Here is a 144,179-nt window from a genome sequence, read left to right as displayed (position 1 = left end):
AGGACTCATTTGGTCTTGTAGTATCGAGCTAACCGGTGAATACGGCTCTCAATCAGAATCAGATGGAATTTAGCATCTTTATCCTTTCTGTTCCTCTCAAGATGCTTCCGAAGAGCAACAGCTTTCTTAATTAAATGATAGAGATCCTCAGGGAGATCAGGAGCAAGTCCTTTGGACTTAAGAATTCTCAAGATTTTGTTGCCTGTCACAAAACGTACTTGTGCAACACCATGAGAGTCTCTCAGGATCACACAGATCTGTGAGGGAGTCAGGCCCTTCTTGGCCATTTTGTAGATCTGCTCCTTCACGTCGTCAGAAGTGAGCTTCAGCCAGGTGGGGACACTGCGGCGGTAGGTCAGAGCCGACTGGGACAGGCCCTTCCCGGGAGCGTGCATGCGACCCATGATGCTGGCGGTGTGGCAGCAAAAGGCGACAGTTAATTCAATAAACATCTTTTACTTAGGATCTGTATGACAGTCATTGTGAAGACTGAATGCTGTAGTGGACACAAATCCCTTAACACAGTAAGGCTTGGCAGAGAGTAGGTAACTAGTTATTAGAAATTATTAGAACCCATTTCATGTCAGAAACCTGTCTCAAGTTGGATCACCAGAGAGCTATAAACCTCAACTCTTTTTTTTTACTCCATACAAAAATGTATTCATGTCAAACTTACATCATTTAAAATGAGTTAGAGGTTAAAATTAAAAAAAATAAAATAAAATGAGTTAGAGGTAAGAAGCTACTATTTGGAAAAATATTCCTGTATCTTTTAAAAACTCCTACTTAAGGCACCACTCAATATATATTGTCTACTGGCCTTCAAAAATGTGTTATGAATAATGATCTTCATAACTTCTTGGAGGATAAGCCAAAGTTTTCCTCATACAGGTATGCTTGCTTTTATTACATGAGAGTCATAACTAATTTGGATTTCCTCTTTTGCCTTGACCCCAGGGTAGCTCAGACTCAAGTTTATGTACATATACAGTAGCTGTTTTCAACCTAAATAGTTTTTAACTTTATTTCTCTATCTCTCCTTATTCAGTACTTGTCCTTTTAACCTCTAAAATCACTGAGGATGGTGATTGCAGCCATAAAATTAAAAGACACTTGCTCCTTGGAAGGAAATCTCTGACAAACCCAGACAGTATATTAAAAAGCAGAGACATTACTTTGCCGACAAAGGTCTGTATAGTCAAAGCTATGATTTTTTCCAGTAATCACATACAGATGTAAGAGTTGGACAGTAAAGAAGGCTGAGCACTGAAGAATTGATGCCTTCAAACTGTAGTGCTGGATAAGACTCTTGAGAATCCCCTGGACTGCAAGGAGATCAAACCAATCAATCTTAAAGGAACTCAACCCTGAATATTCATTGGAAGGACTGATGATGAAGCTGAAGTTCCAATACTTTGGCTACCTGATGCGAAGAGCCAACTCATTAGGAAAGACCCCGATGCTGGGAAAGATCAAAGGCAAAAGGAGAAAGGGACGACAGATGATGAGATGGTTGGATGGTATCACTGCGGGGAGCGAGCTCCGCCTCTGGCAAAGGTCATGAGGAAGGAGGCTTGGCATACGCAAAGGCGGGATCAAGCCTCAGGAGTCTCCCTGGAAATTCTCGAGCAATCTCCCCCCAAAACCAGAGTCTGCCTACTTTCTGCTTTGTGCTTTCACCTACACCTCTGACTTTACGGGGGGCTGTCCCCCACTACCTCTCTGAAAAAAGTTAGCTTACAGCTCCATAATTCCTGGGTGTGACAGTGTTTAACCTACAAACTCCTTTGGAAATCCTCTAGCCTGCCTGAATAGGTTTTTCCGGCCTCATGTGATTGTTCAGAGCCTCCCAACTGTGAGAGGCAGGAGATGTTCTAAACTGTCTAAACACAGATTCTTTTGAGTAGTTAAAAGATTGATTAGAAATTGTATTGGTGAAGGGATTTTCACTTATTGGGCCAATGTTTGCTGCTAAGTTTCCATATCCCTTACCTGCTGTGACCCTGGCAGTGTATTGATTAATATAATTGGTGTAAGTAGTAGCTTTAATGTTTGTAACCTGGGACCCTTGAGTTAATTCTTTTTCTTGTTATAGCCCACCACACCTTTGCGCTGTAGGAATGCAACTTTATCTAATGCTTTTGGAGGGTGGCTCCTGACCAATCACCTTAAGAGAAAAATAAGTTTTCTGAAGAAAAGGTCTTAAAATGTTAACAGGCCTCCGGGCCAGAAGATGATGCAAATCACCTAAGCTTTTGCATATGATAAGTTTGCAGGAAGAAAGCCTGGTTTGCTGCAAGACTCTACCCCTTCCCCCATTATCCTCTATGCATAACTTAAGGTATAAAAACTACTTTGAAAAATAAAGTGCGGGCCTTGTTCACCGAAACTTGGTCTCACCATGTCGTTCTTTCTCTTACCTTCTGGCTGAATTATTCAGCCTCTTTTCTCCACTGAATTTCTTCACTGAGCTATCCTCATTCTATTACTCTTTATATCCTTAATTAACGTTTAATTAAGCAGTTGTTTCCTGATCCTCGCCGACGCCGTCCCTGCTTCGAATACCCTGGATCAGCCGGGGCTGGTCCCCGGCAGTATCACCAACTCAATGGTCATGAATTTGAGTGGACTCCAGAAGATAGTAAAGGACAGGGAAGCCTGGTGTGCTGCAGTTCATGGGGTCACAAAGAGTTGGACCTGACTTAGCGGCTGAACAATAACAGCCTCTTAACCTAATTATAAAATGAAAGAAACTAGACAGGCATTTCCAAGGACATAATATAAAATGCAGACCAAGCCTAAGGCACATAAAGTGCAAATGGCCTAAAAGTTTATAAGAAGGGTTAAGAAATACAAAACACCCATTTGGTGGAATATTATGCAGCCATTAATAGTGATGTGGACCAGTTGTGTTCAAACTGTGGTCCTGGGACCCAAAGCATCACCACCACCTGGGAACCTGTTAGAAAGGTAAATTCTCAGGGCTCACCCCCAGTACTCTGGGAATGGAGCCCAGAAATGTCCATTTTGGGGCTTCCCTGGTGGCTCAGACAGTAAATAATCTGCGTGCAATGAGGGAGACCCAGGTTTGATCCCTAGGTCAGGAAGATCCTCTGGAGAAGAGCATGGCTACCTACTGCAGTATTCTTGCAAGGAGAAGCCTGGTAGGCTACGAGTCCATGGGGCCACAAAGAGTTGGACACAAGTGAACACCAACACTTTCTTTCTTTCTAATGTACATTTTAGTAAGCCCTGCAGGTGATTCTGGAAGTTTGAGAACCAATACTGAAGAAGAATCAGAATAATGAGTTAACTGACGTGAAGGATTCAGAATTACATATTCAGCATAATCATAGATATATAAAAAATGTGGACAGGAAAGATTGGAAAGAAGAACATTAAAATATGTGCAGGGGTACTTCTGAACAGTGCAGAACATTTAAAAATATCCCTAAATGAGTATATTCTTTCACAATCGTAACCTTCTTGTCTGGAAAGCCATAGATGGAGATGGATGCGTGGATGATTGACAGAGAGCCGGCAGACAGGCAGAAGCTGGAGCGGGTGGCTGTGCTGGGCAGGCTGTCCAGCAAAGGGTGCTTTCTGCAGGTGCTGGATCAGTCATGAGGTCACACGGGGGCCACCTACCTTGGGCACAGGATGGCCATGCACATGAGTGGAGGTCACACACTGGCACACGGCACTTATGCAACACTGCTGAGGCGCTGTGCCTCATGGAGGAGGGTGCAGATGTGGGGCAGTTGCTCGTGGTCCTTGTAGCAGATGGCTCCGGAGGTGCCCAGCACTGTGTCCAGTTCCTGCTGCACCCTCTCTGCCGGCAGCTCCGCGTGGGTCCCAGGACGGTGCTGCAGCCCAGCCTCCCCACCGTCCTGGTCTGCACCCAGAGATCACCATGGAGACTCAGGGCACCCAGAGATCACCATGGAGACTCAGGGCACCCAGAGATCACCATGGAGACTCAGGGCTCCTAGGTCGCCCCACCTCACTCAGCCACCCTTGGTCCCAACAGTGACAGGCTCTCTCTAAGGCGGAGCTCGTGAACAAGATTTTGCAGGGTTTGCTTCTCCAGGGGTTCTGGAGGGAAGGAGAAGGATCCATATGTGAATACCCACTGTGTACCAGGTTTTCTATATACAAGGAGTCCTATGGAGTAGGAACGGTTTTCTCCATTTTACAGACAGGAAAACTGAGGCTGCGACCAGACAGGTATTCTGCTGAAGGTCACAAGACTGGTGGAACCAGGATGTGAACTTAGATCGTGGTTAGTCGGTCCCTGAGAGAACTCTAGCCACATTTTCTTTGTGATCTTGAGTACAGGGCCTGGCACTTAGAGGTACTGAATCAGTACTGAATGAGTGAAATAATACCACCTCATCTCACACTGGTTCTAAGTGGTTGAATTACTTACCCAGGATCACTCACTAAGTAGCCAGGAATAGAAGTCCCCTCCCTGCCCCCTCTCCCCCTTCTAATTCAAAGTCATGAACACTTCCCACACCACAGGGGTCAGAGCAGGGGCCCCCTTCCCAGGGCTATAGACCAAAGCCAGTGATGGGGGCCAGTGCCTTCAGCCCAGAGGCCCACAGCCCAGGGGCAGTCAGCAGGGTGTACCCACTGGCCCCCTTGACCTGGATGGCTCCATATTGGATCATGTAGATGAGCACCCAGTACAGAGTGGTGCCCGTGGTGTCAGTGCCTCCCAGAAACAGGCCGACCACCACCTGGATCAGGTTCTCTTCATTGAATGTGGAGACAGGGTCGTCCGTGGCCTAGTGGGTAGGCGGTGGAGAGGGCAGCTCCAGGTCTGAAGCTCTCCTTTAACAGAGCCCTGGGGTCTCCCTGAGTGAGGCCTGGCCAGTCCCTAGACTTGTGACCAGAATTCTCTGGGTAGAGGGAACTGCCCCAGGGGTGCTGGCTCTGACATCAGCTAGGTCCCCTGCTTCCCACCCTACCCATGTCTGCAGGAGCCAGCACTGGCCTGGGAGAAGAAGGGAGGAAAAACCCAAATGGCGGCTGCTTTGGTGAGCTCTGAAAGATTTGAGGCCAGGGTGAGGACCTGAGGCCATGGCTTTGAAATGAGATGCAGCTGGGAAGACTGCCCCTCTGCACCTCCCTCCAACCCCATCCCTCCCCCTGCTCCGGCCCTCCCTGCCACCTCCAGCCCTCTGCAGCCCTCTCAGGCCCACCTTGATGATCTGGGCCAGGTAGCAGCTGATGAAGTCCTTGGGGGCTTCAGATGTCCTGAGTTTGTGCCTCATGATCTCCCGGTGGATATAGCCCCGCACAGCCTTCTGGTACCTAAACATCTCCCGGTAGGGGCCAGGCAGGCAGCGGAAGGCCCAGGGGAACAGGTCGTTTAGCTGTGGGGTAAGAGGCCTCCCCAGGGGCTGCTCAGGTGCTGGCACTGAGTCAGGGGAACTGAGAACGTTGTTGGGGATGCTGAAGGGGGCTGAGACCTCTGATGTGGGCATCCCAGAAGGAACCCAGAAACAGGCCCTGTGGCCCTCCCCCTGCCTAACTGACACTCACCTGGCTATGCCCTGGCTGAGGCCCCTGCCTGCATCAGACCCGCAGCTGTCCAATGACCCGCACACCTGCCTCCTTGACAAAGGCCAGGCCAAAGTTGGTGGCTTAAATCAGTTCCTGGAAGAAGGGATCCTCCGAGAGGAAGTGGCGGCCGAACACGAGAGCCCCAGTGACTCTGGCCGTGGATCTGACAATGGGTGCCTGAGGGTCAAAGGGTCCACCTGAGAGCAGAGGGGCAGGGCTCAGAGTGAGGAGGCAGAGAGCACTGCGCCGAGCGCTCCTCCAGGCTGTATATGGCTGCTCATCGCATCATTCATTCATTCTCAATCCTCGGTTGTTCCCTCAGCAAATGATTACTGAGCACCATCTATGGGCCAGGCTTCGTGATACAGGTGCTGGGTTTGCAAGGAGAGGTATTGGAGACACACACCACTTTAAACACACTAGAATGTGGGGCAGGTGTGTCCCAGCTGGGAGCAAAGGATGCAAGGATCTGGGATTCGGGGAGGGCTGCTTAGCAGGTGATGTCAGCCAGGTCTGAGAGGAGCTGGGGTTTCTCACAGGGAGGGAAGGGGTGTAGATTAGGATATTCTAGAGGAGGAAGAGCATGTGCAAAGGGTCTGTGGTGTAAAAGGCCCGAGATGTTGGGGGAGGACATTTCCCCATCTGTAGAGAAGGGCTTCAGGCTTCCCCAAGGACTGGACATTATGGGCCTGTGTCCACCTACCTGCCCACACTATAGAAATTCCTGATTTACTGATGTAGCGTAAGTCCCCTCCTGGACCTGCAAAGGGTCCACTCCTCTACACTTGCACACGCACACACACACACAGTTCAGCCTCCCTGCAGGAGTGTGCTGCGTGCTGCAGGGATTGGGGGGCTGTCCAGGCCGCTCCTCACCCTGTTCCCAGTGGAAGGCCTCGACCAGCCCTGCTGCCTCTTCCTGCAGCCTCAGCTCCAGCGCCAGTGGGCCTCAGCCCAGCCCCTGCAGCGCGGCCAGGCAGAAGCGTCTCTACTGCCGCCGCGTGCGCCCACTGCTGCAGATGACCCCTGGGTCAGGGGTGCGGCACGTCCAGCAGTCCCTCCCAGCCTCCCTGGCCAAAGCTGCCTGGCTCGCACCCAGGTGGGGAGGGCAGACCCCTGGCGGCCTTCCCAGTCAGCTCTGGGATGGTGCTCTGGCTGGCCAGCCGGCCAGTGAGGGGTATCTGCGGCTCGTGGGATCTGTGAGCCTGGTGCAGTCCAGGCTCAGCTGTGCCCTCCTCCCAGGCTGCCAACCTGATTTTTCCTTTAAGAGTCCCCACAGGAACTGGAGGAGGAGATAAAGAAAGGAAGGGAGGACAGGGCCTGGAGGGGAGAGCAGGGGGCGGAGAGCATTTGCTGAGCCAGGTGCTGTACTGGGCACCTTTGGGTGTGTGGCTCACTTAACCTCCCCCCTGCCCTGTCCCTGGGAGGCGAGAGCAGTCAGTCTCCCCATCTAACAGATGGGTACACTGAGGGACAGGGAGTGAGTGCCTCGTCTAGAGTGGAGCTGAAACGACCCAGGTCTTTTTAACCCCCTGAACTGGTTCCTCCCCATGCCACCCCCGCCCCTCGCACAGGGTTATCTGAGGAGACCTGAGTCCTCCCAGCAGGTTCCTCCATGTCAACAATTCTGGGTCACCCCACTGGACCCCTGTGTGCAGTCACCACCCAGCCACCCCGTCCCCAGCAGGAAGGGCAGCCTTGCCTCTTTCTCCAGCTAGGTCCTGGAAGAGTGGGGTGAGGGGCCAGCCTGAGAGCTGCTCTGAGTGGGAGACCAGGGCTTCCTTCCGCCTGGAAGCTGCACAGCACCACCACCGGCGTGGGGCCAACCCACACTGTGAACACGTGGCCATGAGTCTGGGCCAGCTGCGGAGAGACAGGGTCTCAGGTTGCAGAGACAGCTCAGCTGACCCCATTCTCTGCACCTTCCTTTTGGCATGAATCCCCTCCTTCTCACACCCAGTACTCACCTTCTCAGAGCACTCACCACCCATTCATCAGATAAGCCAAACCCCGGGTTCCCACAGCGGGGGTGCCAGCGGGGGTCACATCACAGGCTCCCTGTGGGCTTAGCATAGTCAGGGCCCAGCACTTACACACGTGGTGTCTGATCGTTGAACCTCAACAACCCTGGGAGTTGGGTATGTTCCACCCATTTTACAGATGATATTAAATTATCACTATACTTTCTCCAGAGCTTAGTGTCCGGTGTGGCCTTTACACAGATTACTTTAGCTTTAGCGCACCATCAGTGTATATATGAGGCACGTATTTTATGACAATGGAGGCCAGGGAATTCCCTGGTGGTCCTGTGGTTAGGATTCCATGCTCTCACTGCTGGGGGCCAGATTCAATTCCTGGTGGGGGAATGAAGATCCCACAAGCTGCTCAGCACAGCCAATAAAACAAGAAGAAGAGGAAGAAGAAAGAGAAGAAAATGGAGGCCAATAAAGAAAGTGAAAGACCAGAACCTCACACCCAGGACCCATGACTCTCAGTGCAGTGCTTTTCGGGGAGCCTGGGAATCATGGTTATCGCATATCTTCAACCAGAATTTTTAAGAATACTTAGTTGTCATCGATGAGAGTTGAGCCTTGTCATGCAGAAGGGAATTGTCTCCAGCCCTCCAGCTCTCATGGGAAGTATGGACTGATGCTGAAGGTGAAGCTCCAATACTTTGGCCACCTGATGCGAAGAACTGACTCATTGGAAAAGACCCTGATGCTGGGAAAGATTGAAGGCCGGAGGAGAAAGGGATGACAGAGGATGAGATGGTTGGATGGCATCACTGACTCAATGGGCATGAGTTTGAGTAGGCTCCAGGAGTTGGTGATGGACAGGGAAGCCTGGCATGCTGTAGTTCATGGAGTCGCAAAGAATCGGACACGACTGAGCGACTGAACTGAACTGAACTGAACTCCAGTTCTCAGTAACAAATCAGTTTTGGCCTGGATTTCAAACCCCTCTCCTTGCAACAGAAGCCCTTCTACTGGTGGGATCCACCCAACCCAGAAAGGGCCTTACTGCCACAGCATTACTTGAGTATACCCTTGGGGGTCCCAATCTCCCCAATTCCCAACCCAAGTGGCTTTTCAGAAAATGGCTTCCAGCCACAAACAGTACTGCCTTGGAGCAGAGTCTGGTGAAAGAGTGTTCTCCATCTCGTTACATTGGCAGTGGAGCTCTGCCTCAGGATCCTCTTGGCTGAGCTCTGGGCAAAGTCCTTACACTCTGTTTGCAGTCCCCCAACAGCCCTGCACTGGATAGATGAGGAAACCAAGGCTCGAGGCCATAACGTCGGTGAACGGCAGGAGCAGGATCCACCCTGATGTGTGTCTGAGCCCAGTTCCTTACTTCTAGTGCCAGGCTTTCTTCCTGCAAACTTATCATATGCAAAAGTTTAGGTGATTTGCATCATCTTCTGGCCAAGAGGCCTGTTAACATTTTAAGAAACTTATTTTTCTCTAAAGGTGATTATTCTAAAGTCAGGCGCCACCCTCCAAAAGCATTAGATAAAGTTGCATTCCTATAGGGCAAAGTTGTGGTAGGCTATAACAAGAAAAAGAATTAACTCAAGGGTCCACGGTTACAAATATTAAAGCTACTACTTCCACCAATTATATTAATCAATACACTGCCAGGGTCACAGCAGGTAAGGGATATGGAGACTTAGCAGCAAACATTGGCCCAACAAGTGAAAAACCCTTCACCAATACAATTTCTAATCAATCTTTTAACTCCTCAAAAGAATCTGTATTTAGACAGTTTAGAACATCTCATGCCTCTCACAGTTGGGAGGCTCTGAGCAATCACATGTGGCCGGAAAAACCTATTCAGGCAGGCTAGAGGACTTCCAAAGGAGTTTGTAGGTTGAAACACTATCACACCCAGGAACTTTATTAACTGGAGCTGTAAGTTAACTGTTTTTTCAGAGAGAGGTAGTGGGGGACAGCCCCCCTGTAAAGTCAGAGGTGTAGGCGAGAGCACAAAGCAGAAAGTAGGCAGACTCTGGTTTTGGGGGTAGATGCTCGAGAATTTCCAGGGGTACTCCTGAGGCTCGATCCCACCTTTGCATATGCCGAGCCTCCTTCCTCATGACCTTTGCCATGGGCGGAGTTCCTCATGCTGGATCCCAGCAGTGATAGAATTCCAGTTGAGCTATTCCAGATCCTGAAAGATGATGCTATGAAAGTGCTGCACTCAATATGCAATATGCCGGGAGATGGCTCCCGGCACCTGGGCTGAGGGGGAGAGTCCGTGTGCCCACCCCTCCGGAGGGCCTCCAACTCAGGACAGATTCCCTACCTGGAGCAGCGTTGCCGGGTGCAGCTGAAAGCTTAGTTGCCACGGGTTTCCAAGGATGGGGAAGGGGAAGGGATCAGGAGGAAGGTGGTTCCTTTCCCAGTAGATGATGCTGAATTTCAGGAGCAGGAAAGAGGCGGCCAGTAAACCCAGCCAAATGAGCAGGGGGCACATGTCGGGCCTGCACCTCCCTCCCCTTGGCCTCCAGCCCTGGCTGCAGTGCGCCCCAGCCGTTTCTTTAGTCCTCCCTGGCCACCCTCCTCTCTCCACTGCCTGACCTCTGCTTTTATGCCAGCACTCTCAGGCAGTGTCATGCAGGGAGGCAACCCCAGGAGTCTTCTCATAATGGAATGAATCCATTTGGTCACACCAGTCACACACAGCCTGCTACTCAGCAGGGCCACAGGGCTCTGGCCTGCAACAGGTTGGGACACCTTCACTCCCAGAGCAGCCTCACCCCTGGCCCGTGAAGCTCAGCCCCTCTCAGTTGACTGCCCAGGTCAATCCAAGGAAGACGGGGCAGTCACTGGCTGCGGCATGGTCTCCCTGCAGGAGATGCTCTTCCGGCTCAGCACGACGCCAACTGGGCTTGACTGTCTTGCTCCCCTCTGCCCAGGTGCTAAGCAGCCTCTCTGGAGGCCCCACCAACCTCCCAATCCCAGCCCCATCCTCTAGCCAGTTGGGACTCTTTACCTGCCCAGGGGTGACCACGTTTGTCACTTGTTGCGTTCTGTAACCTCTGCTTTTATCTCAGTTATCCTGGAGTCAGATGGTGAAGTCTAAATCCTAGTCCTCCCCTCACTGGCTGGGGACCTTGGGCAAGTTTTCAGCCTCCCCTGCCTTGGTTTTCTCATTTGTACGATGGAGATGTTAATTTTAGGCACGGCCTCAGAGAATTGTTGTGCCAGGTGTGGAAGGAAATAAATGGTATGCTCGAGTAAACTGAGGATAGTTTAATGAAGAGATGATGCAGGGAGCTTAAATCAGGTGCTCTGTGAACCTAGAGGGGTGCGATGGGGTGGGAGGTGGGAAGGAGGTTCAAGATGGAGGGAACATATATATACCTATGGCTGACTCATGCTGATGTATGGCAGAAACCTGCACAATATTATAAAGCAATTATCCTCCAGTTACAAATAAACAAAAGTTAAAAAAAAGATTTACAATGGTGTGTGGGCAGGGGTTAGGGGAATCACAAGGCAGAGTGCAGTGCTCAGGGCAGCCACGTGGGGGAGTCCTGTCCACTAGAGAGGAGATGCCTTGATTAATGGATGCAGACTTTGAGTTCAGGAAGATGGAAAAGTTCTGGAGATGGATGGGGGAGATGGCTGCACAGCAGTGTGAATGTACTTAACGCCACTGAACTGTACACTTCAAAGTGATTTAAATTGTAAGCTTTATGTTGTGTACATCTTACCCCAATTTTTAAAAAAAAAGTCAAGGGACGGAGATGTGAGCAGATCCTGGAGCCCATCATTTGGTGGAGACCCCCCAGCAACTCTTGGTGGGTCACTGACCAGAGCTCTGGCCTTCAGTAGTGGGATGTAGCTGTTTATGGCAACCCTGCAGGAAATAAATACCCCATCCTCACTCTGCTCCACCCTCTGATGTCTCTAAATAATGTGCCTCCCAGTCTCCCATTGGTCAAATCCAATTAAAAACTGTAGAGCGAGAAACCCGGTAGCAAACGTAAAGTTGTGCTGCTGCTTTGGAAACAATCTAGTCCCAGATGGTTCATCACAGCTGTGTGATCCAGCAATTCCACTCTCTAGGCATACACCCAAAAGAAATGAAAACATGTGTTCACACCAAGATGTGTACACAAGTGCTCATGGCAGCATCATTTGTAACGGCCCAAAATGATGAATGGTCCTCAGACCTCACTCTGCATGTGGAAACTCTTCACTCCCTCCGTCCCCACAGTCAGTGCTTCTTCATCTCTTATGCCTTCATTCACACAGTTCTCTCTGCCTGGAGGCCCTTCCCACATGTCTCCTCCTCTGGAAGTTTCATCTGTCTTCAAGGACTATCTCATCTGGATAGAATGACAAGGATGCTCCCCCCACAGGACTGTTAGGAGGATGAGCTGAGACAATGCGAGATAAAAGTGCTTGTGAATAACGTACATGCCAGTACAAATATTGTCACTGCTGCAGTTTCCACAAAACTACCGCCTTCTGCTTTTCATACATTGCCTTCCCCTCTCCAACATGTCATATTCCTTCTTTCTCAAATTATTGCTTAAGAGATTAAGTGTTAGTGTGAAGTCGCTCAGGTGTGTCCGACTCTTTGCCACCCCATAGATGATAGCCAACCAGGCTCTGGGTCCATGGAATTTTCCAGGCGAGAATACTGGAGTGGGCTGCCATTTCCTTCTCCAGGGGATCTTCCCAACCCAGGAATCGAACCCAAGTCTCCTGCATTGCAGACAGACGCTTTACCGTCTAAGCTACTAGGGAAGCTTAAGAGATTACACTTCTCTAAATGCCTCTCGAGCCAACCTCCCTAGTCTCTATCCACTCGCTCCAGACACCCAACCATCACCCACGATGGTCTTCATCTTGCTCTGGCTTGACTCCTTGGCTCTGCTAACTAAGTGTGCATCCACTCCAGTTTTTCTACAATATGACATGTTCCTAAGGGCAGATGCCTTATCTCCCCCTCTTTGGGTTTCTCCAACAGTGTCACCCGATTGCTCAGAGTCCCGAGTTGCCATTAGGTGATGTGGACTCACTAACAGAAGGACTGGTAGCCCCCGAGGCCAGTCCCAGGGCACTTAACATTCCTGTGTGTGAGCAACCAGTGTCCCCTGCATGAGTGCTCCTCCATGGTGGTCCTTCCTCACATCTAGACTTCAGCTTCATTCCCTTCTCTCCCTACTGCAATTGGGGGGGAGGGCTTGCAGTACCTCACATGTAACCTGGTACACCCTTCTGAGTGAATTCAGGTGGTTTTGGCGGTTTGGGTATGTGAGGATGGTGTTCTGGGGGTGGCTGGGGTGGGTGGTGCTGGCGGTCATGAGGGTTTTAATAGAGGCTTTTGCACAGATGCAGGGAGTTGGTCAGTGGCTGTGGTGGTGGCTCTGGTTTTGGAGATGGTGGTAGGATAGAAAGATGGGTCTGTCATCTGCCTTGTGACCCACTGACCACATTCCAGTCAGGTCCAGATATATTCTGGGTGTCTTGGCTAGGAATGTTTCTCAGAGCCTCCTCGACATCAGATATATCCTTTGAAGCCTTTTATTCAACAGACAGGCAACCTCCCCCTGATGGGAGATTGCCTGATCAACATTCCTAAGTGTGTTGAACTTTGACAAACTCCCCTCCCTCCCCAACTAACCCCCTGGCTCCGGAGGGGGGATGTGGCTCCTGGAAGAGACACACCCAGCACAAGGGCCCAGGCTGCTGTCAGATTCTAGGCATGGAGGGCCCAGGGCACCAACCTGTTCCTCAGTGCTCAGCCAGGCCCTCAGTGTTGGGTTGTGGGGTGTGGGCTCCCCAGTAAGATGGAGGAAGGAGGTCCACATGGTTCTCACTTAGAAGGAAGTTTCCACGCAGAGTGTCTGATCCTTGGTAAACCACCCTCAAGTTGTACCTTCCCAGCTGGCCTCCATATGATCCCAGTCACCATCGCCACCCGGGCTATCAGGCTCCCTGTTTCCTTGAATCAAGATTGCTGGGAGAAATATCAATCACCTCAGATATGCAGATGACACCACCCTTATGGCAGAAAGTGAAGAGGAACTCAAAAGCCTCTTGATGAAAGTGAAAGAGGAGAGTGAAAAAGTTGGCTTAAAGCTCAACATTCAGAAAACGAAGATCATGGCATCCGGTCCCATCACTTCATGGGAAATAGATGGGGAAACAGTGGAAACAGTGTCAGACTTTATTTTTTGGGGCTCCAAAATCACTGCAGATGGTGACTGCAGCCATGAAATTAAAAGATGCTTACTCCTTGGAAGGAAAGTTATGACCAACCTAGATAGCATATTCAAAAGCAGAGACATTACTTTGCCAACAAAGGTTCGTCTAGTCAAGGCTATGGTTTTTCCTGTGGTCATGTATGGATGTGAGAGTTGGACTGTGAAGAAGGCTGAGCACCGAAGAATTGATGATTTTGAACTGTGGTGTTGGAGAAGACTCTTGAGAGTCCCTTGGACTGCGAGGAGATCCAACCAGCCCATTCTGAAGGAGATCAGCCCTGGGATTTCTTTGGAAGGACTGATGCTAAAGCTGAAACTCCAGCATTTTGGCCACCTCATGGGAAGAGTTGACTCATTGGAAAAGACTGATGCTGGGAGGGATTGGGGGCAGGAGGAGAAGGGGACGACAGAGGATGAGATGGTTGGATGGCATCACTGACTCGATGGACATGAGTCTGAGTGAACTCTGGGAGTTGGTGATGGACAGGGAGGCCTGGCGTGCTGCGATTCATGGGGTTGCAAAGAGTCAGACACGACTGAGCGACTGAAATGAACTGAACTGAACTGAACTGAGGCCAAGAGTGGACAAAACTCAGACTCCTGCCTCTTGTTCCTCTAGGAACAACTCAAATCAGCTAAAGATGTCTTAGCTAAGCACCTTCCCTGTGTGAGGTGTTTGCACATCGAATCCCTAAACCAATTCTTTCTACAGTACTGTGGAGGATGTTCCACTAAGCAGTTATGGTACAGAATCCCCAGAGAAAGAAAATCAAGCATGGCTTTCTTGACACAGAGAAGCCAGTTTTGGCCTAAGCCATCTTATAGTCTAAGCCTGGCCACAACACTGGCCCTTGAACAGGTTTCAGTAATTAATGATCTACAAGGAACAAAAGAATACAGAAACAAACAAGTGTTATCAGGTGAGAGAAGAACAAATGGCAGTGGTAGTATAAGGGTTGTAAGGATTCCCAGCTCTGGGTCTCTGTTTTGATGGTAAACACCAGCCTCAGGGGCTCAACCACCAGATCAATGGAAGCCTGAGGGACCATGCTGTTGCCCTTTTCTGACCCTCGTGACTTTAGTCAACTGAAGCTTGGACTCTGAGGACCACCCAAGCCCCTTCATGAATCTGCATGTATCCTTAGCTTAAATTTCCCCAGTTTTGCTCTTGAGGAGATACTGCTTTGGGAAAGATCCCACAGTGTTCTCCTTACTTCTGCAGTTAATACCTCCTTCTCCTCTCCTGCTCTTTGGCTTGGGTTGTATCTTTTGGCTCTACAGCCACGACAAGGCAAACCCAAGTTGGGCTAACGTTCACTGCTTCTGCTTCACGGATGAAGAAAGAAAGGATGAACCGATTTGCTCAAGAAAGTGGTAGGTAGGGCTACGCCCAGGTTTCTGTCTCCAAGTTCAGTTTTCTTTTTCCACAGCTGTCTCCTATCTGGGAGGATGCCAACACACTCAAAATGAAGTTTATTAAAGGCCAGGAGGAAAACAGAAGTGAGAAGAGAGCCAGTCACACTTCCAGAGGTCCTGATGCAGTTGTAGAGGCCTCCCTCACAGGACCAGGCTGGCCCAGGCCTGCCGCTGCACCCAGAAACCCTTTCTTCGGAACTAAGATGCCCTTTCCACTCACTCTTCCTTTCTCTGCGTTCCCCCATCCAGGGGACTGCCTTCCAAGGCTTTTGAAGAAACAGTGGATAAGGACTACATATCACAGCCTCAGCTAAGGGGCCTGTGCCCCAGGCAGGAGCTATTTCCCCAAACAGACTGTTCCCTGCAATGTGACAGATGTCAGATAAAAGACTGCTTTCATCTCGAGATCCGCCCAAACCCGGGCCTAACCTGCACTCAGGGCCTGGAGGGTGTTCCCCTCCACACACACACTCACAGGCACCAGCAAGTTCTGGGCTATCTGTAGCCCCAGCCCCACCTCTCCCTCTACTCTAGAAGGGAGGAGACAAAAATAAGGAGGAACAGAGACCACTGGATATAAAAGAACTGGGAAGAGGTGAGGGAGGAGAGGTCCCTAAGTTTATCTCTGTATACAGGAACAAAGAGAGGGATTGTGCTTCTTATATTTGTTTTGAATTTGCACACTGCACCTAGTGCCTACTGAAAGTGAGTGGGAACAAATGCAGTGGGCTCTGGGAAGTTAAGGGAGGTCCCCAAAGAACTGGAGCTATTTCTAGGAAAGGTTGGGAGACCCCTGGATCCCTAACTAAAGGAGGGTCAGACTCAGAGACCAGACCCAGGCAACCTGGGCAAAGGCCAGCCTTCAGGGACATGCCCTGCTTTGCATGTTATAATAATAATAATTGTGTCTCTTTCATTCTCCAAAGGATCCCTGTTTGACCACTCCCAAGAACAGCCTCCAGCCTCAACTCTGAAAGTCTCCAGGCTTTGCAAGTGGGGAAATGATGACATGACATCTCACTGCAATGAAGTCTCGGCCTTGGGAATACTATTGAGTGTTCCAGTTCCCACAGGGAGTTGCTTTCTTTCAACCTCAATTTGAAGAGGATGAGTGAAACTGCAAAAGACACTCCCATGCCACTGTTTGCCCAGGTGTAGGATCCCAGGGCTCAGGAGGAGGCTTGGTGTTTGAAGAGCATGGCAAAGGGCAGTCAATGCCCTCCCCACAGGAAAGCACATGGGCACACCCACATCCAGTACCCTCTGCCTCCACGGAGCTCCAGGGGCAGGTGAATTATTCACAAACTGAACCAATGTCTTTATTATACTCAGCCTATTCCTTCCATGCATACAAGATTTAGGAAAGCTTTTTATTAAAAACACCAAATGTATTTTAAACGGTCAAATAGAAAGATCCAAAATCTTATGAAGGACACTGGAAATGAACTGGGACAGACGTCCTGACAGCACCTGAGCTTCCTGTCGGCTGGAATGAGTGGAGACACACTGTGCTCCAGAAACTCCATCGAGAAGCCAAGAGTTTTCCCAACAGCAGATTCTGAAAAGGGTTTCCTGAGTCTGCTACCTAGTAGACAACGTTGTCAACAGAGATTTTCTGGAAGATGAGCAGCTTTCCACATGGGCCCAACTCTGACGGTGACTCCAGTACTGACCAAGGACAAAGTATTGAAAGCAGAGAGAGGTGGTCTCTCTGTGGATACAAGGTGGCTCACCTCAGGCAGCGTGATTTATGGGGAAAACCTGGCCATACCTAGGAATGGGTGGTATCACTTATCTCAGTGTTGTTTTGCTTATCTACCTATGAATGCCAGTGGTTGTATCACATGGTGTGTGGCCAGGTCGGAGTGCCTATAGTCCTGATCAACTGCTGAGCTCCCAAAGGAAATAGGCACCAAGGCTCCTCTAGGCAAGTAAAGAATCCACCTGCCAATGCAGGAGACACAGGAGATGTGGGTTTAATCCCTGGGTAGGAAAGATCTCTTGGAGAAGGAAATGGCAACACATTCCGGTATTCTTACCTGGAGAATGCCATGGACAGAGGAGCCTGGCGGGCTACAGTCCATGGGGTTACAAAGAGTCGGACACAACTGAAGCGACTGAGCACAACACAGCTCTAGGGAAAACCCTTCTATTGATTGCTTCAAGATTTTGGCCTCTGTGAGGCAGCTTGGTGGGCTAGTCTGGACAGTTTGGGGCAGGGAACTCCTGTGGCTGGTCTCAGGGGGTACCCAGAGGCCTTTTTGGAGTGGCCCTGGGCTCACATCCTTGTATTAGACCTTTAGATCTTTCCACACTCAAGGTGAGAAGGCATGACCTCACGGTAAAGAACACTGCTGACAGGAGGAAAGGGTGTCTGTAGAGCCCAGGGCAGAGCTGGTCCAGGCACCTCCCGGGTGATGAAAGATGCTGGCTGTTCTCCGGTGCCGGCTGTTGTCCAGTGCTGGCTGCCTAGAGCAAGAGCAGAGGATCACAGAGGAGGGAAGGAGGGGAAAAGAGAGACAGAGAGACATTGTTTCTTCTTTTTCAAAGCTACCTGTGTCTGTTTTTGATCTCCAGCACTCAACAGATTTCCCAGCCCTTAATGAATGCTCCATAAATAGTTTAGGGCCAGGTGGGGGTGGGAGGTTGAGGGGTGGGGGGTGGGGGTGGGTGGGAAGAATCCGGTAGAAGCTAGAGTTCAGGTATTGGGAAGCTGGGAGGGAAGAGCAGCTTGGTCAGTAACATGGGAATGAGAAGTGTGGGCTTGCCATCCTTGAGGGCTTGGAGGGAAGATCTCTCACAGGCCCCTGGGAAAGGGACACGTTTTCTGCCATCAGTGGTTAGACTAGCCCCCAGGACCGCAGCTTACTAGATTCTTTGTCAAGGACACAGAGGAAGCTCAGGTGCTTTCAGGACATCCGTCCCAGGTCAGAACAGTGTCCCTCAGTCTCTAGAATCAACTGTTCTGGGCAAGGTGAGTGTTTCTGCCCCAACAACCGAGTGCCCACAGCGCCTCCCTGGCTGGCACTGGGGCGGTCCCAGGTGGGAGATGGGGCTTCTCTTTAGGAAGGGGGCTGTGGGAGACCAGTTCCCAGCACTGACAGTTCTCACTTGGCAGCAGCTGGCTTCATCTTCCTATGCTGAGTCCACCTGAGAGGGGTGGGTGGGAGTTGGCCTGGGCTCAGGTGGGAGACAGGAGCAGGAGCGGGAGAAGCTCCCAGGGAAAGAGGTGACTGCCTGCCTACAGAAACACTTCATCTCCCTCGTGGGAGCTAGGAGGAGGGATGCAGCTCTGGAGCTATGCTTCAAGCTATGCTTACCAGGAGGACCCAGGGTTTTCAGGGCATATTTGATCAACAGTAACCAGAATTGGAAGGACTTCCTTGGTGGTCCAATGGTTAGGACTCTGCGCTTCCACTGCAGGGGGCAAGGGTTCTATCCCTGTTCAAGGAACTAAGATTCTGTGTCCTGGGTGGCTGTGACCAAAAAAAAAAAAAAGAATTGTAGCTGGAAGGAATCTTAGATACCATATGGTCCAGCACATGCATTTATTTATGAAGCAAGAGGACTACCTGTAGTTGGAATCAAACCATCTGGGTTTGAATTCTGTGTAATTTACCACATGCTGCATGTGTGACCTGAGAGAACTTAATCTCCATGGACCTGTTTCCTCATCAGCAAAATGTGTTTAATGACACCTACGCAGTATAATTGGAGAAGGAAATGGCAACCCACTCCAGTAATCTTGCCTGGGAAATTCCATGGACAGAGGAGCCTGGTGGGCTACAGTCCACGGAGTCTGAAGAGTCAGACACGACTTAGCAACTAAACTACCACCACTACCACCCAGTATAATAACTGAGAAAATTAAATAAGGTCATATTGCTGGTACCTCTGCAGTGCTTGGCACACTGGTGCTCAGATAATTGAGTTCTCTCGCTCCCAGTCGAAGGTGAAAACATTGATAGGTTATAAAGACCATTATGTTTAAAACCTTAATTAAAATATAATAAATCAATACCTATTATGAAATAGAGGATTTTATGAGACAAGTAGTTTGTTTTATACCTTGAAACGGGTTTTGCCAGGTCATGAATTCCCTGCAGCCAAGGTGGCTAGGTGTTTGCCAAAGCTGCTTTGTCCTCAAAGCAGTTTCGCCTCCTCGGCACACAGCTAGACACTGCATGGCCTCTCTTGAAGCTAGGTGCAGCTACAGAAGTTGAGTTCTAACCACTGGAATTTGAGTGGAAGCAATACATACCATCCTTAGGCAGGGCCCACAAAAACTTCCTGTTCAACATTCCATGCTCTTTCCTCCCTGGTTTACTAGCCTTACACACAGGAGCTGACTGAGGACTTTGAGGCCTAGAGGTCGGCAGAATGACTGGAGGGAGGAAGCCCGGGTTCAGAGTGAGTACAGGAGCAGGACTCTCACTCTGCACCTCCAGCACAACACTGCTCTGTGACAGGCGTGGGGTCATGGTGATAAGCTGCTCAAAGCTTGGCCGGTTAGAGCAGTTAGCATGCTCTATCTGTTGGAATTCAGGGAATTATGAGCTAGGAGAGCACAAAGTGGTGATGTGAAAATTGCCTTTAAAAGGCACAGTTTCTAAGGCACTAGCCTAATGCATTCCCCTTTTGCCTGGCAAAGAAATAAAGCCACTCTTTTCTTCTCCATTAAAAAAAAATCAATTTAAAGACAACATATGGAAAAATGAAAACAGAAACAACCTAAATGTCCAGCAAAATTGGATTGTTCCTATGAACAGCGCACCAAAGCCATCTTCTCAGTAAGACTGGCCAGCTTCTCTAAAATTTACCCTCTGGTGCCCTTCCCTGTTTTATTCTTTTTCCTCCTTATCATTATCTAATATTCCACATATCTTACTGATTACCAGTTCTCCCAATAAGATGTAAACTCCATGAAGGCAAGGACGTTTTCTGTTTTACTCACTACTGTATTATCACTTCTTAGAACAGTGCCTGCCTTATACTATATGCTCAATAAATATTTTTTGAATGAAACAAATAAATGAACCTCTGTAAGAAAATGCTATGAAACTATTAAAATTATGTTTCTGAAGAATATTTGACATGAGAAAATATTCACAATATATTAGTTGAGATCATAAAACTGTGTATGTAAGTTATCCTAATTTTGTGTTTAACGAGTTCTATCTTAAATGAATAATGCTGTTATGTGTTTAGAAAAAAGACCTGGAAAAATACAGATCTAATTGTTAATAGTGGTTGCCTTCTTTGTAGGATGTGATTAAGATGCATTTCCACTGTCTATATTTTTTATGTTTAAGTGCTTTCTTAGTTTCTAACAAAAACGCATCCATAATATTTTTGATAATTTTTTTAAAAAGAAAAAAAATACGTGTTTAGAAAAAGCTATAGAGAATACAAGGTAACACTGGCTATTTTGGGTTGATGGATGCTTCAGTAGTGTTGTAAAACTACCCAAAAATGTAATGGTTTAAAAAAAGTCAATTTTGCTGAGGAATTTGGGCACAGTTCAGTGGGGTAGCTCGTCTCTAATCCACGAGGCATCAGCTGGGATGGGGGCTGGAGGTTTTACTCCCTAAATGGCCTCTTTACACACAAGCTGGATGCCTCAAGTACTCCCTGGCCTCACTCTATCTCCACACGCTCCCTCATCCTCCAGGAACCCTCCATGTGCTCTGTAAATCTCACAAAATGCTGGTCTCCGAATAGCTGCAACTCCTGACACAGCGGCTGGCTTCCAAGAGGCAGGAAGTGTGAGCCTCTAGGCTACAAAGGGGCTCTGTGCAGAACTAGCAGAGAACCACCACATTCTGTGGGTTACAGTCATCACAGAGCCCACACTCAAGGGGGTGGAGAAACAGACCCCATCTCTTCATGGGACAGTGGCAAGGTCACAGTGCAGGAGAGCCCGTGAGATGGGAGACACTGCTACGGCCATGGCTGTAAAACACACTGCCATGGCAGGGTTCAGGCAATTTTGGGTTTCTTCACTGCATCTGTCTGCATTCTTCCAAATTTTGTGCAAGAAGCATGCATTACTTTTATAATCAGAAAAAAGAAAGCTCTTTAGAAAATATGGCACATGATCAGCAGGCAACCATCAGTGCAAGATCAGTTTTCAGTACTGAGCCTTTCTGTGACACAGCCCCCCCTCCCCCACTCCCCCACCACCCCATGGCTCATTTTCTTTCAGTCTGGGCCCTATTTCTAGGTGATCAATCAGGAAAGGGGCAGGAGAGGAGTGGTCACATCAGTGAGCCACACCTCAAACGCTGGGCATTCTGACTTTCTGGAACTCCCCGTTGTTAGGGAATGTTTAACAGGAGGATTCCTATGTGCTGTTTCTCATAAATCCTCTGTTCCTTGTCAGTTTCTGTTGTCAGAAACTAGTGGAGCGGCAAGCGGCTCCCAGGACTGAGGTCATAGGATGAGACGGGCTTGAATCTACTTCAGTAAACACTCTCCTTAGGACAAAACTGCTTAGTCTCCATCCTCTTTCTTGAGACATGGATTATCTCCTGACCTTGTGACCATTATTAATCCCTTGTTCCCTTGGTAATGGTTGCTGTACATTTGGTTTTCTGATCTTTATCATTGTCGAAAGAAATTTCTTATACAACAGCCTATATATACTCACAGAAAGATCATTAAAGCACCTTTGCTCCATCAGACGGAGAAGGCAATGGCACCCCACTCCAGTACTCTAGCCTGGAGAATCCCATGAATGGAGGAGCCTGGTAGGCTGCAGTCCATGGGGTCGCTGAGGGTCGGACATGTCTGAGCGACTTCCCTTTCACTTTTCACTTTCCTGCATTGGAGAAGGAAATGGCAACCCACTCCAGTGTTCTTGCCTGGAGAATCCCAGGGACGGGGAAGCCTGGTGGGCTCCTGTCTATGGGGTCGCACAGAGTCGGACACGACTGAAGTGACTTAGCAGCAGCAGCTCCATCAGAGCTTGGGTCCCCGTGTCTTTCTCTCTCACTCTCTCTCTCTCCTTCCCTCCAGCTCTCTCTTTCACTTTCTTATCATCCACTACGGACCACCAGGTTCCGGTCCATTAAAGGACCCCAACACCCTGTCATTCTATATAGGCCTCTTTCCCTCAATGCCACTTCTTTGCCTTTGAAGAAATCAAATTCTTTTTTTGCCATGACCATAAAGAAAGTCTGTAACACTGATTTCTATTAACAAATATTCATTGAGGCACCATTCAAGAGTCGGCTAAGTAGTGTGATACTTATTAAGCACCTTCTGTATGTAAAACATAATACTTAAGCCAGGAATTAAAAGGTATACAAAATGTACCTTATAATTAAGGGTATATTTAATAAGATTATTTACTGCCTTCAAATTTATATTCATGGGATGAAATATAAGGAAATAACCAGCCATAATATACAAAGCAAAAGTAAATAAACCTTAAAATAGATTTGTGAGCAAAGTGTAGGAACCAAGAGGAACTTGGTTTTAAGAGAAAGGCTTTGTGCAAGGAATAGTATTTGAACTGAATTTAAGATTCCTCTGTTCATGGAATTCTCCAGGCAAGAATACTGGAGTGGGTAGATTCCCTTCTCTAGTAGATGTTCCTGACTCACGGATGGAGCCCTGGTAGCCTGCATTGCAGGCAGATTCTTTATCATCTGAGCCACCAGAGAAGCCTAAGAAGGAAAACATGGATTTGTTTGACAAGAGAAGATCAAGGGATTCCAGGTTGAGAAAATAGTAAAGATTTAAAGTAAAGTGAAGTGAAGTGAAGTTGCTCAGTCGTGTCCGACTCTTTGCAGCCCCATGGACTGTAGCCTACCAGGCTCTTCTGTCCATGGGATTTTCCAGGCAATAGTACTGGAGTGAATTGCCATTTCCTTCTCCAGGGGATCTTCCTAACCCAGTGATCAGACCCAGGTCTCCCACATTGTAGACAGATGCTTTACCGTCTGAGCCACCAGGGAAGTCCCAGTAAAGATTTAGAGGTGTAAAAATATTGACTTGGGCTTCCCTGATGCTCAGAATCCACCTTCAAATGCAGGAGACATGGGTTAGATCCCTGATCCCAGAAGATCCCCCATGCCTTGAAGCAATTAAGCCCGTGAACCACGACTATTTTTTTTTTTTTTTTGGCCACAACTACTGAGCCTGCGCTGTTGAACTCAGGCGCCGCCCCCACGTTCGGAAACTACGGAAGCTTGTGTGCCTAGAGTTGGTGCTCCAAAATAAGAGAAACCGCCTCAGCGAGAAGCCTGTGCACTGCAACCAGAGTAGCCCTCAATCGCTGCAACTGGAGAAAAGCCTTCACAGCAATGAAGACCCAACACAGCCAAAAATAAATAAAATTTAAAAATAAAATATTGGCTTATTTTTAGGAATACTGAGTAGAAAAGGAGGGTTGGAGCCAGATAATGAACACCCTGACTGCCAAACTCAGAAATATAGGCCACCTACAGGTAATTGTCTCCTGAAGACTTTTGGAAGGTAAAATATTTGGTCAACTTGCGTTTGGGTTTGTATTTTGGAAGTGGTATATACAATGATTTGGAGAGGACAACTGCGGCAGGGAGACTAGCAATAAGGCTGTAACTACAAAATTAAAAAAGGGAGGGGAGTCCAAATTATGGCAAAAGGAGAGAAGGGGGTGGTGATGGTGACGCATAGGACCTGAAGTGACTAAGTTTATTGGGAAGCGGCAGGAGAACTGATATAACTAAAGCCTTTTCAGGCTTCTAGCCTGAAAGATTTAAGGAAGTCAGAGGAGCCACTAATTAAGACAAGGAACACTGATTTTCAACAGGCTGTTTGAGGGGCTTGGTGCTCAGTGGAGGCGCTCAGCAGGCAGCAGAGACTGGTCCGAAAGACAGGCCAAGCCCATAGTTGAAGGTCTGTCACTGTGCTGCTGGGAGTGAAAGAATCCAGGCAAGAAGAACAAAGGGCAGAAGGCAGGGCAATGCCTCCTCCTAAAGGGACAAAGCAGGTTACAGAGGTGGGAGGAGACCCAAGATAGAATAGAACTGAAGGAGGGGAAGTCAGTGTTACATGCAGCAGCGAGCTTTGCTAGGATGACCATGCAGGGCTCCTTCTGCCACCCTTGTTACCCTTCTTAGACGGCACTTCCAGTGCATCCAGAAAAGTGGTTGCTTACCTTGGTGCCATCCAAGAGAACTTCCCACAACACCGAGAACATTCTATTGAATATGTTTGTGTAGCCACAGGCTGCAGGTGGTGACAAAGCACTTGAAATGTGACAACTGAGGAACATTTTTAATTTAAGAGCTGAGCCCCTTAATTTTTATGACACTGGTTTATAAAAAGGGGTGGGTTTAAGATACGGTTTCTGATAACTCAGCAGTTCAGTCGCTCAGTCATGCCTGACTCTTTGCAACATGGACTTCATGATTTCATGGAGGATGTCTCTGTGGTGTGGACACAAGCACAGAAATAGCTAAAGAATGTGGTATGCTTGCAAAACATTTTTCAATGGTTTTCTCCTGTAAGATAAGATAGACATTATGCTCCCAATTTTTCTGAGGAAGAAGCTGAGATTCAGGCAGGAAAAGCGGCAGGTCCAAGTTCCTATGGTCATCCACGGGAGGTGATGGATGGTCCTCCCAGTGCCTACGGCCAGGTTATTCCTGTCACGCCAGATGAGAGTAAGTCAGCAGACAAGAGCGATGGGAAAAGGACACACAGGTGACTTAGATGGAGCCAGTTGGACGGATGGAGACCCCAGTGATGCCCACAGAGTGGCTGTAAAGAGCCTGAAAGACCCAAATTGAATACAGATGAAGGAATTCATCTGTTTGAAACAGGGCAGCTGTGTGAAATTAGACTGAAAAGGTGAGCATGTGATTAACATCAATGACAGATTGAGTCAGAGTACAAGTCAGGATGAATCAGGAAAATCCTGCAGGTAGTTAAGATATTTGGGAGGTTCTTCCAATGTAATCCCAGCTTGAGGAGCTGAGGAGCTGAGGACCTGGGTTAGGGGCTGTTCAGTTCAGTTGCTCAATTGTGTCCGACTCTTTGTGACCCCATGGACTGCAGCACACCAGGCTTCCCTGTCCATCATCACCAACTCCCAGAGCTTGCTCAAACTCGTGTCCATCAAGTCAGTGATACCATCCAAATATCTCATCCTCTGTCATCCCCTTCTCCTCCTGCCTTTAATCTTTCCCAGCATCAGGGTCTTTTCCAATGAGTCAGTTCTTCACATCAGGTGGCCAATACAAAGTATTGGAGCTTCAGTTTCAGCATCAGTCCTTCCAATGAATATTCAGGACTGATTTCCTTTAGGACTGACTGGTTTGATCTCTGCAGTCCAAAGGACTCTCTCAAGAGTCTTCTCCAACACCACAGTTCAAAAGCCTCAATTCTTCAATGCTCAGCTTTCTTGTGGTCTCTTAACATCCATACATGACTACTGGAAAAACTATAGCTTTGATAAGATGGACCTTTGTTGGCAAAGTAATGTCTCTGCTTTTTAATATGCTGTCTAGGTTGGTTATAGATTTTCTTCTAAGGAGCAAGCGTCTTTTAATTTCACGGCTGCAGTCACCATCTGCAGTGATTTTGTAGCCCAAGAAAATAAAATCTGTCATTGTTTCCATCATTTCCCCATCTATTTGCCATGAAGTGATGGGACCGGATGCCGTGATCTTCATTTTTTTAATGTTGAGTTTTAACATTAAAACTTTTTTTAATGTTAAAAAAACATTAAAAAATGTTTTTTACTCTCCAGCTTTTTCACTCTCCTCTTTCACTTTTTTAAAATTAAATTGTTTATTCTTCTGCAAGGCTGTTGCTTCACTGTATAAAAATAGCACCAGCAAACACAGTGTATTGCAAAATTAAGATAGTAATATTCTTCACTGGACACTATACAACTAACAAACTTTTCTCCACTGGCAGTTATTTCTAGTGGAAAGATAATTTTGACCCAAATCCAAGGATAGCTGTAAGCAAGTTACAAGTCATATAAGGTTTAAGATAACCATGTTTTCCTTGAATTACATAATTTTTGTAATTAGTTTTACCAGAGATAATTTCAGGAATTCTGAATATTATAACTGGAGCCTAGCCTAAAAATCACAGGACGCTGTGGAAAAAGATACAGTGTTTATCTGAAGTCATTAGAAAGTTAAGGGGTATTTTCTTCAGGAAACATTGTTACAAGTAGTTTCTTTTGCTAAAAGTTGCTTTCTAAATATCTATCCACCACTAATTTAAGACAACTATGCTAGATTAAGTTGTTTCAAAGTAGTTTATTTAGAGGTTCCAGTTTCACTCCTCAATAGATTTTATGTATTTCTCATATGCTTCTTCACTCATTAGTTCATCTAGTTCTGAAGGGTTACTGAATGTCATCTTGATCAGCCAAGCATCTTCCTAACAAGACTTGTTGACAAGTCCTGGATTTTCTGCTAGAGCTTTATTAATTTCAGTTACTTCTCCTGATAGAGGAGAACAGAGTTCACTAGCAGCTTTCACACTTTCCAAAGCACCAAACTCCTCTTGTTTGTTCAACTTTGTCCCAACTTCAGGCAGACTACAGTAAACAACATCTCCCAAAGCTTCCTGTGCAAAATTGCTGATTCCCACTGTTCCGACACCATTTTCTGTTGTTACCCATTCGTGTTTTTCTGTGAATTTCCGCACCGACAGCAGAGCAGGGCCGGTGCGCAGCTTCCGGATGGCACCCGCTCGCAGTCCCCAGGGCCGCAGCGAGCAGGGCGGGCTAGGTGCCGAGATGGCGCGCAGGCTGCCGACCGCGGCCCGCATGCTCCACACCGCGGGCAGCGCCATGTTCGCACGGGTGCCTCCTCTTTCACTTTCAAGAGGCTCTTTAATTCCTCTTCGCTTTTTGCCGTAAGAGGTGGTGTTACCTGCATATCTGAGGTTATTGATGACTCAGCAGAACTGATACCAAATAGTTTAAAAGCTTTCTGCATACAATATGACATATTGAGAAATGTTAGAATGAGTACCCTTTTGAATGGGCACTTAATTCTCAATAAATTAATCTGAATGAATTGGCTGAAAGAGCAATTACATTATTTGGATTGCTGAGAACCCTCAACAAACTGTTCATTTAAAATATTTCTCCAGTGGAGGAGGAAATGGCAACCCACTCCAGTATTCTTGCCTGGAGAATCCCATGGACAGGGGAGCCTGGCAGGCTACAGTCCATGGGGTCTCAAAGAGCTGGACATGACTTAGCAACTACACAGATACAGAAAACAAACTAATAGTTATCAAAGGAGAGACAGAATTGTGATGGGACAAATTATGTGTATGGGATTAAGAAATTAAAAACTATTTATAAAACAGCAACAAATTTATATTGTATCAGATAAAGAATTATAGCCATCATTGTATAATAACATTTGGTAGAGTATAATCTGTAAAATACTGAATCACTGTGCTGTACACCTGAAACTAGTATAATATTGTAAATCTACTGCAATTAAAAATAAAAAAAGGTGAATTTTCAAAAAAAAAAATATTTCTCCACAACCACCGATCTCACTACACCCTTCCCACTTCCGACTCTTATTAGCAGCACAGGAGCTTGATTTGGTGACCATGCCCAGGACACAGGCTGCAGGGACTTCGGCCCACTGTAGTGATTCAAGGCAAGGTGTACTCCACATCCCCTGCAACCAACCAGCTCCACTACTGGTCCCTCCCCTCTGTCCATTATCTGCTAGATATTCAGATCCAAGGTTCCAGGACTCCAAAGCCACTCAAAGACCGCTTATTCCCCTCCCAGAGAATTATTTTCCACACCAAGAGTTTTAGAAAATCCAAAATAATTTTATTCACTTTTTCAGATTTTTGCTTCCACAAGGTGTTCAGCAAACATGCTAAGGCGACAGAATGTCTAGTTGGTCACGACATGCAGTGCTGACCATTCAACGGATGACAGCAGTGACCACGCCCACCTGAGCTACTGGCCCCACGGCACAATCGGGGTTGGCAGGAACACACCGAACCACACGGCAATCAGCAACCTGAGGTAGGTCTCTTTACAGTACAAAAACTTCTACACCAGTGTGAGACACTGATTAGCAAGAGCTGCTTAAAGTCGCGGACTTTGGAGAGAGGAAGAGACTCTGCGGCAACCGCAGGAAGAAAGGAAAACAGACCCACAAAATCCTGAACCCTGTCACTGAACTGTGGGGGTGTGAGGCCAGGCAAATGAAGAAGGACCATCGGGCCAAGCGGCAGTGGGCTCCAGGGCTCAGAACAGACGGTTTCAAGGTGCCAGAGAGCTCTGTGCGTTGGCCAGCATTGGGAACCTGAGGCAGTGGGACACTCGGAGCAGACTCAATGCTTGCTGAGAAGCAACAGCAGAACAGAGGAAGGCAGGAGGATGCTCCCCCTTGGCCGAGGAAGGGTCTGTGACTCTCGGTCCCGGTGGAGGGGGAGGAGAGGGGTCTGGGACTCTGACCCACTGCTCTCCCGACAGAAGCGGTGAAGTGACAAGAGGACAGAAAGCAGGAGCCCTGAGAATTCACGGTGCTCTTCGCGGCCTCCGTGGGCCCCGCTCTGCCCCACCCCGGCGTGGCTGCTGGGAGGCAGCAGGGGGCCACTGGAGAGCCGGCTACTGCTACACTCCTTCCTTCGGACACCCAGAAATCCCGGCACCGTGAAACAGCCAGCTGGGGAAAAACGCACGCTACCCTTCCTATAGTCTAATAGCAAAACCAGACCTCTAGTGCAGCAGACTGTACAAAAATGATAGAAAGGAATCTGCACTGTTCTTAGCACAGTGCTTATTTTAATATAAAATAAACAGCTTACATTTTCACTGGAAATATAGGCTATGTACAGAATTATATATAGATATAGCTACACGTATAAAGCTTCATTATAGGCCTCTGATACATATATAATAACGGTTCCCTGAACCTTTTAGAGTGCAATTAAGAACAAAAACTAAATTTTGTTTACATGAATATGGAATAAATACAATAATCAAAATAGGACTCTCCCTAAAAGTGAAACACACAAGCCAATCCTGAACTGCTGTGCGAAAGATAAAATCGGGAAAGGCAAGGTTTCGGCAGGAGGACGCAGTGAGGGGCCCGCCCCAGGCAGGGAATGGCAATGCTCCAAAGAAAAGAGATGTGGACGGCACTGGGGGAGTTAGCCCTTGACGGCGATCTTGTTCTCTGCAGCAGCAAACATGGCATAGAACCGGGAGCTGTCGTTGGAAAGAAGGACCGATGGGGTGTCGAACTCCACCACCTGTAGAGGAAGGAGACAGCATCGGACGGTGACTCGGAGACACTCGGGGTGTCCTACAGGATCCACAGCTCAGGAAGGGGGGCAAAGCCCCAAACCCCCGAGGATGGAATCAAGGTGGCAGTTCAGCTAGCTCTGCCATGCCCACCTGGGTTCTCTCTCTCTTTTTTTTTTTTAAACTAACCAGAGTTTAGTTAAGAGAAAATTTAGAGACACCTCCAGAGTCCCTTCACATTAAGTCTCAATTCTCTCAGCCCTGTGTAAGAAGGAATCAATCAAAAGGTCCTATATGCTGCAGAGGGAAGAAACTGGAGCTCAAGTCAAAGGCATACCAAGTAAATGGCATCTTATTGTGTAAGCTGATCCAAACCTATGGATGGAAAAGAGGCTTAGTTGGCAGAAAAACAAAAGGGAAGTGAGTATAAGGGATCAACTCAGTCAATTATCCATTCCCATGAGGGGCTACTAGGCAGTCACCGGAAATCACACTCCAGTAGAAAACAGAACAGTGTGCTGGCAGAACCTGCCTCCCAGACAGAGGCCACATACTCACTCCCCCAGCCTCCCTTGCTGCAGGGCAAAGGTGTGTGACACGACTCTGGCCAAGGACAGAGAACAGGACATCTCCTGGGATGCTCTTAGGAAAGGCTATCCTGTCCAACAGAGACAGGCACAAGGACAAAGTGTCTTCCTGGGGCTGGCTATGTGATGGTAGGCGGTTGGGTGCCAGAGCAGACACCCTGTACAGTAAGGGGGGAGGCAGACACTGGCTCTCTTATGGGATAGGCAGGGTATAAGCAGGTCCACATGGGAGAGTGAGCACAGGAAAGGGCATTTTAGGTAGATGGAACTGTATGAGTAGACAGAGAGGTGGAAATGCTTAGGGGATCCAAGATGGTTTATAGCCAACAGCACTGAAAGGAAATAGCAGGAAATGAAAAAGCCTGGGGGCCAGTATGTGGGAAAGCTGGGAACAGCAAGAAGTTTGGCACCACTACATGACTGCAAAAAGCAGACGTGTGGTGGCTGGTCTCAACAGCTTTGGAAAACCCCTGTGAGTGAACTACAAAGTACACATGCTCTCTGACCTAAGTCAAAGTGTTACTGTTCACAAGCAACAAAAGAACGGGTAGTAAAGCATAATGAGAACCCAACAGGCATGCTCCAGACTCAATCTCTTGATTGGGAGGGCTGCATCCCATGCAAAAGGAACCAGGCTGGAGTCACTATGGCTGCTTATCTGAGTGCTATGAGGGCCATCAGCCTAATCCTGCCAGGGGCCAGTTCTCCTCCCAGACAAGGCCACGTGCCAAACCAAGGTCCCTTGGGGGCTCAGTACCTGCCCCTGGGCCAGCACCATAATCCTATCAGAGCCTAGGACTGTGTGTAGGCGATGGGCAATCGTCAGCATGGTGCAGTCAGCGAATGCTTCTCGGATGGTCTCTTGGATCAGTAAGTCTGTCTCGGTGTCCATGGCAGCTGTGGCTTCATCTAGAATCAGAATCTGCCGGGGAAGAGAGGAGAAAGAGGGATCCAACCAATTCCTTAAGCATTCTAGTTAATCTAGGTTTCACCAAAATGTGTTTTAAGATTTGAATTTTATATCATATATTGTTTTTTTCTAAATAGGTACACACAAATTTAAAATACTGTTTTGTTTAGAAATGACATAACTTCAAATTCATATGTTTGCCTTGATTTCCACAAATACATGAAATACTGATCTAACAAACCACTCGCCTCACTTGCTCTGTGACTCTGAACAGTGACTTTTTTGGACTTCCCTTTTCCAGTTTTAACATGACGGGACTGGACTGTATTTGATGATCTGGACATGTCTTACAGTTTTAAAATCTTTTAAGTCTATGGCTTCCAATACTACAACTACTCAGAAGATAGAAACAAGTTGCCCTTGGAAACTGAAGGCTCGAGGCCGTCAAAAATAAAAACAAAAAAGCAAACAAAATATCCATATACCCAAATTGTGTCAAGGTTAAACATCTCTGGGTATTCTGTTAAAAAAAATGCCACTGAGTGACGTTCCTGGTGGCTCAGTTGTAAAGAATCCACCTGCCAACACAGGAAACATGGGCTCAATCCCTGGTCCAGGAAGACGCCACACAGCAACTAAGCTCAAGTGCCACAACTCCTGAGCCTGTGCCCTAGTGCCCAGGAGCTGCAATTACTGAAGCCTGTGGGCCCTGGAGTCCAAGCTCAACAGGGTTGTTGTTCAATCGCTCAGTCGTGTCCTTCTCTCTCCAACTCCATGGACTGTAGCACGCCAGGCTTCCCTGTCCTTCACCATCTCCTGCAGCTTGCTCAAACCCATGTCCATTGAGTCGGTGATGCCATCCAACCACCTCATCCTCTGTTGTCCCCTTCTCCTCCTGCCTTCAATCTTTCCCAGCATCAGGATCTTTTCCAATGAGTCAGTTCTTCACATCAGGTGGTCAAAGTATTAGAGCTTCAGCTTCAGCATCAGTCCTTCCAATGAATATTCAGGACTGATCTCCTTTAGGATGGACTGGCTGGATCTCCTCGCAGTCCAAGGGACTCTCAAGAGTCTTCTCCAACACGAAAGTTCAAAAGCATCAATTCTTCGGCACTCAGCCTTCTTTATGGTCCAACTGTCACACCCATACATGACTACTGGAAAAACTATGGCTTTGAATAGACAGACCTTTGTCGACAAAGTATTGTCTCGGCTTTTTAATATGCTGTCTAGGTTGATCATAGCTTTTCTTCCAAGGAGCAAACATCTTTTAATTTCATGGCTACAGTCACCACCTGCAGTGATTTTGGAGCCCAAGAAAATAAAGTCTGTCACTGTTTCCATTGTTTCCCCATCTATTTGCCATGAAGTGATGGGGCCAGATGCCATCATCTTAGTTCTTTGACTGTTGAGTTTTAAGCCAGCGCACTGAGAAGCCCACACCCAAGCCGAGCAACAAAGATTCAGTGCAACCAAAAAAAAAAAAAAGTGCCCCTGGGCTCGGAGCCAAGAATGCCTTTGGACCTCATGCCACAGGCAATGGCTATTCTTCCATCTTCCTGTGCTTCTGCTGACGCCCTCCTCTGCCACCCACCAGACCACCTTACCTTACAGTGACGGAGTAAGGCTCTAGCTATGCACAAGAGCTGCCGTTCCCCCACTGAGAAGTTATCCCCATTCTCCATCACTTCAGATTCAAGTTTCAGAGGTAGCTGAGCAATCTAGGGAGAAATAGAGATTAGAAGGGTTAAAAAAAAAACACCTAAATTTTGAAAGAAAGAAAATAAAGCTAAATTTTGTCAAAAACCCAGGGGCAAAAATAAATTATTCTTAAACAGATGAAAGAATTATTAGCCAAGAATCTGGCTCACCTAGAAAGAACATACAGGTGTGATAATCACGTAGCAGGACCACATTTTCTAGGCCATTCCATATTTCAACTAAACTATCTATTAGTCTCATGTCATCAAAATGTCCCAGAAATTCCAATATATTTTATGTTCTGAAATCCTATCATTTTGGGTCCTGAAAATATGGTGATGCAATGAGAGATGGGGTAAACAAAACTACTCTCTTTCTGAAGGCCAAAGCTGTAGACCCATGGCTGTCAAACTTTTCTTCCTATAAATTATAGAACCTGTTCTTCAAATGAAATTGTTTGAAGAAGCCCAATAGAAAGGTCATGAAGGCAGAGCTGCTCTAGTTGAATTTGGGCAGGAGATCCTGGGCTAGTGTGCAGGAGCACAAGAGACCCCACTCCAGGCCAGGGGTAATCTTAGTTCGTGGCCCTTGGAGGGTGCCTGCTAAGTTACTCTGAGAGGTTCATATGCACATTGGGTGCTTTTTGTGGACTCAAGAAGTGATAAATCTTTTGCACATATATACATGCTTCAAAAGGATGTTGTACTGTTATGATTAATAAAATAGAACTTGATTTAAAAGCATACTGAACGCTGAGTGGTTGTCATTAATATCTTCTCAATGAATGGATGGTACAATAAAAAGGGAAATATGACTATGGGAGGGAATAAGAGAGGGGAGGTGAGGATAAGGAAATACTGACTTTTATACCCATTGTGAAATGCCTGGGAAGCCTTGCTCTGAAGTGCTCCTCCACAGACATCCTGGAGGTGGCGGGAAAGGCCGGGCTGGACAGAGGCAGCCAGAGCTGGCTGGGGAATGACCATGGCATCACCGAGTTTCCACCCCTGAAGTTCTAGCAAAGTTCTCCCTCAGTTCTTAACTTACACATTCCTTCATGTGTGTCCTTTCTAGGGCATCCCAGATCTGGTCTTCAGTGTACTGGTTGAAGGGATCCAAATTTGATCTAATGAGAAACATAATAGGAATTTCTCAGGGATCCAACACATAAGCAACCACCCCGCACACGATGACTGTGGTAAAGGTTTAAACAACGGGCTCTGACCCCGACAGCCACAGGTGGAGGCCGAGACGGGAGTGCTGCTGCCTGCCTGTCACAGGAATGAGCCTCCCTTTCTTCTTTACAAAACTGTATTATTTTTATTATGTAAATGATACAAGTTAGTTATAGAAAAATTAGGAAATATAGACATAAAAAGTCAAAAAAACCCATATATATATATATACATATATATAGGATCTTAGCATGTGGGATCTTAGTCCCCCAATCAGGGATCAAACCCATGTCCTCTGCACTGAAAGTGCAGAGTATTAACCACTGGACCACCAGAGAACTCCCTAAAACCAGTATGTTTAATCACTTATCAGACCCTTTGAAACAAACACTGTTAGCATTTTGACATATATCTTTCTAGATTGCTTCCTATGCATATGCATACTAAAATACATCTCTTATATGTATAAACTCAGAGAAACTCCCTCTCTCTTCTTGCTACACCAGAGTGAGAGCTCTGTCACTGGGCAGGGGTCTCAACAGCTAGCTGACCAGAAAAGGAGCCGATCCTGCAGGAGAGGGAGGGACAAAGCTGAGCAGAAAGGGGCTCAAGAGGAAGGATTTCACTAGCACCAAAAATCAGTTTGGGAACTGTTCTTGCTTACTGGACATTAAGATTGCCACCAAAACAACAGGACTAGAGAGCTCTTAAAGTGTTAAAGACAGGAGAAGAAGCTCTTGGTCGTGGAGGATGAGGTGAAAAGGTGGTGATGAAACAGATACTGGGTGGAAGGTGGGCTGTAGAATTAATTTTGGATGCCTTGTCTAGATCTAAACATCACATTTGTGGGTCTAGTAATCTTAAAGATATTAAGTATAATTTGCTTTGCTCATAAATTACACTTGAGGTGTGGGAAATAGAACAACCTTTGGGAGAACTCTATCTCTGATCCATACTTGTCTCCATGTCTAGGGTGACTAATCTCGGGCAGGCAAACACAAGCAGGTTATTACTTAAGAATTCTACCCTAGAGGAGAGTGCAGGTTGGCACATGACATCTCTGGACTCCTGGGAGACTCACTAAACAGTCCCACTTTCTTGTGTCCCTTCACACATGCGCTTCCTACCACTTAGAACACGAGATCACTCCCCACCTTTTGACATGAGAGGCACTGGTAAAAAGCAAGAGCTCTGGAGCCAGACTGCTTGATTCCTTCACAGCTTCTATCAATGACAACTGTGTGATCCTGGCCAAGTTAGCTTAACTTCTCTACACCTCAGTTCCCTTACGTGTAAGACAGGGATAAAAGAGCAGCTCTTTGGACTTCCCTGGTGGTGCAGTGGATAATAATCTGTCTGCCAATACAAGGGACATGGGTTTGATCCCTGGTCTGGGAAGATTCCACAGGCCTCAGAGCAACTAAGCCTGTATGCTACAATCACCAAGTCCAAGTGCTGCAACTACTGTAACCTGAGCACTGACAGCCTGTGCTCTGCAACAAGAGAAGCCACCGCAGTGAGAAGCCTGCACACCGAAACCAAGATCAGCCCCCCTTCCTGCAACTAGAGAAAGCCCATGTGCAGCAACGAAGCCCTAGTGCAACCAAAAAATAAAAGAGCACCTCCTCAAAAGGCAGCTGTGGGAACCACAATTCACATATGTAAAGCACTTACAGGAGCGCCTGCTGCAGGCTTGGCAGTGTGTATGTGAGAGCTGCTATTGCTGCATCATTATTACATTGTTCCTGTTCCTTGGCTATGCTTCCTTCTCATCCTTCAGCTCTCAACTTAGCTGGTGTCTTCTGGCCCTTCAGGCCTGGACTGGGGGTATCCCCTGCTCACCCTTATGATGGCACTCGTCACTGTTTCATTTGTCTCTCTCCTCCATTGCATTAGAATCCCTGTCTGGATCTTATTCACTGTTGTAGCCCGGGTATACTGTCTAATATTTTTTGTAAGAGTAAGAGCCAACTGGGCTTGATCCCTACTCTGCCTCTTACCATCTGCATGACCTTGGACAAGTCACTCCTCAGTCTCCTCACCTATAAAATGGGGAGACAATGATGTGACACGCCCTGGTAGGTTGCTGTGAATATTAGAGATGTGTAGATACAGCACCTGGAACATGGTAGACATTTGATAGCTGGTGGCTGTTAAATTGACCGGGGATGTGGTCACTTTAAATGCCTGGTTACACTGTTTGGTGGTTTTGACTCTTATATTCAGCACATTTTCCAAGTGGACACAATAATCCCATGATCCTGAATACCAGGATCCTACCCATGGAAAGTCTAGATGGGGAAGGCTGATCTCTGCAGGCATGTCATCCAGGAAGAGCCCTCTCAGTTAAAGAAGGTGGTTCGATTTGTTGATAACCTAAAACTGAAATGGCAGACCACAGGCTAAATCAAAGGAGAATCTCGCCCGTTTCTAATCAAAAAGACAAAACTGAAAGACGTGGAAAGCACCTGATCATCCCTGTCCCTCTAACACTCTGGAGTCTGTCTGCACATGCATCAGGGTTGATGAAATCTATGTCCATGGCTCTCCTCTCCAGCCACCTTTTTAGGGGAACTTTGTACTGATATACCACAGATCAGGGACAGACTCAAACACGTGTTCTCCATCCCAAGTCTCGGGGGATAAAAGGTTAATCATTTTCCCCTGATTCAAAACTGACTGGTGGGAATTCCCATGGGGCAAGATTAGCAAGACAATCCTCTGAGAGACATTTATCCAGATAGCAAGGCAAGTTTTTATAATAAAATATTCTCTCTCCTATTTGTGTGGTCTAATATGGACTTCCTCATACTTTTATAGCAGAATTCTTGACCTGGGGGTCATAATAGGGTTTTTAGTTTTGAACCAAAATGCTCAGAGCTCTTTTTTAAAACAAGAGACTTCCCTGGTGGTCCAGTGGTTAAGATTTCGCCTTCTAATGCACAGTGCATGGATCCCGCATGCCTCACAGCCAAAAAAACAAAACATAAAACAGAAGCAATATGGTAACAAATTCAAGAAAGCCTTAAAAAAAAAGTTCCAGGACTTTTGTGGTGGTCCAGAATTCCTCATCATCCTAGAAGAAGGGGTACCTACTCCCATGGGAAATCATGACTGGCTTTAAACAGGGGTTATGTTTAAAGCACCTGAGCAAAAACTATGCTTTGCCTGGTCTCACCCTGCACTGCGTTCTCTATACAGACACCCCACAGGACTGCATGCTGAAGAGCGGCCTCTGCCATTACAGAGAATCAACTCTTCCTCAGGCAATAGGATCTGTGGTTTAGCACCCGGCTGCTCTGATCTGGCTCCTGGTCTGACTGTAGTTCCCATTTAGAGCCAGCAGAACCTCTTCTTGAGTTAGAATCTACCTGTTAGCCAGTTCTGCTAGGTCAATTCCTATTGTGTCTCCATGTATCCAGGTCTAGCCTGACAGCCTGCTCAGGCTCCTAAGGCTTGGGGCCCCACCTTAGTCTGGTTCTATCTCCAAGCTCCAAGCCCCCTGGAACACTGCCCAGTCTCTACTACTGTGATCTGTTTGCCTGTAGAAAATTTGTATTTACCTAAGGCTGGAATTCCCAGCACCAATAACTTGATAAACTGCTACCTATGGTTTGATACCTCACTTTTTGAATTTCCGGCTTAGCCTGTCACCTACTGCTCAAATCTTCCCTTTCTCTATGTCTTCCTGGAAGGACTGCATAATTTTAGGCTTTAGATTTGACCACTTGTTCAGATTCTTCCCAATTCTGCTGAGTCGAGTCCTTTCCACAGAGTTAAGATCTCACTCCAGTACTCTTGCCTGGAAAATCCCGTGGACGGAGAAGCCTGGTGGGCTGAAGTCCATGGGGTCACTGGGAGTCGGACACGACTGAGCGACTTCACTTTCACTTTTCACTTTCATGCATTAGAGAAAGAAATGGCAACCCACTCCAGTGTTCTTGCCTGGAGTATCCCAGGGGGAGCCTGGTGGGCTGCCGTCTATGGGGTTGCACAGAGTCGGACACGACTGAAGCGACTTAGCAGCAGCAAGACCTCAATAAATATATGTTCAAGATTGAAGGGTCCATAATACTGGTTTTCAGGAAAGGAATGTGCAGATAATTTCTCTAGAGTTAGTCTAGGAAGTATTCTCTTTCTCTTTTGGCTGTGAGGCTTGTGGGATTTTAGTTTCCCAACCAGGGATCAAACTGGGGCCCTTGGCTATGAGAGTGAGGAGTCCTAACCACAGGACTGCCAGGGAAGTCCCAAGGAAATGTTAACACTGTACATTGATGCCTAGCATCATGGGTTGAAGAGTATCCCCCCAAAAGATATGCTGAAATTTAATCCTCGGTACCTAAGAATGTGACTTTATCTGGAAATAAATCAGTGTAGATAGTATTAGGTGAGATGAGGTCAGCCTGGAGTAGTAAAGTAGGGTAGACTCTCAATCTAGGACTGGTGTCCTTAGAAGAGAGAGGGCCACATAAAGACAGAGACAGGGAGAGAACCCATGTGACAACGGAGGCAGAGACTAGAATGATGAATCTACAAGCCAAGCACACCAGAGACTGTTGGCAAACCACTAAAATGTAGTGGAGGCAGGGAAGGACCCTACAGGCTTCAGAGTATGGCCCTGCTGACACTTGATGTCATCCTTCTAGCCTCCAGAACTGTGAGAGAGTCAAGCTCTGTGGTTTTAAACTACCCAGTTTGTGGTACACTGTTGCAGCATCTCTAGCACATAAACACATCCAGTAAATTCATCAGATACGTCTACTAGACAAGCAGGAAGCACACCAGAGTGCGGACCCTGCTCACTGAGCAGCTGCCCCATCAGACTCGGCAGACATGTGGATGGGCTTGACCTTCAACCTCGCCCAGGACCATCACACCAGCTGAAGGAGCCCCCAAGACTAAGCCATGGGTTCCGGATATATAGGGAATATTTATGTACACCAGCAGGTGGTATTGTTTAGTCTGTCAGTCATGTCTGACTCTTGGCCACCCCATGGAATGTGGCCCTCCAGGCTCCTCTGTCCATGGCATTCTCCAGGTAAGAATACTGGAATGGGTTGCCATTTCCTTCTCCAGGGGATCTTTCCTACCCAGGGACTGAACGTTTGTCTCCTGCATTGCAGGCGGATTCTTTATTGCTTGAGCCATTGGGGAAACCCCAGCAGGTGGTTACACATTAAGGCAGACCAGACTGATCTCAACAAGGAACTCAATCAAGAATGAGAAAAACAAAAACACATCCTCATTACAGTGGCCAGATGGTCCTGGTCTGACCCACAAAAATGAAAGCAAGCAAAGTTATGTATCCACTGCATCAAGTACTCATCTGGGTGGATGGACAGAAAGAAAATCTGAGAATGAAGGTTATTTTTAACAGTCAGAAGTCCTGGAGTCCTATGTTGCCCAAAGTGTATTTTCCTCTTTGGTTTTTATGTTTTATTTTTAGCAATATTCTAAGCTCACCTATTAACAACTACCGAATAAGGTCAAGAGTATCTCCTGAGGGGAATGAGGATACAGCAATCCCTTCCAGGCACACAGAAGACTCCACGCTGAACTACACTGTCCTCTGTCCATGTGGGCACCTCCCTGCAGCCTTGGGATTTCAGGGTAAGAGACTACAGGACCCTCAGACCTTCTGACAGGAAGCTAAAGGAAAGTTCAAAATAGTCATTCAGAAATATGGACTGATTTTGGCTTTTAGTTAGAGCATATGAAAAAGACTAAAGAGCAGAGTTTGTGTGACAATTTTTCTCAAGAAAAGGGACAGAGACCTACTGCAAATCTGAAAGCAGATAATGAAATTTTAAAGATATTGGAAAAAGAAAGGTAACTAACGGTCAAGACGCCTGAGGAAGCAGGCCCAACCTTGGTGCTTGGACAGACAGGGTTACCTCTCAAGGTTATGACTGAGGAGGGTGTGGTAGGAACTTCAGGAGACAACACAGCAAGTATGGTGAGGAAGAACCCAGGCTCTGAGCCAAATAGCCCAGATTGAAATTCTTATCTTTGGGCAAGTTATTTAACCACTTTGGGCTTTAGCTTTTTCACCTATAAATAGGCATAATAATAGTACCTACCCTCACCAAATTCTGAGTACTTTAATTTTGATAAATTAATACAATTTAAATGCTTAGGACAGTAGGCCACGTAAATCCTCAATGAGCTTAGCTAATACTATTGTCGTTGTTGTTCTTTAGAGTAGCAGTGTTTGGTACAGTGTGACTTTTTTTTTTTTTGGCCATGCCACAGCTTGCAGAATCTCAGTTCCCCAACCAGGGACTGAACCTGGGCCCCAGGAGTGAAAGCCTAGAATCCTAACCACTAGGCCAAAAGACAACTCCCCAGAATGACCTTTTCCTTTTTTTAAGGACAATTTTAAAAGACCAGTTTCAGGTTCACAGCAAAATTAAGACGAAGATACAGAGATTTCACACATACTCCCAGCCAGAAAGACTTCAACAAAACTTAGATAACATCTAGTGTTCTTCATAGTTATCCTAGATTTACCATTACTTGCTGGCGTTGAGACTAGAAGCTTTTGGGGATTCCTTGATTCCACAGAGACTCAGATGTCAAAAAAAGTAAAAGGGGGCCCCTTAAACAACAGAATAATGCAAAGACAAATGAAAAACCTTGAGATTCTAAGAACTGCTTCAAATTTGGAGCAACTTCCATTTCTTCTAGAGCACTAAGTGCTTCTGCCTGAAGGTGTTTTGGCCCAGAATGAATCAAAGCAGAGGTGGATCAGTTGTGGGCTCAGGTGCCTTTGTTGTGATTTTGAGTTGAGAGCTTGAGATATTCCTCAAAAGTGGAAAAAAATAAAATAAAATGGGCAAGTAGAAAAGGAGAGAAAGCATCTGAACAGGAAGACGTGAGAACACTGCTTCCTGATAATGGATGGACGCTAGGTAGAGATGCTCCTGGTGATGAGATGCGCTCATCCCCGGTGAGGAGACTGAGATGCAGAGACACACCAGAGTGACAGCTGAGGACAACTAGTCCCTCTAAGGGGCAGATTAACCACCAGCCAAGCCAGACTGCAGACAGTCCACAAGGATGGAAAGCGAGAGTGGAGGCAAAGAGATGGGCTTCCTGAGACCAGGAAGCATAGGTCCTCTGGGAAAAGAAAAGTATTGCCAGGACTATGAAAGAGGGAAGGTCAGCCAAAGTGTTTAGGTCTGGATGAAAACGGACCACTCTTCATGGAGATAATCAGAGCAAATGGCAGAGGAAAGTACTGGCTGGCCTCAGACACACAGGAGCCCTATAGCTCAAACCCAGACAGCTGGATGAGGCAGGCCTGGATGAGCTATTGGAATGGATTGGATTAGGACAAGCTATTTGAATGGGCTAATCCAGGGAGGGGTGTGCCCCTAAACGATCTGGTCTATGATTTATCTATATTGGCATCACTGACTCAATGGACGTGGGTCTGAGTGAACTCTGGGAGTTGGTGATGGACAGGGAGGCCTGGTGTGCTGCGATTCATGGGGTCGCAAAGAGTCGGACATGACTGAGCGACTGAAGTGAACTGAACTGATACGTAGAACAATTCAGACATTTTTATCTTTCGAGAGTCTGAGTTTTGTTTGTTCGATTTTGGTTTTACCTTGAATTCCCTTCTGATACACTTTAATGGCAAGTTGGAATCTCCAGGAGATGTACCCACCCCCAATGCTGGTTAATGGCGGTGGAGACACAGTTCCAAAATTTGGAGTCTCTAGGGGGTAGTTGAGGGAGCAGATGATCTAGCCTGCCCTTGCCTTGGGAAACTCATTACAGGTCTTCTAATTTTCTAAGAACAGCAAAAGAATACCAAACGCTGGATATTCTTTGGGATCTATGAGAAACTTGAGAGGATAAAGGAAAGGTAGATGGTCTGGGATTGAATTTGTTCTCAGTGACAGTCCTAAACAGTCAAAATTTCAGTGAGCAGAAAGTGAAACTTATATGATTTCCTAGGTTTGCACAGCTGACTGACTAAACAGTGCTCCAAGCTCAATGACTAAAAACGCGGGCAGCAGCACACCAGCCACTGAGCCTGTCCATCAGGTGGCAACACGTCTCTGGAGCTGATAACAAATGGCCCCAACTCCCAAAAAGGCTGCGCTTCCATGATGTTCCACAAACAGCAGCCAGCAGGTCAGTTCTTAACCGTTAACTCCAGAAGCCGAGTCAAAGACTTAAATGAAGTGCTGTAAAAATGTGAAATGAACACTGGTACTTCTTGGTAGCACCATATTCATGGGAAGTCTATAACGTGTCTTACTTTCTAGATCTCTTCTAAATGGTAATTTTAAAAAAATAAGAAAAATATGTTTTTTTTTGTCCTGAGCCAAAAAATCATTAGGCCAATTTTATTCTCAAAGGCATTCCCATGGCACCTAAAAATAGAGAGATTTATAGGAAGGAAGAGCAGACTTGGTAATATCTCTCAATTTGTTTAGACCTTAGACTTGAGTCTTCAATAAATTCAAATTCTCTTTGATGTTGCTTGTTTGACCTTGTTATTTATTCACCCAAAGGGAATGATTAATCATGATCAAAACTGCTTGCAATTTGGGAGACCAGGGTTCAATCCCTGGGTGGGAAAGATCCCCTGGAGAAGGGAATGGCAAACCAATTCAGTATCCTTGCCTGAAGAATTCCATGGAGAGAGGAGCCTGGTGGGCTACAGTCCATGGGGTTGCAAAGAGTCAGACATGACTGAGTGACTAATACTTTCATTTATCATCATCAACAGAGCCAGTCTGTGCTATACAAATTCACTAGTGTTTTAGAGAAATGCCAAAATAAACACACCCAAGAGTACTGACCCCACATAAATGTAGGTAAGAATTCAGTTTATCTACCGAACCTCCTCAAATCAGTGAGTTCAAATGCCATTTCTAAAAGTGGTGGGGGGTGGGGGGGATGAGTCTGTTTTAAAGACAATTCTGAACACTGTGGTTATTTGAAATTAAATTGGTACCTTTTCTTGGAAACTGCTAAAAAGTAAAGAGAAAATGACAATATCACTTTTAGAGTAATTTTTAAAAAGAAGTGCTATCTAGGTCAACTATATGGTTGAAGCTATTTTTATTTAGAGAGTCAACTTAAATAGAAATGGACACAAATTATGGAAACCCATTGTTTTTAGGAGGCAAATGCTTAAGGCTAGACTGATAAAGCACAGGAAAAGACAATGGGGTTAAACGTATTTCCTTATTAGTTACTGTTATAACACGTCAAGAAAAGAAATGTTTTCTTTGGCAGTCTGGTAGATTTCAGAGAGGGGCATCATTCCAGAGTGAGAACCAAAAATTTGCAGAAGATTCTAGAAAATGAGAACCACAAGTAGTAATAATGCCTGAAAACCATCGAGAGAACTGCAACTCTTGAGTGTCCCTAGGAGAGAGGACAGTGAGGGATGATGGTGGCTGCTTCCATGCACAGAATGCTCGCCCTCTGCCAGCCTCCACGCTTCTATAAAATTTGTACAAATTCATTCAATTATCACAACAACAGATCTTAGTAACATCCCCATTTCATGGAGGAGGAAACAAGCTTAGGAGTGGCTAAGTAACTTGTCTGAAGACAGAGATTCCAGATCTCTCTGACTTCTTACCATCCGGCTGCAGGGCCCCTGGGTCCTGCTTAACTAATGAGGTGACTAGTACTATGGAGCTGCTCTTCCTGCAACAGGGAGCGCATGGTGTTGGGAAAGTGCCGCACCAGAGGCCACTGGATCTCAGTCCCCGGAGGGGCTCTGTCCCGCTCACCTGGCCTGCACTGAGGTCTCACCTGACAGTACCGCTGAACAGCACCGGCTCCTGGGGAATGATGGAGAGCTTGCTCCGGAGGTCAGCAAGGCCGATGTCACTGATTCTCACTCCATCAATCTTGATGCAGCCTCCACACAACTCCACCAGGCGGAAGAGGGCCATGCCCAGAGAGGACTTCCCTGATAAGTCAGAAGATAGGCAAGAGTCATTCGATTGGCAAATTCTGGGAAGACAAAACTGGCCTCTTCTCAGGGCAACATCATCTATTTTTCTATTTCTGTTCAATCATTATTTCGATGGATAACGTAGATAACAAAGATAATGTAGAAAGTGATAGCTAGAAAAATAAAAACAAAAAACAAGGAACTCTCTGGAGCTACCAAGCATATACACTTATACAACATACTGCAGCCTGAGAAGGAGTAGGAGGGACCATTACACTCTCCTGAGAGTAAAATGGAAAAACGTCTCCTTTTCACCTTAGGTACAGGTACACAGGGTTTGATGCTTCTCAGGTAAGAACCAAGAGCTAGGAGCTTGAGGCAAATCAGAGGACAAGCTGTTGTCTCTCTTCTGTCCCCTTATCTCAGCAAAGAAAAACAGTACAAGGCCTTTCACTGCCACGAAGCTAGGGAAGGGAGAAGTTCTAGGCTAAACACACAAGGAAAGGAGTTTTGGATTTGAGAAAATGAGTGACTGTAGATTCTCTACCATGATAGGAAAATGTAGAAAAGCAGGTTTGGGGGATAAAATAGCAAGTTTAGGATCACAGTAATAGGCAGAATAGCCTTTCATAATTGACTCTTCAAAAAATGATATAAATAATTCAAGCAGATAACATCAATTTCCCATAATCTAACTACTCCTTTTAAAAAAAATTATATATGTACATTATCTATTTATTTATTTGGCTACAGTGGGTCTTGGTTGTGGTATCGTCTTTTTAAGTTGCTGCATGTGGAGTCTAGTTCCTTGACCAGGGATTGGACCCAGGACCCCTGCACTAGGAGCACAGACCACCAGCCACTGCACCACCAGGAAAGTCCTGCTTTTTTTTTTTTTTTTTGACACATTTCCTTTTAGTTTGTTTCCTTAAGAGTTGAGATGATACCAGAGAAATATTGTAACTATCTTCTCCACTTAACATTACATAGCAAGCACTCAGTTATATTATTATCTTTTTGAGATAAAGTTTTAGTGGCTACAATAATTTCCATTGTGTGGCTGTACTCTTATTTAAACAGTCCTCTAATGTTGCACATGTAGTTTAATTAAAACTTGCTAGAATAATGCTATAGGGCTTCCTAGGTGGCTCAGTGGTAAAGAATTTGCCTGCCAAGTTTGATCCCTGGGTTGGGAAGATCCCCTGGAGAAGGAAATGACAACCCACTCCGGTATTCTTGCTGGGAAAATCCTATGGACAGAGGAACCTGGCAGGCTACAGCCCATGGGGTTGCAAAGAGTTGGACATGACTTAGTGACCAAACAGCAGCAGCAGCAGAATAATGCTATGGTAACCTTGTCATCACTCAAACTGCTCCTACCTCAGAAAATTTCCTTGAAACAGATTCTGAGAACTGAAATGACTTTATTAAATATTTACATATATATTTTAAAAGCTCAGTGCTCTTCCCCCATCAAAAAAAAAAAAAGTTCGACATAGTCCTGTCTATCTTTCTGCAAGTCAGACCCACAATTTAGATGCAGAACTATGGGATTTTAGCTGTTTGAGCAGTTTTCCTGGTTGTCTTTTAAAAAAACCTTTTTTAAACTAGTTTGATTTATCTTTTTATTTATTAAAAAAATTTTTTGGCCACACCCTGAGGCATACAGGATCTTAGCTCCCCAATCAGGGATCGAACCCATACCCCCTGCATTGGAAGCCAGAGTCTTAACCACTGGACTGCCAGTGAAGTCCCAGTTTTCTGGTTCTTGACTCTCCGTCCCTGCTCTGCCTCCATGTTCTTAAAGACTTCTCATGGCAGCCTCCTGACTGTCTACTCAGAGGTCAGTGAGGATACAAATATCTCCCTTGCTCCAGTGTCTGTAGCCACAGACCTGCAGTCTAGATCTGACCCCTGTCAAACAACCTCTGGGAACCCTGACTGTCCATCTCCCTGTGGCAGGGGTCTTCATGTCCATCTGCGAGTTGGGAAACCCGAATCCATGTAGCAGAACAGTTCTCAAGGAGCCTTTCCTCCTGGGATTGGCTTTTTCAGGACTGGGGGATCTGGCTAGTGGTCTCTCACCCAGGTAGAAGGGAGGGCCCCTTCTACCTGGGTGAGAGACCAGACCTTCTACCTGGAGGGCCCCCTTCAGTGCCAAAGCAGTGGTTCACGATTTAAGGTGCTCAAATAAATGGTGCTCAAAGGAAGGAATGGTGCTCCAATAAATGATAAGCACCATTTATCTGAGCATCATAAATCTTGAAGGAATGATGGAAGGAATAGTGCTTAAATAAATAGGTTAAGTTGTTCTAACAAAAGATCTGAGTCTAGACTACCTTTGCACAGATGGAATGTGCTGGTAAAAAAAGCCATGATGTCCTCAGGTGGTTATAACCATGGAGAGCCAGGACCTATGTCACAGTCTTGAAAGAACCTTATTAGGATTATAGTTTAGACTTTGTAAGTCAGGCTGTTTAGAATTATTTTATTTTTGTTTATTTCTCATCTACTTATACTTTAATAAAGTCTTGGTGAAAATTTTATCTGTCTTACTGCGTTAAAAGGACATCACAAGAAGGGAGGTCAGAGGTTTCAGGTGAGCAGTGCACCCCTAGGGGGCCAATGCAGCAGAGGGAATTTATGGGAGGGAGCTGAGTAAGAGCCATGGGTACAGTCACCCTCATGGCTGGGCATTCTCTCTCCAGTGTAAAAACCTAGAGGCCGTATCTTGTTTTAACGTGAAATAATGCCTTCAAAGAGGGAGCAGGAAATAGCTTTTTCTTTTCTGCTTACCACATTCTTTAAAGTAAATTGACTAGAAAAGACTATTTTTTAATGGCAAGAGAAAAAAAAGCTAAAGGAGTTTTGATGCCAAGGGAGCATAGAGCCTAGAAAGCTCAAGAGAAGTCACTCAATTTAGATGCAGAACTATGGGTTTTTAGCTGTTTGAGCAGTTTTCCTGCTCAAACTGCTAAAGCAGTTTTGATGCCAAGGGAGGATAGAGCCTAGAAAGCTCAAGAGAAGTGACTCAGAGAGAACTCTTACACAAGGGTGAACAGGTTAGTGAAAAAAGACGAGACTCAATCTTGAAATGTTATTCAGGAAAGAAAGAGGGAAAGAAACACACTTCTAAGAATAGTAGGGAACTAAAATGCCTAAAGTGATGGCCTATTCTCTATTTATTTACAACTGATGTCAGATCAAGAAAATAATTTCTGTCTTCGAAGGAACATAGATTGCTTATTTAGAGCTATGTTGCCTTCTAATAAATATGAGACTATACTTGTAACACATCACAAAGACCTTAAGCTTTTTGTATATTTTGACTTCATAGAAATAAGGATGTTACTGTGGTGCTATCCATAAAAGCAAAAAATTGACAACAACTCACTGCCCTTCAATTGGATCTGGGTTAATATAAATTGTGGTACATCCATAAAACAGAATTTTATGTCATACTGCATAGAAATCATGTCATAGAATATTAATTGACATGGAAAGTATGTGGTAATTTTATAAATAGGCCATGAAACAGTGTGTGTAAAAGTACCTCATTTTTGTAAAATACATTTGTTGATAGCCTAATAAGATATCCACCAAAATGCTAGCAGTTAATTATCTCTGGGTAGTGGAGTTATGGTTACCTTTCACCTTTTGTACTTTGCTATACGTTTCCAGAAATATTCTACTTCTGCTTTATTGACTACGCCAAACCCTTTAACTGTGTGGATCACAACAAACTGTGGAAAATTCAAGAGATGGAAATACCAGACCACTTTACCTGCCTCCTGAGAAATCTGTATGCAGGTCAAGAAGCAACAGTTAGAACCGGACATGAAACAACAGACTGGTTCCAAATTAGGAAAGAGTACATCAAGGCTGTATACTGTCACTCTGCTTATTTAACTTATATGCAGAGTACATAATGTAAAATGCCAGGCTGGATGAAGCACAAGCTGGAATCAAGTTTGCTGGGAGAAATATCAATGACCTCAGATATGCAGATAACACCACCCTTATGGCAGACAGTGAAGAGGAACTGAAGAGCCTCTTGATAAAAGTGAAAGAGGAGAGTGAAAAAGCTGGTTTAAAACTCAACATTCAAAAAATTATGATCATGGCCTCTGGGCCCATCACTTCATGACACAGATGGCACTTCATAGATGGGGAAAGAATGGAAACAGTAAAAGACTTTATTTTCTTGGGTTCCAAAATCACTGCAGATGGTGACTGCAGCCATGAAATTAAAAGACACTTACTCCTTGGAAGGAAAGTTATGACCAACCTAAATAGCATATTCAAAAGCAGAAACATTACTTTGCCAACAAAGGTCCATCTTGTCAAAACTATGGTCTTTCTAGTAGTCATGTATGCATGTGAGAGTTGGACCACAAGAAAGCTGAGCACCAAAGAATTGATGCTTTTGAACTGTGGTATTGGAGAAGACTCTTGAGAGTCCCTTGGACTGCAAGGAGATCCAACCAGTCAATCCTAAAGGGAATCAGTCCTGAATATTCATTGGAAGGACTAATGCTGAAGCTGAAGCTCCAATACTTTGGCCACCTGAGGTGAAGAACTGACTCATTGGAAAAGACCCTGATGCTAGGAAAGATTGAAGGCAGGAGGAGAAGGGGATGACAGAGGATGAGATGGCTGGATGGCATCACTGACTCGATGGACATGAGTTTGAACAAGCCCTGGGACCTGGTGATGGACAAGGAGGCCTGGCGTGATACAGTCCATGGGGTTGCAAAGAGTCGAACATGACTGAGCAACTGATCTGAACTGAACTGACACGTTTCAAGTGTTCTGCATTGAGAATGTATACTTTGATGATTAGAAAAATTATTAAATGTTTTGAAGCAGTGTTGAAAATAAACCTCAAAAAGTAGTTTCAGAGACCTGAGACACTAATTACTCATCTAACAGGAATCTGGTTTGAAGAGATGAGAGTGATATTCAATAAACAGCAAATCATGGGCCCTAAACTTGACTCTGGTTGATTTAAATGTTTCTTCAGAGAGGTGATCCTTACCTGATCCTGTTCGACCCACGATGCCAATCTTCTCCTTGGGTTTGATGGTGAAGGACACTTTCTTCAGGACCAGAGGGAGATTTTCTTGGTACCTCATCTCTGCATTCTCAAAGGTGATCTCTCCTTCCTGGGGCCAGTCAGGGGAGGGAGCTTTGTTCTTAATTCTGGCAGGTGCTTCCAAAGATAGAGTCTGGGGAGACAGAAAAGGCCAGTTCAGACTGACCACAGATTCTAGGGTAGCTGAAAGGTTTTGTCACAGAAGTAAGACCAGGATACCCATAGCAACCACAGAGATAGCTGCTGCCCTGCTCCCTTGCTGCAAAAGAGCCCCTGGCAGGAAATGCTCATCACCAATAAACCAGACAGAGACAGAGAACAATTGCCTCTACCCTTGGCAGTTTACAATGGCCTTCTATCCCTCTTTAGCCACAGCAGATTTTAGTGGAATTCTTTGAAAACATTCCCCTTGAAACAGAGTTTCATCATTTGAAAATCAATGGCCTAAACTCAAAGGAGCAAAACTAAAATTCATGGAACATTTAATGACAGTCTAGCACCCTGAGCCATCTCAGTCAATCCAGGAGACTCAGACGCTAATCCCAACTCTACCACTAACAGCTGCATGGACTGGATATACCAGTTCTTCAATCTTTGTCTTAGTTTCTCATCTGTAAACTCTAGGGACTGGATTAGATGATTTTAGAAATCCATTCCAGCTTAAAAATGTTGTGCTTAATAATTATTGGGTAATTTTGGCCATCTATAGTCACGCCTCCCCATGTTTTTAAAACTCTCTGGAGATTAGTCATGGAGCCTATAGCCTCACAGGGAAGTAAAGGTCAAAGACTGCAGTGCTCTGGTGGGTGGGGGTAGGGACTCAAGTCTAAAACTCTGTGCTGGGACAGGCTTCCAGGTTGTGGACAGGCAGCAGGGAACCAGTTCTCAGGAATGTGATTGATTTGTGCAAAGTACACTCTGTACCACGTCTGACCATCACCCTGACCTTTCCAGCAAGAGACCCACACCAATAGTGATATTAAATCAAACACAACATGTACAGTCACAAATTGCCCGCAGACAATTTGGGTGCCCAAAGAGCACCCAGCCAAGAGGCTCATGGATAAACATAAACGGCTATTAGCAGATTTATCAGATACCTACCTGCCATTCTTCCTGATAATAATCATTTATAAGTTTAAGAAATATCCTACGACTGATCAGGTTCATTGCCAAAACAAACCAGTGGGACATGTCTCTGCTAGAAAAAGCAGTTACATAACATACTAGTTCTCAGTGAAAGGGCAGTTCTTCAAAACAGTGTTTGTAAGTCAATATTCTAGTTGGAAGTTGGAATGTATTCTGCCCATGTAAATAATGATATAAATGAAAATAAAGTCTCTGGGCAGTTTGCAAAATAGATAACTCCTGAGAAATGAGTTCAACATGAGAATGTTAACTACTCAAGACTCTGCTTCTCTCTACAGAAAATTGCTTTCAGACTTTGAACTAGGAGGAAGACACTGCCACACTGTAGGACTGCAGAGGTTCCTGGGGGAAGGTGGGAAGAGCTGGATCATCTCAGTACCAATGCAGTTAACTGGTTTCTGAACTGTGAACACAGTATAGAATTAGGCATGGAGCCTTTGAAACTCCTGAAGTCTGGGTCCTATCTCAAAATAGGAATCTTTAGAGATGAGGCCAATGTTAGTCTTTGCCTCAAGCTCTGTACGGGATTCTGATGGCCATCCCTGGTTAAGAACCAAATGAACTAGACTAAGACTTGAAATAACACCTGGTTTTAAATAGTATAAGGAAAATATTACATTAGTTTGCTTAACTGAATTAATGAGGTTAGGAACACTTTGGAAATTAGATGATGAATGTAAGTTCTCAATCAGACCACAATTCACAAATACACTTAGAAAATCTTATGATATTCTCTTCGCATTCCATGCATACTGGAGAGATGCTGCCTCTCCTGTGGGACAAGATGAGACAGAGAAAACAAGCATCTTCCTGGGACATTTATTCCAGGTGGTAAGAGGGTAAAACTGCAGCAGAAGGCCTGCAGGAGCCTGACCTTGATGTAGTGGTTGATCCTCTCCACTGAGGTGAAGCGAGCTTCTGTCTCCGATGCCAGTCTGACAGTAAACTGGAACAGCCCTGTCAACTGATCATGGAAAACAACAATTCAAGAGAGAATTTATTATTATTATACACCAAGGGAATGCCAGCAAACCTCCTTCACCTCAGGGATCACAACTCAATTGTGAGAACTAACTGCGGATAGACAGCAGCTGGCTTTAGGGATCAGATCATTCTTTAACTGTTCAAGACAATGCCTAAGAGCCCCCAGTCAACTGCAACTCTCAGGGAATCTAGGTGGCACTGCAGTACTGGCACTAACTTTTCTATACCTAAAGGCTTTCTGTCTGTTTTTACATTTCCAGAAATTCAGCTGTAGCTGAATAACTTCTGGGCTTCATAATTGTACCTATACCTGGATATAGCAGCCACAATAAATGGAGACTGTATCAGCCTGTGAGCAGCAGTGAGAATGCTTCCAGGAAGGTCAACAGAGACCAGGCTGGGCCAAAACTGAATGCAGAGCCCCAGTCTGTGTACCCCAGACTGAGTACTCTGAAACAGAAGTATATTTAACACAGATTTCTCCCACCCCCCACCCCCAGCCCTCCAAGAATCAAGTTAAGTCTGCAAGACATGGACAAATACCTTTGAGTATCTGTAAAGATATAGATCTCTTCTTAGGTTTCCTCTGGCCACTTATTTTTATCTTTCCAATATAGGAAAATGTCAAACATATACAAGAATAGAGAGGACAGTATAATGGGCTCCCACATATCAAACATTCATCTTAAAAAAATTATCAACTTACAACCAGCATTGTTTCATCTGTACCACCCCATCCTTCCATAGATCTGGAATCAAATCTCACATAGCCTAAGTCTTATCCATAAATACTTCAGCTTCTATCTCTCTAAAATATAAAATCTCTTTGAAAACCATTACCACATCTTAAAAAAGTTAGCAACAATTCTTTATCATCTTTAACTATCTAGTCAGTGCTAAGTTCCCCGCTATTCTCTGAGCTATTTGAAGACCTTCAATCATCCCTAAGAACCAAAAAGGTTTATGTATGTAACAGTACTGGGAAAATTTGGGGCCTGAAAATAAAACACACAGAAGTAGTATATTGAGGATATGTGTTTCTTAGAAGACTAGGAAGAGGCCAGAGAAGAAAGGTTAGTGAAGACATAAATCTACAATTAAGAAACAATTTTCAAAATCTGTTTATTTAAGAAAAAACAGTACCTACTTCATAAACACATGCAACAGAGTTAAATCCCTTTATTCCCATGAAGTCAACCTTTAGCATTCGTGGGGAATTGGTTCCAGGATTCTGTCAAAAATCCAAGAATGCTCAAGTCCCTTATATAAAATGGCCCAGTAATTGCCTACAACCTACAGACATTCTCCTGTATCCTTTAAGTCATCTCTAGATTACTTATAATACCTAATGCAATGTAAGGACTTGGTAAATAGTTATAAATACAATGTGCTACATAAATAGTTGTACATCTGTAGTAAATTCAGTTTTCGGAACTATCTGGAATTTCCCCTCCCAAATATCTTTGATCTGCAGTTGGTTGACGCTATGGACGCAGAACTTGGGGATGTGGAGGGCTGACTGTGTTCCAGTCCACAGTGCTACTGCCAAAGCAGATGGGGAGAAGCTCTAGGAGCCAGAGGTAAAATGACAGCTTAGGGCAGAGCCGCCTACCAGGCCTCTCCTAGGCCAACGTATGAGAAAGACAACGCCCTCATCCCAAAGACTAACCTGCACAGCATAGGAGATGGCAAGCCCTGCGTAGGCCGGGGGAATCTGCCCATGCATGAGAACAATCATCAGCCCAGTGGTGGTGATCAGGGCAATGCTGATTAGGTCCAGCCGCACCGCCAGCCACCGCATCGCACAAGTGAACAGGAAAAAAGGACTCTGGTTGTTATCCAGTAGCTCCTGGTACCTGTGAGGAAGACAGAACACCTAATAAAGTAAGTAAAGTACCACACAACCCCAGTCATGGAGGATGCCGAAGTACTGGTGAGTTTTGGGTAGAGGGCTAATACTAAAGTATAATACCACTGCTTGTAACCAGGAGAGTGATATGGAAACTTAAGGAGTACAGAGTATTCCAGGCTCCACACACAGGAAGACACGGGGGTTTTCTAGTTTTACCCTTTGAAAGAAACATATTCAAGATACTAGGAAAAACATATCTACTTCAACAGCACCAGGAAAGCAGGGGGGAAGAAGACCAAATAAAGAGGCTGTTTAAGCTTTAGAGAATTGTTTTAGGTCAGTGGTCATTTTCTTGAGGAAAGAGAGGTTACAAATGCAAACTGCAGAAATGGCACAAGAGCAGGAAAAAGACTTTTGGACTGAATACGAGAAAGTGGAGATGGTCTGCTGATTTCCCAAGGCCATGGAGCAGAGAACCAGAGCAGTGAGTTAGTTAAACCAGAACGGATAGACCGAGACAACCTTTGTCACTGCAGGAAGGAGACCCTCTGTCATCAGGGGTCCTAGAGAGCAGCTCTCACCCCACCTGAGGGTCTGGGGTCACATACAACTAGAACTCCAGAGTGGAAGGCCTGGGTAGGCAAAGATACTTTGCCTTAAAGAAAATCCCTTTCCTCCTTATAAGAAGATATGTGCACTTTAGAGAAAATTTAGGAAACATAATAAAAAAGAGGGAAATGTAAAATTCCAGTACTCTCACCACTCAGCTAAAACCAGAATCCATATTCTGCTGCATTTCCTCCTAGTATTTTTTCCAATGCCCTCACGTTTATTTGGGTACATACCTACACATGTACACGGTCAACATATTTTACTCTTTGTTTTGCTTAAAGTTAGCATACATTTTTCAGAATTATTTAACCAACCTTTCTATGCTAGAGTTACTTTTTAATGTTAATTACTTAATTTTTGGAATGAACTATATACTCTATAAGACAGAATATTCACAAGGTAAAAAGGTTTTACCATGAAAAGTCAGTCTTTCTCCTGCCCTCCTCCAGCTATTCACTTCCACTGTCCAGTGGCAGCTGTTAGTTTCCTGTGTGTTCTTTCAGATATTCTAAATGTCACACACACATATTTAAAGGGAGCAAACTATACATGCACATCTGTATCTTTCTCTTTCATCTAATATAACTTGGAGATCATTCCACATCAATACCTAGGAAACAGTCTCATTCTTTTTAGGGGTCACATAATATTGCATTATATGGGGACACCACAGCCTATTTAACCAGTCCTTTACTGAAAGACATTTAGTCTAGTTCAACCTCTAGTAAACATACATCTCCACAATGACTATATAAGTACAGAAATTTCTCACACAAACAATATTAACAACTAAATGTCAATTTATTGTCTATGAATATCTTACTTTTCCAAGAAAAAAAAAAAAGGAGCAAAACTCTGTCAAATATAGCCATTCAGAACTGAAAGCTAATAAAGACTCCAAATCTGTTTGGTCTTCCCATTTGCTCAGAAGGGAGTTCTACCAAGCAAGTGAATCTTAATCAGCAGAGATCATTAAATCACTAATACTCTTAGTAATGATTTTTATAATCCCCAATTTTGACTTTGAAAGGCTTCTTAAACTCTCATTAAATGCTGAGATGTTGGCTCCCTGATGAGCCCTCTGGCCCCCATGGAACTAACCTGTGCAGAAATTCCTGCCCTTTGTTGTAGGCATGGATGGTGGCAAGGCCCTGTATGCTGGATGTGATGTGGGAGAGGAAAGGTGACTGCGTGATATTATCCAGACGCTTCAGCTCTCGGATCAGGACCCTGGAGAGAGAACGAGTTCTGTGTCAGAGGGGTGGACTGGCAACTCTGGCTTCACCCTTTGCACTGAAAGATACAAAGACTTCCTGTTTACCTGGAGACAATGTGCAGAATTGAAAAGAGGATGACAAGGGGCCCCACTGCCACGAGGAACCACGGGAAAACTCCTGCGATCATTCCAACACAGAAGAACACCAAGATAACGTTCTGAATGAACATCTCAGCCTGGAACGGCAGGCGCACATCGACTAAGGAAACAGTAAAGGAACATGTGTCAGATGCTGGGATCCACAAACAGCCAGAATTTTTCAAAAAACAAAAAGAGGCTCACAAAAAGCCATATGTGAAATTTGTGACTTTTTTTGTCTTTTAAACAGTCTGATCAAATAAAAATCTGGTAATGTAGTTGCTCTAATTTTTCTTGTCCCAAGAGCATTTAAGTGATCTTTCTCACCTGTGCCCTCTTTTTGGTTCACTGTGCTGCCCAACCCCCTTAAACATTTTTCCACTTTGCAAAGTAATATATGTTTGCTATAAAATATTTGGAAAATAAATATGCAAAAAATTAAATAAACATAGTCTTATTCTTACCAATATGAATGAACTGCTGCTAACATTTAAGAAACTTTTCATGGAAAATTTTAAAATACATACACAAAAACTGGAAGAGTATAGAACCTCCAAGAGTTAACATTTTCTTCACCTATTTTGGACATCTCCTCCCCCCACCTATTTTCTTACAAATCTGAGACATGTTGATACCACTGATTTTCATCAGTCTCTTTTCTATTCATCTGTGCGTATGTGAGTTTAATACAAATGTGATCATATCACACACATGTGTATCACTATTTTGTGTATCAGTGATGGTTTTGATCTCTTGTTACCTCTGGCCATAGCTATACATTGGCCTATCAACATCTGAAACAAACTCCTTCTATGGAGGCAGCACAGTAAGTAGTTAAAAACATTAGTTCTGGGGTCAAAAAGATCTGAGCTCAATTTGCAGCTTGCTATTTAATAGTTGTGCAATCTTGAGCAAGTCAACCTTTCTAGATATCAGCTTTCCCATGCATTTTGTGGGTGAAATGATACCCACACCTCACAGGGCTGCTATGATGGCTAGGATAATGCATGTAAAACTGCTTGTAACACAGTAAGCCCTCAAAAAATGTCAGATAGCATCACTATTATTATAGGCTATGGGAGTACAGTTGACCTTTGAATAACATGGGGGTTAGAGACACAGACCCTCCATGCAGTGAAAAATCTGCATGTAATCTACAGTCAGCCCTCCATAGATGTGGTTCCTCATCCACAGTTTCATATCCAAAGACTCAACCAACCTGTTGTTCAAGGGTCAAGTGTATTTAAGTTCTGGTGCTGGCACAGCCCATGAAGCATTCAGCATCCAGCAAACCTGTCAAGAGACTGTACGTGTCCAGGAACCTACACACCACCCACAAGTAAATATGTCTTTTGGACTCTCAAACACCCTGTCCAAAGCCTTTATGGTCAGCACTCTGAACTGGTTTTCAGGTTAAATAAGATCAAATAAGAGCTCACATGAAAGATGAAAAATCAGATAGGTCCTTAGCCTAAAGAGAAATTGCAATGTGGAGAAATTGCAATGTGGAGAAAATGCCCAAGCTAACATGTTCCTGATGCAAATATTGCAGCCACTGTGCTGGGTGGTTCATGCTCTGGAGCACAACAGAGAGAAGCAGTGAGAAATACCTTCATCCATGTCTTTGGAAAACCTGTTGAGAATTCTTCCCGTGGGGGTAGTGTCAAAAAACTTCATAGGGCTTCGAAGGATTCTTCGGAAAAGCTCATCATGGAGTCGGGAGGAGGCTCGCAATGTGCCCTGAGGAGCAGAGTACAGAGCAATCAAAGACCCAGGACTCAGTAGGCTCAGAACCCACTCCACGGGTCCAAAGCCAGAGAAGGGCAAGTGGCTGTGGAGGAAGGAGGTGGCTAACCGGAAAGGGCTGAGGCTGACGGGATGCAGGTCACTTCGGCAAGAGGCATCCTGCTTCAGAGGAGCTCCCCAACTCAGAATAAACCCGAGAGGTGCCAGGCAGAAGCCTGACCACAAAGCCACCAGTGAGAAGAGGAGCAGAGGCCCCAGTGCATACCTTGACAAAGACCACTCCACGAATGGCTTTCAGGATCAGCATGACTGCCATGGAGAGGGCGTAGATGCTGGCATAGTAGTGCATGAGAGGATTGTCCTTCATGCTGTTGCTCACAGACGTCCTATTTTCTTGAGTCACAGTGGTATTCTGTTTGGAAGCAAGGTTCTGTGAGGCAAGACCCTTAGGGACATCCAAGAAGCCCTTGTCAGGGCCACTCTTGGCTCAAGGCAGGGTACAGGAAACAAACTCTGGGAGCTGGTGGAGACAAACACAAGGCAGGCTTTGCCTGTTCCCCTCTCTTCTCTAATGACAACAGACAGCCTATAGATGTGCTCCTGGTAAGCGCTACTGCTCTGTGAGTTGGTCAGGGAGCAACTACCTGGTGAGGTTACATTAGGGACTCATCTCTTTAATCCTGGGTAATCTTTGTTAATTACCTCTCTTAACAGAAAACTAGAGCACTTTCCCTAAGAAGAGCCAGGAAATATGAAGAGATGGCCATATTATTAGACATACAATTTTCCCATCAATGAGAAATCTTACCCCACTTCCTTGCTTGATCCAGTAACTCAACCACCAGTTGCTGAAAGCGGTGCTGCCCACATTCAGCATGAAAAGGGACAGAATGACCAGGAATGCCAAAGGGCCCCCAGCAGCCTGGATGTAGACACCATACACTGACCAGGGCACAGAACCCTGCCCCTTCTCTTCCATTTGCACAAGCTGCCCTAGGTGAGGAAAAGAGAAACGTGAATTCAGAAAGGAAAAGCTGCTTTTCTAGAAGGAAGTCACATGTAGAAGAGGAGAACCAAAGAGAGCCTACAGTTTCACAGAGCTCTAGGTTGGAATTATTTCCCCCTTTCCAGGAGCATTCATTTATCCATTTAATATCTATCTACTAGGTACCTACTATGAACCACGCCCAGGAATAAGCCCTGGAGAGGCAAAGAGGATTAAGACCAGGTCCCTGGCTCAGATCATCCACATATAGATAAATAAGTACAAAATTATAGTAAAATGTGCTAACCCCAATGCTGGAACTACTTGTAGGGCAGCATGGGAACATTCAGGAAGTGCACCTAACCTACTTGGGGGAGCTGTGAGGGGCTTAGCAGGGAGATTCCAGGTGAGACTTTCTATGTAGTCCATATTGTGTCTTTTTTTTTTTTTTTTAGCTGCACAGCATGACTCGGATTTTAGTTCCCCTATCAGGGTTGAACCTACACCCTCTGCAATGAAAGTGTGGAGTCCTACCCACTGGACTGCAGGTGAAAGGTAAGCCAGAGTTAGCCAGGTGGGGAAATGATAGGCATAGGTGTGAGGAAACAGGAAATCAGTATACACAGATATCCAATTCAACATGGCTAGAATATTCCGTATGCCTAAGGAGTGGCAGGAGATAAGGCTTATTAAGCAGGCTGTGGTCAGAGGATAAAGGTATTTGAACATTATTCTTCAGATAAGAACTTCTCAAGAGAAAGGGCTACAGGGGTGTAGAGATTTGACTCCCAGCCCTACTGTAGGAGATGGGACTGGAATGGCCAGACCAGCCACCTCAGGCAGCCTCTTCCATGCATCCCAGCATCTCAGACAAAGAATGGATTTTCTATGTGTGCCACATCAGGAAAAATATTTTAAAAATGCTGCTTTGAAACTGGGAAGGCATTGAATAGCCTCAAGCCCCAGGCAGTTGGCTGGTCTCCTGTTTTCAACTAGATCTCCTAGTTGTTCATGTGGAAGACAGATTTAAAAGGAGGCAACTGTAACAGTCTCGGTGGGAGATGATAAAGGTCAGAACCAGGGTTATTTTCTTGGGCTCCAAAATCACTGCAGATGGTGACTGCAGCCATGAAATTATGATGCTTGCTCCTTGAAAGCAAAGCTATGACCAACCTAGACAGCATATTAAAAAGCAGAGACATTACTCTGCTGACAAAGGTCTGTCTAGTCAAAGCTACAGTTTTTCTAGTAGTCATGTACGGACATGAGAGTTGGACCATAAAGAAAGCTGAGCACCGAAGAATTGATGCTTTTGAACTGTGGTGTTGGAGAAGACTCTTGAGAGTCCCATGGACAGTAAGGAGATCAAACCACTCAATCCTAAAGGAAATCAGTCCTGAATACTCATTGGAAGGACTGATGCTAAAGCTGAAGCTCCAACACTTTGGCCACCTGATGTGAAGAACAGACTCATTGGAAAAGACCCTGATGCTGGGAAAGACTGAAGGCAGGAGGAGAAGGAGATGACAGAGGATGAGATGGGTGGGTGGTATCAATGACTTGATGGACATGAGTTTGAATAAGCTCCAGGAGTTGGTGGTGGACAGAGAAGCCTGGTGTGCTGCAGTCCATGGGATCACAAAGAGTCGGACACAACTGAGCAACTGAACTGACTGACTGAAAACCAGGGTTGTGGCCATGGGGATGGAGTATTCAGGAAGTAAATTCAGTAGGATGGGGTAACTGACTGTGGGAGGAAAAAAAACATTTAAGGATATTTCCTAGGGGCTCCCTGGACTGGACGGGAGATTGATGTTGACAAGAGAATACAGAGAAAGCCCCACCTCTTTATCACATATGCTATGCAATTATCTTGGAACAAGCCACACAGGCCTCGAGCACTTTATGATGAGAGTCTCTAGGTCACATGTCCCCTAAAGACAATCTGTTTTTTGCCTACTGCCTGCGGCAGGAATTGACAGATGTCTCAGCCTTCTGTGCTGTTTGCTTTGTGAGAGTAAGGTACCTCCAATCACACCTGAATTCAAGAGCTCATACAGGGCTTATTAAAAGAAAGAAAAGAATCAGTATGGTCAACTCCTAACACCCAATGTCTGCTGCAGTTTTAAGACCAAGGAAATTAAAACAACATGGCAAACCAGAAAAAAAGTCCTAAATTCAACATGTCAGGTGAGAAGGTAACACTGAAGAAATAACTTTAAAACAGGAATGCATTTCTATTTATTATTTACAAAAGTGAAAATGCCTAAGGTATTGCAAACAGCTTCTCCAACTCTCAAGATTTGTTTTGGTTGATAAGATGAAGGGTTTGAAAAACAGGACCAAGGAGTCTGGATAGGAAAATCAAGTAGGAAAAATCTTGGCTGTAACTCTTCACCACAGCCCTGCTGGTGCCTGCTTGGGACAAGCCAAGGAGTGATCATTGTACCAGGGGAGGGGGTAGAGGGGGGTTAACTGAGGATGTGGGCATTCTTAGAGCTAGCATGCCTTTGCTTTGGTTGGCATGACTTTTAAAGAGGAGAGATGAATCACAGGAAAGAAAGGTATACCTCTATCCATGATTCAATTTTTCCGTAAAGATGACTCAGCTATGACTACCTACACCTCACTCCACCCTGCATAGCAAAAAAAGGCATAGAAGTAAAGGTCATTTTTATTGCCTTGGTCTATTTGAGCAAACAGAAGTTGCCTCATGGTCTCCCAATAATCATATAAGAATCTTGTTATTCTAGAAATATAAGGCCAGGTGTTCTACAACAGGCAGCATGAATTGCTACATGGCATAATTTCTGATAAACTTTAATGACATACTTTACATCATCTTTCTGCACTGCTGTACTGGTGCTCATGAATGCCCTGGCTGGCTGATGACCTCAAGAGCATCATCAATGCCAAAAAGAGAGGCAAGCACCAGGTTCTTACTAGTCCATGTGCCACAGTCATCAGCAGGCTTTTGACTTGATGGTGAAGTGTGGTTATATGGGCAAATTTAACTGATGATCACAGGACTGGGAAAATTGCTGTGAACCTCATGGGCAGGTTAAACAAGTGAGGAGGGATCAGCCCCAGATATGATGGGCAACCCAAATATGTGGAAAAATGGGAGCCCCCATCCCATCATTTTCATTGTACTGACAATCTCATCTGGCATCATGGACCATGAAAAAGCAAGTGCATGAAAACACTCTAGAGGGAAAACCATGGGATCCTTTTTCTAGGGATGTAATAGATATATGCAAATAAAATGCCAAAACAAAACAAAAGCAAAAACTTTAATGACAATTCTCAAAAAGGTTCATTACCTTCCTCTGGCTTCACTGCTTTCTCCTTCTTTACTGATCCTGTTTTAGGACCCTTCTCTTGTGTTTTCTTCTGTGAACCACTGGTTTCCTTTTTTGAATTAATCTAATGAAAAAAAAAGTGTCTCCAGTTATCATGATATGGCCATTCAGATAAATGTCCAAAGGACATGTTAGCAAATGCATTCATGGAGTTGCTGCTCTTATTGAAAAGAGACACGTCCAACTTCTTAAAAGTTAACTTATGTAACTTCCCTAACTCCTGACATCTTTGAGGTCTGGGTTCCGGCCATTCCATAGACCCTGCTCTCCCCAAAGTACCTAAAGACCTAAATTCCAAACACAGTAGACTTTATGCTATTCTTATCCACTCTAACTTGTGCAAAGTATCAGCTGGATGACATCTATAAAGAGCCTAAGCCAGTAATTGGGACACAGTCAGTGCTAGTTAATAAGTGCCAAGTTGGCAGCCAAGACACCATGGATAATTTTCAAATGTATGCAGGATTTAATGTCTCTTGCCTGCCACATTATTCATTTGATTATTAAGAAAGGCACTTTCGTAACGCTCTGGTTAGGATTTAATTGAGTTTAAGAAATTAAGTTATGACTGAACAATAGCACACACTGAGCCCACATCCTTCTTGTCATTGCCTTACTGATGAATTCTCAGTGACAGAAGATCTTGGTTCTCTAGTCCCTCAGTCCTTCCCTCCTAGAACAGAACCAGTGTGTGGACTAAAGCATAGTAATCTGGTCACTGGAAAACAGGGCCCCTGCCAGCAAGACACAGACAATGAGTTCAGCAGAGATTTCTCCATCATTCACTATGGTAACATCTGTCTCTCACTAGAAAGACACACACATGCAAATCTTACCTCAACTGGGGGTGTCTCTCCCAGCAACAGGTTATTAAAAATAGTAGCATAATCACCATTTAGATTCATCAATTCCTCATGAGTGCCTCTCTCTGTAATACAGCCCTCTTTCATGAAGATCACTTCATCACAGTCAGCCAGGTACTGGAGACAAAGACAGGGACAACGTAGTGTGGCTGATTATTTGTGCAAATACATCCAAACCCCTACACCTTACTTCAGCAGGTCTCACCTGGAGGTGGCCAAGCCCCCCCAGGGGACACTTGGCGATATCTGGAGACATTTTTGATTGTTACAATGGGGGGGGTACTACTGCCATCTGGTAGATAGATGCCAGGGATGCACAGGACAGGCCCCCACAACAGAGAGCTAAGACTGAGAACTCCTGCTTTAGTTTCTCGTGTCTTGTGATATAGTTCAAAAAGCAGGTTCTCCAGTTTTTGATATAAATCTGCTGATGAAGCCACACAGTCTTCTATTAAACTTTACATCCCTTTACTAGACGCAGAAGTACACATAATTAGACTTTCTGTGGCAGAACAGGGGGTTAGCCCCCTAAACTTGACAACATAAGCAAAGCAGATGGCAACCTCCTTGAGCTGCTCTCTGAAGTGGCTGCTTGTTATGGAATGACAGAGTGAGAAGAGCTTGTTTTTCCTAAACAGTACCCACTCGCATATAGATGTTAACAGAATGCTTTCCAAACTATCTCTTACCCAGACTCCATTTTCAGCCTATTCCTCTTAGCCCTTTTACTTACTGATTTATATGCAAAAGCTAACATGCTCCAAGGATCTCTGATTCAGATGGCCATCTGGTACAACAAGCTTTATTGGTACAATGAGCCAGGAGGCTATTTGCTGAGGAAGGGAACACCATGATTCCAGGGACTTCAAGGAGCCCCATGAAGGTACCTGGACCAAGCCCGCCTCCCTGTTTCTCCCTGCCCAAGTCAAGGTGGGTAGCCTGGGGAAGGAAGCACATACCTGTAACTGGTGGGTAATGAACAGAACCGTCTTGGACTTGAGATGCTTCTGGATAGCACTGTTGAAGATGTGGTTGCCCACGTGGGCGTCTAAGGCACTAAGGGGGTCGTCCAGGATGTAGATGTCTCGGTCACTATACAAGGCCCGGGCGAGGCTGATCCTCTGGCGTTGCCCGCCACTCAGGTTGGCTCCTCGCTCACCAATCTACAGGAACCCAGAAAGCACAAGGAAGTCTCCAGTTCAAGTCCAGAACAACACTCAGTGGTTGCCTCAGTCACCTCTCCTCTCTTCCACCCAAACCAGCTCCTTCTCTTTATTTCCCCACCTGGATGGAATGCCACTGTATCCTCTAGGGCCCACACCAGAACTGGGGGTATCAGCCCAATGCCTCATCCTCTCCCACAACCATCTGGTTACTAACCAATCCTGTGTCTGAGCCTTACCACATCCTCTGGATGCCCCACTACAATCCATTCTCCATGGGCAGAATGACTTTTTCAAAACACAAAGCTGACCATCTTGCTTAGTCCTAAAGGACAGAATCTAAGCCTCCAGATATGGCTGACAAAGCAGGCCCTTTACCAACTGGCTTTCTAGCAACTCCTAGCCTCCGCTGTCAATGCCCCTTCTATACCCTGGGATCTGAGCAGGTGTGTCTGCTCAGTTACATTGGTGTCCATTATGAACACGCATGACTACTGTCATGCCTTCTCCTGTACTTGTCTGCTCAGTTCTGGCATCTTCTCCTCTGCAAAGCCTACCCTCCCCTTCTCCACTAACACCCAAAAGAAAGGGGACTCTTTCATCACCTTATTTTGTGCCTATTTGTCAGTATGTCTTTCCTAACTGTAAGCTTGTTGAGGATACAGATTATTGTCCTTTTCTTTTATATTCCCAGTGCCCCCAGAAGCTTCTGCACAGGCAGCTGACATATAATAAGCACTTAATAAATGTTACTAAGTGAAAAAAAAAAATCGATTGTCAAACAGTAAATGGCTCTGTATTTTTTTTTTTAAATCTTGTACTTAAAAAAAAAACTTCAATTATTTCAAAGGTTTTCAAATAAGAGCATGTATAAGAATTACCTGCAGGGCTTGTTAAAATGGACTGAGGGGCCCCACCTCTCAAGTCATGATTCAGTAGGTCTCTGGTGGGGCTGAGAGTCTGCAGTGATGTTGCTGATGTGCTGCTAATCAGGGGACCGGAATCTGAGAACCAGTAAATTAATCAAACCACTCCAATCTGGTTTGAGGGCTTAAATGGAAGTCAATTGAATAAAAGTCAGCCTCAGAGACCTCAAGGGCAGGTCATGGAAGATGAGCATTAACACTGAGGGCCAGTTCCAAAGACAAGCCTCGGGGAACTACTCAAGGGCAGAGAAGCAATGAAAGGCAGCTTTATGTTAAGGCCTCTTTCTTTCTAGAGGGAGTCAGCTCTCTAGAGAGTTACATGAGTAAAAAGAGGTTGGAAGAATAAAGTTTAAGGAATCTCAACAGGCATATGATTGAATAATGGTTTTAAATATGAACAGTGCAGAAAATATGAACTGTTCACCAACAATGGGATTTTGTTTAAAATCCACAACACATGAAATTTACGTGCTTAAAATAGGCAATGTTGCTATTCCTGCCCTTAGGAACAAACGTGTCCCTAACATAAAGTCCCAATGAAAGCAAAACTCCCGTGAAAGTTCTTCTCCCACAATTTAAGGTGCATGCCTAGGAGGCAGTTCCGGTACAGCTCTGCCCCCCAACTGCCATAATCCTCTCTGCTAAATAGCCTGGCCCAGCAGGGGCAGAAGGCCGGTACCTCTGTCAGATCACTGTGGGGAAGGATGGCCAGGTCAGGCCTCAGGCAGCAGCAGTTCAGCACAGAGTTGTATCTGAGGGACACAAAAAGACCCAGAGTCAGGGGCATGGTTGGGGTAGAGCCTGGTGACTTGGGCTGCCTTGCGTCTCCCACGGCCAAGAGGAAAGCATGACAGAAACCAAACATTCCTTGCCTTTCTTCATCAAATTCCTTCCCAAAGAGGATGTTGTCTCTCAGAGTGGCATTGAGGATCCAGGCCTGCTGGGCCACATAAGCGAAGGTTCCATTGACTGCAATGCTGCCCTCTAGAAGTGTCATCTAGGGAAACAGACACCATCCAATGGCATCACAATGCAAAGCCATCACCCTGAGTCAACAGAACCCCCCACATTCCACAAGGAAGTTGACAGTCTAGTTGGTTTCCTTGGATGCTTTTGGAATCCAAATCCAGCTCTCACATTTGTTCCACAGCAGTCAAGAAAATCAAAGTTCTCCTTGCTTATGTGTGATGGGAGCCCAGCATAATCCATGACTTGAATGAATGAATATTTCATTCAGCAACTCATAAGCTACTTTATCATCCTTTCTTCCTAACTGCAACTGTTCTAATTAAAGGAACCCAAGCAGAAGGCCCTTTTGCAGAATTCCCCTGGGGAGGATGCTGCAAGGATTTAGAGCTAGTCCCTGCCTCAAGATGAGGGCAGGCCAACTCATCTACAGAATTAATCCAGGCTGTTGGCTAGGTCAGCTGCTTTTGTAAAATGAGGACCGGGGGTGGGGTGGGGGGGGAATTCCAGTTAGACATCAACTAGCATTTTTCACTTTTATGCACTGGAGAAGGAAATGGTAACCCACTCCAGTATTCTTGCCTGGAGAATCCCAGGGACGGCAGCCTGGTGGGCTGCCATCTATGGGGTCACACAGAGTTGGACACAACTGACGTGACTTAGGAGCAGCAGCATTATAGAGTATTTACATAATGGTAACAGACCGTCCACTCCAATGTGAAGAGATTACACAATAAGCCTTGAGCTTTGAATTATGTTTTCAGTTGCAGGGATTGACACGAATCAATTTATCACTTTACTCTCTTTCAGGGTTCCTTTCAAAGGGACTAACAATAGATGCTTGTCTTGGGTTATGAATGCTATAGCTTGAAACGGTTTCATTAACCAATCTGCACATACAAGCTTGTCCTCTCAAACACAGTAATGCACAGCAGACACACACAAGACTGTAACATACTGCCAACAGGTAAGCACTCTCACAGATAATGCATTCAGAGTGTTCAGAAACCTGGAGGGTCTACTGTGGAAATCCAGCTCTTCCAGCTGCTACAGTACAAACACCCCACACTGCAGACCACCAATAAGGAGTTAAACTCTAAAGAAGCAGGGCTGACAAGTAGCCCCTGCCTCTCTGTCAGGATCTGATCCAGAAGCAAAGACCCGTTCAGTTTTCAATTTAACTGCTGCCCACCAACCCTCCCTTTCAGTCCACCTGTGTCTCTCATCACTGGCCCTGAAATTTGGCTGACCAGAAATTACGTAGGAGGTTTTTGGCTCTTAGCAAACCCCAGTGGCTGAGCCCAACCTCTGCACAGTCTCATAAGCCAGAAGGGGTGGGGGTGGGGAGCTGTCCCTCCCGACGATTTGGATGCAGCTTTCCTCAGACCACCCTGAACACCTTTGCTCCACCAACTGTGACGATGACGCCGAACAAGACAAAATAACCCATAGACTAGATGCTACATGAAAATCATCCCCAATCCCTTCTCCCATTTGTTTAATTTCCTCAATATGGATAAATGACTCAGAGGACCTTATCCATCAGCAGGAATAATCTTACACTTATCCTCATCTCAATCATCTAAGCCAAGCTCGTTTAATCCAAATTTAGAAGCACATGGGGTTTTGCTTTATTCTCCTGATTATTTGGTTCTAAAACATAGTAGAAGATAATCTGTCTTAGTTGGATGATCCCCACTTGAAATGCTGACTTCTGGGCCCTCTGAACACTATTCCCTCACTGCCTTGGGCTGTGCTAGTGTGTCTAGAAGGCCTAGCACCCCAACCAAACCATGAACTCCTCGAGGGCATAATTCTTTTAATGGTTAGCTTGAAAATGGAGTAGGTCTTTGTTTCTAGATCAAATCCTGAAGGCCCTTTCCCTGACAGGGAGGTTGGTGAGGCTGGTCCATTTGCTGGCAGTCTGCAGTTTGTCAGTCTCTGACCTCTGACATTCCCTAGCACACTGTCTGGCACACCTATGGCACTCAGTAAACACGTGCTGAATAAAAGAAGGCATGAGGAACAAGTGACTCCAGCTGGGTATCAGTGGGTCATTCACCAGGCGCCCACTGAATCCCATCCCAGATACAATGCTGTTGTTAAGGGGTAGGAGTAGAGGGGGTGGGGCGGGGAGTGGCAGGAGCATGATACAGACCAAGGGTCCTTTTGTTTCCACCTTTCCTGACTCTCTTCAGGAAATAAGCTTATTTTTCCTGAGACTCGTACTAAATAAGCAGAATCCAGAGAAAGAAGCAGAAAATGCCCAGGACAATAACAAAATCTTACCTGGCCTAAAATGGATGAAATGAGAGAAGTTTTTCCACTTCCCACACTGCCACAGATTCCAACCAGTTTACCCTGGACAAAGCACATGCGAGAGGAAGGTCATTAAAGGATACTGACCATTCATGTCAAGGACTTTAGATTTCTTTGAGGAAAAAAACATTAATGACAGTCCATCACTATGGGAACTGTCATCCTGAGGACCCAGCAAGTCACTTACCTTTGTTCTCCCTCATCAGCCACCCACGTCATAGGGTTTCTGTGGGGATGCACTGAGGTAATAGATGTGTAAGCCTTTTAGAAAATTTAAATATGCCATAGGCATTAAGGGGTCCCACATCACTTTTAGAAAGGCCCAAACCTTTCCCTACTTTGTTGGCAACCCGTGCTTTTTGATAACTTGTTTGTTTTTATTGATGGTTTTAAAAGAGAGGACAGGACTCCTGAAAATCATTTTATTTTCATTTTATTTTATATGATTTTTTCCTCAGGGTCTATAAATCATTTTCAATAAAAACTACGCACAATGTGCACTGTTGTTTCCATTTTTCTACAAAACATTCCCAAGAATCTGAGGGCATATTTTTACCATCAATCTGACATGAAAGTAGAAAACCAAGCCTGTGATTAACTGAATATCCCCAGGGAAAATGATGAGTTCTCCATGGGCAGTATTAAGTTTTCAAGAACAGACAGATGATTTTAACAGGGACGCTTGTTCAGCAGCACTCTATCGCCTCAAGCCTGGCATGGAGGAAGGGGATGGAGAGTGGTCGTGTGGAAAGAACATGGATTCTGGAGGCAGACAGGTCTTATAAAAGTATTCTTGACAAAGTTTTTGACATGGTCCAGGGGGCTGAGAGATCACAAACCAGTGGTTACAAAGAGACCAAGCCACAGGCTTAGACTCTGCTCTGGTCAGTCAGGTTAACACAAAGAAAACTCTGTTCTGACGACTACATGGTGGCTAAAGAAGATGTCAGCAGTGAAGCATGTGCCTGGGACACAGAAGACATCTGGCAAATGTTAACCTCCCTCCTCTTCCCTAAAGAGAGGGGCTGGGGGGAATAGCTAAAGGTCTGTCATGTGAACATGGACTGTAAAGGGCAGAAGGAGGGTCAACAGATAGAAAGGAAAAGAATAAACTTTACCTGATTACAAGAAATAATCCTCTAATAGAGTTGACTAGCAATGTAATAGAGTTGCCTCAAGATAACTGTTATTAAATAAGAAGCCTGCTGTTAAAAGGTAACTGAAGTCCAAAAACTGACTCGCACGCCCTCCAATGATGAGCCATGCTAGTTGTTTCACGTGGTCTCATCCATCTCCCTCTTGTCTGTAACTTCCAACAGCTACGAGCTTTTTGTTTCCCTTTAGTACAGCTCTGGATCTGTATAACATGCCTCTCTGTACGGTCCAGCTCTCACCACCATATGTGACCACTGGGACTACTATAGCCTTGACTATACCTTTGTCGACAGAGTGATGTCTCAGCTTTTCAACACACTGTCTAGGTTTGTCATTGCTTTCCTGCCAAGAAGCAATTGTCTTCTGATTTGATGGCTGCAGTCACCTTCCACAATGATTTTGGAGCCCAAGAAAAGGAAATTGGTCACTACTTCCACCTTTTCCGCTTCTATTTGCCACACACAGGTCAGGAAGCAACAGTTAGAACTGGACATGGAACAACAGACTGGTTCCAAATAGGAAAAGGAGTACGTCAAGGCTGTATAGTGTCACCCTGCTTATTTAACTTATATGCAGAGTACATCATGAGAAAAGCTGGGCTGGAAGAAGCACAAGCTGGAATCAAGATTGCTGGGAGAAATATCAATAACCTCAGATATGCAGATGACACCACCCTTATGGCAGAAAGTGAAGAGGAACTCAAAAGCCTCTTGATGAAAGTGAAAGAGGAGAGTGAAAAAGTTGGCTTAAAGCTCAACATTCAGAAAACTAAGATCATGGCATCTGGTCCCATCACTTCATGGTAAATAGATGGGGAAACAGTGGAAACAGTGGCAGACTTTATTTTTGGGGGCTCCAAAATTACTGCAAATGGTGACTGCAGCCATGAAATTAAAAGATGCTTACTCCTTGGAAGGAAAGTTATGACCAACCTAGATAGCATATTCAAAAGCAGAGACATTACTTTGCCAACAAAGGTCCGTCTAGTCAAGGCTATGGTTTTTCCAGTAGTCATGTATGGATGTGAGAGGTGGACTGTAAAGAAAGCTGAGCGCCGAAGAATTGATGCCTTTGAACTGTGGTGTTGGAGAAGACTCTTGAGAGTCCCTTGGACTGCAAGGAGATCCAACCAGTCCATTCTAAAGGAGATCAGTCCTGGGTGTTCTTTGGAAGGAATGATGCTAAAGCTGAAACTCCAGTACTATGGCCACCTCATGCGAAGAGTTGACTCTGATGCTGGGAGGGATTTGGGGCTGGAGGAGAAGGGGACGACAGAGGATGAGATGGCTGGATGGCATCACCGACTCAATGGATGTGAGTTTGAGTGAACTCCAGGAGTTGGTGATGGACAGGGAGGCCTGGCGTGGTGCGATTCATGGGGTCACAAAGAGTCAGACACGACTGAGCAACTGAACTGAACTGAATGGGGTAGATCCCATGATCTCAGTTTTTTTTAAATATTTAGTCTTAAGCAGGCTCTTTCACTCTCCTCCTTCACCCTTATCAAGAGGTTCTTTAGTTCCTCTTCGCTTTCTGCCATTAGAGTGGTATCCTCTGCATATCTTAGGTTGTTGATGTTTCTCCCGTCTGTTTTGGTTCCTGCTTGTAACTGTAAAGAAGGCAGAATGCCAAAGAACTGAGGCCTTCGAACTTTGGTGTTGCAGAAGACTCCTGAAAGTCCCTTGGATAGCAAGGAGATCAAACCAGGTCAATCTTAAGGGAGATCAACCCTGAATATTCACTGGAAGGACTGAAGCTGAAACTCCAGTATTATGGTCATCTGATGCAAACAGATGACTCACTGGAAAAGTCCCTGATGCTGGGAAACATTGTGGACAGAAGAGGGTGTCAGAGAATGAGATGGCTGGATGGCATCGCCAATGCAATGAACATGAACTTGAGCAAACTTCGGGAGATGGTGAGGGATAGGAAGGCCTGGCGTGCTGCAATCCATGGGGTCGCAAAAGTCAGACACGACTGGGTGACTGAACAACAACAACAACAAGCCTCACACCACATTAGAACCCCTGAAGACTACTTCCAGTGAGGTAGATGAACATTCCTTACCACCTCTGTCACCACCACCTTGGTCCAGAAAACTAATGCTTTTCCTTGGTTCTCCTGGCTTCACTCCTTGTTTTCCTACACTCTTCTGAATCCAGAAGCTAGAATGATTCTCTGCATTTCTAAGTCAGATCACATCACTCTTCTCCTCCAATCCCTCTAGTGGCTTTTCTATCCATTCAGAGTAAAGGAAAAGTCATTATGAAGGCTCTGGCACTCCAATCCTCTCTGCTTTCAGCACCCTCCCCTCTCTCCCATGCTCACTCTGCTCCTGTGAAAGCACAATTAACATACTCAGGGCTTTTGTGCTTCTGTTCCCTCTGCCTGAATGCTCTTCTTCCCCCATGTATTCTCATGGCTCATTCCTTCAAGTCTTTGGTCAAATACAGGCATACCTTGCACATACTGCAGGTCTGGTTCCAGATTATTTCAGTAAAGCAAATATCACAATAAACGTTCTGGTTTCCCAGTGTTTGTATTAGTTATCTTTACTTTATACTTTAGCCTATATAGTGTGCAATTACATTGTGTCTAAGAAAAAACACTGTATCTATTTTAATGTAAATACTTTATACTTTAGCCTATATAGTGTGCAATTACATTGTGTCTAAGAAAAAACACTGTATCTATTTTAATGTAAATACTTTATACTTTAGCCTATATAGTGTGCAATTACATTGTGTCTAAGAAAAAACACTGTATCTATTTTAATGTAAATACTTACTTTAGCCTATATAGTGTGCAATTACATTGTGTCTAAGAAAAAACACTGTATCTATTTTAATATAAATACTTTATACTTTAGCCTATATAGTGTGCAATTACATTGTGTCTAAGAAAAAACACTGTATCTATTTTAATGTAAAAATATTGCTAAAAAATGCTAACCATCATCTGAGTCTTTAATGAATCGTAATCTTCTCTGATGGAGGGTTTGAAGTATTTCTAGAATTACCAAAACATAACAGAAATATGAAGTAAGCAAATGCTCTTGGGAAAAAAACGTCTACAGGCTTGCTTGATGCAGGGTTGCCAGAAGCCTTCAATTTGTTTAAAAAAAAAAAAGGCATCATGTCTGTTATTACTTTTTTTTTTTGGCTGTGCCCTGAGGAATGCAGAATCTTAGTTTGAGGCCTTCCCTCAAGTAGTCTATTTAAACTGCAGTGACACCTGCTCTCTGTCCGTCAAGCCCTTCATCCCCTTTTCTTTGTAGCCCCTTTACCTGTTTACTATCTGCCTTTGCTCAGAAGAAGGCAAAATCCAGGATGGCAGGGATTTTGGTTTCTGCTGCTCTGTAACAGTGCCTGACAGACAGATGGCACTCAAAATGGCTGTGGAGACTTAGAGAACGAATTTATGATCACCACGGGGGAAGGGTGGGGGGAAAGGATAGTTAGGGAGTTTGGGATGGACATGTATACACTGCTATACTTAAAATGGATAACCAACAAGGACCTACTGTATAGCACAAGGAACTCTACTCAATGTTACGTGGCAGCCTGGATAGGAGGGGAGCTTGGGGGAGAATGGATATATGTATATGTATGGCTGAGTCCCTTTGCTGTTCACCTGAAACTTTACAACATTGTTAATTGGCTGTACCCCAATACAAAATAAAAAGTTTAAAGACAAATGGCTGTGGAGTGAGCAGATATATATACCCCTTGGATTTTCTGGATGCTGCAGCCCTCAGCACGCTGCTGGGCCCCAGTCATGTTCGGTAGGTTAAGCCTTGAAGCTGGAGTGCCTGGTAGTCACTCCCTATAGGGAGATTTCTGAGAGACTCTAGTCCTGGGCTGTAACATCATATACCATAATGGCCTTTGCTTTCAGTAAGAAATAAAGTTACAGTAGAATTGCTGATGACAGCACCACTGGGAATACCTATTATACACCAGGTTCTGTGCTATGCATAGCCCAGCACTAATGAGCAGCTCACACAGAGTTATAATAAGAAATCATTATTATAGCTCACACATAATATAACAATCAAATCTACTCAGGGCAAGATTGTGGAAAACCCACTTGAATGCTTCATTTCCTTGTTTACAAAATGAGTATCTCATGAGAGCATTTCTATTATTTATTTCTATTGTTATTCATTTCTAGTGTTAAATTCCTAAGAATCCCTTCTAGAGTGGACCTGGCCAGGTTGGCTCTTTAATGCAAAATCACTCCCAGCCATGAAGCACTTTGCCGAAACGACGGTAGCAGCCCCCTCTCCCCAGAGGACAGCCGGGAGACAGTTACCTCTTCGATCTCTAAGTCGATGTTGTAGAGCGTCCTCTGCAGGCGGAGGCTCCCCAGGTGGATGTGCTTGCCCTCTTCCTCCTCAGGGCTGGGCCGCTCGTCACTGTCCAGGAGGAGGTGACCCTTCTGCTCTGCCAGCACCGCCTGATGCTCAGTGCGCTGCAGCTGCCTCACCTTCTCTTTCTTGCCCCTGGCAGCCCTCTTGTCTTTTTTCGTTTTGGGGGTCAGCTTGGGTGAGTTCTGGATACTGGAGTGGGAGGAGTCCCATGCCAAGGTGGCATTTTTCATCTCTATCGTGAGGTGAGGGCTGGCTGGTTTTTTCTTTATCATGTGAACCTCTTCCATTAGAAACAAACTCTGATAGGAGTTGTGAGAGAGGTGCAAAGATGAGACACTGGATCAAGACCAGGGAGACAAGCCTAGGGCGTACACTCACGTAGCAAAACACATCAGGCTATACAGTGGAAGGAAGCTGAAGGGCAAAAGGTAGCTCATTAGTGTAGCCCAGCCTCAGGCCCATGGAGAGGTCACGGGAATGTGGGGACACCTTGGGAGGGACAGGGGCCTCCTCAATCGGCCCACACTCTATGTTACCAGTTAAATGCTAAACTCCTCTTTCCTTTTCCACCACTCTCAAGAGGACCAGGGGATATTTAACTGACTGGTCTGCAGCCCTCTGTTCTCATTCAGGAGCTGCTGAGTGGTAGGCAGTAAAATGTAAGCAGGAAAACCAAAGGGCACATTGCTCTCCTGCTCTGACTCTTGTCACTCTGCCATCCAGACCACTCCTGCAGGGCCCCCAAGCCTGGGCACTTTCCTCAGGTACCCCATGGCACATGGCACAGGGATAGGCTGAACTGAGCTGATGACCAGGCCTAACTCTCTCCGGTTAGAAAGGAGTACCTAAGGTTTGATCGACAGCAGAGCACATCTTCTCACCAACAAGTTCTCATGTCTTCCAAGTCCTACCTTGGAACTTGTGAGAATTCAAACAAAGGGCTTGCATGAAAGGGAAGGGTATCTCCCTCAGACACCCAGCTGAGAAGAAAGCAAGACTTTTCCCTCCCACCCATTCCCCAGCCCCACTGAGGCATGTCAGGGGAAGAAAAGAGGAATGCTTGAAAAGCTAAATGTCTTGGAAATTACACTGGAAACACTGACCATAATAAACCTCTGCCCAGAACCAACATGTGCCCATGACTTTGAACTCACTTCTGACACGTCCCTTAACTAAGTGATCTTTTCTACAGGATGCTATACCAGTTGGATTCCAAATATGATTAAACAATGTTTTTTTAAACATTAGAAAGTCTTTAGAAAAAAGATAACTTTTAGTGGCAGGACTCTTTCCTTAGTCACTTTGTTACCAAGAACCCCTAACTATTTTAAAAGCCCTTTCAAGTTTGCAGCTGCTATTAAGTGTACCACATAATCCCATCGCCTGAGAGCAAGCCCCTTCTCCTAAATCCTAAACTTGGTCTTTCCACTCCTAAACTGCCACATCTCCTACCCGCTCCCAATCCTCCATCTTCCCAGAAGTGTCATGTTTCTAAATCTGGATAATCTTTGCTCTTGGTCATCCTTTCAAAACAGAGTAGTTTAAAGTTTAGTTTTCTGAAAAGAGCCATTGGCTTCATTTGTTCAGAGCCTTCCTGAGAAGACTGGGCTGAGAATAACATGCCAAATATTCTGCCCACCTTCACAGACTGGACCACATACTGACAGAATTCCCGTCATTTCTCTCACCTGAAGAGTTACTAAAAGGATCTCCTAGGGCTTATGTACTATAAAAACTATGTTAGTGCCTCTGACTTGCACAGCTTGTCCACATTTTCCTCTCCCACAGGCTCCCCACAGCCTTGTACTCCTCCCAGGAGGATTTCAGCCTCAGTCGCTCTGCCCAGACACTCTGAGGCATACAAGGGTCCCACGCACCTGAATTCGTATCTACATGGATTTGCACCTGCCAGGCAAGAATCTTAGAGGTACATAAACCATAAACCTCAGCTTCACCAGAGGACGATGACCATCCAAACACTACTCTCAGTCACTGAAACAATCAAATTGGAGTGTATCTGTTGAGCAGAAGAGGGGACCACTCATAGAGTTGCCAGATAAAATACAGGACACCTAGCTAAATTCTGATTCAGGATAAACAATGACTAACCTTTTAGTCTAAGTACATCTCATGCAGTTATTAACTGGGTGTCTTATGTTTTTATTGGCTAAACCTGGCAACACTACAGTGGTGACTGTCTTAACAGAAAAGTTATAAGGTGGCTTCTCACTGCCTTTCTATAAATAATCATGCTCCTAGAAGTAGAGGTGGGGGAGGAGGAGAAGACTGACAAAAGGAACTAGCCAGAATGCGACTCATTCTCATGGGGTATATAGCAGAGCTGTGGGTGGTTTTGCTTCTATTATTAACTCTGAAACTTCCTGGGTAGAGGAAGGATCTACAGTGTGAAAAGCCATCTGCTAACATAAGTTCTCACTAGTAAGTGAAAAGAGAGCTCTCAAGAAACAATAGGAGTGAACAAATCTACACTATAAATTCCTATCCCTTCATCCAAAATGTCACCAAAGCCATTCAATAAAGAAGACTGAGAAACAATTAATGGTCTAATTAATGGGACTAATTAATGGTCAAAACATCTGCCTTAGAGGTGAACATTCTGATTATTACAGATCATTTCAACTGATCTATTTTTAAGTTAAAGCTGTTCAATATATTTTCAAATCTTGATTAATATATTTTCTTAGTGTAAAAATTTTTATTTGGTTAGTTTCTAGCTCTTCTATTTCTCTGCTGAGACTATGTTTTCATTTCTAAGGTCTTTTTCTGATAATTCCAACATTTGGGTCATCTCAGTGTTTTCGACTTTCTTGGTTCTTTGTATGTAGAGAAATTTTGGATTGTATCCTGGGTATTTTGAATATTACACTATGAGACTCTAGGTCCTGGTTTTGAATCCTATCAAAAATGTTGTGTTTTTGTTTTAGGAGGAAATTAATCCATTTAGGATCAATTCTGGTCTGCTTCCTATGGGTTGTTAAAAACAACAGGCCTCAAATAGTCACTGATGTTAAGCCCCAAACTAGGACTTAACTAGTTTCAGCTCTCCCAGCAATGGAATATTAAACCAGTCAATCAGGAATCACCTGATCAGCACTAGCTAGGAAACATGCCTGAGAGACCCCTGCTGCTGCTTCTGCTAAGTCGCTTCAGTCGTGTCCGACTCTGTGTGACCTCATAGACGGCAGTCTCCTCCATCCTTGGGGTTCTCCAGGCAAGAATGCTGGAGTGGGTTGCCATTTCCTTCTCCAATGCATGAAAGTGAAAAGTGAAAGTGAAGTCGCTCAGTCGTGTCTGACTCTTTGCGACCCCATGGACTGCAGCCTACCAGGTTCCTCCATCCATGGGAGTTTCCAGGCAAGAGTACTGGAGTGGGTTGCCATTGCCTTCTCCAGAGAGACCCCTATTTTCCCCTAAAGGAAAGTAACCTTGCAATAACCAATGCAGTTTTCTGCCTAGGAAAACATCCTTGTTCCCAGTCCCTTCTGCCTGTAAATCCTTTCATTCTGTATAGCTCCTCAGAGCTTTTCTCTTTACTAGATTGCATGCTGCCCAATTCATGAATCACTGAATAAATCCAATTAAGATTTTTTCAATTAAAAAAAAATCTGCCTTCGTCAAAGCTAGACATCGTGGGTTCGGCAAAATAAAGCTCTGATTACGATTAAACCATTTCTTTTCACGCGGCTCTGGAATTTGGCCTTCTAGAAACCAGGTTGGGGTGATGGAGGGTTGGGCCTGGGGGGCACATTCTTGAGGACTACCTTTCTTGACCAACAAGGCTGAGAACCTTACTTTTGTATTGCTCTCAGCAGCCAAGAAGGATTAGCAGGGGCTACTCTCAGCAGTGGCTTTGTCAACAGCCACTTTGCCAACAGCTGGGACTCCAGCCACACAGGTGCTGTTTCTTTTTGTTTTCGTTTTTTTAAGTATTAACCACTTCCAAATATCTACCTCCCTCCACCCTCCCAAATATATCTACTTCTTGTATCATGTATTTGTGTTATTCTGAAAGCACAAAGAACATAGTCAAGGCATGATCAACTAATCCCTTGCAAGGGAAAAAAACAATCCTTACTTCACTTCTCAGTATGGTCTAGCTTTATACTATTCCCATGTCACTGCATTTCCTGTACCATGAATGACCAACATACAGGACAGAAAAAAGAATCAAAAAGAGTTTATGACCACCAGCATTTTGGTAAAGGTAGATGTAGATTAAGGTGAGAAAAAGCTGACAGTCTCCTGATCATTCTAATTGCCTAGGTTTGAATCACTTAAAGGCCCAGTAAATTATAACAAATACCTGTGTTAAGTCCAGACAAAAGAGACTAGCTCTGAAGGGGAACAATGAAATTTTGGGAGCCGAGAACTACATAGGCTGTCTATAAAAGGTAAAAAGTCATATTTCTATGGAAAGGCCCTCTGAGTCTTTCACTAACTTGATTCTTACCAACTTGCCAAAAGGCTAAAGGTGAAAAACGTCAAGTGTAGCCAGCCCATGTGGCCCACTGGAATAAAGGCAGCAGTTAGTTTTGCCATGGACAGCTCCTGACATGGAGGGGCGAAGGGAGCCACTTACCTTAAATCTGTCAACAGCCACAGATGCTTCTGAGAGGGATTTTACTGAAAACGGTGTAACTTTCAAAGCAAAAGTCATGGAATTGAAGACAGTTACCACTGTGAAAGCCTGAAAATAGGAAAAGAGGAGAAATTGAGCCTGATGAGGCTCTGTGACTAAAGTAACACAACATCATCAATTTCCTCTCAGGTTTAAGGAGGGCTACAGCTTGACTGTCAAATGTTGGTATGAGTCAGATATATTTCCAATATATTTTTTTAAAGATAGAATTTTTATGAGACCTCCAATTAAAATTCTCAGTGAATTTAAATCAATTGATGATCTGTATTTCAGAATTAAACCCAAAGCTGAGTTGACTAAAAACAAGCCGTACATTATCTATGCACTGGGGCTAAATCTTCATTCTTCCACTTGGATTAACTGCATGGGTGAAAAATCCAAATCTAGTAATAAGAGGACCAGAGCATCTCTACATGTGGTGTTTCTAAAATGTCTCCAAGCTCACTGACCTGTGCTGCTGTTAGATCAAAGCCAAGGGTCATGTGAACAGAGAAGGTCACCACGCTGGCGATCACCATCACAATAGGAGCCACGCCAACAGTGATGCTCTGAAAGTACCCAGCTTTTTCCAACATCCGACGTTCATCCTCTCGGATTTCTAAGGAAAGAAAGCAAGACAGTTTCTAAAAAGCAAGTCGAAAGAAACTATGTGATACTGCTTGCTGCTGCTGCTAAGTCACTTCAGTCATGTCTGACTCTGTGCAACCCCATAGACGGCAGCCCACCAGGCTCCCCCGTCCCTGGGATTCTCCAGGCAAGGATACTGCTTATCTGTCACCAAACACGATTTGGTAGGTCTTTGGCCACCATGGGTTTTAAAACGACCCTATGATGCAAAAACTAGGTCAATATGACCATCAATTATAATTTAATCATGAAAGTTGGTATGCAAGCCTGAGGTTTGAAATGGATCAAGTCATAGGAATGAATCTGACATCACCTTCTGCCTTGGTCTGATTCTTTTTGCAAATTTCTTATGTTCAGAAGGAATGAACACATTAATCATGTCTGCTATTGGCAGTTATGTTTGCTTACCTGGTTGTTGTTCATTTCTAGCTTAAGTACTTATAGGAAAGACTATACAACAATAATGGAGAATTAAAAAGGAACTAAGATTTACTAGGGTGCCTACTGTATGTTGGAGCTAGGAAAGAGGCTTTCACACAACAAAGCAGTAAGGATGACTGAAAGAAGATGAATGAGATAAAATACAATTTTTGTAGGCAGAATGACTTTTCTTAAATATCTACAAAACTAACAACCTTATTAACAGAGTAACCATGGAGTTTAAAAGACCACAGAGTAGGAAGTATGACAATAAGCAGTGAAGTATTTTCAAAACATTTTCAAACACAAAGCAATGCTTTTGAGAGGCTACACACTGACCTTAAAGGCATTACCACTGTCCCAAACACTGAGAAATATATTAAGAGCCAGCTCTCAAGCCATACTTTTAAAAATTTCATTTCATTGCTTTAACATTTATCACATAACTTACCCAAGTCTATAATGAGCAAGAATGCTCTTTTCAAGCTAATACACACGGGTAAAGATACCAAAGTCAGGAGCTGAAGGATGAGTGGAATCTCAGAAAGAAGATTAGAAAACTGAGAAAATCAGAATTTGAGAGCCAGAAGGGACCATCAGTGGTGACCCTGCCACAACAGGCTTGGCAGACATTCTGTTAGCATCCAACTGCTACATTCTATTGGCAACAAACTCACTAGTTAAAGAAGGGGCCCGATCCATTGCTGGAACTTCTGAGTGGTCACTTCCTTCTGATGACCACTCATAATTAAAGTTAATGGAATGTCCCTGAAGGTTTACTCAACAAATCAAGCAGTGAAAATAAAACAGCTTCCTTAATCTGAACACTGTATTTCTTCTGTTGAACTCAAAATTGCACCAACTTTTTAATTGGAACATATTCAGGTTAGCTTACTGTGAGATTATGGTTGATGAACAGGCATTTCTATTATATTTAAATTAAGTTTAACTGTAACTATGTCTTCTCATTTGAACTCTAAAGTGCCTTTAAATATATTTTTTCTTAAATTTCACTTTTTAAGGCCCAAGATTTCAACTTTTGTTAAGATCTTTAGGAATGCCCAGCTAAGGTGTTAATTATTCCTCCAAACTTTGTGGCATTTACATACAACATGCTTATGTCTGCACTGAATTTATGGATCAGAGTAGGGCCAGGCACTGAAAACCTTGTGACTCAACACAAATCAATTATTTGAAAAGAAACCAAACTTAGTAACTACTGAGTGAGCGGAAGAGTGAGGCCCAGAGTCCAGCTGTCCTAAACCCCGGCCCAGCTCCTCTCCCAGCACCACCCCCAGGTTCTTACACCTGCCTACTTGTATTGCACACATACCCACAGCGTGGGGGGCAGGGGGTAGAAGTGGAGCTCTCAGCAGCCACTTGTTATTGTTTTCTGTGACGGCCTCATGTCCAGACCAGAAAATCACAGGCAGGGTGACAGTATAGATAGGGGGCTTTGAAACTGAATCAATTACTCATAACCAGCTGAGTTATCTTGGGAAAAGTCAGGTCTCAGTTTCCTCATTTACAAGGCAAGGTCATGAGTGACAGTCTCTAAGATCCCTATCTACGTAATGCTATAGGATATTACAACAACATATGATATTCTAATCCTACAACATTAGGATTCACAGTAGCTAATGTGCTCAGAAAGCAAAGAAGCCAATATACATATACCAAGGTTTTAAACTCACTTTGTACACTCTGAGAGAATGCTTTGACCCAGGCATACATTTTAATAAATTTAATATAGGTGAGGACTTCATTCATCTTCTGGACACGGTCATCTGTAATGGTCACACATTTTCTCCTGAAATATGCAGTGATCCGTGATACAAACATCTGAAAGGAAAAGCAATGTCATGCCAAATCAGAGCTTATTCATAATTAAGAACTGTCTACTCTTTCTGGGAAGTAAATCCACTTAAGATTATTATAAAAGTGAGCATCCTGTAGTTGTACTGCCTTTTTTAAAAAAATTATTTATTTACTTATTTGGCTGCACTGAGTCTTATCTGTGGCATGTGGAATCCTTAGTTGTGGCATGTGGGATCAAGTTCCCTAATCAGGAATCAAACCTGGGCCCCCTGCACTGGGAGCACAGAGTCTTAGCCACTGGATCACCAGGGGAGCCCCTGTACTGTGTTTTAATAAAAGTGGTCTCTTAAATGATAATAGTACTTGACTCATTCCTTTGGAAGGAAGTTAAGGCAAGTATCAGAGAAGGCAATGGCACCCCACTCCAGTACTCTTGCCTGGCAAATCCCATGGACGGAGGAGCCAGGAAGGCTGTAGTCCATGGGGTCGCTGAGGGTCGGACACGACTGAGCGACTTCACTTTCACTTTTCACTTTCATGCACTGGAGAAGGAAATGGCAACCCACTCCAGTGTTCTTGCCTGGAGAATCCCAGGGACGGAGGAGCCTGGTGGGCTGCCGTCTATGGGGTCGCACAGAGTCGGACACGACTGAAGTGACTTAGCAGTAGCAGTAAGGCAAGTATTTGCCCTCAGAGCAATCACGGATATCGAGGCTACCAAAGGGAAGCAGGAGAGCTATATCAGTTAGCATCTGCTTGAAATGGAGTGACTCAACCATTCCTGTATTACCTGGGGGCAGAGTTCACCTGGTGACCTTCTCCTCACTCACACTCTCTTTTTAAATCTCATGTAGGAGCTACTGCCTTTATTCTAATGACATCCGACTTCCTCTGAAGTCAAAATTTTGCCTGTGTGGACTGTACACTGTTTAGCTCTTTCCAGACATTTCCAAACCAGGTACCTGCTTAAAGAACTTTCCAATCAAAGATGTGATACCTCAGTGGTGTCAACTATATAAAGCCCAACAGAAGTAATTCTTCTGCGGAGAAGTTGCCAAAATACAGTAAAAAGGCTTACTCACCATTGCAGGATAAAAGAGGATAAAAACAGCTGATCCCAGGAAGCCTGTTGGTCCCAGAATAATTACATTATAAACCATGCCCAATATGGCAATAACAGGTCCTCCAGCCAGCAAGCTGCCAACAGCAGCTGCCTCAAACATCCTCTGCCCGTCGTTTGAGCACAGGTTGATGAGCTACGAGACACAAACAGTGGTGAGTGGACACTGCAAGGACACAGATGCTGGCTCAGCAGGAAGGTAAAGGTCAGAGCAGGGACTCAAGGGAAGGAAAAAGCCCAGGCTGGGAGCTCTCTCTCTGCCCTGAAGCCATCACCCCTCACTCACCTCACCCACAGACTTTTCCTTAATGTTCTTCAGCTTAAGGATCTTCTTAAACGCCATGGTTAGGATGGCTCCCCGCAAGCGTACCCCAGTTCGGTAATTCAACGCCCATGTCAGTGCGAGTGACCAAGAACGCACAATTTCTGTCAGGAGGAGGCCCAGGACTAGCAGCAAGCTGTACTGGAGGTTAGACTCTGTGTCCTGGGTGTACTCCAGGAGGTGCTTCACCACGAAGGCCTACAGGGAGAAACACACACTGCTGTCAGCATCTCCACCGCACCCACACACTACACCGCAGTTTTATGTTAAGTTAGAAAGAGAAGGCATCTCCACTGTACAGTGACAAGTGCCTAAGCAGAGAAAGACCTTCTTGGAGGACCAATTACTGCTGATGGCCCACCCTCGGCAATTTATGCAGGGCATTTTGCAGGAGGCAGGTCTAATTTGAAACTTTTCTTCCTTTGGATACCATCGAAACTGATACTCTTTCTAATGTAACATAAACCTGTCCATGAGCTGAAATTCATTCTCAACACACTGATCATTAAAAAGTATATATTTGACCTTATTCCAGTATCTCCACACAATGATACATTTCTTTACATGAAGTTAAGACCTTTCTTTTTTTTGGATCGTTTCAAACGTGCTTATTTGATAAAAAGGAACAGTGTACCTACAGTTGGACTGGGGAAGAGTGAGAAGTGCATTTGCAAAACATTCCTGAAAATAAACATCAGCAGTTTAATAGTACAGAAGAGAGCAAACAAAGCAGACTATCCACAATCCAGAGCCCCTCCCACGGGCCCTCCCCCATGCCCCAATCCCTCCCAAAAACAAAAACATGTTACCTCAGGTAGCACATGTCTAACACCACCTGCAGGGAGGGAAGGCAGCAGCCCCCAGAACCACCGAGTGCCACCTCCAGCTCTGAGGTCCTGCAACGCCGGAGCACACACTCACACAAGGCACATTCAGCAACAGGATTAAATACCAGGAAGTGGGAGGTCATGTACTTTTATTGAAAATGAAAAAAAAAAAAGTACCATCTTCAAAGAGCATCTCACAGACACTGTACAACAGGAGGAGCATTGCGGTAACATACATGGGAACATACAGAGTTGAGTTATACAGGGCTAGCCAGCCAACAGGTCGGCTGGCCATGACTGTTGTTTTTTAACTACACACAGTGGAAATACAGCATTGAACCGAGATCTGTTTCCAAAGTCCGGAGGAGCACATCAAGCTGACAGCACTTAATCGGTTAGGGCTCCTGAAGTTGCAGTGAGTCTGCAATAGAGGAGATTCTCCAGGAATAAAGACCTCGCTGCTAAGGAAAGAGAGTTAAAAAACAAAACAAAACTGAAAACTCCCCAAAGGGGTGACTCTTGCTTAAAATCACTGGTGCTATTGGGTCACTAGGCCGTGAGGAGTGACCTCTGCTCAGGACGGAATACAAAAATCTAGGCCTCAAGGAAAAACGGGTGGCATCCTTCAGAGTCTTTTCGAGTCCTTACAGCTAAAGTCGATCTTGCCAAAAATGAAACAAAACAAACCACAGCAAAAAGAAAGTCAAACCAATCCCCCTCCCTAAAGGGAGAAAACAAAATTAAGGAGAAACCCATCCACAATCTACCCCAATCTTTATAGCAAAGGGTACTGAAGCTGGAAACCAGCTTGACTGACAGACCAAAATGGAGGCCAGATGCAATTGTCCTGAAGCAGCTAATGCTGAATTCCAGACTCTCTCTGGGTGAGTCGTTATTTCTTTTTTTTTCTAAGAGGAAATTAATACCAGATGTTGACTAGATCCTAAGAGATCCCCACCAATCAGATTTCCGTCAAGTCTCAGTAAACAATCTGATCAAGTAAATAGGAGATTTCAGATGCCAAGAACTGTGTATCCCATCGCTCCCCTCCCTTGGATTTTTAGGTTTTATATCCACTGCTTGGGTCACCACTGCACACAGCTGGGTTGCTGGATTACTAGCAAGAAGGTTGGCTTCTTTTCCAGTACGCAATCCGAAATGTGGAACTGAGTCACTGAGTGGCAGGGTCAGAACCCCATTTTCCTCACGTGAAGCGACTCAGTAAGATGGCGGTGCGGTAAAGCATTTTCTCACACACCTCGGCACTGACGGAGCCGTCTCCAAAGGAAGGCGTGAAAGGACAGCAGGTTGTAGTTTGGGGTTCCTTCCTTCCCATACCTTTATTGTGCCACTTTCAGCACCAGGCAATAGCATTAGGACCTCCCAGAGGGGAGGAGAAGGGGGAAGGTAAAAGACAAAATGAATGCTTACACTATATAAAACTTTCAAAGGGGAGGGAAGAGAGGAAACAGCAGATTAAAGACTTTTCAACACACACAGCGTTTTTAAAAAACAATTACATTTCAAACCATTTTGTATGGAACAAAGGAAATAAAAAGGTTCTCATGAAAAAACCAACCAAAATTTCATCTTAAAAGGTTACAGATTTATCATTTAAATTTAAACAAACTGGGAGAAAACTCGAGATTGTCAGCATAGCTGTCTGGCTGTCCATTCCCAGTGAATAAACATTACCTTACCTGAACTCTTGGCGAGAGATTCTGCCCAGCTTGACTCTCTCATTCTGACCGCAGAATACAGCCATCCTGAAAATTCTAAAGAACAGCTTCTGTCACTGGTTCCACTACAGAGACACTCCCCCCAAATCCAGATCCTGACAGCACCAAGCAAGCTGCAGCTGGAGAGAGGTTGGAAGGGCGGGAAACTTACCTCTCTAGAGGCTTTTCACTGTCCTTTCCCGCAAAGGCCCGTGAGCAGAGTTAGCATTCACCAAGAGATTGCACTGCAGGAGGAAGCCGTCTCTTGCAAATCTACAGGGCGGATGCTAATTCTTTACACATAAATCATAAGTCAGGCCTGGTCTTCTAAAACTGTTTTAATCCAAGAAGGCCACAAATCATCTCTGCAAGTTTAGCAATTTGGCCACTCATCAGAGATCAGGATCATATCCTTATAGATTTTGGTTCTCCATTAACACTATGGTGACCCTTAGACGCCATGTGCAGAGTGCTGGTCCACTGGTGTGACTGAAACCCATCTTGATCATTAATGTCCAGCCCTGGCCAGCCAGCAGTTAAAAAAATGAAACAACACACATTCACTTGATTGTGTTTCATTAGCTCTGCATATGGCTACCAAGGTTCAGTGAGGCCGGAGGGGAGATTTAAAAAAAAAAAATATATATATATATATATGGTATCTGGGGACTCAGTTCTTACGTAGATTTCTGTAAGAACAGATGAAGACAGTTTGAAAGCCCTGACATATTAGAAAATGTGCAAAAATCAAAAATGGATATTCTTCCAGAGGATTTAAATCCACAGATGGAAGGTATGCTCACTGCTAATAGTAATCTCAAACTCAATTCTTCAGTTTTCAATTAAAAAGAAATTCGTTAGAACTGGAGCTCTGAAAAACAGAAATTTTCATTGCTTACAATCTGAAATCTTTTTTTGTCAATGAGATACTGGATGAAACCACTGCTTTCTTGATCGTTCCAGGGAAAAAGTCTCCTGAAATAACACAGGCCTTAAGGTGTTCTTCGTAAAGAGAGTGAAGAAAAGGAAAAGCGTGCTGCTGTTTTCCTATTGAAGGAAGGCTCTCCGCTTTCCCTGGCGTTGAGGACACTTTACTAGAGATTAGTAGTCCAGTGCACGGTGCCTTAAAAGAGAGCTGAAAGAATATGCAGGTGCTCAAGGGAGTGACTGTAAGGCCCCCAAGCTGAACAAGCATAAGTAACTGTTCTTCCCAAGTGAAAAATTAAAATCCCAACAATATGGAATTTTGGGGGGGAGGTGGGAGAGCCAATGAAATTCTAGCATTGACCAAACAGAATCAAGGAAGCCTGTATACCGTGCTACCCAGCTGAAAGAATTCTTCAAAAGATCAGAGCAGCCACCAGCCCTGTAGTGAAACAATGACAGAAGCTCTTCTTGGGGGAAGCTGGTCCTATGAAAACGTTTGCCATTTTGGTCAGTGACATAATATTCAGGTACATGGTCCCTCTTACTTAAAAACTTATACCAAAGTGTGTTAGTTGGTCAATTAATAAGAAACCCAATACCAGAAAAGGAGTGTTCTCTGCTTCAGAAAAGAGATCAAAACTTTTTAAAGACATCAAACATTAAAAACAAAAAACAAATGAACAAACAACAACAAAAAAAGAACATAACAGAAAAACTGCAAATTAGTTTTACCTAATTACCATGCATCTTAGGCCCATACTTACCAAAACCATGAACCTCCAGCTTACCCACACATGGAAAATGCACAGAATAAGGAGTACTACTGCTCCGATGCCTCAAGGCAAATATGTAGAAAATAGATTTAATCAAAATCTCAAGTGTAAGGGCAGCACAGTGGGTGTAAGAAACAGGTGTCCAGAGAACAGTGTGGTGGTCACTCTTCTCCCCTACTCTGCTTCAGCAACACTAGGAAAACCAGGGCTGCCATCCCGACACCTGCCACACAGCTTACACTATAAACCAAAACTGAAAATGGACTTCAGGTTAGACTCTAAAAATCTCAACAGTCCTCCAGCTTCTTGAGGGCTCCTTTGCCACAGAACTGGCAAACACGTGACAACTCTGCCTCCAGACCTTCGCTGTGTCACCAGCACCAACTCAACAGCCTATGCCATACAACGCCACTCACAGCACAGCAAGACACACCTCCCGAACCAGGACTATTGTTTCATGTCAACACACACCACAGCAGCATGGTCCTGTACAGAAACGGAATCACTCAGCTTCACCCCCACCCCAGGGAAGCAAGCCAGTTCCGCTTCTTCTCTGGTAACACGGCCCCCTCATCCTTCTAGTTTTCACAAACCACTATTCACCCAATATCAGTTGTTCCCTGGCAACAGACCTGGAGGCATCTCTAAGGTTGCTAACTAGCCCAAAGGTGAGCACAACCCCTGAAACAGAATAAGAATGTTAGAGCTGGCCATGGCTGGGCCCCTGGAGACTGTCAGAAAGGATGGTTAGGACTTACTGGTCCACTGAAGCCCGCCAGCTGTGTGATCATCAGGCACACGATGGAGAGGATGAGCCTGGTGCGGCAGAAGGTCCACACAACCCTCCGGAGGGAAGCAGCGTCGGGCCCAACTTCATTCAGCTCTTCTTGCCACAGTCTCTCTAGTCTTAACAAGGGCACATATCCTCCGTTACACATCTTTCCAGGGAATACGCACACCCCAGCCTCCCTGCTGCCACCACTCGCACCAGTCTCTCCTTTAAAGTTATGTACAGAGTCTTCACCTTCTGGGGAAAAAAGACCCTTCCTGGTAACCACATATTTACCCTGTATAGGCAGCCTCTCAGGATTCAGAAAATGATGAGAACCAAAGTCTTTCCTTCCACCCACAAAAATTATCCCTGAATAGAATCTGTCTTTCTCAAGGGTCCCCAACCCTTGCTGAAGGATCCTCTGGTAAAGTGTAAAGTTGTAAACTAGATTTTAATCATGACAATCGGCTACCACAAAAATGTACTCTGTCACAAGGCAGCAACATAATCTCCCTGCAGACTCAGGAAGAGAAGCGGGGCTGAGAGAGAGAGAGAAAGCCCGTAGTTAAAACAGGATTCAAGGTAAAATAGGAGATAAAGCAGAAGAGCAAAGAGAAAGTCACCCCCAGGCTACCCTCCCTCTATAGCACGGCTCAAATCCTAAAAGGACTCAGAGTTCTGAATGTGGCACTGCCAGACCCACACTCCTAGCTCAGGCCCTACATATCCAGTCTGTGGGAAATGAGGGTGGACCAGAGACGCCTACCTTCTGCAGTTCACCTCGGAAGACTCATACTTGGACAAAGACCACACATCCTCCATTAAGAGCTCCCCCTTCTTGTGGGCTTTGCGAGCCAGAGGAGAAAGCCAAGAAAAAGTCATACAGGAGAAGAGCCCAGCATTGTCCACTGGGTGCTGGTGTCTGAGGAGAGAAAACCCAAAGCACAAAATTGTCAACGCACATGGAAAGGCCAGCCAACACTTAAAATACGCTGTTTAGTTAGTATACAGCACTCTTAACAATGGAAACAGTGAGAGACTTTATTTTTGGGGCTCCAAAATCACTGCAGTTGGTGACTGAAGCCATGAAATTAAAAGATGCGCTGCTCCTTGGAAGAAAAGCTATGACCAACCTAGTTCAGTTCAGTCGCTCAGTCGTGTCCGACTCTTTGCGACCCCATGAATCGCAGCACACCAGGCCTCCCTATCCATCACCAGCTCCCGGAGTTCACCCAGACTCACGTCCATCAAGTCAGTGATGCCATCCAGCCATCTCATCCTCTGCCATCCCCTTCTCCTCCTGCCCCCAATCCCTCCCAGCATCAGTCTTTTCCAATGAGTCAACTCTTCACATGAGGTGGCCAAAGTACTGGAGTTTCAGCTTCAGCATCATTCCTTCCAAAGAAATCCCAGGGCTGATCTCCTTCAGAATGGACTGGTTGGATCTCCTTGCAGTCCAAGGGACTCTCAAGAGTCTTCTCCAATACCACAGTTCAAAAGCATCAGTTCTTCGGCGCTCAGCCTTCTTCACAGTCCAACTCTCACATCCATACATGACCACAGGAAAAACCATAGCCTTGACTAGACGAACCTTTGTTGGCAGAGTAATGTCTCTGCTTTTGAATATGCTATCTAGGTTGGTCATAACTTTCCTTCCAAGGAGTAAGCGTCTTTTAATTTCATGGCTGCAGTCACCATCTGCAGTGATTTTGGAGCCCAAAAAAATAAAGTCTGACACTGTTTCCCCATCTATTTCCCACGAGGTGATGGGACTGGATGCCATGATCTTCGTTTTCTGAATGTTAAGCTTTAAGCCAACTTTTTCACTCTCCACTTTCACTTTCATCAAGAGGCTTTTGAGTTCCTCTTCACTTTCTGCCATAAGGGTGGTGTCATCTGCATATCTGAGTGACTGAACTGAACTGAACTGAAGTGGGGGGAGAGGGATAGATTGGGAGATAGGGAGTGATAGATACAATCCAATTTTACTATATAAAAATAGATAACTAATAGGGATAATAAACTTTAAATACTCTTTCTAGTAATTGATAGAGCAAGCAGAAAACAAATTACTGAGAAACTCAATTAGTAACATTAGACCACAGTGCAAATAAGTTTGAAAATAATCACTAAGAGACTGCTAAAAATTCCCCTGAACACTAGAAATTTAAAATAATTTTAAAAAATGTCTCATGAAACACAAAAAAAATCACACTGGAAATTTGAAAAAAAGCCCTAAATTATAATGAAAAGAGCATACATCTAAACATGCTGCTAAATCACTATTTGTGTCAAAATTAATATACTCTAATGCTTGAACTCAAGAAAAAGAGAGTCTAATATATAAAGAAGCTACGAGGAAAAGAAGAATGAACTGAAAGAAGGAGGAAAATAAAAGTAAAACTTAATGAATTAGAAAACATATAAGCAATAAAAAATCATGAGCTGCAAAAACCCTGATTTTATGAAAATGCTAATTAAACATGTAATTCTCTGTAATGACTTGTCAAGGAAAAGAAAAAGAGGGAATGCACAAATACTTCATATGATGAATTGGTATTTTTTATTTTATTTTATTGGAGTATAGTTGATTTGCAATGTTGTGTTAGTTTCAGGTATACAGCAAAGTGAATCAGTTATACATATATTCTTTTAAAGCTAATTTTCCCACGTAGGTCATTACAGAATGTTGAGTGGAGTTCCCTGACCAACCTAGACAGCATATTAAAAAGCAGAGACATTACTTTGCCAACAAAGGTCCATCTAGTCAAAGCTATGGTTTTTTCAGTAGTCATGTATGGATATGAGAGCTGAGCACCAAAGAACTGATGCTTTTGAACTATGGTGTTGGAGAAGACTCTTGAGAGTCCCTTGGACTGCAAGGAGATCAAACCATTCAGTCCTAAAGGAAATCAATCCTCAATATTCATTAGAAGGACTGATGCTGAAGCTGAAGCTCCAATACTTTGGCCACCTGATGTGAAGAACTGACTCATTGGAAAAGATCCTGATGCTGGGAAAGATTGAAGGCAGGAGGAGAAGGGGCAACAGATGATGAGATGGTTAGATGTCATCACTGACTTGATGGACATGAGTTTAAGTAAGCTCCGGGAGTTGGTGATAGACAGGGAAGCCTGGCATGCTGCAGTCCATGGGGTCGCAAAAGGTTGGACATGACTGAGCAACTGAACTGATACTGATGACTAAACTCAAGTTTCCCCAAATAATCTTAGCCCCAATTTTTCTGGTGCTTCACAGACAAGCCATTAACTAGCAGAAGCTCTTACTTGGAAGTGGTCCGGATGGGCTTCAGAACACTTAAGCTATGATGGTACTTTCCCTTGGGATGTTCCTCATCCAGGATTCTGAGCTGAGAATGCATGGAGGGGTCCAGGGAAAGGCCTTCAGCTCGGGCTGCTGTTTCCAAGGCATCCTGGCAATCCAACTGTTTCAACAGAGAGGGAGAAAAGGCAAAGCACAGTTAATGAACATGAGAGAATCAGAGAGGACCAAATCTACTGACACAACAGCTCAAACTGCAAACCTGAGTCATCTCACCCAGGAAATCCCAAGGGTCAGGAGGGTAAACACTCACTTGTGTGATACGAACTCACTAAGGAACATTCAACCGGATACTTAAAACTTCTACACTAATAGACTTCATTTATGATTATTATTTGAGCACTTTCAGAAAAACTGAGCAGAAAGTACTGAGTTCCCATAGACCTCCTCACCTACCCTCTTCTCCTCCATAATTAACATCTTGCATGAGTGCACTACATTTGCCACAAGTGATGGCCCAAGACCGATATGTTATCACTAACTGAAATCCACAGTTTATATTAGGATTCACTCATTGTGTTGTATGTTTTAAAATTTATATTTTTATCACCAAAATGTTTTATCTTTCATTTCCCAATACAAACTGAGAGTCAATTATTTCACTACTAACTGCAAATTCTATTGCCTGTTTTCTATGACAAAAAGTTAACAATCAACACCCCTCCCCATTAAATAGCTCTGTCAGGCAGAAAAAGCCAGAATGCACACATGCTTCCCCTCTCTCTCTCTTGTTGGCAACAAAGAGTGCAGAACTGGGGCTCTCACCCTGGCTGCCCAGCTAAAGAGCTCCTATCCAGACTTCCACAAGCAGAGGGTCTCATGGGTAGAAATACAAAGTTTATAAATACCAATTAATCATATTAATAAAAATGCATGTAATTCAAACTCTGACTATGGCAGAAGAGGGTGGGCCAAAAACCTGGACACATCTATGCCTATTTATTCTAAAAGTAACCCAAAATTACTTTTTTAAAAATTTTATTGAAGTGTAGTTAATTCATAGTCGTGCATTAATTTTTACAGTAGAGCAAAATGATTCAGTTATGCATACACATTCTTTTTAAAAAACTTTTGTATTGGGGTATATAGCTGATTAACAAACAATGTTGTGATAGTTTCAGGTGAGTAGAGAAGGGACTCAGCCATACATACACATGTATCCATTCTCCCCCAAATCCCCCTCCCATCCAGGCTGCCACATTAACCACTGAGCAGAGTTCTATGTGCTATACAGTAGGTCCCTGTGTGCTATTCATTTTAGCAGTGTGTACATGTCTATCTCAAAGTCCCTAACTCCCTCTTCCCCCTCCAGCAACCATAAGCTCGTTCTGGAGGTCTGTGAGTCTGTTTCTGTTTTATAAGTTCATTTGTATCATTTCATTGTAGATTCCACATATAAGGGATGTCATATGATATTTCTCCTTCTCCCTATGACTTAATTCACTCAGTATGATAATCTCTAGGTCCATCCATGTTGCTGCAAATGGCACTATTTCATTCTTTTCAATGGCTGAGTAATATTTTATTGTATATATGTTTATACATATATACACGGATATATAGATCCGTCACGGATCATAGAGTCACACAGATCCCCATACAGAGTGGGATCACAGGGTCACACACACACATTCTTCCTCATATTCTTTTCCATTATGGTTTATCACAGGATACGGAATATAGTTCCCTGTCCTATACCATAGAACCTTGTTGTTTGTCGACCCAAAGTGACTTCCGCAGTTACTGTTACAGAAGCAGAACCATTCTTTTCCTCATGAAAGGGTTTATAAGAACCTTATTCTTTTCTGACATTCTCACAAATATTTCTAGCAATTATTGTAAACTAGCAAGAAAGAATAAACTCTCGGATAAAAAAAAAGTTAAGTGGTGTAGCACCTAACACACTGGGCCTTATACAAAGTGAAGTCTCTATTTTCACACTCTACCTCTTTTACACACAGAAGAGAAGCAACTCAAATATTAAGAGGCAGCTATTTAGTAAGTCTCACAATAGCACAGTGTGCTATCTCCAACTTTATTATTCTTCCTTTACAAAACTGGTTTAGCTGTTCTAGATCTTTTGTCTTTCTAGGAGAACCAAGTTCAAGAGTTAGGAGAGTTTTATAAACATCTTTGGACAGTATGGCATCAGAACAGGAAAACTTGGGGGGAATTTCCTGGCTGTCCAGTGGTTAGGACTCCAAGCTTCCACTGCAGGGGGCACAGGTTTGATCCCTGGTGGGGGAACTAAGATCCCGCATGCCACATGGCATGACCAATAAATAAAGAAAGAAAGAAGTATCAAAGCTTATGTTTTTTTTAAAAAAGGAAGACTTGGTATGCCATCCATTAGCATTCTTATATAAGAATAGCATAGTAGCATTAAGAGAAAACTAAAATCTTAACATCTTATTTAATTCATTCTTTCAACAAATAACTTACAGAGCACCTATATACAAAACTGTCCTAGATACTGGGAATAAAAGCATTCCAATTTCTATCTTTATAGTACACTGATTTCATTTTATTCATCTCTAAAATGCCTAGTTTCATCAAAACCTATGAAAAGAAAAGTGAATGGACTTAATGATAACAATAAACAAAAATCGATCTTAATGCATGAGTTTTGTTCCTTTGACTATATGCATGACGTCATGTTCTACCACCTTCCGGGTAGTTCCTTCCCATAGTGGAGAATGTGAAATTCAAAGGTTCTCTAAAAACACTCAGATGAGAGCAGGCAGGCAAGGTTTCACTCACCCAGGCATATCATGAGTACTACACCAGCATGAGAAAATGCCTGTGATGTATCAGAGACTGAGGGCTCTTGTACTGTTTTTGATTTTCATACAAGGCATTCAGTATAATTTTATTCTGACAAAGAAAAACCCCATAAAAGTAGTTGAAAAAGTGGCTGAATTAATACTCATATTTTCATATAATAATAACACATGGAGTAGGAATGACCACCATATGGGTATGGAAAAGTCAATACTGTTGATCTAAGACAATTGAAAGTTACCATTCTAAGCAACCCACTTAATAAGTCACATCATATTTTTGCTATTCTTTCCTAAACTGCTTCTCAAACTGTCAATCTTATTGCCGTATCCTACTCACTGCCTAGATGACAACAGTGAAATATTTGTTGGAGATGATAGGATCCATGCAGAATCCTGTTTCAAGTCCTGCTCCATACTTGCCCCCAGCTCCTTCAAAGACAGGACTCTCAAAACAATAAGTAGCAGGTGTTTAGCTCCTGGCAAGAATTCTTGAATGATAAAATAACACTATCAAGAAAATCAACACAAAACCCCCTTACTCCAATAAAACTATACTCTCTATGATCTTAAAGTATTTATATTCCTTAGGCCACTGTGGGATTTTCCCATAGTTGGAGGCCTCTGTGAAGTATAGTGGTTTTGCATACGGATTTTATTTTCTTATTTTTATAATTTAGTTTATATATTTATTTTTGGCTATGCTGGGTCTTCATTGCTGCATGTGGGCTTTCTCTAGTTGCTGCGAGCGAGGGCTACTCTCCATTGCAGTGCGAGGGCTTCTCATTGTGGTGGCTTCTCCTGTTGTGGAGTACGGGCTCTAGGGCATGCAAGCTTCAGTAGTGGCAGCACACAGGCTCAGGAGTTGTGGCCTGAGGATCCTAGAGCGCATGGGCTTAGTTGCTCCGTGGCAGGGGAACCTTCCTGAACCAGGGATTGAACTCGTGTCCCCTGCATTGGCAGGTGGGTTTTATCTACTGTGCCACCAGGGAAGTCCCTGCACGTGGATTTTAGAAAATAAGATATGGGCTCATAGGCTGATTCTGCCACCAACTTTCTGCATATTACCAAGTCACTTTAAGCTTCAACTTACTCATTTTTACAATGGTACATGCACCTACCACAAAGTGTTGAAAAGAATGAATTAAAGTGGAAATGGCTTAGTTATGTCTGACTCTTTGCAATCCCATGGACTATACAGTCCATGGAATTCTCCAGCCCAGAATACTGGAGTGGGTAGCCTTTCCCTTCCTTCTCCAGGGGATCTTCCCAACCCAGTGACCGAACCCAGGTCTCCCGCATTGCAGGCGGATTCTTTACCAGCTGAGGCACCAGGGAAGACCACAAAGTATTGAGAAGAATGAATGGGATAATGAAAAGTGTTTAGCAAAATATTGGGTATAAGTATTAAACAAACATTTAATACATATTAATTACACACCAACTGATCCACCTGATAAATCTTATGGACTATCTCAACCATTCCTCTTTCCTTTAGCTTTGCCTAATTGTTTCAAGATTAGGGAATTCACTTCCTCCTTCCTATGTCTTCCCTGTACTACGCCACTGCAGTGGGATGCTTCTGGCAAGAGAAGAGCTCCTGGAGGGCAGGCTGACTAACTCTTGTTTGTATCCTTGGTCCCTGGCTCAGTACAGGGCCTGGCACCTATTATTCAAATGTCAACTAGAATATCTCAATATTGCTCCACAGTCTGCATTATCATCATTTAAAGCTACATGATATACCACTAAGAAATCTTCTTAACCAATACACTTCTAATCTTCTGTGTATTATTAATCGTGTAATAAACAACTGTAGTTTATTTTTCTCTTTCTGGATTATTTAGGATAAATTCCACCAGTGGGATTATAGGATTAAAAAGTATAGCTCCCAGCAACTAGACATATATCCAGTTTTCTTAATTACTCATTATAAAATGTGCATTCCAGTGATATTGCAAAAGAGAACTTCTATTAGCTAATTTAGTACTTTCAGTTCTATTTTGTCAACCCGAGGCTGCCTTTGTCCCATCTACTCTGGGACATTAGCAAGAAATACAGGAAGTTAGGACAGCCTTCTTTGTCTGCAGCCAGATCTCTTGACTAGTATAACTGCTTACTTGAAGGTGATGGGAAAATGTGGACAAACGAACTTATAACAAACCAATAAAGCATTTACTGTGTGCCAGGCATTGTTTTAAATGTTTTACAGATACTAACTTCTTATAATTCTCACAATTACCCTATGAGGTAGACACTCTCATTCCCCTGTCTTACAGCTGAGGAAACTGTGAAGTAACAACAGAGATTTGAAGAGATCTTTAAAAAGCAGAGATTGAATCCAGGCTCCAGAGTTGAGGCTCTTAATTACTAAGCTATGTGCCTTTCAAAGAAAAAACAAGCAAATAAATCATTACTGTATAAGATGACCTCGGATATATCTTTATAGACAGCCAGCTCTCCTCTCTTCCCCAGGGTGAGTATTAGATTAAAATAAACTCTGACTCTCCAAATTAACCTCATTATAAGCAAATAGTACTTTCCAAAGTCAAAATCACAAACACTAGACTATAAACAGATGAGTTTACTTAATCGCAAAAGTGCACTTCCAGGTGGTTTTTCAACCAAAGATGAGTAGATGCTAACAGATGAATACATTACAGACTGATATTTTAAAATAAAGTAAAAGCATATTTATATCACCTGCTAGTAACTGCAAAGATGTCACAAATGTCTAATTGTGTCTGGCTGGATGCCTAACTTCTCTTTCTTTCTAGGCTTTCCAAAAAAGTTTACCTGGCCAAGCAAGTCGAGGGGAAAAAAAATGTCTATTTAAAGTAAAAACAAATATATTCTACTATATTAACTTTCTGTAAAGCAAGTTATCAACATTCTAAGACTGACTGAATTAAAAATGGAAATGAACCAAGAAAACTGACTCTATATATTCAAGCTATATAGGCTTGCTATATGAACACATAAATAACATAACAGGGTAGGGAAATATGATTCAGTGGCTATCATTGGGACAAATAAAAAACAGACTGGAGATGAACTGAGACTCATGTTTCATATCATACATTAATCCATCTGGGATTAACCCTCAAAGTTACATTAAAATGGTGAAATAAACAGAAGAGAATTAAATAGCATTTTAGCACAATGATGGAAGGAAAATAGTCTCCATCTGCCTCCAAAGTCAGAAACTTACCGAAGGCAAAATGGATGGCTTGAATATAAAAAGGAAAACTTTCTGTGTAATGAAATTAGCACAAGAAAAAGGAGAATACAACTAAAAAAGTGACCAGATAACTAACATAATATTTTGAACAGTCAGCTTTTACTGAAAAACATATGTTTTATCCATTCATTCAGTATTTATTGAGGGACCTACAACACACCAGGCACAGCTCTGGGTGTGGAAACAGGAGGGAAAAAACAGACTCACAACTCAAAATCACTGCTTTCATGCAAGTTATAGTCTAGTATTTATAAAAGTTCAAAATCCAGAATAGTCTACTAAATTGATTCAAAAGTGTCCATCTCTCAGCCTCTAAATTCAATGTCACCAAGCAAGAAATTAAACTTAAATTTTAAGATACAATTATACATACCTTAATATCAGTAGAAATAGAGATAAAATCCAAGCGAACAAAGAGGGAAACATAAGAAAAACATACATCTGAACCTTGACTGGATTTTTAGTGATTGCTGGCAGGTAGTCAGGGAAACAAACTGGTCACATGTAACACTTTAGACATGCTCTGTCTCCATAATATTACTGTAGAAAGAAAATTCTCCCCAAGAAAAGGCATAATTTAAACCCATGGTATACAGGGGACTAGATGCTTAATAAGAAGATTAATGGTTAAACCACAGTAGATTGACACTCCAGTGCAATGTTGTCCAACAGAAAAAAATATAAGACACAAATGTAATTTAAATGTTTTTAGTAGCCACACTAAAAAGGGAAGAGAAACAGGTGAAATTAACCATAAGAATATACTTTAACCCAATATATACAAAATAGTATCTTTTAAACATGTAATCGATAAAAAATTATAAGGTATATTCTTTTTTGGTTCTAAGTCTTTGACACCTGGTGCGTGTGTTCTATATGGCAGATCTCAATTTGGACTTTCCACATTTCCAAGGCCCAACAGCTGCCTTTGGCTGGCAGCTACAGTGTTAGATAGTATAGCCTCAGATCAGATCAGTCACTCAATCGTGTCCGACTCTTTGCGACCCCATGAATTGCAGCACGCCAGGCCTCCCTGTCCATCACCAACTCCCGGAGTTCACCCAGACTCACGTCCATCAAGTCAGTGATGCCATCCAGCCATCTCATCCTCTGTCGTCCCCTTCTCCTCCTGCCCCCAATCCCTCCCAGCATCAGAGTCTTTTCCAATGAGTCAACTCTTCGCATGAGGTGGCCAAAGTACTGGAGTTTCAGCTTTAGCATCATTCCTTCCAAAGAAATCCCAGGGCTGATCTCCTTCAGAATGGACTGGTTGGATCTCCTTGCAGTCCAAGGGACTCTCAAGAGTCTTCTCCAACACCACAGTTCAAAAGCATCGATTCTTTGGTGCTCAGCCTTCTTCACAGTCCAGTATAGCCTAGTAGTCTTCAATTGAGGAGGATTTTTACTTGCCCAGGAGACATCTGGTAATGTTTGCAGACATTTTGGTCATAACTGTGCATTCAGTGGGTAGAGGCCAGGGATGCTGCCGAACAGCCAACCATGCACAGGACAGGCCCCCACAACAAAGAAGGATTTAGCCCCCAAATGTCAGTAGCGCTAAGGTAGTCCAAGAGAGTTAAACTTGGCTCACATGCTAGTATTCGGTGTATGCTGACCTAGGGAAATGTGTTTTATGGCCTATTTGTTTTTTATATTACAATGCTTTAAGTCAATTTTAGAAGTAACTTCTTAAGGCTTCTCCTGAGATGCACTAATTTTTCTGTATTTCTCCTAAAGAGCTTTGCAGACTGAAGGGCTCTCCATGGACAGTGGACGCAGCCACAGAAGGCGTCCAACAGCAGCTGATTCATTCCAAAGGGAAAAATACTGATTGGTCCAGGAGTTGAGAAAACATTCAACAAAGAAATTACTGCTGCTGTTTGTATCTTCCTGAGGACTCTGGCTAGGAGACTCTGAGGTGGAGCAGGGTGAGGACGCTGGGGAACCGAAAGGGGACAGTGAAATTTAGATTCAGCCACTGTTCAAATAAAGGTCAGGGAAACAGAGCCATTTATATGCCCGTCTGGTGAGGAAAGCAAGGAACTTTCGATCCATAAGCAAACAGAGATATTTGCACAGGGACCCTCCCTCCTCTGTGCTCCAAGACCATCCCCAGGGCTGTGATAACAGGCTCACTGTTACACCACAGGGCTTCTGCTTATCTAGTTTGTTCATCTCATTTTAACAGGCTGCCAGAGTGGAATGTCTGCTGACAGGGCAACCTCGGGCTTCCCCCTGCCCGGAGACGCCTGGGACAGGATACCAAGGACCGATGGTCATTCCTCAGGCTGAACAATCCCTTTCTCAAAGCAAACAGCAGGGCAGCCTTCAGAACGAAGCCCAGGGGCTGAGGAACCAACCAGGTGCGCCTCTCAGCTTCCAAGGGGATTAAAGGTTACAAAGAAAGCGGCCCTCAGGGCACAATCAGAATGGACTTGCCTCAAGAGCCTAGGGCATATTCTTCTCCTCAATTCACAAGATATTAACAAAAATACAGAATGGATAGCCTCTTCTTACAAACTCTTCTGGCTCAAGTAAAAGCTTTTCTGTAGGTGTCCCATTCCTGCAGCTGCCTTTACTATAAACATTTAGAAAGACAAACTTTTAAGGGAAGCTGTTACAAAGATACAGTTTTCAAAGAGACTCAAAATGTTCAAGATTAAAGAGAAAGTTACGTTTTATTTTAAATTTAAAAAGAAATGAAAAAAGCTGATGCCCTTCCAAGAACATCTGACTTCAGGCTTCTTCATCCTCCCTCTCCTCAATAAGTTAACACCGCAAAGGACAATTCCCCCAATTCTCAGCACTTTCTTATTCCAATGTGTGATTAACAAGATCCTGATCATCTCAAGCATTTCCCTTAAGAAATTCCAGAGAGTGGCCACTTCAGTCTAGAGGGACAGCAAAATTTCAGAATGCAACCTTCACAGGAAGGAAACATAATATATTAGAAATGGCTCACTAGTCAGAGTTGGGGAACCTGCTAACCTCAGCCTTATTGCTCAGTGGCTATGGATTAATTTGTACCCCAGCTCAGTCATTTGTAACTAGGCTGAGTTACCCTAATGTCCAGGATCTGCTATTAATACAATCCACAAGTGTAAATACGTAAAACCAGTGGATATACCTTATTACCATCACGGTAACACAGGTATTTTTCCGTACCTCATAATCTAGCATTACCCCAGAATCAGGAGAAAAACTGGAGGGCTTTCAGTTGTTTCATAAGCTAAATTCCAAGAAACTTTTCCCAAGTTCCTATTACATCGGGGGATGAGATTAACTTTGTTATTACAATGATAAGGTTTCAAAGGATAAACTGAAAATAAATCTCAGAAGAAGAAAAGGGAAACACTTGGAGCCCCACTGGTTGAGGGGATAGAAGAGACGATCCCGTGAGATCTAGGGAAGAGGTTCTCGGCGCTGGTGACACATTAGGATCACCAGGGCAGCTTTAAAAAGCACTGACTGCCTGAGCGTGACCCCAGAGACCGGTTTAATTTGTTTGGAGTATTAGTATCTTTTTTTAACATTCTTCAAGTGATTTTAACATGCAGCCTAAACTGAGAGCCACCAGTGTAGATAACAAAATGTTGGTATTTTACATTTGACAAAATCCCTTGAAGACTTTCAGGCTTTAGCTTAAAAAAAAAAAAAGCCAAAATACAATTTGTAAATGAAACTCCCTTCAGTGCCCAGTACTGTGTGTGCCTGTGTTAAATGCCTCAGATAAGACATCAGTGGGTCCATTATGTGACCTGTACTGCAGAGCAGGCTGGAAGCGCTGACAATGGTGAGATGCAAAGTAAAGGTGAATATTTGGGCAGTTTGCCTATTTTTCCACTGTGAGAATACATTTAAGGAAACTAAGTAACTGCTTAACATCATACCTGCTTTAGTCAACAGAAATTGTTATTTGATATCTAATAAGAGTTGATTCTTTGAACAGCTAATTTAGAAAATAATCTTAAATAATTAAAAAAATATGGCATCTAATTATCTAAATAGGTTAACTCACAAAAAGGGGGGTAAGGAGGGAAGGGATCGACTTAATAAGATTAATTCTACTAATTAGTGGACTTTTGTGCACCAAATTATCTTCATATTAGTCTGTAACTTTGATACTGAGAGGTTCAACTATTGTAAAGACTTATAGAGGCCCTGTTCCCTGTTCCTGGCATTGGCCTTTTTAATTTTTGATTACGAGAAAGTGAGGGACAGAATGGTGAGACATTTTAGAAAGCATTAGCACAAGGCTGCGTATGCATGCTCAGTAGCGTTTGACTCTTTGTGACCCCATGGACTGTAGCCTGCTAGGCTCTTCTGTCCATGGAATTTTCCAGGCAATAACACTGGAGCAGGTTGCCATTTCTTTCTCCAGGGTATCTTCCCAAACCAGGGATCGAACCCATGTCTCTTGCATCTCCTGCATTGGCAGGCAAGTTTCTTTACCAACACATCACCTGGGAAGCCCCAGTACAAGGCTACCTCAAAGCAAAACCCAGGTTTCATTGAAAAAGTTTTCATTAACCATTTGTCACTTCCAAGTTATAGATTTTAACAAAGTAAAGGCTTGAGTATTTAAAATTGCTTGAAAAATACATTGCTAGTTCCAATACTTTTCTTCCCTTTGACAGAAAGCTCCTTTAACTCGTGCCAACAAGCTATATTTATTTCCCTTAAGCAGCATTTCCTAGCTAGGAAGCAGCAGCCACGCTGCAGATGGCGTAAAAGAGCTCATGATCAAGGCAGCAGACCAACCTCAGGAGACCTGCGGGCTCTAGACTCAGTCACCATGCAGGAAAGCCACCCGGGCTCTGCACCAATGGCAGCACTGTTGTCATCCCCACCAGAGAGCTCCAGGCTGCTATTGGAGACCAACATCTGGCACCAGGCCAGAGACCGTATCATACCGTACTAAGCTCTATAAAGCTTTATAGATGCCTTCAGGGAAAAGGGGGCAGGGAGGCAGGTGTTCTTACTCATCCTATTACTGACTGTCCAGAAAATATGCTGAGTCACTGAGTACCAATCAAGAGAAAAATAACGCAGAGACTGCAATACTAATCTCCTTCACCCCGCTCTCCTTCCTAACAGCAAGGAGACTCACAGGTAATATTTTTGACGCTGAAAACACAAGGGCATAGAAAAATTCACATACCCTTCATCCATAAAGAAGAGCTTTCAGAGTCAAATTTTGTTAAAGTGCTAAACAAAACTATTTTATGACAACAATAGTTGTCCCTAGGTAGAGGTGTTAAGGGTGATTTTATTTTTTCCTGTAATCTTCCATAATTTGCACATTTTCTGTAAGAGACCATAATTCTTTCATAATAACATATCCTAGAATCCTATTTCTTGGTAAGAGATTACTAATCACATCCTTGTCTCTAGCGTATAACTTGAGCTCACCCAAATAGTTCTTCCACTCACTAATCACAAGTACTCCAACCAAGACTAAAGTGTCAGCCGGACACAGAACTAAAGGAGACACTTGGTGAAGGTCACTGGACTCTGAATACTTGCTTTGTTACTTTGCCTAGAGGCAGAATATTCTAACATGGGTAGAAAGCAAATCCCACTAGTGGTACACTTGACAGAAGGGACAAAAAGAGTAAAGTAGTACAGGCACATGAACTTTAGTTGACTACTCCTTATTTTGCATGTTTCCTCCTTTCTTAGTTAGATTAGACATGCTAGGGAAAAAAAACAGTCACCCTTGGCTTTAGCCTGAGCACAGTGAGAAAACTACCACCAAAAAAAAAAAAAGCTTATAAAAGTATCACAGAGTTTTGTCTTGTTTTTGCTTCAATTTTAATTTGAAGCAACTAAAACACCAACTCCTTGGCCTGTTATTCAAGAACACACATCATCTCCTTGCTGTCCACCTGAAACTATCATAACATTATTAATCAGCTATGCTCCAATATAAAATTAAAAGTTTGAAAAACAAACAAAAAACCTCACTGGCCTTTTTTAAAATGAGGAAAAAACCTACCAAAATAAACTGCAGATTTAGCAAAAAAAAAAACAAACAAAAACACATCATCTGAAACTCATGATCTAGCCCTTTATATCTATGACTTCACACTTGATGCTCAAAGCCAACAGTTCTTTGGTTGGCCTACCCACAGCTTGTTGGTCCTACCCACAGCTCTTTCTTCCACCAGGCATGTTCTTCATTTCTCCAAATTCTACCTGTTCTTCAAGTCTCCAACCAAATTCTACCTCCTGAAATCTTCCCTGATCTGAGAGACTGAAGAATTCTTTTCTTCTTGTTAAATTCCACAGCATCTAAATTTTAGTAATCTACATACATGACTATGAGTTGAAGCTTCTAGGGAGGTTAGGCAGGGCCAGCCTCAATTTATCATCATGTGCACCAGAACACTTCATTCAGGGCTGTGTGTTCATCTTGGAGAGTGCTCAAATGTTTGCTGAATTAAAAAAAAAAAAAAGAATATATATCACATCTTAAAACAAACCAACCAGAGTTGGTAGAGTTATGTGGTCAACATGTACATATCTGAATGCAATTATAAGAAAAGGAGCTATGTTCAAAAGAGAGTCACGCCTCAGACACGGGAACAGTGTTAAGGAGTGGTCTGGACATAAATCTTCATGTTAGTTGAAATAACGCCAGCCTAACACCAGCCAAGATTAGTACTTAGGCTCAAAGAACTAACAGCACCAGAAGGCACCCCTATTAGCACTTCAGGATTAAAGGATGTCTGCAAATCATGAAGTTGTGTGTGGCCACAAGCTTTACCTCAATAGTCTTGAACAAAAGGAAGGTGTGAAAATGCATTATTTTAACTAGCTCTAAGCAGATGTGATACAAATATCTGAAGGTGTGAACGATTAGAGCAATTTTCCCAAAGAGTATTCCAAAAGATTTGGTCATAATATTAGGAAAGGGGCAAACAATATACTCTGCAACTTTGCTGACAGCAAAAAAAAAAAAAAGAAAGAAAGAAAATCACCAACTTGTTTAAAATGCGTTTAATACTTGGTGCTTTACTTCTGACTTCTGTTTGACAGTTTCATGTGTCCATGTTAAACTGAACCTATCAAAGGCTAATGGTGGTGGATAAAATCTTGTTTTCCAATTAAGAGCCACAAATGTATCCTTATCTTTTGTTACTTTGGGAGGTACTGTTTTTCATTTCTGATGGATAATAATAGGCAGAACTGGCATCTGGGAGGTCTTGTCCCAGATTTCATCTCTACTAACTAATACAAAAACAATGGCTATGATCATAAGACACGAAACTGTAATCTCTACCCAATTATCTACTTACATTCTTAAAAAAGGTAAATGGTATGCTTTTATAGCCATTCCACTTCCCAGATACTTAAATTGTCCATTTTTATACCATGGCTGAACCAGAAATTTGTCATTTTGCTTTTTTCTTATTAGCAAACTGTTAACATACGAGACAAGTTGAAGATGTATTTGTATCTATGAAATCTGGAGTTTTGATAGATAATATGCAAGAACATTCTAGGTGTTATGTGAATTTTTAAAAACACTTGATCATTATATATGCCTTTTATCATGTGTAAAAAAATATGTTATATAAACCTATAATTCTATTCCTTAGGTCAAGGCTGAGCAAAAAGAAAAAAGTTGATTAAAAGAAACAGTTTAAGTTAAAAACAAAAAAAGTTCAGAGGCTACAGGATATGGTTAAAAAAAAAAAAAAACCGGAAAACAATACTCATATTTAAAAGTTTAGGAAACATCAAAGGATAATGAAAATTAAATTCATGTGGACTCCTGAGATCTCACAAAAGTGGTTGGTATCAGCCTCCTGTTTCTTCAAGATGAGGCTGAGTCACATGAAGGAAACTTTCTGTCTGGTGCCTGACTTAATCATTTAGAGGACACAAGGCACAACAGTGACTCTACTTCCAACTCTTCTCTACCCACAGAGGAAAAGTTTGCTGCTGCCACTGCACACCCGAATGTCAGTTCTGCTCTAACTAAATGGACAGGGTCTCTGTCCTCAGAAATGTCACAGGACCACGCTCTATCTTTCCAGGTTCCATCTCTTCCTGTTTTACAAGCTAGGCATGGGCAAGCTCACTAAGGCTTCATCTACACAGATGCACTAATGACTCTGAAACTTGTCCCAGCTCCATTCCGCATCTGTACTCTATCTACTGATCACCTTATCTGGATGCACTGCAAATTCCACATGTTCAAAAGTAAACTCATGCTCACCTCCTTCTCCTTTCCCCATATGCCCATCAATAGCCTTACCACAGGCACCCCAATGTCTCCCTCCCTCCTTCCCGAAATACCCCTAAGTCTCTCCCTCTCCTCCATCTTCACTATTAGACTTGGATCCAGACCCCTGACCTCTTTCACCTGGGCTGGCACAGGAGGCTCCAGGCTGCTCCCTGTATTTTGTCTCTCTCTCTGTCTCATACACATTTTTCATATACTGCCTGAAAATTAATCTTCCTAAGATAAATGAAGTCTTAAAAATCTCAGCTCAACTGCATTAGCTATTAGGTCATGCAAAGTAAAATTACAATGAGATATCAGACAAACCTATCAGAATGGCTAAAATTAAATTAATAACATCAAATACTGGCAAGAATGCAGAGAAACTGGATGACTCACACATTGCTGGTGGGAATGTAAAATTAAAGTTACTCTGGAAAAAATAGTACTGAAGTTTCTGATAAAACTAAACACGCACTTACCATATGACCCAGCAATTACACTCCTGGAATTCACCCAGAGAAATGGAAGGTTTATTCACAAAAAATCCTATACACAAATGTTCAGAGCAGCTTTGTTTATAATAGTTACAAACTAGAAATAACCCACATTTCCTTCAACAGATGAATGGTTAAACAAACTGTAGTCTATCTATAACATGGAAAATACAATTGATACACAACAAATAGATGGATCACAAGGGAATAATGCTGAGTGAGAAAATTCAATGTCAAAAGGTTACATACTATATAATCCCACTGGTACAGCTTTCTTAAAATGACTAAATCACAGAGATGGAAAACAGATGAGTGGTTGCCAAAGACTAGGGGAGAGGGCAAGGGAGGAGGCTGTGGCTCTAAAAGGGGAGCACATAACTAATACAATTATGTAAAGTTTAAAAATAAAATTAAATTAAAAAAATAATAAAAATTAAAGGGGAGCACAAGACATCCTTTTGGTGGAGTTGATTTGTATCTTGACTGTGATGGTGGTCATACAAATCTACTTGTGAAAAAACTGCATAGAACACACACAAATAAGTGCACATGAAACTGGCAAAGTCTTAATAAAGTGGTTGCATGTTATCCTTGTCAATCAATATCCTGTCATGATTTTATACCATAGGATGCAAGAAGTTACCACTGGGAGAAGCCAGATAAAGTATGCATGGGATCTCTCTGTATTATTTTTACAACTGCATGTGGATCTACGGTCATCTCCAAATAAAAAATTAAGAGAAAAAAACCCTTTTAATAATTTCCAGTAGTTCCCCTATGCCCATAGTAAAATATTCCTTAGCATGACATGTAGAACTTTCCCACACACCTCTTATGCCCTAGACTACTAGCTCTAAGTACCCCACTCCAGTACTTTTGCCTGGAAAATCCCATGGATGGAGGAGCCTGGTAGGCTGCAATCCATGGGGTCGCTAAGAGTCAGACACGACTGAGCGACTGAGCGACTTCACTTTCACTTTTCACTTTCATGCATTGGAGAAGGAGATGGCAACCCACTCCAGTGTTCTTGCCTGGAGAATCCCAGGGACGGGAGAGCCTGGTGGCTGCCGTCTATGGGGTCGCACAGAGTCGGACACGACTGAAGTGACTTAGCATAGCACTAGCTCTAAGAGCTAACATTCTTTGAGCACAGGCTACGTGGCGGGCACCATTCTAAGCATTTTATATGTATTAGCTCATTTAATACTCAAGGCATCTCATGAGTTAGGTTCTACCATTGATACTATTTTAATTCCTAAGCCACTAAGACACAGATGACTTAACAGCTTGACAGCATCCCCACTTCATTCGTTCTCTGTGACTTTTTCCAGTGTAAGTGCTATACTAAATGTCAAGCATTCAAAAGAGATATTCAATAAGTGTTTTAACATAAAGTCTGAACAAAAGGACACAGAAACGGTACAGAACTGGGACCTTAAGGATTTGACACTGATTACAGTGAATCTGTATGTTTTTCCAAAGTTAAGCTTGAATAGGAAAGCATTGTATCACAGACAGTCGAAACAGAAAATACCCATCAGTGAGAAAATGTTGATTAATAAGGCTACAGCTTTCACGTAGCAAAGAGGGACAAGTAAGGTCAGGCTAATGAAACTCCAGTGTCAGCTATAGAGCCATGCTGCTGCTGCTGTGTCGCTTCAGTCATGTCCGACTCTGTGAGACCCCGACTCTGTGAGACCCCACAGACGGCAGCCCACCGGGCCTCCCGTCCCTGGGATTCTCCAGGCAAGAACACTGGAGTGGGTTGCCATTTCCTTCTCCAATGCATGAAAGTGAAAATTGAAAGTGAAGCGCTCAGTTGTGTCCGATTCTAGCGACCCCATGGACTGCAGCCTTCCAGGCTCCTCTGTCCATGGGATTTTCTAGGCAAAAGTACTGGAGTGGGGTGCCATTGCCTTCACAGAACAAATACAGGAACACAAACCTCAACTTCCTACCCAGCAACCCCCATTCTTTCTTATTACTTCTGCAATTCAAGAATTTTTCCCCAGACGAAGATGTTTCTTCCAGATTAAAATGCATATTCATTATTTCCCTCGGAGGAAATTATTCACTAAAGACTCCTTTACACTCATAGGTTTTCTTGAAAATTTCAACTGATTATCCTCCACCAATATAGAATTGTTCCAAGTACGCTCTGAAATCTGAATGAGAATCTCCAGTCACCTTTTAAAAGCAGACAACAGAGGCAGAGGGAGGGAACAATTATAAGTACAAGACTGAAGTATAATGGTTCCTATTCCCACTGCTCCCTGCCCAGCCCTTCCCCTCCCCAACCCTGCATAAACTGTCTTCTTTCTAGCAACACCTTTTCAGAGGAGAACTCAAAGGGGAAAAACAGATGACAGGTGGAGAGCCAACATCTTCTCTTTCACAAATAACAATAAATTCTTAACAGTGACCTAAAGTCAGTAAAGAAAAAGAAACCTCTTTTCAGTTATGCATTTTGTGAAGAAAGAAGGTATGGTCTAGCACAGCAAGCAGATAAGGAGAGGAAATTAGGCAGGGCAACACTGACCGGTTGAGTTCTCTTGTACTTGGAGTCCTCACGGTCTCGGTGCTGCCCTGAATTGCTGGTTCTCTCCCGCACATTTCTATAACCAGGGCTGGGGATGATGTATTCTTTTCCTATGTCAATGTCCTTCATCTTCTCTGAGTGGAGGGCTCACAGACTCTTGGTTCCACTTGAGAATTCCTGGAATTAAAAATGCATCAAGGACAGGTATTTCCTAAATTGTGCTTAATAAGTAAAAGTACTTTAAAATAGGGAGAAAGAGACAAAAGCATTAAAATTTTCTGTCATTATATCTATAAAAATAAATTCTCAAACATCTTTCAAGTACCATTTTATTTTTCTCAACTAAGTTCAACTGCAATGCATAGAGCATTTAGATAAATCTTTAAAAAAAAAAAAAAAAAAAGGCTTTCCAGAAACAATTTAAGTTTGTTCCAAAAAAATTTTACACCTGAATTTTAAAAACAAATTCCCCGTGGATTACGGACAGTGTCCTAAAATTAGCTAGTGGTGATGATTGCACAATTCTGTTAATATACTAACCAAACACCAAGCTCTACACTCAGGTGAATTTCATAGTATACAAATATCTCAACAAAGCTGTTATAAAAAAAATAATAGCAAAAAGAAATTCCCCACCCTGTTCTACTAAGTCTTATCTAGTATCTACCTGAAACGCTGTTCTAAACCCTAGTTAGCCTGATTAACTCTAATCAATACCTGGTATCAATTCTGGTTACTTTAGAAAAAGTAAAACACATACATACTCCACCCTAAGATGGTCAAAGCTTCCCAGATACAAGCTGGGAAAACACTTTTTATAACAGCCTCACTAGAAATTAAAGAACTGTAGCTGTGTTGCCTTTAGAATTCCATAAATTCCTATCAATCACTGAGAATGAAAAATACAACATTGCGGACATAATTCTGACAAGTACAATTCATTTTTTAAGGTATCAGAAAACAAGAAAACTTACAAATCCTCTAAATAAAAAGGACTAAATCTCCACCATAGAGACTTGTTTCCAGCACAAAAGAAAGCTTGACTTCTTACCTTTCAGAGGTCTGGCTCCAGTACCCTGAGTTGATATTGCTCAACTACTTATCTTTCAAAGAAAAAAGTCACCTTGTCCAATGACAAACTGCACCATAAAGAACACCGGCTTACAACCAAGAGCGCAGCAATCACGTCACTGGGACCTCATTAAGCCTAAACTATAAACAGATCTGGCATCTGCCAGTGTCCCCAGTGTCAGGATGCAGCTGCAGATCAGAATAATCCTGCTTGTTACAGGGATCACTGAAGTCCAACCTTCCCTGCCAAAGGTTCCTCAACCTAGCCAACTATCTGGAAAGCAGAAAAGATCAGTCCTGCTTTGAAAAAAGGCAAGAGGAGGGGAGCAAGTTTGAAAGGAAGGAGGCCATAGAAACTCACTCAGAATGCCAAATGCCACGTCAGGAAGACCACAAGGATCACCTCAATTGCCTAAGAATTCATGTAACCTCAGTTTCTTTCAATCACTTTGTTCCAGGTTATTCTAAGTTGGAAGGGTGGGGGGAGCAATTTTCCATTCCCTCTAACACTCCTGCTTATTTAATTTCCTGGGCCAAGAGGTAGAGCAATGAAAGTAGACAGGCCTTGTGCAAGGACAAAGCTACTATCTCCTGGCCTTGAACATAAGGAGGATTCCATCTTCTGAGTATCAGGAAGGCCAGCCAAGAGCTAGAAGTCCAATAGATCTGGGAAACAAACAAGGCCCAAATCTGAAGAAAACAATTAAGGAAAGATCACTAGGCCAGAGTTTGGGGATGAAGCAGAGGGTACTATTTGTATTTCCCTTTTCTTCTTTCTGTTCTCCCTTAAAGTTGTTTAAAAGTCTTTTTTAAGAGAGAAGAAGAAAGGGAAGGGATTTTCATTTACTTCTGAGTCAGAGCTGTACATGACACTTAGCAGAATAATCAAAGTGAGAGAACCCATAGAGGTCTCTTGGTCAGCGACTTTTTTTTAATCAGGACTCTCCTTCAGTGCTAAGTGTAGACCTTCTGTACAATGATGCAGTCAAAACTGCCTGGGGGGAGGAGTTTGCACAGGATTACAAGGACTGGAAGTAGCCACACTGGTGTTCCCAAATTGCCTTCATTGCAATATTGCTTAGGTTTCCAACACCTCAGGAATGTGGTTCCAGGCCCTGCAGCCACACAAAAAGACCTGAAGCTACAAGGGTATGTACTTACCACCTCCCTGAAAGCTACTTGTCTCCAGCCTACCACACCTTTCATTGACTCACCCTGGAGACCCCAGAACGACCTATTCATCTTCTCCTTCAAAACCTTCTGAAACTTTGCCAGTCCTTTCTGTGTCCATCTGCCTCCTGCCTCCCCCATGTCTGTGCAGAAACCGAATGACCCCTACGTGAAAAATACAAAGCCCCATGCAGCTCTCTGCGGTGGAAAGGGAAAGAGCACTAATGACTGTCAAGAGATCCGGATTCCATTCCGGACTCTGCCAAGGGTTTCCTGTGCGTGCTTCTGTCACGAACCTCTATCTACCCCATAGCCAAAATGAGACGATGACTTCTGAGGTCGCTGGGTGCTCAGTCCCCTCTGTGCGGCTTAAGCGGGGGTGCCCCAAACCGTCTCTCTACAACCTTGAAGAGGGGGGCTTCTCTCAGGCCAGCATCCCCTAGGATACCCCTGGCCTTAGGGCGTTCCCACGGCCAATTCTGGCCTGGAAAGGCGATAGCGACCCACACACACAGGCCGCGGGCGTAGCACCACCTGGTGGCGTTAGCCGGGAATGTAGCCGGCACCCCGATCACTCATCCCACCCTACCTGCCTTCCGAGGACCTCACCTCCAACCCTCCCGGTCGCGTCCCGAAAATGAGGCGGCGGGAGACTAGAGGAAGGCCAGGCCGCTTTTCTCAGTTCTCCGATTCCCGCGGACTGCTCGCATCCTCGATCGCAGTCCCCCACTATGGGCCGAAACACACTGGATGGGGATGGCCCCCGCGACAACCCGAGGGAGAAGGAAGGGGTACGGCAGTCACCGACACCTACCTGTGCCCCAGCTCCAGGACGGCTGCGCCGGCCACTCGACCACGCTCCGGAGCATTAGCCCCTGGAGCAAAACAAGCCTTTATAGCGGCATTGGCCTCCAGACTGCGCAGGCGTGCTGCACAAAGAATTTCCAAGACTGAAGGGAATTGTAGTCCCGCTTCCTGGAGCCCCAGGCTCCTTTCGCGGCTAAGAACTATATTTCCCAGAAGCACTGTAGAAGCCCTGGAGGAGATGCAGGCCGCTCCTCCCTTCCATTGCGCTCCAGGCTCTGCACCGTCCTCCGCAGAGTTTCTGCGATCCTGTCTGGAATCTTCTCCAAGGCCCTGTGTTCCAGTGAGTGGTCGGGAGGGTTGACAGTAGCCCTCTGTGGGCTGGCTGCCCAGTGTTTGTAGGCAGGGCGGTCACGGCGATGCTTGGCCGTTTATGCACCAGAAAACACGGTGAAGGTCACCGTAGCCTATAGGAGACCAGCCGGCCCCTCATCTTATCTGTGTGGCCCTTAAGGGTTTACCACTGCGTGCTCGCGACCCTGCATTATCACCTGTCTCACTTTAATCCCACTGTCCATCACATGTTTTTGTGCTGCCCACGTTCTAGAAAATAAACGCCAGGATGACAGTTTTTAGAGTGGCAAGAGCCTTAGAAACGACATGCCAATTCATCCCTTTTTATAAATGAAACTGAGGTTTCCAAATAGATTGATCACTTCATTTCTCTTTGTGTTTCATTTGTACCTTCAAGATGATCATAACATAAATAACTACTGTGTTTAGTGCCTACGTAGTCTGTACCTAGTCGCTACCTAGTCGCTAAGAGTCGGACACGACTGAGCAACTTCACTTTCACTTTTCACTTTCATGCATTGGAGAAGGAAATGGCAACCCACTCCAGTGTTCTTGCCCGGAGAATCCCAGGGATGGGGGAGCCTGGTGGGCTGCCGTCTATGGGGCCGCACAGGGTCAGACATGACTGAAGCGACTTAGCAGCAGCAGCAGTCTGTATCTTGTGCTTTACATACTTGTTTTTTAAATCTCCATGTATTTAAAGGAGATTATCCTTTAAATAGGTATAGGTGTTATGATTATCCATTTCAAAGTTGTTTTTTTTAATGGAAGGTAAAATGACTCCTCTACCTTTATACTTTTAGCTAGTATGAAACACCAATGTAGGGAATTCCCCAGCTGTCCAGCTGTTAGGACGCCCCACTTTCACTGACAAGGTCACATCCAGCTTCAATCCCTGGTGGGGGAACTAAGAACTGAGATCCCAAGTGACTTGAACCACAGCAAAAACAAACAAACAAGTGACTTGAACCACAGCAAAAAACAAACAAAATGCACACCAATGTACAATAGAGCTGAAGTAATTAACCCAGTGTTTTGCCCAAGAATGGATTAATAAACCAATGCAATAAAGAGCCTAGAAACAGACTCATGCATACATGTAAAGCTGATCTGTAAGAAAGAAAACATTACAAATCAGTAGAGAAAGAAAGAAAAGACTATGGATAATGCTGGAACAATTGGTCATCCGTATTTCTTAAAACTCAGGGGTTATAGCTTCATACCACATAGATCAAAGGCCCAACTGAAAAGGAAAACCTTCAAACATTTAGAAGAAAATGTGAAATATCTTTGTGAACTTCTTAAATAAGATACAAAAACAATAAAATAAGGTTTGATTAATTTTTATATTAAAGTTTCAGCTTCTATATAAGATGCCATAAAACAAAAAGATAAACTACAAGTTATAACTGACAAAGTTTTTAATACAAATAATTCCTACAACTCAATAAGAAATGCTAAATAACTGAATAGAAAAATTGGCAAATGATGTGAATAGACAGTTCACAGAAAAGGAAAACTCAAGCAGCCACTCAAATATGAAAAGAGACCCAGGGAGATAAGCTCAAGATGGTGGAGTAGAAGGACTTGAGCTCTCCTGTCTTATGTAAACACCAAAATCACAAACAACTGTTGAATGACCATCAACAAAAAAACACTGGAACCTACCAAAAAAGATACCCTGCATCCAAAGGCACAGAAGAAACCACAAAGAGATGGTAGGAGGGGCAAAATCGCAATAAAATAAAATCCCATACCTGCTGGGTGGGCAACCCACAAACTGGAAAACAATTATACCACAGAAGTTTTGCCACAGGAGTGAAGTTCTGAGCCCCACCTTAGCCTTCCCAACCAAAGGGTCTGACAACAGGAGAAGGAGCCCCCAGAGAATCTGGCTTTGAAGAACATCAGGGTTTGATTGCAGGAATTCCACAAGACTGGTGAATACAGAAACTTCACTCCTGGAGGGCACATACAAGGTCTTGAGCACAGCAGGGCCCAGGGGAAAAGATACCCAATCTTACTAATAATCAGGGAAATGGAAATTAAATTAGCAACAAGATACCATTTTATGCCCACCTGATAGGGAAACATAAAAATCTGACAATATTGTGTTTTCAGGATCTAGAGAGACAGGATGCTTCACACATTGCTGGTAGAGTATCGACTGATAGAACCACATAACAGTTGGCCAAATTAACAGGTTGGAAATGAACTGTACTGTTAGGCCCCAAATTCATTTCAGTTCAGTCACTCAGTTGTGTATGACTCTTTGCGACCCCAGGACTGTAGCACGCCAGGTTTCCCTGTCCATCACCAATTCCCAGAGCTTGCTCTAACCCATGTCCATCGAGTCGGTGATGCCATTCAACCATCTCATCCTCTGTCATCCCCTTCTCCTCCTGCCTTCAGTCTTTCCCAGCATCAGGGGCTTTTCCAATGAGTCGGTTCTTCACCTCAGGTGGCCAAAGTATTGGAGCTTCAGTTTCAGCATCAGTCCTTCCAATGAATACTCAGGACTGATTTCCTTTTGGATGGACTGCTTGGATCTCCTTGCAGTTCAAGGGATTCTCAAGATTCTCCAAGGGATTCTCCAGCACCACAGTTCAAAAGCATCAGTTCTTCAGTGCTCAGGTTTCTTGTGGTCCAACTCTCACATCCATACATGACTACTAAAAAAATCATAGCTTTGACTAGACAGACCTTTATGTAATGGTAAAGTAATGTCTGCTTTTTAATATGCTGTCTAGATTGGTCATAGCTTTTCTTCCAAGGAGCAAGCATCTTTTAATTTCATGGCTGCTGTCACCATCTGCAGTGATTTTGGAGCCCCCCAAAATAAAGTCTCTCACTGTTTCCATTGTTTCCCCATCTATTTGCCATGAAGTGATGGGACTGGATGCCATGATCTTATTTTTTCGAATACTAGGTTTTAAGCCAGCTTTTTCACTCTCCTCTTTCACTTTCATCACAAGGCTCTTTAGTTCTTCTTCACTTTCTGCCATAAGTGTGGTGTCATCTGCATATCTGAGGTTACTGATATTTCTCCCGGCAATCTTGATTCCAGCTTGTGCTTCATCCAGCCCGGCATTTTGTGTGATGTACTCTGCATATAAGTTAAAAAAGCAGGATGACAATACACAGCCTTGATGTACTCCTTATCCAATTGCAACCAGTCTGTTGTTCCATGTCTGGTTCTAGTTATTGCTTCTTGACCTGCATACAAATTTCTCACGTAAGGTGGTCTGGTATTCCCATCTCTTTAAGAATTTTCCACAATTTGTTGTGATCCACTCAGTCAAAGGCTTTGGCATAGTCAATAAAGCAGAAGTAGCTGTTTTTGTGGAACTTTCTTGCTTTTTCTATGATCCACCCAATGTTGGAAATTTGATCTCTGGTTCCTCTGTGTTTTCTAAATCCAGCTTGAACATCTGGAAGTTCATAGTTCATGTACTGCTGAAGCCTGGCTTGGAGAATTTTGAGCATTACTTTGCTAGCATCTGAAATGAGAAGGGAATGGCAAATCACTTCAGTATTGTTGCCTTGAGAACCCCATGAACAGTATGAAAAAGATCCCAAGTAAACCCTACAATTCAGTGTCTTGTAGTCAAGAAGTTTATTTTGCCCCTGCATAAAAGTCCCAGGTGAGTGAGTATACCAGATCAGCAGTGTAAGTTGTGGTCTTGGCACTCAGGTGGAGACCCAGGGTGAACTCTGTCAAGTTCAACATTTGGCTTCCAAAGTTGCTCTACTAATTGCCACCACCAGTCACCCAAATGAAGGGAAGGAAAAATGGAGTGTGGAGGAGGTGTGACTTGGCCTTAAGGCAGATCAGCCCAGAAGCAACATCTCTCATTTCCATTCACATTCTATTGGTAACAATTTAGTCATATGGTTGCATCTAACTGAGAAGGAAGCAAGAAAATGCAGTTCTCAATGAGGCAGCTAGGAGCCATCTACAATTCTGTCACAATGGAAGAAGGAAAGAACAGATTTTGGTGAAAGCTAATGTTCTATCACATATGCCTATCCTGAACCTAGCTATTCTACTTCTACATACATGCTCTACAGAAGCCATTCTCAATCAGAGCTTCTGCAAATGAGTCAAACCCTACAGAAAATTATTTGAGTAACTATTTTCTCAATTCTCCCAAGGATAACACATAGCTAAACTCATTCTGGGCTTCCCTGGTGGCTCAGATGGTAAAAAATCCTTCTGCAATGCAGAAGACCTGGGTTTGATCCCTGGGTTGGGAAGATCCCCTGGAGGAGGGCATGGCAACCCACTCCAGTATTCTTGCCTGGAGAATCTCCATGGATGGAGGAGCCTGGTGGGCTACAGTCCATGAGGTCGCAAAGAGTTGGACACAACTGAGCAACTAAGCACAGCACACTCATTCTAGATGCCTAGAAGTTAATTCCTTATACACAGTGAATACCTTAGGGTGTTATGGCTTAATACAATCATCTGAGAAAAGCTACCCTAAAGGGTCTCTCACACACATGCACAAGGAGGTATGTTCCTTGTGCATTTGCACAAGGAGATATGTTCCTTGTGCATTTTCTATAATAGAGAAAAGAATCTAAATTTCATTAACAAGAGAACAAGATTATGATATTTGTACAACTCAATACAACTGTTAAAGAACAAGAATTAAAATGTTATCAATATGTATAGACCTCAAAAACAATGTTAAGCAAAAATAAGTTACAAAGGGTTTCCCTGATGGCTCAGTGGTAAACAATCTGCCTGCCAATGCACAAGACATGGGTTCAATTACTGGTCTGGGAAGATCCCACATGCAGTAGAGCAACTAAGCCTGTGTACCACAACTATTGAGGCTGTGCTCTAGAGCTCGGGAGCGACAAGTACTGAGCCCACCTGCCACGACTACTGAAGTTCACACACCCTAGAACCCGTGCTCCACAACAGGAGAAGTTACTGCAACGAGAAGCCCATGCACAACAGCTGGAGAGTAGCCCTTGCTCTCCGCAACTAGAGAAAAGCCCGAGCAGCAACAAAGACCCAGCACAGCCAAAAATAAATAAATACAATTAAGTTGCAAAAAGACTCAAATTGTATGACCTCATTTGTATTCACCGCTGTTGTGTTGTTCAGTGAGAACAGAGAGGGACACACAAGGGGATACACAAGGGGCTTTATCTGTCCTGTAATATTTTATTTCTTCAAGAAATGACTTGGATGGACCTAGAGACTATCATACTAAGTGAAGTAAGTAAGAGAAAGACCAATACCATATGATATCACTGATGTGTGGAATCTTAAAAAATGATACAAATGAACTTATTTACAAAACAGAATCAGCCTCACAGACATAGAAAACAAATTTATGATTACCAAAGGGGAGAGGTTGGGGGAGGGATTAACTCCTCAACAATTAGGAGTTTGAGATTAACTGATACATATTAATATATCTAAAACGGATAAGCAACAAGGATCTATTGTATAGCACAGGCAACTATGAGTGCTGCTTGCTCAGTCGCTTCAGTCATGTCTGACTCTTTGTGACTCTATGGACTGTAGCCCGCCAGGTTGCTCCAGACAAGAATTCTCCAGACAAGAATACTAGAGTGGGTAGCCATTCCCTTCTCCAGGGGATTCTCCCAATGCAGGATCGAACCTGGGTCTCCTGCATTGCAGGAGGATTCTGTACCAACTGAGCCACCAGGGAAGCCCAGGCAACTATATTCAATATTTTATAATAATCTATAATAGAAAGGAATCTGAAAAAGAACATATATATATTTATATATATGTATTATATATATATAATATGGTTGAATCACTTTGCTGCACACCAGAAACTAACACAACATTGTAACTCAACTATACATCAATTTTAAAAAATGATTTATAAATGTTAAAATTTAACAAAGCTTCACAGGGGGTACACAAGTGCTTCTAAAATCATTTGCTGTACTTTTTGGTAACCTGTAAGTATGTCATAATAAAAAAGTTTTAGTATCATAGGAATAAATCATTTCCCTTCTCGATAAGGATACATTCAGTTTATCAGAAAAATATTGAGGGTTTGTATACATATAGATATATAAATATAGATAAAGTTATAGATATATAATGGAGGAGGAAATGGCAACCCACTCCAGTATTCTTGCCTGGAGAATCCCACAGATGGAGGAGCCTGGTAGGCTACAGTCCATGGGGTCGCAAAGAGTCGGACATGACTGAGCAACTTCACTTTCACTTTATAGATATATAAACATATATCTATTGAGAGTTCTTTAAGCACCTCTGGCCATCCAGTGGGAGAAGAAAACTTCTTTCTCAACACACCTCAAGCCACCTCTCCTAAGGCATACTAGTACTTCTGACACTGCTTAAAACACTGTAGTACCCAAAAGGTGCGTATCTGATACCTTCATATAAAATAAAAAGCTTCAAAAAATCTCCCTGAAATACTTTAAATATGTAGGCTTGTTTACGTAGGTTTAAAAAAAAAAACAAACATAGATGAACACTATACAACCCTGGATCAAAACTTCAATACACTAAGGTACCAACTACCTTGGCTTGTCCAAGGATAGCCTGGGCCAAAGACTTAACTTATTTACATAGTATTAATTGCAAAGCATCCCCTCCTCAAAGTGTATTTGTGTTTTGAAGTGTTTTAGGGAGTGATACTCTCCAACCTTCAAGCAAGGGGCTAGAGAATCTATGTTGCAATGCAGAATTGTATGCATCTTTAAATATATTTATATTATGTAATGTACCTAGTCTATTCATTTATTCAATGTTTGATGGAGATACAATGGAAGCAAAATAGACAAGCTTCCTGACCTCATTGGTTTAGAGTCCAGGATAAATATCAATCCAAATTTAAACTGTAACTGTGCTGTGTACTGGAAAAGAAAGATTCATGTTACATCTGAAGAACAGTAGGAGCTATTAGTGAAGTAGTAGGAGCTAGTAATGAAGATGGTGGAAGCGGGCAGAGAAGAGAGCACTCCAAGCAGAGGAACTTTAACAAAGGCCAGGTGGCAGGAGAAGGAAGGGAAGGTCTCCAGAAGTAGACCATGCTAAAGGTCTTTAGAGTAACAGCAGAAGCCAACCATTGCAAGGTTTTAAAAAGTGAATAGGTTAAGGGTTGAGAAATCAAATTTCCATTTTGAAAATGTGTCTGAGGCCAGCAGATTTGAGGAAGAATTAGATAGCTTAGAATGGAAGATAAGTTTCTAACAGGAATGACTGTTGTCATCCAGGATGGTGGTTTGGACTAGAATTGTGGTGGAAAAGATGGAGAGAAGTGGACAGACTCATGAGAAAAATTTAAGAGGTAAAATTGACAAACCTTGTTGATGGATTAGATACAGTAGGATGAGAAAGAGAGGTGTCGGGGGAACACCTTGATTTCTGGTTGCAGAACTTGATGGATGGTAGTGCCATTTAGTGACACAAAAAATGCTCTACGCAGCAATCCCCTGACACCCTCCCCTAGCTAGCTTGTCAGGAGCTAATGTCAAAAGTGATCACCCCACATCTGCTGTGGCACTTGTGTTGAATTCTTCTGCCAATTATAAGACAAAATTTCTCATTTGAAGATCAATTTTGTAATTTTCATAGAGTAAGATTTAAAAAAAAATTTAGTTAGGACTTCCCTGGTGGTCCAGTGGCTAAGACTCTGAGCTCCCAATGCAGGGAGCACAGGTTCAATCCTTGGTCAGGGAACTAGATCCTACATGTCACAACTAAAGATCCCACATGCCACAACAAAGATCAAGGGTGCTGCATGCTGCAACTAACGTAAGACCTGGTGCAGCCAAATATAAATATATTTAAAGATTAGTTAATAAACAGAATCTTTTATTTAACATCATGATCATGGAAACAATACAGTACAACAGAATAATGTGCCTTTAATGGTCTCAGGCAAATTAGGAAAGAAGAGAAGAGGATTTAAAATGTAAACAATACTGAATGAAAGCCAAATGACATCATAACATGTTTTACAGACAAAGGTTTCACAGAATTTTTAATAGAGAACTTCGTGGGAGAAGCTGAGTGTTCACACAGTATACAGTAGTATAGGCATGTTATGATAAATCATATCACATATTCACTTTATGTAGGAAAGAATTACATACTCCCCACCTTTGCAGTATTAACTTCCCAACTAGGGGGAGTAGTTAGAATGAAATGAATGATTACTTTTTATAAAAAGGTTTAAGAACTACTATACTGAGATGAATTATCAAATTGGCTCAACAAAATAACAGACAAGTATTCTAAAAACTAGCTGTTTATTATTAAGAGAGAAAAAGTGACAGAAATTATCTAATATTAATAAAACAATATTATCTACCTCATTAAACTAGTGTTGTGTTGATTCTGTAGCCTTGTATGTAGTAATTTATAAATTTATTTTAATTTTATAGTGGTATAAGAACTATGAGCATAAGGACATTATACATGGTTTTATTAATATACATATTAAGTAATATTATAATATAAATAATTGAAGTCAATATCAGGGGTTTAGGAGAATTATTTCCCTTAAAAGAGATCTGAACCTTACTCAAGTTTGGGAAATCCTGGGCTATTCAATTAAACCAAACTTTAGCTTGGTATACAAGACCTTCTGTGATCTGGCCCCATATAATACCACAGCTTCATTTCCTGTCACTCTTCTACTCAAATCTGAGGTCCTCTCAACACTATAGCTTCCATGTTTTTGCTCTAGATGTTGCCACCACCCAGAACATCCACATAAATCTACTCAGTTAAAATAACCAACATCACAGTTTAGGATTTTACAGGCCTTAGAATTTTACTCCTCCCAGAATGACAAGTAAGGATTACTTACTCAAGCCAATAAAAGGATTCAGTATATTTAACATTTCTAGCATCTCTAGCATATATGCATGAGGGATTCTCCCCCATCATGAAATACTGGACTGGAAACCCACTAGGTCACAAATGATAGGCAACAGGGTCCCACTAAGCCAGAGAAGCCAGAACCAACAGTCCAGCTACGATGGCACTTTCTTACTAGGACAGGCCTAGACAGACTGGAAGAATGGTCACTCCCAGTCATTCCAAAAAGCTTCTCAGGTGTGATGTTTTATAAATATGGGCTTTTGATCAAACGAAGTGATAAATAACTTTGGTCTACATTGGTAATAACCTTTCTGGCATGAATGTCAGGAAAATTTTAAGGTGATGCAGGCTGTGTTTATTTTTCATTCAAAATAATTCACTTATTGAATTCCACAAGGGAAAAATATGTACTCTTAAAGCATAAATTATACCCATTATTGACTGCAAGACAACCAATGATAAAAACCAACACTGCCCTTCAGCTCCTAAAATGTTTTTTTCTGAGTATATTTGAGAGATAACAATACCAAAGCATGTTTTTAAATTCTCATCCTAAAATTAGATCTAGGTGGATGACACATGGCTTCCAGCTGGTAGGTCACTGTAAAGAAAAAGAAAGAAAAGAAAATTCCTCCTTGAGGCAGTCTAAGTTTATATTGCTCAGGGATTCAGAAACAGCTTGAAATCGATACTTCTTTTATCTCTTATTTGTTTGTGGGTTCTCATGGTTCTAATCAAACTTCAGGTTTAAAATACTTATGTAAAAAAAAAAAACCCACTTACCTCATGTATTTTTTAAATTTCTTGATTTTTACCTATGCTGCAGCATTCTAGATTCTATCATCAGGAAATCAAAGACAAATTTTTTTCAAGTTTTCTTCTTATAGATTTACTCTATTTACCTAAAGCAGTGTTTCCCAAAAATATTCATGGAGTACTAGTTCTGAAGACAGTCTGAGAAAAAGAAATTCCCGAAAGTTAACTACATATGGGAAATCATATACATGATATTTTCAAGTCACATTAACATTTTAGTTAAATACTCTGAGAAATCCTACAGTAATAATACCTGATTCTCCTTGTTTAATTCATCATTTCTCAGAGTTATTTGAACTTGAACAAAGAAAAATAATTTTTCAGAAAAGCACTGAACATCCCACAGAACTAGAGTTCTGCAGAAAATGCTTTGAGAAATGATGGTCCAAAGTCATCTTTTTAAAAAAGAAAAAATAAGTAAATAAACTTCCTAAAGGGGAACGAAGTCTCAAAAGATGAAGAGTGATGCTGAGGAGAATGGAGGGATTGTCCTTGTCAGCATTCAGCTGAGTGAAGCTAAGAGGAAACATTCTTCCGCTCATGGGAACTGGGGTTGGTTCAGTCAACTCAAACATTTTAAGTCCAGAAGATTCCGTGCAGGCTGAAGCAACCTGAATAACCTTAAGACGTCGAGGATAACAATAGCAACTACTCTTACTGCCACTTTCACTGTTTCTTGCTGCTCCAATTCATTAGCTGGTTAGGACAGGACAGGCAGTGTATACATATTATCTCCAGCCACATAAAACTCCTGCATGACAGGTTTTATCCTCTCAACCTTAGAGAGGAGGCACAGAGAGGGTGACATGATTCAAATAGGATTTGGTCTTAGACCTTTCTTACTATCTCATACTAACTAGCCTGAAAAGCTTCTTCCCTGAAGCAACATCTCCCTTGGTTCTCCTAGCCACTGAAGACACTCCCTAGAGCTTTCCCTAACAGAAATCACTCTAGAATAACAAGTGAAATCACTGATGACTTTGGCCCATGTACCCATATGTCTGGCTTCTACCAGGAACCAAATATTTTCACATTCTTAATCTGACAAGACCGTGATCACCTAGACATGGCATGGTATTTTGAAATTACTTCCTAAGGCTCTTTAAGAATCAAACAAGAAAATTAATCTTAACACTCAAAGGCAAACTTGAACACCTACTGAGGCCAAGGAGGTAACATAAGTGAGGGGAGCTGGTCAGGAATAAGACAATAGTTGGTGACTATAAGACTATAAGACACTCTGATGATCTAGAGAGAATATTCTTCATCCAAAGAGTTAACCACTTCACAGCTCTGGCAGAAAGCATTGTGTATAGTAAAAATGTGAGCCCAGTATTGCTTGATCTTATTTTTCAAATGAGGCCAGAAACACAGTTTTTACATGAAATCTCCCAATTTTTAAAATGTTGACAACTAACAAATTTCCTAAAAACACCAGCGGGTCCAAAAGCAACATGAATTTGCAGGCAGATTGGTCATGACCTTACAAATCAACTTCTGCTGAAAACCCTGCCATCTCCCCTCCACCCACTCCTCCTCCAATCCAAACTGCTTCTGACACACTCAAAAAGTCAAAAGCCAATACAGAAAGTGAGAGTGAAGTGAAGTCGCTCAGTCGTGTCCGACTCTTTGCGACCCCATGGACTGTAGCCTACCAGGCTCCTCTGTCCATGGGATTTTCCAGGCAATAGTACTGGAGTGGATTGCCATTTCCTTCTCCAGGGGATCCTCCCGACCCAGGGATCAAACCTGGGTCTCCCGCATTGTAGACAGGTGCTTTGCCAGTACAGAAGTCATATATAAAACCTCTGAGTCTGAAGTTGATTATATAAAAGAAGATGCCCCCTGCATTTTCTGGGGAAAGATGACAGCAGGGTTAAAACAAGTGTGTGTGCTACTTGAAGGAAACAGCAGGCATTCTGTGCCTTTCCTATGGTGCCCTATATGCCAGAGTGATTCTAAAGTATGAGGAGGCCATTAGCACTGCTCCACTGACCAAATTTTTTTTCTTCCTCCTCTCCAAACTGGTTTGTCAGATGACTCTTGGAGACCAGGTTCAGGTCTAGTTAGGGCACCGGGAAGGGTAGTCCTCTATGAGATCCTGTTGTCACTGGGGGGTGTTTGTTAGAGAGATGGCTATTGACACCTGACACCGGAATTACTCAAAGCTAGGGTGTGAGGTGTGGCCTATGGTCTTTTAAAATCAACATCATCACTAAGTCCCCAGAGAAGAGCCAAGGAGAGGAAGATGGAACAAGGTTGGCTCCATGGGGAAGGATTCCTCCTCTGCCTCATCCTCTACCTGCTGCTCCAAGGTAAGATGGGATAAGAACAAGAGCACAGCATCCATATAAAGTCTGGGGAACACAGACCCAGGCTAATTCTTTTTATTTCTAGTTAACAAATGGGTGTTCCATTTTGGAAAAAATGGAAATTCATGACACTGACAGTTTGGTATAGCACTTTCTAGGGTCCTAACAGTTAGCTGACTTTTCCCTTAAGCTACTTCTCCACTCCCCATGCTTCCATGGGCCTCTCTCCTTTCTCCATGTCATTCTCTTTCCAGGCATATAATCTACCCCACGGTTTCTAGGTATCAACTGTTGTTGAGAGAAGAAAATTCTTCCTTATTTCTCTTTGTTGTTGTTATTTAGTCCCTCAGTCATGTCCAACTCTTTTATGACCCCATGGACTGTAGCCCACCAGGCTCCTCCGTCTGTGGGATTCTCTAGGCAAGAATACTGGAGTGGATTGCCATTCCCTTCTCCAGGGGATCTTCCCAAATCAGGGATCGGACCTGAGTGCCCAGATCTCCTGCATTGGCAGGTAGATTCTTTATTGCTGAGCCACTGGGGAAGCCTTATTTCTCTTAAGCAAATGAAAAGGAAAGATGCCAAGGGAATTGAGGTAGATGAAAAGTTCTATTGTGACTTTTCAGTAAACTTTTCAGTGTAATTTCCCAGTCTAGAGTAATTTCTTGTTCATTATTGAGATTAAGCAATGAGGTATAGCACAAAATTAGAGACAGACAAAAACAGACTCGACCAGGAGATCCTACCACATACATTCTCTGTTTCTGCCCCACAAAGTATGATTAGAAAAGGATTGGGTATAAGAGGTGTATCAAGGAACTGTTTATAAGATAGTCTCAGTGGTGATGAGTCCTGAGTTTTAGAAGAGAACACTCACAGTACAACGCAAAGACATATAATCATTAAATTGAAAACTGAGTTCCTTCCTTAAGGTCCCACGGATGGATTTCTCACTGCTGCTGCTGCTGCTGCTGCTGTTAAGTCACTTCAGTTGTGTCCAACTCTGTGCGACCCTATAGACGGAAGCCCACCAGGCTCCTCCGTCCCTGGGATTCTCCAGGCAAGAACACTGGAGTGGGTTGCCATTTCCTTCTCTAATACATGAAAGTGAAAAGTGAAAGGGAAGTCACTCAGTCGTGTCCAACTCTTAGCGACCCCATGGACTGAAACCTACCAGGCTCCTCCATCCATGGGATTTTCCAGGCAAGAGCACTGGAGTGGGGTGCCATTGCCTTCTCCGGATTTCTCACTACCCACCTGATTATTTCCCTCATTATTAATTCATGACCACCTATGCTCTGTTCATATAGTGAAGAGGAGAACTGTGATTGCAAAATTTGTCAGTGACATTCACCCAAATGGCTCAAGGACAGAGGTTTGTGTTGAGATTGTTAAGAATATAGCAGGACACTAAAAAGTGGTGCTCAGGGCTGAGTTTGCATATACATGTAGACAAGTTTTGCATGGAGAGAGAGAGAATGGAATTGAGAATGGAGCTCTGACTCAGCTCACCTTATCAACTTCCACCATTTGCCTACTACTCCAGCCTAACCCATACTGCCTAGTCCAAGCAGTAGGAGTCTACCTGCTTCTTCCATAACCCCTGTTGTCTCTCTGTGCAGAAACATTCCCCAAACCGCAGCCCTGGCACTCTTCTCACAGTCTCTGCTCTCTACAGGGAGAGGAGATACATTCACCATCAATTGTTCAGGCTTTGACCAGCATGGGGTGGATCCTGCTGCCTTCCAAGCAGCGTTCGCCAGAAAGGCCTTCCGTCCAGCCACCAATGTCAGTATCCCCATTCGTGTTAACATCTCCTTCACTCTGTCTGCCATCCTGGAAGTAGTAAGTCCTGACCCAACTCTGTAATGATGAGCAGTGGGTGCACTGACTGGATTTTGTAAGTTAAGAGCTCAGTCTATGGGATAGGGAGGCATGACAGGGAATGCTACAATGATACAATGCAGATAAAAGCTCTCCCTTTTGGGGGATACACCACAAGAAACATAAACCCAATGGACTACTCTCATACTGGTGTTTTCACTTGCATTTCTCATGTACACTGGATTATATGACCTACATTTTTTAGTGGTTTATGATTAAAAATCATAATTGCCATACAGAACAGCCTTGTAAATGATTAAGAGGTGGGTGGTGTCATTGGATTTCACTTCATTAAGTTAGTAATCTCAGATGAAAACTGTTTTTCCAGGATGCACAGCTTCAATTGATGACATCATTCCTGTGGCTAAATATGGTATGATGGACTCAGTTTCCCCTTTGCTATAGTACCTCCCTTTTTCCACCGCAAGGTCCAATTTTGAGGATTAAAATGGATAAATCTGAGAATATCCACAAATTAAACAAGTTCAAACATAGCCAGACCAATAATGAAAATATAAAATTTTCTGATTTATTTTGCCAGTTTAAGGAGGGCAGAGACAGGGCTCAGGAAGCAAGTGGCACAAACCAAGATCATGGAAGCCAGTACTTCAGTGGCTCCATCCCAGGGAACCCAAAGCCAAGCTCCAGGTCTCCCCAGAGAGCACTGAGGAAGAAGTGAAAGTACAGATTTGTCAGTGACAGTGTGACAGTTGTCACCAGAGGTGCGGTGGGAGAGCAAAGAAACGAGTAAAGAAAGGAATGGAGAGTGCAAGAGACACAGGAAGACTAAAGCCAGTTCCCATCTCCTGTTTATCCCATACCATGGTGTTCTCTAGATCTGGTACAATCCGTTCATCACCTGGAACCCAGAGGAATGCGGGGGCATCAGGAAGCTGGGCATGGCAACTGAGAACCTGTGGCTTCCAGATATCTTCATTGAGGAGCTGTGAGTGTCAGAGCTGAAAAAAGCAAGAAGGAGACCACATTTCTAGGGAAGAGCATGATGTAACCAATGGGGGCCAAGCACAGACTCAACCAGAAAGGAGCAGCATCTGAAACCCTCAGAACACAGAGATAGGTAGAAGGGCGAGGTCAGATGAGTGGGGCTGGAGCACAGAAATGGGCAACTTGGGAGAGGATGAGGGCCAGGTCTGATGGGGGGCCCACAGCTTTTACCTCTCTGTCCTTTTCACACTCAGGATGGATACAGATCAGACCCCGCCAGGTCTCATGGCTTACATCAACAGTAATGGTCACATCAAATACAGTAAGCCAATGCGGGTAACCAGCATCTGCAACCTGGACATCTTCTATTTCCCCTTTGATGAACAGAACTGCACCCTCACCTTCAGCTCTTTCGTCTACACAGGTGAGTGAGAATCACATGCTGAAAGAGAAAGAAAGGGTTTGAGAAGAAGAGAACAGAAAGCTTGGATGAGTGAGTGAATCTCACTGAAAGGGGTGTGGAATCTAAGTGGTAAGGAATCCAACAGTCTGGGCCAAGGGGTTGGGAGGCTTGGGGGAGGCTGAATTACCTGGGTCTCCTTGGGGGAGGCTGAATTACCTGGGTCTCCTTTGCAGTGGAAAAGATGGTCCTGGGCATGGAGCAGGATGTGCAGGAGATTTTGGAAACATCACAGAACATCATTTGGAACAAGGGGGAGTGGGTACTTCAGGGTATCCATCAAATGATGAAGATGACTGCGGGCACCAATGACTATAACCAAATCGTCTTCTATGTGAGTTTGGGGGCCCTGGGTGGGATCTTCTTCTACATGCATAGCTCATGTCCTCCACCAGAATGTAAGCTCTCCCACAAGAAAACATGCTCCATGGAGGCAGAGGTTGCTATCACTCTTTTCATTGAAAAATCTTCCGTACCTAAAACAGTACCTGGCACTCAGGAAATGTTGATTGAATGGATCCTCCCTGAGGAAGAAACAAAGCTCCCACAGCAGTGATTTACAACGAGCATGAACCTCCACTCCATGTCCCCCACTCCCTCATCAGCTGCCAGGGCGATTAGAACTTTTGGGAGGACAGGAATTTTTATATTTATTTTTAAAAAGAGGTGATGGAAAAGTTATGAAACACTGTCTTAGGGATATTATGATTCCAAATCCTGGTGATCCCAAAATGTCTGCTCTGTCTTGCTTTCTCTCCCACTGGTTTTAAACATCCACCAGCAAAGGCACTAGAGATTACACCTTGATGAGGAAAGCAAGCAGAAATACAATGCACGCAATACCTAAGAATTTGGTCCCTCAATTCTGCTGAGAGCACATTGGTAGGAATAAAAAAATTAGGTGGAGAAAATTGACACATGGGCCAAGAAGGAATGAAACATGTTTCAAACGGTAAGCAGCATGGTAGAATTAAACCATGGGAAGACGATGTGGTGATTAAGATGACTTTGCTGGAGAGGGAGAACAGAGAAAGGGACTTGAGGTAACATTTCCTTACTAGAAAGTTTGATCTGGGACAAATCTAAATTCTTTCTCTTACCTGGATTGGCAGCCTCCCAGCCTTCTCCTCAATTGCCTCCCTCTCCCCTCCCCACCAGGTGGCCATCAGGCGCAGGCCCACCCTCTATGTCATAAACCTCCTGGTGCCCAGCAGCTTTCTGGTTGCCATCGATGCCCTCAGCTTCTACCTGCCGGCAGAAAGCGAGAACCGTGCCTCATTCAAGATGACACTCTTGCTGGGCTACAACGTCTTCCTGCTCATGATGAATGATTTACTCCCCTCCAGTAGCACCTCCCTCATCAGTATGGCCCCTTCCACCTTTAGGAGAAGAAAAGTAGGGTGGGGCATGGCATGAGGGAACAGACCAATGAAACAGGTCAGAGTGAAAAGAGATCCTAGAAAAGGCCTCTTTTCTGGGGAAAGAGAAAATAAGAAGTCCTGGCTGGTGCCTCTGGCCCTCAGGCAGGCCCAACTTCCCTCCAGGTGTCTACTTTGCCCTGTGTCTGTCCCTGATGGTGCTCAGCCTGCTGGAGACCATCTTCATCACCTACCTGCTGCACCTGGCCACCACCCAGCCCCCACCCATGCCTCGTTGGCTCCACTCCCTGCTTCTACACTGCACCAGCCCAAGGACATGCTGCCCTGCTGTGCCCTGGAAGGGAAACATGGACCTTGCCCACCTGCCTGGTGAGGGATGTCAGCACTGCTCATGCTTCCTCTTCCATCACCTCCGCTTCTCTGCTCCCACCTCCTTCCCTCCCCACATAACTCCCCAGCTGACCTTGGAGGCCCACAGCTGAGTCTGTCTTGACGTAGGTGTGAAGGAGCCCATGGAGTTGGTGGGAAAGGTGCCACATCCCAGAGAGACAGAGCTAAATGGGTGCCCTGGCTCAGCGAGGAACCAGCAGGAAGACAAAGCTCAGAAGCTGCACTTGGTCCATCTGTGGGTGTGGTTAAGCCACATGATGGACACCCTGCTCTTCCGTCTCTACCTGCTCTTCATGGCCACCTCCGTTGTCACAGTTATTATTCTCTGGAACACCTAGGCAGATACCTACCTGCGAGTCCCAGGCCACAGCTTCTCTTGCCCCCTGAAACCATCCAGGCTCTCATCCCTGCCCAAATCCCACCTTACAGCTCTGGCAACCACCTTGTTTTCGTCCCAGTTCCTCTGCAGTTTCAGACCAGATCTGGATGGTTTCCTAAGCTCTCCCAAGTCAAGTCCTTGCTCTGGCATGCCATCAGCCACCCTCAGCCCTCCGGTGAGTCCTGCCTTTCTGGCTCCTTAGGATTCAGGTTCTTCGAATACTTCCTTGATCGAATTTCCTCCAATAAACCCCATTTGCAGAAAGCATTGGCTCTTCTCTGCATTATATTGTAGTTTGAAAACCTTGAGGTTGAGAGACTTCTTGTAGAAAATTCTCACTACTAAAGTAAGAAGGATTTTCTTTTTTTTTTTTTCAACTCTAGTAAACAACATGTGAAAGCAGGGAAATGGTAGAGAGGGGGCCAAAATCTATTATGAGGAATTAAAATACGGACTAACCTGCTAAATCCAGTTATCCTGGATTTAAGCTTCTGCAATTAATGATGTGCCAGAACCAGGCAGCCCTTGTTTATAGAGTGAAGCCTTTTGTCACAGCCTGACATGTGACTCATTCATCATTAAGGACTAAGAGTGTTAACATAATCCCAAATTCTGCTAACTGCCTGTGCTGCAATCAGAGTTGATCTGTCCTTAATCATGCTAAGAAAAGAACACTGGGCTAAGGAAAGCACATTTGAAAATGGCATCTGCTTTACTTAGGAGTAACACAAATGACCCCACATGAACTGGAAAATTTCCCTTCCAAGCACTTGCCTTTTCATTTTGAAAGTTGTGTCTTGACCCATTATTTACAATAGCTTTTTTTTTGGAAACATTATTATTGCCTGCGGCAGGTCTTTTAGTTGCAGCATACAAACTCTTAGTTGTGATATGTGGGATCTAGTTCCCTGACCAGGGAGTGCAGTCTCAGCCACTGGATCACCTGGGAAGTCCCCTCCAATAGTTTCTTAGGGGAAGTGGAGACCCCACTGTATCGCTCTACACCAGAGCTGTAGTATGATTTGCTGGACAGCAGGTTCAGAAAAGCACATATTTGGGAGCAACTTAATTACAACTTGAACACAATCTTTCATTTTTAGCAAGCATTTATTTTCTTTAGTTTATTCTACTACTTTCTATTGAACCCTAAATTTCCCAGGTCAGCAGTTCAGTTCAGTTCAGTCGCTCAGTCGTATCCACCTTTTTGTAACCCCATGAATCCCAGCACACCAGACCTCCCTGTCCATCACCAACTCCCGGAGTTCACCCAGACTCACGTCCATTGAGTCGGTGATGCCATCCAGCCATCTCATCCTCTGTCATCCCCTTCTCCTCCTGCCCCCAATCCCTCCCAGCATCAGAGTCTTTTCCAATGAGTCAACTCTTCGCATGAGGTGGCCAAAGTATTGGAGTTTCAGCTTTAGCATCAGTCCTTCCAATGAACACCCAGGACTGATCTCCTTCAGAATGGACTGGTTGGATCTCCTTGCAGTCCAAGGGACTCTCAAGAGTCTTCTCCAACACCACAGTTCAAAAGCATCAATTCTTCGGTGCTCAGCCTTCCTCACAGTCCAACTCTGAATCCATATATGACCACTGGAAAAACCATAGCCTTGACTAGACAGACCTTTGTTGGCAAAGTAATGTCTCTGCTTTTCAATATGCTATCTAGGTTGGTCATAACTTTCCTTCCAAGGAGTAAGCGTCTTTTAATTTCATGGCTGCAGTCACCATCTGCAGTGATTTTGGAGCCCCCAAAAATAAAGTCTGACGCCGTTTCCACTGTTTCCCCATCTATTTCCCATGAACTGATGGGACCGGATGCCATGATCTTCGTTTTCTGAATGTTGAGCTTTAAGCCAAGTTTTTCACTCTCCTCTTTCACTTTCATCAAGAGGCTTGTGAGTTCCTCTTCACTTTCTGCCATAAGGGTGGTGTCATCTGAGGTTATTGATATTTCTCCCGGCAATCTTGATTCCAGCTTGTATATACCATATAATAATATACGTAATGGAATACTACTCAGCTAAAAAAAAAGAATGAAATTCTGCCATTTGCAACAACATGAATGGACCTAGAGGGCATTATATTTAGTGAAATACATCAGACAGAGAAAGACAAATACTGCATCTTATCTTTACATGTGAAATTTAAAAAATAAAAAAATGAATGTAACAAAACAGAAACAGACTCACAGATATGGAAAACACACTAGTAGTTGCCAGTAGGGAGAGGAAAGAGTGGAGGAGCCAAATAGGTGTAGGGGATTAAGAAGTTCAAACTATCATGTATAAAATAAATAAGCAACAAGGATATACTGCACAGCACAGAGAATATAGTCAATATTTTATAATGTTTTAAATGGAGTATAATCTTTCAAAATATTGAATTACTATGTTGTACAACTGAAACTAATATAATATTGTAAATCAGCTAAATTTCAATTTAAAAAACATTTATTGACTACTTACTGCTATATGTTATATACTGGGGGGCCAAAACAATGTTTCCTTCTCTCCATGAGGTTACAGAGCAGGAGGAGAGACATACATGTAAGGAAATGTTTCCAGTTTAAGAGTCACAACAGTATCCAGGAGCACATGTGCACATGTGTATGTGGGCATCTGTGTGTGTGTGTTTAATTGACAAGAAGAGAGAAAGAAGAGACACTGAAGCAGGCTTCACCAAAGACTGGATGCTTGAATTGAGCTGAATCTTTAAGAATTTATTAGTAGGACCAGAGATCAATAGTAGAAGGTGTATTTTAGGTCAAGGGAATGTGGAAGAGTAAAATCACATACTGAGTGTTGGGGTGCTATTTAGGATGCAGTGTTTCTCCCTGTGTAGTCCAAGATCCACCTGCATTAGAATCAGTTGTGGATCTACTTTAAAATGTCGATTCCTGAGCACTACCAATTGTAATTCTGATTCAGGGCTATGATTCTGATTTAGGGCCAGAGTGGTAAGGGTAAAAGCACATTAAGTAATTCTGATACATATTAAAGATAAGAACGAGTCTTTTGTAACATAAAATGCAAGGCAACATGATGGAAGGATGGGTGGGACCTAAGTCAGGGAGTTCTTTACATCATGCTAAGGGGGCGGGATTTCATCCTATAGGTCAGTTTTCTAAGTGTGGTCCCAGGAGGAATAGCTGCAGCAGCACCTGGGAAACTTGTTGAAAATACGAATTTTCAGACTCAGCAATCTTAACATAACTGCTACAGACAATGGGAGCCACTGAAAGATTTCAAGTATAAGAAAGATATGGTCAGCTCTGCATTTCAAATTACACAGCCTACACAGTGGAGGATAATTTAGAAAAAGCCAGACTAGGAGTGACGCCACTAGGTGTGAAGCCTGGGGGCTTTGATGCTGCTATACAGTCTCCAGAGAGATTCTTCACCTTGGCATTCTATCTTCCTCAAGGCTGGATTGTGCTGCATGAGGCCATCCTCCCAAACAAGAGGCAGCTAGAGGATGACAAAAATGCTTTTCCAGGTGAGGAGGCCCATTGCTAAGCTGCAACTCAAGTTTGGGAAACCCCAGGCGAACGCAAGGATTTCTAGAAACACCCACACCTTAAGTTGATGGTATCCTCCAACTGATCCAAGACTATACCCCAAACAGGAATTCTAACTGGCCCCAGACTTGTCCAAGGAAGCAGCTAAAGCCCAAATTCAGGGCCTCTTTTTTAGGGGCCATGGCCGAGTGCCCAGGAATTCAAAGATACTGAACCCAAGATGGAGATTCCAAAGATGCCCAGAGAAAGCTGAGAGTGGAGGAAGTCCTCACCCTCCCACGATGACCCCTGAATCAGCTAAGAGTTTCTGAACCATCTCCTAGTCATGAGTGACCAACAAAGCCCACAGCTTGGCTTAGGAGAGACATGTATCAGAGCTAAAATGAGAGTCTTAGAGACTTCCCAGGATATTCCAGAGAATGTTGCTGCTGCTGCTGCTGCTAAGTTGCTTCAGTCATGTCCAATTCTGTGTGACCCCTGAGATGGCAGCCCATCAGGCTTCCCCGTCCCTGGGATTCTCCAGGCAAGAACACTGGAGTGGGTTGTCATTTCCTTCTCCAATGCATGAAAGTGAAAAGTGAAAAGTGAAAGTGAAGTCGCTCAGTTGTGTCCAACTCTGAGCAACCCCATGGACTGCAGCCTACCAGGCTCCTCCGTCCATGGGATTTTCCAGGCAAGAGTACTGGAGTGGGGTGCCATTGCCTTCTCCCAGAGAATGTTGGAGACAGCTATTTCTAATGGCCTCAGAAAATGACAATCTAGCTACTGAAGTTCTGTTTAAATATGGCTACCTTTCCCCATCTGAGAGCCTACTGGAGAAGGGAAGGAGGAGGCAGGCATATGCAGGACAGGTATCCAAACCACATTGGTAACAAGGAACTCCGTGCTAGCATGAACTCTGAGAGCTAACCTAAGCCAGTATGTCTCCTAGACAAGAATTCCAGGTGCTTAATAATTTATCTGAGATGGAGGACTGGCCAATGTGAAAAGCACCTTTTACAAGTAAAGAATTCTGAAGGTAGAAAGAGACCCAGTGTTCATGATGAAAAACTATGTGATTCTTATATGGCTTGTTATAAACCATAAGCACTAGAAAACCTGAAACCCTGGTTATTTTAAGTACTATCATTTTTATTGCTTTATTTGAAAATGTTTTCTAGTTCATCATTTTAGGTATTTTTATAAAAGATGATCAGTGGTTAATAACAAAATTTATATTTTCCTCAAGTGTGTTTATGTTCTAAAATATGATCAGAAAATACAAGATCCCATTGCCATCTGTCTATTTACTTGGCTCCATTTCTTTTTTTCCACATACTCCTATCCAGTATCTGCACTGTAGGAATGTTGGGGGATGACATAAAATTAGACATATTAGGTTGGTGCAAAAGTAATTGCATTGTTGGACTTTGCTGTTTGATACTGGAATACATTCTTAAATAAATGTGGCTATGTTATACATCATTTTAATGTGCATTTCTCACTTTATGTTTCTTTGCTAGTGACTTATTACTTACTGTTTATTTTACATTTATTTTAGACTAGGGAGATGATGTTAGACTAAAAGCAAATTTGAGTGATTTTCTTATTTGAGTTCAAGACAGGTTGTGAAGCAGCAAAGACAACTTGTAACATCAGCAATGCATTTGGCCCAGGAACTGCTAACGAACATACAGTGCAATGGTGGTTCAAGAGGTTTTGCAAGGGAGAGCAGAGCCTTGAAGGTGAGGAGCACAGTGACCAGCCCCTGGAAGTTGATAGCAACCAACTGAGAGGAACATCAAAGCCGATCCTCTTACACATAAAGAATTGAGACACAAGAAGCTGCTGAAGAACTCCACATCAACCATTCTATGGTCATTCGGCATTTGAAACAAATTGGAAAGGTAAAAAACTTGATAAGTGAGTGTCTCCTGAGCTGACTGAAAATCACAACAATCGTTATTTTGAAGTGTTGTGTTCTCTTATTGTACATAACAACAATGAACGCTTTCTTGATCAGATTGTGATATGCGATGAAAAGTGGATGTTATATGACAACTGGCAATGACGAGCTCAGTGGTGGGACTGAGAAGCTCCAAAACAACTCCCAAAGCCAAACTTACACCAACAAAAGGGTCCTGGTCAATGTTCGGTGGTCTGCTGCCGGTCTGATCCACTACAGCTTTCTGAATCCTGGCAAAACCATTACATCTGAGAAGTACGCTCAGCAAATCGATGAGATGCACCAAAAACTGCAACACCTGCAGCCAGCATTGGTCAACAGAAAGGGCCCAATTCTCCACAATAATGCCCAACTGCACGTTGCACAACCAACATTTCAAAAGTTGAGTGAACGGGGCTACAAAGTTTTGCCTCATCCGCCATATTCACCTGACCTCTTGCCAACCAATTACCAGATCTTCACACATCTTAACAACTTTTTGCAGGGAAAACACTTCCATAACCAGTAGGAGGCAGAAAATTCTTTCCAAGAGTTCGATGAATCCAGAAACATGGATTTTTATGCTACAGGAATAAACAAACATTTCTTATTGGCAAAAATGTGTTGATTGTAATGGTTCCTAATTTGATTAATAAAGATGTGTTTGAGCCTAGTTATAACGATTTAAAATTAACGGTCCAAAACCACAGTTACATTTGCATCAGCCTAATACAATGCCTGGCATACAATAGAGTACTCAATATGTTAGTTATCACCTGCAGCAACAGCAGCAGCAGGAGAAATAATAGTCCCTGAGATCTCCAGATCCCAGAGTTGAAACTCCGATTCTCCAGGTCAGAAGCAAGCCTGTGCCTCAGTGCTTTATTCTCCTGCCTCTATCACTTCCATCTCCTGACAGCTATGTCTACTTCTGAGTCCAATCAGAACTTAGGTCCCATTTTTCAGCCAACTTTATTAAAAACAAGGTATGTATCAACTATCTTCAGCCACTTGCAGCATGGCTTGAAGTTAACCCTCCTTTCCTAGTTCCAGGGCCTGTGAGTATAGCCTACCTGTGGAACTCAAGTGTCCCTTGACAGCCAGCCCTTCACTCTTGGCCAGTCCAGGAGCCCAGCACCCCACAGGTGTGTCTATGTAGATACAAACACAGTAGTACTTTGGTCCTATATGACATGATGGCCCAATCCCTTGGCCAAGTTTCCAAAGAAGGGAAGCAATGACTTACAGAGCTGGTAGGACTGAAAGACTACAGACATTTCAAACTTTAAACAAAAGACATTGCAGCCTTCTGTTCTATATTTTCCCACTTTGGGCCCCCAAAGTGGGACATTCCTGCCTTCCTTAGCCGTTTCTATTTTGGACTGTCATGATCTTACATTCTGAACAAAGTTTCTTTTGTACTCTAGGTCTGACTCTTCATCCCTTCTGCAAGAAAACATTTTCAAGTCTTTCTGGAAATGTGACTTAAGATACTTAACATAACAATGTTCCAATTCACTCATTTGGTTAAATTGTACTTTTTATAAAGATGTGACATAAGACATAACATTGACACAGGCCGTTAATATTGATGGTAGCTGGATTACTAGTTTATGATAATGTATATCACTATTGACAACACAAAAATGTTAAAAACAGATCTGTTAACTTAGTTTTGTGACATCTGTTATCATGGAATCAATACATAGAGTAAAACTTGTATAGAAAACATTAGTCTGGGGGAGAACGAATCAGGGAGGCAGAAAGACTGGAAGGAGGAAATCTAGCTAGGGGATGTTGGAAAAATATAAACAATAGATAATGAAGCTATGAATAAAGATTTATAATTTGGTATTTTCAATTATTCTTAATAAATATGTAACCAAATCACTAAATATTGTCACCTTTCCAAATCTGCAGATTCCCTGGCTTTAGAAAAGTAATAATTCTTATTTCACCAGTCCACACTCTCTCATTAAAGTGAGTTATTTTGTTATTGATCTCAGTATAGAGCTGCCAAACAGGATACTTTTCCCTTAGTCTTGGCCCAACTTCCTCCCTGTCTGGAGCTCAGAAGGCATTCATGGACAGGGGCAAAGCAGGAAACTGCTGTGACCTCTCTGGCCATAGCCTCTCACCAGGGAGTGGTCAGCTGTCATGAGCAGTATTCAAAACCAGGAACCAAGGTTTGGTTGGAGCTCCTTTAAGCACCAGGGTTTGGGGGCTACTGGCAAGTCCCCAGAGGAGAGTCCAGAAGAAGAGGATGGAAGGAAGGTGGCCCGCTGTGAGGGGATTCCTCCTCTGTCTCACTGTCAACCTTCTGCTTCAAGGTAAGATGGGGCAAGAACAGAGAAGACCAGAGTGTGGTTCTGAAGCATATATAGGAACTTTCTTCTAGCACGTGAAGGACATTAGAATTAACAAGTTAAATATTTCTTCCATAATGTCAGTGTCTTGATTTCCTTTTGGTGACAGATAGAAAGATATTCCACTGCTCAGGACACAGAGCTCTCCTCACTCCCTGCCTGCATAGGGATCTCATTTCACTACCTTTCCAAATCTGCCTTTTCTTGTCCTCCAGTGCCCTTTCCACCACACCTTCATCCTAACCTCCCTACCTCCTTTGATATGATGTCTATGAAAAGAGTAGCCCTGAAAGAGTAAGTAAAATATCAAGGGAGGATAGGAATCAATCTGAGGTAGAAGAAAACAGATACTTTGCCTCCACGGGGAAATACTTGTTCCCAGTCTGGGTAGGTACCTTAAATATTATGGAAAGATATAGAGAAAGAGAGAAGGCAGGGGAAAAAAAGATTAAAAAAAAAAAAAGGAAACGGAGCAAAGATTCTGCTCAGGTACTACCCAAATAGCTCCCTGGCCATGGCCAAGAACAAAGATCCACATAGGGCTTACTATGATTGGCTCAGTGATATGGCCTAATGATCCCAGTGCTAGAAATAAGTCCTAAGCTATCTGAGATGACTAAATCTGAGAAGGGCAAAATAAGCTAAAGCACCAAAATAAGCACATATTCAGAATACCTACTTCGTGTTTCCCGTATCTGCCTAGTAAGTAAGCGCAGTTGATTATCTATCTTATCTTCTTGATAAATTAACTCTGTCTTAGGTAAACAGAAGTCCCTGAAAATGAGGATGAGAAATCATTAGAGCAGATTTATAAATGACCTTGAGTACAAGTCCAAGGGCAGTGCTAGGTGGTACTAGTAGGTAGATCCAAGAGACTTATGATGGGTGCACCACAGGCCTTCTTGAAGTGGCTGCCATTACATCAAGGATGAGTTTGCATACAGATTTGGGCAGATTTTGCATGAGGATGAACAATGAGAATAGATACTGACTCAGCTCACCACATCCATTTCCACCATTTGCCTACCAGATCAGCCCATCCTCTCCAGCCCTGGCAGGAAGGATTTTGACCTTAAGAAGTCTTGGCCCAAGAAGGAGGAGGGCTCACCCACTCCTCCCAGTGAGTCCTCTGTTTTCTCTCTCTGCAGAGAGGCTCCCATCCTAGTAATGGAGGCTCTCTCTCACAGGGTCTCTGCTGGCTTCAGGAAGAGGCAACCTTTTCACCATCAGTTGCTCAGGATTTGACCAGCATGGGGTAGATCCTGCTGCCTTCCAAGCATTGTTTGATTTAAAGGTCTTCTGTCCAGCTACCAAGGTCAGCATTCCCACTCAAGTCAACATATCTTTCATCTGTCTGCCATCCTGGAAGTGATGAGACCTGGTCCCCACATTCTGTTGCTTCTAATAGGGGATAATAATCCTCTGCCCTCTCAGCCCAACATTGTATTGGTCTAGTGGTGAGCAACAGGTACTATGAATGGATTCTGGAGCAATTAGAGGGTTTTCCTATGGGATGGGGAGACACAGAGAAGAAGGCTGCAGTGACATTTTTTCAGGAAGGATTTATCCTTGAGTCCTGACCTTTCTGGAAAGTTCCAGAAAGAAGTGATCTTTATGTCAATTAAAACCTGAATTGATGTTCATTGCAGCACTATTTACAATAGCTAGGAGATGGAAGCAACATAGATGTCCATCAACAGATGAATGGATAAAGAAGTTGTTGTACATATATACAATGGAATATTACTCAGCCATAAAAAGCATTGCATTTGAGTCAGTTCTAATGAAGCAGATGAACCAAGAGCTTATTATACAGAGTGAAGTAAGTCAGAAAGAGAAAAACAAATATAATGTATTAACACATATACATGGAGTCTAGAAAGATGGTACTGTTGAAACTATTTGCAGAGCAGCAAAGGAGACGCAGACATAGACAACAAACTTGTGGACACAGTGGGGAAAGGAGAGGAAGGGATGAATTGAGAGATTAACACTGAAACATACACATTACCATGTGTAAAACAGATAGCCAGTGGGAATATGCTATATGATACAAGGACTCAAACCCAATGCTCTGTGACAGCCTAGAGGGATGGGATGTTGTGGGAGGTGGGAAGGAGGTTCAAGAGGGAAGGGGACATATGTATACCTGTGGAAGATTCATGTTGATTTATGGCAGAAACTAACACAATATTGTAAAGCAATTATCCTCCAACTGAAAAAATAAAAACAAAAAAACAAAAAAATTAAGACCTTTCTTTAAAAAAAAACAAACAAACCTAAATTGTTCCTAGATACAAGGGGAGACAATAAGGAAAAGATAGATCAGCATCTAAAATGATGCCTGCTCCAATAAATTAGTAAATATTTATAAGAATATGTAGTGGGCATGGGCCAAATCTTTTTGTACTAATAAGCCTGGATGGGAATTTCTTTACCAGGATGCACAGCTCCAGCTTCTGACATCATTCCTGTGGATTACTACGGTAAAGCAGATCAACTCTCCCCCCTTTCCCACTACCAATTATAAGTTTAAATTTTAAGAGTGACTTAAAGGTTTTCCAGACCTCTACCCAATGTATAAATTGTTCCTGGACCAAATAAGTTCATCTAGAACTGGTCCAGGAGACGCAAATCTCCCTGGGCAGCTTAGGAAGACAGAACTCGTAACCCAAGAAAATGGCCAAGTGTTTGCAGACCAATGCACTGGTACAACCCTGGGTCCAAGTGGTTTTGGGCTGTATTTAATGTCTGCCTAGAAAAAAGGCCATTAAGGGGTACTTTGCCAATGCTGCTGCTGCTAAGTCGCTTCAGTCATGTCTGACTCTGTGCAACCCCATAAATGGCAGCCCACCAGGCTCCTCCGTCCCTGGGATTCCCTAGACAAGAATACTGGAGTGGGTTATCATTTCCTTCTCCATTGCCAATGATACTTGGCTAATAAAGAAGGGGAGATAGGGTGTGGTCATTAGGGACCTCAGTGGGAATAAGAGTATCAGAGTTTAAAGACTACTTCCCTGGTGGTCCAGTGGTTAAGACTCTGTGCTTCCACTGCAGGGGACACGGGTTTGATCCCTGGTATGGGAAAATTTTGCCTGCCATTTAGTATGGCCAAAAAGAAAGAGAAGAAGAAAGGGAAGGGCTGGAGTGGCTCCACCATCACTCACCTCTGCTTCTACTGACCTGGCTGTAGATGTGGGACTACACATCTAGCCTTTCATTAGCTAGAACACAGTAGAGTGCATCAGCAACAACAGACTCACTGTATCAGCTGAGAACCTGTGGCTTCCAGATATCAGCATCGAGGAATCATGTATATCCGGGTCAGGGAAAGCCAGCATGAAGCCCATCTGAAAAGAGCAACCAAGGGTCAGTGCAGGGCACAGGGACACCAGCAGATTCAGATCAGGGCACAGTCTCAATGAGTTGACTCTCACAAAACACTATGAGCAGAAGAGACGAGAGAGAGTGACCTTAAAGAAATAGCCCCAAGAGTGAGCACAGTAGGAGACCTGGGAAGGGAAGGAGACGAGCTGATGAAGGCACCCACAGCGCCTCTCTCTCTCTGCTTCTCATAAGCAGTGTGGATGTGGGTCAGGCACCTCCAGGTCTCATTACCTATCTCAGCAGCCAAGGTCGAATTATAGTACCACAGGCCAATGAGGGTGACCAGCACCTATAACCCAGACACCTTCTACTTTCCTTTTGACCAACAGACTTGCCTGCTCACCTTCAGTCCCCTCCTCTACACAGGTGAGTGAGACACATTGTGGCAGCCATTTCAGGTTCAGAGGAAGATATATCAGTGATGCAGGCATTATTTAGGGAGGTTTTAGATCAGTGCTTCTCAACTCTGGCTGCCCACTGAATCTTTTTAAAAATACCAATAACTATGCATTACTCCAGAAACTCCAAGTTAATTGTTCCAATGGGGTTCTACTACTGTGATTTCTTTCTATCTCGCCAGGTGACACTAATGTGCAGACAGGATTAAGAACTACTGCTTTAATTTCTCAATAAAGTTTAAAAAATAAACAAAAACTACTGCTTTACCTTAGATAGCCCTTCCACCAAATGAATCTAACCTGACCCTGACCTGCTGCACATGTATAATTTTTAGCTCAAGCCTGTTAACATTAACAGCCAATACACTTTAACCAGTAATTAATGTAACTGAAGCTACCAGGTGTCCTATGGAAGAATCAGATAAATAAATCATTATAACTGGCATGCATGTAATTATAAAAATATTGAGCTGTTCAAGATTTATTCCACTGAAACAACACATAGAATTGGGGAATTGAGAAGAAAAATAGGAAAGACTCCCAAAATTCTTTTTATTTATTTTATTGACTTATTTTTGGCTGCGCTGGGTCTTCGTTGCTGCACGCAGGCTTTCTCTCTAGTTGCAGAGTGGGGGCTACTCTCTAGTTGCGGAGCATGGGCTCTAGGGTACATGTAGCTCTAGTTGTGCTACAGGCTTAGTTGCCCCAAGGCATGTGGGATCTTAGTTCCCCTTAGACAACGAAGGGGACACTAGGGATCGAACCTGTGTCCCCTGCATTGGCAGGCAGATTCTTAACCACTGGACCACCAAGAAAGTCCCTCCAAAAATTTCTTGACTCATGTTTGAGTCATAACTAATCTTCCCATAACTTTGACTCTAACAACGAAAAAAAAAAAACCTCCTAATGCTGCAGCCCACATGTATATGAATTTCTGGTCCTATGACCCACTTCTGAGAAAACCTAGATGCCTACTTTAAAAGAACAGAGAGGAGAATCTGTGGAAGAAGCTCAGTGGGGGAGGAATTGAATCTTGTGGGCAGGAGACTTGAGGACTCTCTGGACTGAGCTACCCTGGCCTACTTGCAGTGGACAGCATGCTCCTGGACAAGGAATTGTGGGTGATAACAGATATACCTTGAAATGTCACTCAGACCCAGGGGGAGTGGGAGCTTCTGAACACCAGCAAGGCCACCCCAAAGATGTTGATGGACAGCAACCTATATGACCAACTCATTTCCTATGTAAGTCCAGGGGCCCCTGTTTGACTTCCAAGTTGCTCTTGATTTTCCTCTTAATCTAAGGCCCTTTAGGATGTAAAAATAATTCTAAGGAGTTGAGCACCTGCTCCTCATTCCACTTTCTATCCTAACTGCCCTCAAGAAGGATCCCCAATGCATTTGCCCTGCAGACAGGAGGAGCAGCTGGACTTTTATAAAAATGGATGGTCCTGTCCAATGGTCCAAAGAGCCCCATTTTCCCACAAAAGTCTATAATTGTGTTCCCAGAAAGTGGGACATAAGGGGAAATTAGACAATGAAATTGGTGGCACTTCTGAACAGGGCACAATTCAATGCATCTATTACCCAGAGAGGTCAACCCATGACCAGCCTAATTGGACATCAGCAAAGAATGAATAATCAAATATAGAGTTGAGCCCTCTGGCATCAGTTATTTGCCACATTCTCCACACTCTTTCCTACCAGATGGCCAACAGGTGCAGGCCCAGCCTCTTCATCTTAAACCTCCTGGTGCCCAGTAGCTTTCCGCTCACCATTGACGCCCTCAGCTTTTACCTGACAGCAGGAAATAAGAACTTTGCCTCACCACAATGAGGTACCATTTCATGCCAGTCAGAATGGCTGCTATCCAAAAGTCTACAAGCAATAAATGCTGGAGAGGATGTGGAGAAAAGGGAACCTTCTTACACTGTTGATGGGAATGCAAACTAGCACAGCCACTAGTGAGAACAGTGTGGAGGTTCCTTAAAAAACTGGAAATGGAACTGCCATCCATTCAGTTCAGTTCAGTTGCTCAGTCATGTCCGACTCTTTACGACCCCATGAATTGCAGCACGCCAGGCCTCCCTGTCCATCACCAACTCCCAGAGTTCACTCAAACTCACGTCCATTGAGTCGGTGATGCCATCCAGCCATCTCATCCTCTGTCGTCCCCTTCTCCTCCTGCCCCCAACCCCTCCCAGCATCAGGGTCTTTTCCAATGAGTCAACTCTTTGCATGAGGTGGCCAAAGTATTGGAGTTTCAGCTTTAGCATCAGTCCTTCCAATGAACACCCAGGACTGATCTCCCTTAGGATGGACTGGTTGGATCTCCTTGCAGTCCAGGGGACTCTCAAGAGTCTTCTCCAACACCACAGTTCAAAAGCACCAATTCTTCAGCACTCAGCTTTCTTCACAGTCCAACGCTCACATCCATACATGACCACTGGAAAAACCATAGCCTTGACTAGACAGACCTTTGTGGGCAAAGTAACATCTCTGCTTTTGAATATGCTATCTAGGTTGGTCATAACTTTCCTTCCAAGGAGTAAGCATCTTTTAATTTCATGGCTGCAATCACCATCTGCAGTGATTTTGGAGCCCCAGAAAATAAAGTCTGACACTGTTTCCACTGTTTCTCCATCTATTTGCCATGAAGTGATGGGACCAGATGCCATGATCTTAGTTTTCTGAATGTTGAACTTCTATATGACCCAGCAATCCCACTGCTGGGTATACACACCAAGGAAACCAGAATTGAAAGAGACACGTGTACTCCAGTGTTCATCGCAGCACTGTTTATAAAAGCCAGGACATGGAAGCAACCTAGATGTCCATCAGCAAATGAATGGATAAGAAAGCTGTGGTATATATACACAATGGAGTATTACTCAGCCATTAAAAAGAATACATTTGAATCAGTTCTAAGAAGGTGGATGAAACTGGAGCCTATTATACAGAGTGAAGTAAGCCAGAAAGAAAAACACCAATACAGTATACTAATGCATATATATGGAATTTAGAAAGATGGTAATGATAACCCTGTAGGTGAGACTGCAAAAGAGACACAGATGTATAGAACAGTCTTTTGGACTCTGTGGGAGAGGGTGAGGGTGGGGTGATTTGGGAGAATGGCATTGAAACATGTATATTATCATATGTGAAACGAATCACCAGTCCAGGTTCGATGCATGATACAGGGTGCTCAGGGATGGTGCACTGGGATGACCCAGAGGGATGGGATGGGGAGGGAGGTGGGAGAGGGGTTCAGGATGGGGAACACATGTACACCCATGGTGGATTCATGTCAATGTATGGCAAAACCAATACAATATTGTAAAGTAATTAGCCTCCAATTAAAATAAAATAATAATAATTTAAAAAAGAACCTTGCCTCATTCAAGATAACTCTTCTGCTGGGCTACAATGTCTTCCTGCTCATGATGAATGACTTACTCCCTGCCAGTGGCACCCCCCTCATCAGTATGGCCCCTCCAGCTCTTGAGAAGAGAAGGGTGGGAGGGACTGGCTGAACTGGCTCAGGGAAGGGAGATATATTGGGCAAAAGAGGCTGTGCTTCCCAGGGTGGGATTGGAAGAGAGGAATAAAGTCCTGGCTGGTGCCTCTGGCCCTCAGGCAGGCCCAGCTTCCTCCCAGTGTCTATTTTGCCCTGTGTCTGTCCCTGATGGTGCTCAGCCTGCTGGAGACCATCTTCATCTCCTCCCTGCTGGACCCGGCCACCACCCAGCCCCCACCTATGCCTCGCTGGCTCCATTTCCTGCTTCTACACTGCACCAGCCCAAGGACATGCTGCCCCGCTATGCCCCAGAAAGGAAACACAGGCCTTGCCCACCTGCCTGGTGAGGGAAATGAGCACTGCCCACGCTTCCTCCTCCATCACCTCTGCTTTTCCGCTCCTGCCTCCTTCCCCACAATCCCCCAGGTGACCTTGGTGGCCCACAGCTGAGTCTCCGTCTCACCATAGGTGTGGAGCCCATGGAGTTTGTGGGGAAGGTGCCAGGTCCAGAGAGAGAACTAAATGGGTTCCCTCGGTCAGCAAGAACCTAGCCGGAAAACAAGACTCAGAAGCAGCACTTGGTCAGTCTATGGGTGCAGTTAAGCCACATGATGGACACCTTGCTCTTCTGTCTCTACCTGCTTTTCATGGCCACCTCTATCACTATGGTGATCGTCCTCTGAAACACCAAGGCATGACATCCATATCCACTTCTCCCTACAAACTACAGCATGAAGATTCTCATGGTCTTAGGTCCAGCCAGACACAGGCCGTTTCCTAGTCTTAACCACTTACCTGCAATGACTACCATGTGTATGCATATGTTCATTTTATGCTTTAGTTGTATCCAACTCTTTGTGACTCCATGGACTGTAGCCCACTAGGCTCCTCCGTCCATGGGACTCTCCAGGCAAGAATACTGGAGTGGGCTGCCATTTCCTCCTCCAGGGGATCTTCCTGACCCCAGG

At 43.7% G+C, this 144,179-nt stretch overlaps 2 protein-coding genes and 4 pseudogenes across 7 annotated transcripts in view; 2 read left to right on the top strand and 4 right to left on the bottom strand.

The window, feature by feature from the left end:
- The window catches only part of LOC113899014 (40S ribosomal protein S13-like), a 534-nt gene extending 108 nt beyond the window's left edge, over positions 1-426 (bottom strand). The window contains exon 1 of the mRNA XM_027552240.1: positions 1-426. This exon is cut by the window's left edge and continues 108 nt beyond it. Coding sequence (XP_027408041.1) covers positions 6-404 — 399 coding nt within the window. The 5' untranslated portion in view covers positions 405-426 and the 3' untranslated portion in view covers positions 1-5.
- The window catches only part of LOC113897824, a 9,293-nt pseudogene extending 3,801 nt beyond the window's left edge, over positions 1-5,492 (bottom strand).
- A 20,488-nt stretch (positions 5,493-25,980) lies between these two features.
- Positions 25,981-27,028, bottom strand: LOC113899009 (annotated as a pseudogene).
- Positions 27,029-28,003: 975 nt separating this feature from the next.
- Positions 28,004-110,445, bottom strand: ABCC5 (ATP binding cassette subfamily C member 5). Of its 6 annotated transcripts, none has more exons than XM_027539666.1 (30): positions 110,332-110,445; positions 107,277-107,453; positions 89,932-90,089; positions 87,411-87,566; positions 86,631-86,778; positions 81,592-81,825; positions 81,268-81,441; positions 80,062-80,209; positions 77,770-77,918; positions 77,261-77,368; positions 72,603-72,959; positions 67,104-67,175; positions 64,721-64,845; positions 64,528-64,600; positions 62,719-62,922; positions 61,733-61,876; positions 60,858-60,960; positions 57,358-57,542; positions 56,815-56,961; positions 56,414-56,543; positions 54,771-54,924; positions 54,551-54,679; positions 52,655-52,841; positions 50,876-50,965; positions 48,796-48,985; positions 43,613-43,772; positions 33,699-33,777; positions 32,558-32,671; positions 30,798-30,962; positions 28,004-29,461 (listed from the first exon to the last, which is right to left on the bottom strand). In XM_027539666.1, the coding sequence occupies exons 2-30, from the start codon at positions 107,403-107,405 to the stop codon at positions 29,360-29,362; spliced, it is 4,314 nt and encodes a 1,437-aa protein (XP_027395467.1). In that variant the 5' UTR covers positions 107,406-107,453; positions 110,332-110,445; the 3' UTR covers positions 28,004-29,359. The 6 variants fall into 6 exon arrangements, with proteins under 6 accessions (XP_027395467.1, XP_027395474.1, XP_027395482.1 ...); XM_027539673.1 differs by lacking the exon at positions 110,332-110,445 and adding an exon at positions 108,328-108,500 and having other exon boundaries at positions 28,950-29,461; XM_027539681.1 differs by lacking the exon at positions 110,332-110,445 and adding an exon at positions 108,251-108,332 and having other exon boundaries at positions 28,950-29,461.
- On the top strand, positions 110,274-128,333 carry LOC113897813 (annotated as a pseudogene).
- On the top strand, positions 128,246-143,762 carry LOC113897802 (annotated as a pseudogene).
- Positions 143,763-144,179: the final 417 nt, after the last annotated feature.

The sequence above is a fragment of the Bos indicus x Bos taurus genome, chromosome 1 (assembly GCF_003369695.1).
Source record: "Bos indicus x Bos taurus breed Angus x Brahman F1 hybrid chromosome 1, Bos_hybrid_MaternalHap_v2.0, whole genome shotgun sequence".
Lineage (NCBI taxonomy): Eukaryota > Metazoa > Chordata > Mammalia > Artiodactyla > Bovidae > Bos > Bos indicus x Bos taurus.
This window is presented reverse-complemented; position numbering and strand designations above follow the sequence as displayed.

What these genes read in the sequence shown, in the direction of transcription:
- ABCC5 (XM_027539666.1), bottom strand. Translation starts at nt 107,405, where the DNA reads ATGAAGGACATTGACATAGGAAAAGAATACATCATCCCCAGCCCTGGT. An exon ending in TCCGAGGTGAACTGCAGAAG is followed by an intron (nt 86,779 to 87,410) that starts GTAGGCGTCTCT and finishes GCCCTTGTTAAG; the next exon opens with ACTAGAGAGACTGTGGCAAG. An exon ending in TTTCATCCATTTTAGGCCAG is followed by an intron (nt 64,846 to 67,103) that starts GTAAGATTTTGT and finishes CTGTTTCCCTAG; the next exon opens with ATGACACTTCTAGAGGGCAG.